This window comes from Sardina pilchardus, chromosome 15 (genome assembly GCF_963854185.1).
Source record: "Sardina pilchardus chromosome 15, fSarPil1.1, whole genome shotgun sequence".
Classification (NCBI taxonomy): domain Eukaryota; kingdom Metazoa; phylum Chordata; class Actinopteri; order Clupeiformes; family Clupeidae; genus Sardina; species Sardina pilchardus.
The window spans coordinates 9,794,779-9,923,670 of NC_085008.1; the positions used below are offsets into that span (position 1 = coordinate 9,794,779).

The window sequence follows — 128,892 nt, forward strand, 5'->3', positions numbered from 1 at the left end:
AATCTTTCAAAAATTTAGCACAAACATCCAAGTGAGTACTTGACTGTCATTTTTTTCCCTTGTAATCAATTTGAACACCTGTCACATTTCCAAAAGGGCAAGGACTGTGCAAAGTCTTATTTCTGTGTAACCAACTGCACTGCACTCCACATTAAGAGCTGTGTGTAGACTGAATGGGCTCTGTGTTGACAGGTTGTGCTGCTCTCAGCCACCATGCCATCTGACGTGCTGGAGGTGACCACGAAGTTCATGCGGGAGCCAATCCGCATCCTGGTGAAGAAGGAGGAACTTACCCTTGAGGGTATTAAGCAGTTCTACATCAATGTGGAGCGGGAGGCAAGTACACTTCCCTCTGCACTGGTGTTACAAGAAACAATTAACCCAATGTATTGATCCCACGACCATCAGTTGGGACATAATGCCTTTTTGAGATAAACAACTTTGCAGAGAAAAATGGCAAAGAAGATTGTATGTATATTAACTTTTTATGACCATTCAAATATGAAAACCTTCTCTTAACCAGTGTTTTGAGTTCTCAAGTGCTGTTGTAGCAACTAGGCTGCGTGGCTGTGGGGCTTTAATCAATAGACTATGGATGAACAGCTATTGGGTAACTGCAGAGCTTCTGTTAAGAGTTAAACATAAGAGTTTAGAATTTCCATGGATTTCTATCTGGAGATAATGAATTCAAAGTCCAAAGCTCTGTGAACTTCTAAGCATGTGATGGCGGAGGGAAATTGAAACATTGGAGGCTGAGTCCAATGATTTCCAGTGTCCTCATTTAAGAGTATAATAATGTTATTGGAGCTTCGACAAAGCTGCCCTACATTTTAGGGACATGTGATGACAGAGGCCGGTGCTGATATTGGCAAGGATGAATCCCTCCCCTTCTTCTACATGCAGGAGTGGAAGTTGGACACCCTCTGTGATCTGTACGAGACTCTGACAATCACCCAGGCTGTGATCTTCTTGAACACAAGGAGAAAGGTGGACTGGCTGACGGAGAAGATGCACGCCAGGGACTTCACCGTCTCTGCCTTGGTGAGGAGATAATTTTGAGGGGGCGGGGGAACGGACCCCACTTTTCCAGAGATATGCTCACTTTAGATCTCTCGTCGTCGTTGCAGCACGGAGACATGGACCAGAAGGAGCGTGATGTGATCATGCGGGAATTCCGCTCGGGATCCAGCAGGGTCCTGATCACCACCGATTTGCTGGTAATGTTTTTTTTGTTTTCCTTATATATTGAGCGGTCTAGAGCTGAATGCTTTTATTTCAAATTAGGATACCCATGTAGGTATGAATGAGGATCGGAAATTGTATGAGAAGTGTAAATCCACTTCCCTATTCGATTTGAAAATGTTTGTAGCATGTCAGGGTTATTAAATGTACCTTTTTAATTGCAGGCTCGTGGAATTGACGTGCAGCAAGTCTCACTGGTCATCAATTATGACCTTCCCACTAACCGAGAAAACTACATTCATAGGTTTGTGCTTCTTAACCTCTATATTTACATCGTCATGCGGTCTTTCCAAATGGAGAATTGTAAGAGCTCTATTGTCGTCTTCTTGCACAGAATTGGACGTGGGGGCCGTTTTGGCAGAAAAGGAGTCGCCATTAACTTTGTTACAGAGGAGGACAAGAGGATTCTTCGGGACATCGAGACATTTTACAATACTACTGTTGAGGAGATGCCTATGAATGTGGCCGATCTGATTTAAACTCCTGGGCTGGTTTCTTTTGTGCGGTGCTCTGTGTAGCTAAAGTAAAACAGGTGCATTGTGCTTATATATTTGATCAGACAGTGGTGAATTGTGTCTCAATGCTGAACCTGAATAAGGAAAGTGACATTTTTTCAAAGTGACGTGGCCGTGGCTGCGAGCTCCTTATAGAAGAGCTCAGTAAGTGGGATCCTAGTCACCATTATACTACTGGGGTGGGATACCAGTAGAGATGGGCTCTTACAGAATATTCTTTCGTAGATATATTTTTCCTAGATCAATAAAGGTGTGTGTAATAGATGTTCTCTATCGTTTGATAATTTACTTGTGGACTAAAAGGTACAAGTGCTGTATTAAGTCTGCCAATTATGTTCAACTAACATACCTGCAGTTATTGTAGTGCTTGGGTCAGAAGCTATAGCTTTCCAAATTCCTTTAACCGCTTTCAAGATAACTTTGTGCAATGTATTTGATATTATTTTTAAGTGACCCAGAACCTCTTAACTATGGGCCAGAGTATAGGAGAACCCCCCTGATCTTGGATTGTACATGACCCCTTTTGAAATAAAGTGGAAATATGGTTACTTGTGTTTGTTTCCTAATTTGGAGGCCAAATGATTGATGGAGACCCAATCTATATCACAGTACTTGTATCTTTAAGTCAGATCCAAGCCTCCATTTAAAGGCTAAATATGCATTGCAAGGGCATGATGCTTTCCACTTACAGTACCCTCCAGAATTATTGGCACCCTTGGTAAAAGTTCACTAAAAATAGGTCTAAAAAATAATCTTTAGGTGATTTATTGTACTCCCACAATGAAAACAACGAGGAAAAATACACCCTGCAAGGGAAGCAAATTTATTCTGAGAAAAAGGAAAATCTCATAAAGAAATAAATGTTTTTAATAAAAACACGTCACTCACAATTATTGGCACCCCTACTTGTAATACCTTCTTAAACCTCCCTTTGTCAATAAAACAGCATGTAATATTCTTCTCTGACACCCCATTAAGATTGAGAATACAAAGTAAGGGATTTAAGACCATTCATCTTTACAAAACCTCCCCAGATCGTCCAGATTGCTCCACACTTGTGCATTCTTCTCGTTGACTCATCCCACTGTTTTTCTATGGAGTTTAGATCAGGGGACTGCTATGGCAATGTCTGAAGCTTGATTTTGTGTTCAGTAAACCATATTTGTTTTGATCTGTGCATTTGTTTTGGTTCATTGACCTGATGAATGATCCAATCATGACCAACTTTTAGGGCCTTGGCAGAGATTGTTTGATTTCCTTTGAAAATGTTCAGGTTTTTCTTGGTGTTCATGATGCCATGCACCTTAATTAGGTTCCCAAGGCCTTTGGGAATTAAAACAGCCCCACAATAGCACAGCCCCTCCACCATAATTCTGATTAGGCATGGGGTTCTTTTTAGTATAGTCATTCTTCTATGTACGCCAAAGACACCTTAAGTGTTTTTAGCAAAAGAGCATAATTTTATTTTCATCTGACAATAGACCACACTCCCAGACATGTCATGGTACCATTCAGTAACTCCTGCCATTTACATTGTTCATTAAATGACTCTACTAGCTTTAACCTGACATGCTGTCTAAATAATCTATTAGCAGTGAGGTCACTTTTGAAGATTTTTGGGGGGGACTTGGTGACCCCAAGATGATAGCTTTGTCTGTAACTCTCAACAGTGGTTCTTATGGATTTTTTTGCCTATCATACCATCCTCTATACTGTGCGTGGGAGCAAAATAGCCATGGGTCTTTGTCCAAGCATGTTTGCCACATTTCCAGATGGTTAGAACCTTTTAGTCATCATTTTAACTGAAAATATAGGCATTTTCAACAAAATACTTAGTTTCCATAGACATTCTCTTACTTACAAATGTCAACATAATTTCTTTTTATTTCAATTTAGTGTATTCTCTTGTCTCTCCAATGTTGAAAAATGACTAGAGGATTTAGCCTCTGAGTGACTTCATTTTCATACCATAGTGAAAAAGAACGTCATGAACTACTTCTGAAAGTTCACAGACACTCTGATTTACTTTAAAATGTTGCATTTACATAGGAAAATGCTCCTGTTAAATGTTGTACATAATATGTTTCAGGGGTGCCAATAATTGTGAGCAAGCTGTTTTTGTTAAAAATATTTATTTCTTTATGAGATTTTCCTTTTTCTCAGAATAAATTTGCTTGCCTTGCAGGGTATATTTTTCCTCATTGTTTTCATTGTGGGAGTACAATAAATCACCTAAAGATGATTTTTTATACCTATTTTTAGTCAACTTTTACCAAGGGTGCCAATAATTCTGGAGGGTACTGTATATCACAAGGCAACTACAGTACCCTCCAGAATTATTGGCACCCTTGGTAAAAGTTGACTAAAAATAGGTCTAAAAAATTATCTTTAGGTGATTTATTGTACTCCCACAATGAAAACAATGAGGAAAAATACACCCTGCAAGGGAAGCAAATTTATTCTGAGAAAAAGGAAAATCTCATAAAGAAATAAATGTTTTTAATAAAAATACGTCACTCACAATTATTGGCACCCCTACTTGTAATACCTTCTTAAACCTCCCTTTGTCAATAAAACAGCATGTAATATTCTTCTCTGACACTCCATAAAGATTGAGAATACAAAGTAAGGGATTTAAGACCATTCATCTTTACAAAACCTCCCCAGATCGTCCAGATTGCTAGGTCCACACTTGTGCATTCTTCTCGTTGACTCATCCCACTGTTTTTCTATGGAGTTTAGATCAGGGGACTGCTATGGCAATGTCTGAAGCTTGATTTTGTGTTCAGTAAACCATATTTGTTTTGATCTGTGCATTTCTTTGGTTCATTGACCTGATGAATGATCCAATCATGACCAACTTTTAGGGCCTTGGCAGAGATTGTTTGATTTCCTTTGAAAATGTTCAGGTTTTTCTTGGTGTTCATGATGCCATGCACCTTAATTAGGTTCCCAAGGCCTTTGGGAATTAAAACAGCCCCACAATAGCACAGCCCCTCCACCATAATTCTGATTAGGCATGGGGTTCTTTTTAGTATACTCATTCTTCTATGTACGCCAAAGACACCTTAAGTGTTTTTAGCAAAAGAGCATAATTTTGTTTTCATCTGACAATAGACCACACTCCCAGACATGTCAAGGTACCATTCAGTAACTCCTGCCATTTACATTGTTCATTAAATGACTCTACTGGCTTTAACCTGACCTGCTGTCTAAATAATCTATTAGCAGTGAGGTCACTTTTGAAGATTTTTTGGGGGGACTTGGTGACCCCAAGATGATAGCTTTGTCTGTAACTCTCAACAGTGGTTCTTATGGATTTTTTTGCCTATCATACCATCCTCCATACTGTGCGTGGAAGCAAAATAGCCATGGGTCTTTGTCCAAGCATGTTTGCCACATTTCCAGATGATTAGAACCTTTTAGTCATCATTTTAACTGGAAATATAGGCATTCTCAGCAAAATACCTAGTTTCCATAGACATTCTCTTACTTACAAATGTCAACACAATTTCTTTTATTTCAATTTAGTGTATTCTCTTGTCTCTCCAATGTTGAAAAATGACTAGAGGATTTAGCCTCTGAGTGACTTCATTTTCATACCATAGTGAAAAAGAACGTCATGAACTACTTCTGAAAGTTCACAGACACTCTGATTTACTTTAAAACGTTGCATTTACATAGGAAAATGCTCCTGTTAAATGTTGTACATAATATGTTTCAGGGGTGCCAATAATTGTGAGCAAGCTGTTTTTGTTAAAAATATTTATTTCTTTATGAGATTTTCCTTTTTCTCAGAATTAATTTGCTTGCCTGGCAGGGTATATTTTCCTCATTGTTTTCATTGTGGGAGTACAATAAATCACCTAAAAAATATTTTTTATACCTATTTTTAGTCAACTTTTACCAAGGGTGCCAATAATTCTGGAGGGTACTGTATGTCTGAAGATGCACTAACCCTAATGTTGACTTCACTGGTCACAGCATGTGTGCATGTAATGCCTGAAAAGCCACAGGTCTGCTAGAGTGCCTGACCATTATCCCACACTTGCATTTACCATAAATTAGAAATGAACTTCCACAACTTTGTCTTAAATCTTAATGTACTAGTGAACATACGACCTTGCCAACTCCTCACTAACCATTAAAGCGACACTAATGAGTGTTTGTACCTTAAAATAATGTTTCCAAAATCATTTCAGCGGTTCACCAACTCATAACAGGGTGAACGGCACTTCTGCACTCACTTCGCGGCCCTCTATCGGCTATAACCGCACTATGTAACTTTACCAGATCGGGTAGCGTACCTGTAGTTTGATGAAAAGAGAAATAAGAAACTACAAATTTGACTTGCTTCGAGATCGCAATACATCATACTTTCATAAAATCATGTACTGCAACATACTCTACTTTGTCTGTGGGCATCGTTATTTGCTGGATAAACAAACCCCCTCAACACCCCAAACAAAGAAAAAATAAGCATTGTTTGCTTCAAAAATACAAAAGAAGTTTATAACAAAATGTACATGACACAGACAGGAAGTGGGAGCCGTTGCGTTGTGATGCTGCTCAGGAGTTCTGAGTCGCTTGCTGCATGATCACCGCGGCCAGACTAATCAACTGCAGGTATTCATCAGCTCCATCAGCCAGACACTTGTCAACCTCCTGTTAACCAAAAGGGACATCACCTACTGTTATCCAGCACTTGCTCAAGAGACGTAACGCACTTGAGTTGTACCATTTCATTTCAATCAACACTTGCTAACCACATACTGTTAAAGTACTGTATGCGGAATGAAAGTAGCCATAATAACACTTAAAGCAGTTTAGCATTTTGTTTCTATGCAGAATCTCAAAATATGAAGACAATAATGGATAGTCAATAATCCCACTTCATAAACTTCTTGAAACACCCTTCATATGATTCAGAGGATATATATATATATATATATATATATATATATATATATATATATATATATATGAAAGAAAAACTTACTGCCATTTTTTCAGCAATGGCTGATTTCTGCTTGTCACCGAGGCGGTCCTCAATGATGCGATCATGTAGCTGGTTAAGAATTTGTGTAGCAGCATAGCCATTATCAATCATATTCTGGAAACGACGAGAGAAAACAGTGAGCATGAAGCCGTCCCTGTATTGTGGCTAACCTTACTGTAAGTATAAAAGACATGGAACACTACATTGCTGACTAGGACTTAGTAACCTCCGTGAGGTGGATTACACCAAAGACTGCTGGTTAAGAGTGAATTATATACGGTGGAGGTTCCAAAACCTTTCATGGTATCCTCCACCCACCCATAAGGCTATCTTTCCATTCCTTTGTACACATGGTTCCAGTCTTGCACCCACAGAAATGTCTCTTGCAACAGATATCTATGGACATATCAAACTGTTGCTCTGAACTACTTAGACAAATAACATAACTGAGACATAGTTACATAGTTACAAATACATTGCTTTACAAGTTGCATGTGGTAAAGCAATGTATTTTGATAAACAAAGCATTTAATTTCACATGGAAGTCCCTTGGCTGATGTAAGGAAAATGCTTCTGATATGAATCATTCTATTCACACGTTGTAATGTTTCAAAAATGTTGGCAAAACTTGATGTTACTTCAGAGACACACTCACATCAAACCAGCAGAGTTTAGGAGAAAAGCATTTTATACAGCCGACTGGCAGGCCAGGCGACATGAGCCATTCATTCCGATGAAATAAGTGGAGTAATTGTAGCCAAAGAGCCGTTAAGTGTTCCATTACAGGGTGAGAGTGTGAGCGTGACTGAGGAGGCACGTGGCACGAGTGCTGCCAGTGTTCACTACATGCACATGTGGCCAGGTGAGACCGCTTCAACCTGCCACCAGTCCCTACACGGCAAGTGTGGAACTGATGAATTTCACTGGAACACAACTTGAGTGGGCTGACTGGCTGCTTTATTTTGGTTTATTTCAGGGAAGTAAAGATCTTGGTGGGCAACACAGTTTCTTGAGCAAAATGTATAATTGTGATGTTTGAAATGGTAGTCAGACGTGACTAAAACAATGCTGTTGTGTTCTCCTGACTGCCATGTGGACTGAAACACTTAAACAAGACTAGGTCTGCAAACCAGTTCAGGTGAACATGAACGCTCAAGTGTGGTTCGAGGTCAAAGGCGATATAGTCTTACCTTGACTTCTATCTGCATTTTATCAAAGGTGCCTTTGTGACAGATCTGAAGCAGGTTGTCTATGACATTAGGGGGCACCACCTACAAAGACAGATTAACAATCACACCAGAGCAGATTCTAAAGTGCAAGGCTTTCTCAGCAGAGAATCAAGTTCAGTGATGGTCTGCACGGAAAGTAAAAAAAGTAGAATTGATATGCCACTGAAACTCCACTAGGAAAGTCCTTAGTGACCTGGCTCACCACTTCAGTGGTGGTCTGGATGATCAGTGTCTGCACTCACCCCAGCGATCTCTATTATGGTGCTCTCTGTGATCTCCGCCTCTCCATTTAGCCTGGCTGCACTTTGTAAATAAGTTATGGCTTTCCGCAGGTCTCCCTCTGACACCCTCACCAGCTCATCGATGCCCTGGTGGAAAGAGGAGAAGAGACAAGCCCACATTTTCATTAACTGCAGCTGTGATTTTAATAGCAGTTCATCATGACTTCATACGGAAGAATAAGACGCGTAAAGTTGGTCCTCGTGAGAAAATTGATTGCACCTGATTTCTAGGATTGTGTGCTTTGTTTAACTGTAGTAGGTACCTGTTTAGAATACTTTAGGTTTTCTTTCTTGCAGATTTGTAAGATTCTCTCCTCCTGGATGTCATTTGCAAGAGGCTTGAAGCGGAACTTGGAACATCTGGAAGTCAGCGGTTCAATGATCCTGAGGAGTTAATGCACACAAACACGAAGGTGTTTCAAGGTTTTCATACTGTACGCCCGTGAAAAAAAAGGGGTGGGAAAGGGTACATTCTATCTGCCCACACTTTTTCTGACTATGGGAAAGGGTTTTCACGGTCTATTCTGTTACAGACTTCCAAATGTAGACACATATTACTGCCAAGACTACAGTAGGCCAGACAGACCTGCTGACGTAGTTGCAGATGAGGCAGAAGCGTGTGGTGCGCGACTCCTTCTCCATGGTGCGTCTGAGGGCCGCCTGTGCTGCGTTGGTCATGGAGTCCGCCTCGTCCAGAATGATGATCTTAAAGGGAGGGCATGGCTTCCCACTGATGGGAGGGAGGGGGCAACATGAGTCTAAAACCTGTAAATCTGACTGTGGACATCATCAACTCTCAACTTAGCGCACTTTAGCATCTGAAAACTGGATCTTCAACCCAACAACAATGTGTTGGTTTGAGTATGGGTCATTCGGTTGTGATGTGAGGTTGATGCACTCACTCGGGCCGAGAGCCTGCTGCAGTTAGCTGGGAAAATCTCTTCACTTTCTCTCGGACCACTTGGATTCCTCGTTCGTCAGAGGCATTGAGCTCCAAAACCCGCTGTCGGAAGAGCTCAGGCCTGCAAGGGATCACAACATAGAGACCAACTCAGAAACGATCCAACACATGTATGTAAGGGTTGTAGCACCTCAACAAAACACCATTTTCCTTCCAGTCCATTATGCTGCATATGTCAAGGTTTCCACATATGCTATTGTATACAAACTATCTTAATTTGTGGGTAATGTTTTCACATCTTGGTCGCTAAAACTGACTACTTCTCCTATGTATCAACTTTTTAACTTACAAAAAAACTGCAACAGCATGTTCTAATTGGTTGCTGTGGCTAAAGTGCCCGGTCACTCCATACTGCTCGTTGACAAGTTAGCATGTTCAAGCACCTGTTGAGTGTTTGCTTTGTAAAATCACTGTTTCTGTCACTGATGCAGTACGTAGTCCAGATGTAGTAGAATACCATCAAAGGCTAGTTCTGACATGAACATGATGCAATAAAGAATTCATACCACACCAACCAAGCAGTCAAGTCAAGAGGCTTTCTCTTATTGACAACAGTGATAGCAGTATAGGGTTTACAGCAAAGCTCAGATATGCATCTTAAGTAAAACCTCTCATGTTTGAAAGAGGTGAAAGCATATGACTGATTAATGACTAAGTGGAAATAAGCCTTGTTATAAAAATACAATAAAAAAAAAACAGCAAAGGCTAGTGCTTTAGATGTGTAAAAGTATTTAGATTAGATCTTCACACAAGGAAGACCCGAACACCTCATATCATTCCATGAGGCCACAACTGCCCTCCACTGACACAGAAGAGCTCAACTTCTGGCCACAAAAAAAGGAATCTTCTCTACTCAAGTGTATATGGGTATTCACTGCCAAACCAGAGGAATCAGCTGATTTTGTGAGTGTGTGTGTGTGTGTGTGTGTGTGTGTGTGAGTGTGTCTGTCCCCAGCTGCACCCGAGGCTGGGGCTCCAGCTCTGCCCAGCGGCCTGGAATGCTGCGCTGAGCTGAGAAGCGCTCTGATCTGCCGTGAGGGGCAAGCCGGGGTCAGAGTTCAGCTCTCTGTGGATTGGCTTACGCCATCTTTAACACTGCACTCAAAACACTGTGAAGTGCTGACAGCAAGTGAGAAAAAGCAGAGATGAACCACAAGAGGCATATAGGGAAAGACAGCAGAACACAGGGGAAGAAAACAACAAAAAAAGACTAATATATATATATATAAATAAGTGAAATAAGCACAAAGAAAAGCCAAAATCCACCCGGCACAATGCCATTGTTGATGTAGGGGACAGAAATGCAGCTGTGAAATACAACATAGTTACTGTATGTTGTGTTTATGTAGACATCACAGTAGTAAATCATGTCGGAGAACAGAAGCACAGTATGTGGCAAAGACATCCAGAGACAGAGAGAGAGAGAGAGAGAGAGAGAGAGAGAGAGAGAGAGAGAGAGAGAGAGAGAGAGAGAGAGAGAGAGAGAGAGAGAGAGAGAGAGAGAGAGAGAGAGAGAGATATGATATATCTCACCCATAGAGCTCTCTAGCTGCTGCCAAGATGGTGGAGGTCTTTCCTGTGCCCGGAGGCCCATAGAACAATAAGTTGGGCAACTGCAATAAGGAAGTGTAATGTTTGTCAACAACGACAAGTGGAGAAAGCATTGAGCAAAAGCTAAACAATCAAGATCCTGCTGCCATTTCAAGAGTATGAAGCAACACTATGCAGGTTGATGTATTTATATGTTACTCTGCTTCTGTAAATAACAAACTTCTCGCGACTTATCCCCAATATAGACAATACAAATGTTTTTGTTGTGGAGGTGAAGGATTAACGGGCAAAACAGCGGCATAGACAGCCTTCTTACCTGAAGATTGGGTTGCTACTCCCTGTTTTTAACTTTTCATAATGAAATAGCCAGCTAAAAATAAAGGCTTTTTAATTTTTGAAAGAAGAGTGCTTTGGATCTATCCCATTTTTGTCTTGGTTTTGCTGTAATTAGGAGAGGTTGTGCATAACCAAAGAGCCATCATGATCATGAGGCATGGTTTTGCCCTCCTTCATATGAAAATCTTGAACTTAGAATTATCCACTAAAAAATGGGCGAATTAGAACAAAGCCTACTTGTGATGTCAAATATCGCAAAGCCACTGAAGTTCAATATCGGTTGCCAAAGAGGGCGCCATTTAGTCAAAAAGTTTAAATTGGGCTTGTAAAACGGCAATTGACTATTTTTTATAGAACAAAGTTGAATATACTATTTTAACATCAGAGAACACAGTACAATACTCAATTCATCCCTTCTATGTCCTCTTTCAGAAATGAAGAAATGAAGTTGTATTTACAATTCAAACTACAACAGGCTAATGAAGAGGAGAGCATGTCAGAGAATGTGAGGAAACCCCAAATAGTGAGAGGTTCATTAACATAGCAGTAGTTTCAGTGCTGACTGACCCACAACCCAGTGCCACCTGTGCCCTCCATCTCAGCTGAACAGGGGGGGGGGGGGTTCAATTACACCCTTGCCCTGGAGAGGCCAGCTCAGGTTCAGGAGCAGCACACAGCCCCCTCGCTATTAATAGCACACCAAACACACAGTGTAGCCGACAGTCAATGAGGAGAAACAGATGGGTGATCGGTCACAGACTCACTGCATGACTCATCAGTCGTTACATCACGTGAGTAATTACACTATGACAATATCAAACCGAAAGACAACAGTTTATGTGCTACATGGTGGGGTTATATATCAAACGGGGAGTTAAATTATGAGGTAAAGACATGTCCATGACTACATGACGAAGGTCTACAGGAGAGGCACACGAAGTTGTGTTCTCACTGCTGCGCTGTGGGCATGACGCAAACATGCTTACATCGGCGCCCTCTAGTGATTTCTTCAAAACAGCAACCACCTCCTCTTGAAAGGCCACCTCGTCCACACTCTTTGGTCTGCTGTAAGATTAAAGATAGTCATTATTTGCACCATCAAGCAGCAGGTTTGCCACACATTTATGCAGGTAACAAAAGAAAAGGACTTAAATACAGTTAAAGCTTGGAGGCTTATTGGAGGCTTGGAAGATCTATACATAAACATGACTCGACTGTGGACAGGGGATGGGCAGTATTTAAAATACGTATTTCAAACACAAAATAGAATTTTGTCATTTTAATTTCATGTCTTCGTATTTTGTATCAAAATACTTTAAAGGTGTGTATTTTTGTAGTTTGAAAATACTGCCAAATATTTTTTTGTAAAATCACTACTTTTAGTGATGGGACGACATCATAAAAGCAAAAACAACTAAAAAAGCACTCAGAGAGCGCAAACCTCCGCCAAGCAAACACATAACCGCCTCCTGCATCCAGACGGTGATCACTCCCAAAATGTAATCGTTTCTTCCTTGGGTCATTTCAGATAATTTCATCGGATTCCACCCATAACTTTTTGAGTTATCTTGCGAACAAATAGACAGACAGACAAACAAACACACCAACAAACTAACCCTGATGAAAACATAATCACCTTGGCGGAGGTAATGATGCAACTTCTGACTGGTACTGAATTAATTTGCCCAGATTTGTTGAGATCAGAGTATTGAGATTCAGGAGGATGATCCAGCGCATGACGAGTAATGTGTAGGTTGCTCACGCACACATACTGTACAATGCACTCCCTTTGGGGATCAATAAAGTATCTACCTATCTATCTATCCATCTACCACACCAACCTCCAGTTTCTTGAGAACTTTAATCATCCAACCGGAACAGTTATGTGGCTGCCCTGCAACATTGCACAAAAACCTGTCCCATGTATTGCCTAAAGCGACACGATGGAAAATTCATATTTATGCCCCCTGACAATATATAACACCATCTAGTGGTCACACAGTACTGCTCCAGTTAGTTAAATACCAACTAAAAGGGTCTTGATGATTCCTGATCAGCAAGTTAGTTAAAAACCAAAGGGGCTTGATTCTTCCTGATCGACAGCGTTACACAGTGCAATATCAAGCATGGGCATGCACTGACTTGTCAGAGCCTTGTCTCCACTTGACAATTTCAGTTGTGACTTTTTGAGTGCATCTCTGATACAGTATTAAGGCTATGAGATGTAGCAAGCAGGACAGCATAGTTGATATGTTGAGTGTTTGTAGGCTCATGACACTTCTCATAGCCAAAGAAAAGCTGTTGCTCTCAAACACTATCCACTTCATCAACAGTCAGTGTACTTAATGAAAGACTAGGTTAAATAGACATATATGGAAGTGTGCAAAGTGACTTAAGCTACCGACTCCCGTTAAACAATATTTCAGTATTTTCAAAATACAACATTTGATTCATAGCGTGGCTACTGTATTTTAGAAGTTTACTTTGATACACTTAAAATTTAATTAGGATATTTGCCATTTTTACTTTTCTACCAAATATATAGTGGTGATATAGTATGAAGTATATACGTCTCTTATAACAAGACAGCCCTCTCATGCATCATAGGAGATTTCACACTTGCAGAATAGGTACACAGTCTAATGTGCAACATCATAACAGCTCTCCAGCAACAACATGAAATACAGCAGGTCTCCATGCATTCCAAAAGCTGCAGACTTGGAATAATCTATTTAGGTTTGCTAATCTCCGATAGCAAAACTGTTTGGAACATGCATTAAATGAAGCGTCTTACTATTTCTCTACCCATGGTATAGCCTTGGGTTTCTTCTCTCCACTCGGTCCAGCTGCTTTGTCCTTCAAATGCTTGATGCTCTGGCTGGATGTTCCTTTCAGAAACGCCTGCATTTCTATGAGCTACACGACAGGCATATCTTGTCAGTGCATGGTTAAACAACAGGAGATTCAGGCGCTCATTTGAGGACAGAATCTGCCAAAACAGTTTAATGACAAGAAACCAAACATCTCACAATTTATAAAACTCAACCTCAGTCGACAGCTGTGTAACTGACGTACCGACCCATTGAAACTAGATGCATTTAGTGTCTATGTCGCAATAACATGACACAGACATTTGAGAAACTTCAGCATTCGTTTTAGAAAATGTAACGTCAGCTTTGTCGTCTCACTGGATTACTGGGAATAATTGTGCATGGGCCCAAAAGAAAATCACCGCGGGAGTCATTTTAACCAGTCATTCAATGTTAACGCTACCTTGTTAGCTGCTAGTTAGCCTGTTAGAGCTGCAGGATTCTTAAAACACTTAACACGCCAGCCCAAATAACAGTACACTAAAAAATAAACAAATCCCTTACATATGTTATAAGGTGGCTTGCTATCTATGTAAGCAAAACACTGCACAACCCTTATGGTAACTTAGAGTGTTCGTAAGCTAACTTGGCTACGGTTAACTTGAACGTGTAGCTGGTAAATTAATCCAAGATAGCGTTCACATGATTCAGTAAGCCGAAACTGATATCAAAGTAAGCGACATTGATATTGGTACAATGATGCAGAGGTCCTTACCAAATTATGTGCATCCAACAGAGGTACAAAACAAATTCAAATTGTTGACATTTGTTGACAATAGTCCTGTCTGCCAAATGCAAAAAATTCCCGCCAGTCGCATGTGTTCCGATTTCTTCCGCTTACGTCATGCCGGTTTTGAGAAATTGTCACGTGGTGTAGAATCCGGGATGGTGTGGTTGTGCCTAGTCCTGCCGGTGTTGTTGATACAGTTGCGAGTCGTTGTGAAGTGATGAACGTCCTTTTGTAAGAAAAAACAAATGTAGGCCTAACTGTTAAACAAATTGTAGCCTACTCAAACTGTCTCTTGCAATGAAATAAGAATAACAAATCATGGTAGGCATTCAGACTCAGGATGTCAGAGAGTGAAAGTCCTTGGCGCTAGATTTGGTCTACTTTTAGCTATTTTTGTAATAGCTCACTGTAATAGGCCTAGGCCTACTGTAGCCTACTATGTCCTAATGCAGATTTTGTCCACTTTTACTTTTCCAATTACTGTTGTAGGCCTAGCCTGCTGTAGGCTATAGGCTAGACATGTGCCGTAGGCCACTAAACAGAGAAATATAATAGGCTACTGATAGTCTACAGTCCTTAATAATAACCAAAACACATTGGGATTCTTCGCCTTGTATGCGCTATGTATGGACTGTCGCCTATAGGCGCCATATTGCCCTCGCTGGTTAATATTAAGGACCGTGGGCGCAGCTGCTGTCTCCTCTTTCCTTGCCGTTTCCAAGGCGATCGTCACGGTCCCAGGGGATAATAGATGGGTGGGGAGGATGATAATGGACTGCCTGATTGTTCACGCCAAAATGTGAAATAGATCTCAGCAGACACCGATGGACAATGGGAGTCTATGTAGCTTCGTTGTTTGCATAGACATAGGCTATATGGGGGGCAAAACATAAGAGAGAAGTAGGGAATTTAAAATTAAATGTAGAATACCATGGTGCTTGTACAATTGTAGAGTGGGACAGTTTTGTCACAGGCCCTTTTTTTAAAAAAACAAAAAAAACATGATGACTCAATTTATCAGTGATTAGTAGCCTATGTTATACATTTAGATTGTAGAATTTATGACATCACATGCAATGGCCCAATAACAAGTAGTGTCTTGTAGGCTATGCCTGTTCTGAGTTCAAAAAGCTTGAAAGACAGCTCCAGTCCACCAAGTCCGTAGCTCCAGGTTTTGCATTGAAATACCCATTATCCCAATCACTCCCTCCGGGCAGGTGCCTGCTCTCTGATTTGTTGTTTCCTGGAGCCTGAATCAGCCCGTGTGACAGCAAATCCCAGGTTATTGGCAGCCTAGCCTACTCCTCACCAGCACAATAGCACAATACCACTGAGAGGGAGGGAGAGCGAAAGAGAGTGAGAGAGAGAGAGAGATAGAAAGAGAGAGCTGGTTGGGTATGTTTATGTGCGTGAGCATCATCAATAATTTACCACGGCCTCTCTAGCAATAAGAGGGAAGCACTCTTCGTCTGTTCACTCACTTGTGTTTCCCTCTTGTGTTTTCCTCTCTGCTCATCATCCTGTGGAAGGTGCCACTGTAGCCGGTGAACAGGGAGTGGCGTGTTAGCATTGTGCGCATGGGGGAGCCCGCCGACGTCCAGCCTTCCAGCGTGTGCGGAAGCAGCTCGGTGGAGGAGAGGAGTGTGGAAGAGGAGGAGGAGGAGGAGGAGGAGAGGAGGAGGAGGAGGGGAGGGGAGGACGAGAGGCGAGTGGATGCTGCTGATGCTGCCGCTGCCACCACCGCCACCCTGCACACACATCCTGCGATGCTCTGCTGGATGCGGGAGGACGAGATGTCTGTGCAGGAGTTTCTGCAGCGCGTTGAGTCTATCATCCGCCATGTGGGTGAGTGTTAGTCCCTGTCCTGTCCGGAGGATCAGGGCTGGGTGTGCGGGATGGGGTGCTGTGATGATATGAAATGGAGAGAGGATGCGGGGAGTTCTGTATCGTATATGGCTGTCAATTCTGTATGAAGAACCTGCTACAACTAGAAGCTACTATGTGTATGGCTTACAAGGCATCCATTGCTCCACTGAGCTACAGTACTGGCAGTCTTTTAACCTGGATATCACTCATCCCAGTTAATCATTAATAATGGTACAGGAAACAGTTAATATGTCATAGGTATCCCAAAGTCAGTGAGTCAGTTTCGGACAAACAAGCTCTGATGACAACATACAGGTCTGGGAATCAGATACAGACATCAGAAAATAATTTGTACATTTCTTTTCTAAATCATTTAAAAATCTCTACCAGAGCAGCTGTCATATTACATCCTCATTACAGTGGATTAAATACTGTACGCTATGTTTAATTACAGTTTCAGTCTCAATTACATTTATCGTTACAGTCTCTGGTTTCCAGTGTATCGTAGAATCAGGTCATGTGGTCCCTGAATGTCAAGTAAAATTGGGGCACTGATACATACTCACCCGTCCCCCACTTATGAGTTTTAGTGGGGTTTGAAAAGAACCAACAATCTGAACATGTGTGGGCACATTTTAATCAGTTTGTGACAAATTTAGCTCCTGTGACATATTTCACCACATTTTAAAAAGATTTATCTCAATAAAGCAGCCTCCTTGAAAACTGAAAGTGAAGTAATTCTGTTTTTGCCCCAGTTAACTGCGAATAGACAAAATTACAGGAAAGTGTTTTTTTTATTATGTTAGTAACAATGACATGTCAGTGTCATTAAGCTGAATATGGAAAAGAAGTAATGAGCAGACTTTTTCCCTTGTAAATCTTCGCCCCGCTGCGCTGAGTGTTCCTCTGACCGCCCGGGGTTTCTCAGGCAGGGCAGAGGAAGTAGGTTATTGTGCCACTCTGGCGCTCGCATTTCTTCTAGATCAGCAGCCGCGGCACTGCAGCAGCCCGGTGGTGGGGGGCTGAGCGCTCGGTTGCTATGGAAACTGTGCGATAGGTAGTGCCTGCATACGGCCTGTGCCGTGCGCCATATTGATGATGGTGGAAGCCGTCCGGGCTGGGCTTGCCTCGCAAAAACTCCCGTCCTTCAATTCTCCAAGGGGACCCAATTAATGGCACCATGTTAAGCTAGTGAGTCACCCCTGGTCACAAGCGGACGCTCGGAGCGGTTCAGAAATTAGACGGGGGTCATTTCTTCTGGTCATTAACCCATTACTCAGGCATGGACTGGGTTAGACGAGGCATTTTAAATGACTCACAATTCAGCATCTTGTATTGTATCCAGATCTAAAAATATCTCACCAGTGTTTGACAGTTGACAACACTAGAAATGTAGAATAAAAGCTACATTAGAGCCTAGCTTGTTTTAAATCTGGGTAAAGCTTGTTTCGTAGCTATCATTTTATTTCAAGTATACACTATGAATGACACTCCGTTCAGTCACATGATGTGCAGATGATGCTGTAGTCTTCTGTAGTTTTCAGTGTGTTGTAGAGTAGAAAAGCATTAGCTAGGAGATGGCCGGTGAGCTGGTGGGGGTGTCAGTCTTGCTGCGGTGATTCAGTGTGATTACAGTCCCACCTTGTAAGGCATGACTGACTCACCCCACATCAGAGAATCCTGGCTGGGTATGCGCTCTGATTGGTAGACGGTGACATCATGTTTCCTGGAATGTGAGACATGTGCCATTTACTGTAGGCCTGTATAGAGGGGTGTGTTATAAAGTGTCATACATCATGGTGTTGTGTATAATTGGAGTACAAGCTGAGCTGTTGATCGTGTGTGTAGAGCGCAGCAACCTTCATGTTTTTGTCCTGTTGTAGTAGGAACACCATAAGGGGGTTGAATGAATTAATTCTGAAATCAATAGATAATTTTATGTGTTCAGTAGATTCATTTTATGTGTTTATCGACGAGAGAGGAGTATTTCGTCACCTTTACAAACATTGTACCACGCTTAAAGCATACTAGGTATGAAATTGTGTCTCTTTGCGACACACTTTAAGAAATCTTCAGCTCCTGTCTCTGGCCTTGGATAAAAAAAATAGAATAGAAATGCATTGATTGGGTCATCCTCCTCTAAGAGGATTAACACGAGTGTGGCACTCAGAATGAGTCCTGGCACTGCGGTAAACACACGAATGAAGCTGTTGTGGCGGGTCAGACCCGACATACAGTAGTAGACAGGGCCCTCAGCTGACCGGGATTCTTAGAGGCAGAGCAACTGGAAAATACATTAATGTCAGGGTAATCAGAACAGTGTGTGCTTTCAAAGGCACTGGTGTCTCAGTGCATACGTTCTGCAGATGTGTTTAGAGAGAACACCCTTTCAGTGGTGAGGAGCAGGTATTTTTAGCATGTTTTAATTCAGTGATGTGAATCCATAATTAAATCTGAGGAGAACATTCTCACATTGTGACTCCACTTGGCAATATCAAGAACTGAATTACGCAATGTAATTATGTGAACATATAAAAATCAGTAAAAGTTTGTATGTTTTATGTACCGGTACTTTTAAAGTACGTTTTGTTAGTCAGTGACAGTGTCTGGTAGCAGTACCAGACTGGTCCATTGTTTGTTTGTTTGTTTTTTGTTGTATTTCTGGCATCAGTTGGGCTTTTGTGGCTGCACTTTATTTCAATTAACACCAACCTCAGCCCACTTGGCATGGTGCCAGCCTCTGTCACTCAGTGATTCGGCCATCCCAGGCCTTGGCACACTATAAGACAATGCGGCGGTCTGAGGAAAAAAAAGCCCATGGCTTCCATGGCAAACAGCACCAAAGGTGAACAATGGAAGGTCATAAGACTTCCTTCCCCCCTCCCCTGCCCCTGATGTAATCCTGCCCTCATACGTCATGCTTAAACAGGCCTCACAGATGCCTTCCTTCCTCAGCTCGTTTCAATTGACTTTCCGTGACAATGGTCCTCAGCTGCGGGAGAGGAACACCACGTTGTGGTTCATCCCCCAAAGTTCACTGTCCCAAAACTTCGTCCAGTTTTCTTTAGGACCAACTCATGAAATTCTGAGTTTCATGACATTAATGTCAATACATGATACGCATGTAATGAAGTTATTCATTGTATATTTATTGGTATATATTTAGTATATCCATATAATATATTTACATATTAATTTATTTGAAGCTACCATATATGCAGCGCTGGTCAAAAGGGCTGACCTTTGCACTGCACGTGAGAGTGGAGCGCATATGTATGTTCCGTCTCTATGACGCTGCTCAGTGCTAGTGTGCCCCTGTCTTTGTTGTGGTAAGCTTAATCGTCAGGCTAAGGGTGGATGGCTGTATTTACTCAGCCATGTGAGGCGTAGTGTTGGGACGCGGGTGTTTGCGTGTGGTTTCCTATTTTGTTTCACGGTGGAGTCTCCCTTCACAAAATGCAGGAAGCCATTTGCCCTTGTTTCTTTTTTCCCCTTATTTTGCGTAGGCTTTCAACGCAAGCCACAAGTTACTGTCGCTTAAAAACAGACAGAAGCACAGTGGAACAATACAACTTTTGGCCATCTGGTAGAGTCACCGTGTATTTTAAACAAGACAAGCCACTCAAACTGGACCAGTTTAGCTCTGGTGGTTTAGAAACGTGACTTCCCCGAACCAAAACAAGCATTTCCATGTCCTCGTGGTGTCTGTTTTTGCAGCTTGATCTTGAGATTTCCTGATTCAGATTAAAGAGCTTCATTTGTACTTCTCAGCTGTTGATATTTGAGTTTTTCCGCCTTGGAGTGTTTGTTTTAAATTGGAACTCATACTGTGGAATAACGTGACTGTGGCTTTTCAGAAGTGACAAAGCATTCATGCAACATGACACGTACGTACGTGCAGTCATGGATGCATGAGGATTATGTTTAGATAATTGTTTCTCTGGTCAGGTGATGGGAATTCAGTAAATATAATCTTATAAACGGTGTCATCACATTTCTCAGGATCAGAATCAGGCTAATTTGGCCAAGTGAGTTAGACCACACAAGGACATTTGTCTCATTGAGACAAGTCCGTATATAATGCAATACTTCTGAATACACAGTAAATAGATGTAGCACATTCAGAGCCCGCAATATGTCATACCATCAGAGACCCCAAATCTCCTAGTGTGTGTGTGTGTATGTATGTATGTACATTAGTGGGCGGTCGCACAAATGTGTGTGTCCATATCTGTATGCATATGGACCCAGTAGGACAGGCCTCACACAGGAGAAAGCTCAGAAGCCTGCGAGACTCGGAGCTGTCTGAGCCACGCAGGGCAGGAAGAGGCGTCATGGCAACCAGAGGAAACACGGCGACTTAGACACGTCCCCCCCACAGCACTCGCCCCACAGTCGGGGGATAGTGGACTGAGGTGGGGGGCAGTGTGGGGGCAGAGGAAGTGCTCAGTCCGGATCCAAACACAGGGACACATGTTGCTTTTAATATGGCCTCTCATTCCTGTTTTCATGTTTCTATTGCACGCTGCCAAGAGGCAAAGGTCGCTCTGCTTCGCTCCAAGAGCCCCCGCAGTGATGTCACGTGCTGTTGTGGCTCGTGACCTTCAGGGCTCATATTTGCAGGTGTTTTTAGGTGCTTTCTCAGCTCATTAAGCCGCATCCACACAAACAGAGTTGATTTACCTTTTACCTGCAAACCATGTCCAGAAAAAGTCCGGAAATCAGGTTAGAGCCTATTGTTTTATGTATCTCACACCAATTTCTTGGTGTATTGTTTGTCAGTCAAAAGCTAGTTGTAAAAAAAACTGATTTATACGAAAATGCAAAGTCATTTTTCAGATCACGTTATGGTGACACAATATTGGTTTATATCTCCTTATACTGTATTTCCTTACTGCGGTGTGTGATTTGTCATAATTCAGTTTGATATGACCCAACCCAACCTAGGTCTCATGATCTGAGACATTGGCTGAGTTAAAGTATAAGAGTAGATGCAATTACAGTGTGTGTTGCGTGATGCAGTGTGTGTTCGCGTGAGCCTCATGGCAGTCTAATGCTACTCCACTAATGGCTGAGAGGAATGAGAGGCCCAGTCCATTATTCTCCTCCTCTTCCTCTCTTCTTCTCTTCCTCTCTTCCTCTCTTCCTCTTCCTCTCTTCCTCTCCTCCTGTCCTCCTCTCCTCCTCTCTCTGCATGCTGTCCTCCTCCTCTTCCCTCTTTATGAATCCTGCTCTTACCTTCCAGCAGTCCTCCCACACATACTCCCTCATAAAGGCACACACATTTGCAGAAACACACACACACACACACACACACACACACACACACACACAAACACACTAACACACTTACTGTACACGCACACACCTTTGAATCTGGAGAGACCCATAGAGTGCTCTTATCTGGGGCGCCCTGGAGTGTGTGTGGGTGTGGAAGAGAGGCTAAGATGGTTGGCAGACTAAACTGACAGAGGGAGACAGACATGCAGAATCTCAAAACCTGTGAAAGCCATGGACTCTTTCTGCAGTGCATTTTTGTTCAGTGCTTATTTTCACAATTCACCTCAGCATAAGTAGCCACTGGTATTGATTATACCCTATGAGTATTTATTGTCACTGTCATTGCGTTTTGAAGTCACTGTAACAGATTGTAGATGTCTACTTCCTGTCCTGCACTGCACTGGGAGGTAAACACCTTTCCTACCTCCCGTGTCCACGAGACGTCCTTTAAATAGACTGGGCTGTAATCAGATTACCACACACAGCGCACACTCATCCCTTTATTTTAAGATTACCATAAAAATACTTCCCTGAGCTTTAATCCCATATCGGAGAAAGTGACTATGTTGCGTGGAGATAAATAATCTATAGATGGCTTCCGTTGCCCTTGAATTCACCGGTGGAGCATTGTTCCAGTATTGCTAAATGCTATTTACAAGCTAAGCAGTTGCTGTCAATCTGACCTGATGTATTGTCTGTAAACTCCAAAATGTATATAAAGTGTCTGTGATGTATTAAACTTTTGAGTTTTGGTAACTTGGTTGTGCCGTAGACCAGCCTAGCTAGGGAATGCTGGGAGATCTGTATTCAGTTCCTGCTTGAGCAGAGTAAAGAGCGAACGTGCAACAAGAGTGCCTTGTCTACTGTGTGTTATTTAGTGAAATACACCACAGTGTCATTTGTACATTCAATACTATATTGGTAATTCCATCCTATATACTTGATATGCACACATCTTTAGTTTATTGGGTACAGGACAGGCATTGTGTTGGCGTTACCTCTGGTTTCCATCCTAAAGATAGGGTCACACGAAGGTATGTTGTTGGCGGTGATACAGATAACATGCTGGAAAGCCTTGAAAGTTTCAGTGTTTCTGGAGATGGACAGGGGCCCTGGTGCCTCTTAGGGCTTATGAATGTTCAGTGACAGGTGGAGGTGCAATTGATGAGTTTTAGCCTTTGGGGGAAAGTATTTTTCCCGTTTTGGCAAAGGGTGTGTGTCCTACAGAGGCAGCTTGTGTAACCAAACTCCATCCACACATGTCTCTGCAGTATATCTGCTTACACAATCCATTATAAGAGCTGATTATTATTGGAAATGAAAACAAAAGTAGGTTTTTAATAATGCTCAATGTGTGTTTGTCTCTGAGTGACGTAATCTCGGACGGTTGATTTCAAAATCCCAAATGAGAAACACTTTTAACCATGGCATTCAATTAAAATGTAGGGATCCAGTAAAAGAAAATGTCCAGAAAATCATAACATTGAAATTGCATTATGATTCCAGATTCCAGGCTTAAGTGTTGCTCAGTTTTATTATAAACAGTGTTGTCATGAGACAGTGGTAGGAAACATTGTAAACATGTACCAAAACACAAGCTGTGGGCTTTGCATTCTCATATGGATTCATTTCCTCTAAGTGCTGATGTTTCACGCTCTGGAAAACCTCCAGCCTCAAGAATGTAGGTAAGAAAGCAGGCTCAGCACTTTCCGAGGCTCTTTTATATGAAAGGGGAATGCAGTCACTGTTGTTTTTTTCCCCCTGATATTTTTCCCTTACTCTGGCCGAAGAAAAGCTTCACGTTGCGCCCCGTCAGTATATCAAGCCCCAATACATGCACTCGTAAAGCTGACATGACAGTTTGACGTAATTTTACAGACTGCGTCCCTTGGCCACGACGCAGGTTGTAGTTTTGAACTTGTTCGAGTAATAATATTGCCCCAAAGCTCAGAAGGTCTCACATGATGCTTAGCCCCCCACCAACGAGGGGAGGGGTGAGAATGCCAGAGACGGGGGAGTCAGGAGAGGGGCGGTGAAAAGGGGGTGGGACGAGGTTGGGAAGGAGCTGTTTCTTCTTTGTGAGAAGTTCCTGATGGACTTACGGCCACACGGCTCTCTCTCCCTCTGTTTCTCCACGTTGATAAATGCCTGGCAGGGTGGGAGAGGAAAGGGAAGCCCCTGAAGCCTCGCGGCATTGTTGAGGATATTTGTGTACACACTCTCTCTCTCTCTCTGTCGCTCTCTCTCTCTCTCTCTTACACACACACACACACACACACACACACACACACACATCATGCCAGTCAGCTCCGCTGGACCACCAGCTTGGATACAGAGTGACCGTGGGAGTCGGCATTGAACACACAGACTCACACACACACACGCGCACACACACACACACACACACACAGTGAGGGGAGAGAGTGGCAGCGAGAGGTCGCTGGACGGACAAGACTGAGGAGTTCACTGGACCGTGGCCGGAGCGCCATCCGTAGCAGCTCCTCAGGATGAGCTCAGTAATGTGTAAGTGGCTGCCAGCTGTATGTGTGTGTGTATGTATACGTGTGTGTGTGTATATGTGTTTGTATGTGTGTGTGTGTCTGTGTGTGTATGTGTGTGTGAATGAGGGGGCTCTGCTATGGCCACCAGAGACATGCTCGGCGGTTTTCTCCGCCTGTTGACTGATGTTTTCTGATGACTGATGTGACTGCTGTGCTACAGCGTGGGGTGGAATGGTGGAGATCAGAGTGCACTATGGGGATTTGTGTTGTGGTGATAGGCAGCGCGTCTGTTTATTTCAGCGTCAGCGTGCGTGCAGGGTGTCGTGTTATAGAGATATCGATTTTGCAAAGGGAGAATGGCAGAATGGTCGGTCTGTGGATGCAGTTTAAAAGGCATGTGTGATTCTATATCAGCTTTGTGTGTGTGTGTGTGTGTGTGTGTGTGTGTGTGTGTGTGTGTGTGTGTGAGTGAGAGAGAGAGAGATGAAGAATATGTGCATTCTGTTGAGTGTTTATTGTTGTGATGACTCTGAATGAATCATTCTTTGAGTGCAGACTACACTCCATCTGGTCACTCACTCTTGCTGTGTGTGTTTATGCTTGCTATTGTTGTTGTGTCACATACACACACACACACACACACACACACACACTCTCTCTCTCTCTCTCTCTCTCTCTCTCTCTCCCTCTCTCTCTCTCACACACACACACACACACACTGTTCTATGGGAGTCAGTCCGGTTCTTCCAAAACAAACTCACCCAAACATATCTTTGTGGACCTTGCTTTGTGCACTGTGTACTGTACATGCTGGTGGAGGCATAATGTCATAATGGTTGTTTTTCAGGGGTTGGGCTTGAGTTAGTGAAGGACATTTGTAATGCTTCAAAATACCAAGACATTTTGGACAACTATATGCTTCTAACTCTTTGGGAACAATTTGGGGAAGCCCTTTTCAATTTCAGCATGGCTGTCAGTGTACAAAGCAAGGTCCGTAGAGACATCACTGAGCGAGTTTGGTCTGGCCCACAGATAACAGGTTTTCTCTACATCATCAAACACCTTTGGGATGAACTAGAAGAGAGATTGTGAGCGAGGCTTTCTTGTCCAACATCAGTGCCTGACTCCATAAATACACTTCTGAATGAATGGGCAAAAAAGTCCACAGACACTTAAAAATCTTGTGGAAACCCTACCCAAATGAGTGGAAGGTTTTATAGCTGCAAATAGCTCCACATTAACACCTATGGATATAGAATGGGATATCATTTAGGTTGCTGTAGGTGTGTGTGTGTGTGTGTGTGTGTGTAGGAATATTTTCTGTATTGAGACAGACAGTTGTTGTGAAAGGAATTCTGGGGTTGTGACAAAGGTTCTGGCCAGTGTGTGTGTGTGTGAATGTGAATGAGCTGTGGAGTAGAGTGGTGAAGTGACACAGACACACACTCGCCAACACTATCAGGTGCCGCCTGGCCGCCGTAAATAAATCCCGTGCGGGGGGAAGCATCTGACAGCAGGAATAATTGACTTAGGCTGAGAGACTGATGCCTCCCTCCCTCTCTCTCAATCTCTCTCTCTCTCTCCCTCCCTCTCTCTTCCTCTCTCTCTCTCTCTCTCTCTGATCCCTCTCTATTCTCTCCTTGGTTGGCTCTGACCTTGGTTAAACTGGGTGCTGCTTACGCAGGCTGTCAAGCCGGTGCGCTGCTCTTGAACACATGCTCAGGTAGACTCATCCACTGACACAGAGGAACACGCCTAATACAGCACGCAGACGAGCAGCCACACCAGCGTAGACACACACACACACACACACACACACACACAGACACACCTGCATACAAACAGAATACACCCACACATCCACACTCAGTCTTTCTGCCATACATAGTCATAGAAACACACACACACACACAGACACGCTCACACAGACGGAGGGAGAGCGAGCGGGCGCTGGGAGGTCGGTTGGCAGCATGCACGCAGAGCTGCTGGCGTTCTGCTGCGGGATGGACGTCTCGTCGTCGCCGCGCTACCAGACGCTGCCCTCGCGCTGCCCGGCGTGCGGCCAGTGCTCGCGCGGCGGAGCCTCCTTCTCCACCGTGCGCATCTCCGCCGGCGAGATGGAGTCCTACCACCGCCTCCTGTGCGTGTGCCGCGAGACCGAGTCCGCCACCCAGAGAAGTATGCCTCTCCGCGTCCGCGTGCGTGTCTGTAGCCTCCCCCCCTCCACCCCCCACCCCCCCCCCCCCCACCCCCCACGTAGTGCTCCGTAGTGTAGGGTGTGCCTGGAGCTGCTGTGCTATCGTGCAGGAGTGGAGGAGCAGGCAGCCGGCAGCCGGTGGCTCTGTGTCAGGCATCCGCCGGCTCGCACGCGGCTCTGCCCTCCTGCTGCTGCTGCTGCTGCTGCTGTTGCTGCTTTCTGGGGATCCAGTGAGCCGCGGGGATGGGACTGTATCGGATTGCTGTGTGGCTGTTGCTGGGCAGGAGACGCGTGCCAGGCATTTTCTGGCAATTCTGTCCAATTTGTGTTCCTTTCATGGTGGAAGCATAAACCAGACATAGATGCTGAGCCTCGCCTGTGCCTCTCTGAAACAGGGCTTTGGGTGTGTCTGTGTACGTGTGACTGTGTGTCTGTGACACTTGGTCACCCTAGCACTGTATATTGTTAAGTGTGTAATATGGTTCAATTGTAAATGTGCATTATGCTGTAGCTTTCTCAGTTGCTCCCGGTGCTATATGCTACTGTGTCCAGCTAAGCACACTGCAAGGTCTGAGCGTGCAGCTCAGAGAAAAGAAATCAATGAATTCAGGATGGATGATACACCTAAAAGTAGGGCAGCCAAGACCGTTAGAAAAGACTACATTTGGTGAGCATGTGCGGATCGAGCGCAAGTTACTGTTTCCATCTGGAGAGAGAAGTGTCCACCTGTAGTGTGCTCTGTCTCAGCTGTGCGGATGTTGTGTGGATGTTGTGTGTTTCGGGGCTGTTGTTGTTATTGCTGTCATTGCCTCGGGGCAGGATGTGTTTGTCTGGTGTAATTATCCTCCTCTATGCTGTGTTTACAGTGAACTTGGCCACCAGCGCTGTCCAGCTCTAAAGATTTAGCCGGCTGAGAGGACATACAGAAAATGAAAAAAAAAAAGGCAGAGTGTATTCTCCACACATACAGACCATAACACAGAATCAGAGTAATGGACAGTGGGCTTTGGGCGTGTTTCTGTCAGATTGAACCATTTAGCTGCCTGATCCAGGCAGAGATCAGGACCCCTTTTGTCCACCTCCAGAGAGGTGTGCTGACACTTCACACATGCTCGGCGCATTATGCTGGATGAAGAACTGTCAAAAACCTGCGCGCTTCCTTATATAATTTACAATCCACCCTATCAGGATCTTGTTTTTTCCGACTCTTGAAATACACACAGGAAAGATTTCCTTATCTTCGTCATCTGGGATCCTCATCTTCCATCAGTAGCCGGTGCATTGCACATTTCAGGCATGTTATGCTCCATTAAAACAAAATGGAGCCTAAACTACGCCATTAGCTAACAGGCTCTTCTTCTGTGTTTTCTGGAAATGGGTACAGGCTTATGACAGTCTGTCAAGAATATTGAGTCCAGGTTTTTGTTTTTCTCACATGATCTATTTTTTTAACTATCAGTCATTATTTATCAGTAGGCCTATAGGTGTGTGCCATTACTGTAGCTGTAGCTCATTCTGTGTGCTGCTAAGGTGCTGCTAACTGATCTCCCTTGTGTGGTATGTTGCTGTCTCTCGTTCCCTTGTATCATGTTCTTCTGTGTGTACACCATGTACTTGCTATTGCTCTTACTTCCTCGATTGGTTCTTAACATTCCCACGTCTGGCATTCTGGCATGCTTTAAGCTGCACCTTTTGCTAAGTGCATTGCTGTCAGCTGGTCTACACTCTTCTGGGTGTAAACTTCATGCTGTTTCTGTGATGGGCTGCTGGACAGAGGGTGTTTGCTTTGAGTTGGTCTGTCTCCTGCTGTTTCTGTCCCTATTCTCTCTAATGGGTTTTCGCCTCTGTGGAGTGCAGTCAGTCACAGCACCTTGGTGAAGTGGCTACTAACAGAATATTGTTAATCTGAGAGCTTCCGATGAATTTAGCCTTCAGAGACCAATGGGATTATATCAGATGGGATGTATTTTTTATGATGTTAGCCATTATACAAGATGATTGTTTTTAAATAGTTTCTAGCTCAGTAGCTTAAAGGCAAATGGTCAAACTATGTAACATATTTCAAGAATGCTAATACCCATACATATGCTTAAAGGCTTACCTTTCTCAGAAATTACGTTATGTGGTTCTTAGACCTACAGACCTTTAGACGTTATGTGGTTCAGACTGAAACTTAGACCTGTAGACGTTATGTGGTTCAGACTGAGACCTATAGACCTGGACATTTTCATAAGAGAGGAAAATCCCAGAAATGTCCCCATCTGCAGATTTAAGGTAATACAATTCCCATATTATTGTGTGTCACACAAAAGCCTTAACATTCCTTGAGCATTTGATCTGGGCCTTTTCCCTCTCCCTGTATGACTACCTTATTGTTTTATTTCCAGGCTTCTTTTTGAACAGGGTTCAGGGCCCTTTATACATTCCTTTGTGGAACTGTGTTAATAGCCATTTTATCATGGGCTGCCCTGGCCATTCTTGTTCTGTCTTGCACCCTGGCAGAGAGGAGAAGAAAGGGGGCAGTCATCTCTTAATTTCCCTGGTGCCAGAGTTGAACTGAAACAGTGGATGGTCTTTGTGGCTAAGTAGTCTGTCTGACCTTGTCCAGATGATCACACATTGATGCGGAATATTTTCCTCTGTACATTTTAACACATCAATGCGATGCTTCATCCGTTAGCTGTGTGGTAGCAGTGCATCTCCTGTTTTGCTGTGAAGCGATGACACAGTTTCGCCAGCTATACTCAGCAGGAATTCTGAGGAGCATTTGATTGTTCAGAACAGGAGAGAAAAAAAGATGATGTGCAACCACGCTTGCCCTCAGGAGCAGCCATTATGATGATGTCATAACATACGACCCACACAGCCGACGTTCCCTTAGGTCTATATCATTACAGCTCCCAGCATTTTTTCGCTCTCTTTGAGTTAAGTGTGTCAAGGAAAGTTTGTACTCCAGCTGAGATGTTTCAGTGTAGCCACAGGGCTCTGTGCCCTTCCAGGGGGCTTCAAAAGCGCCGGCGCTCCTGGGGGAACCCTCCAATAACACCCCCCAGCATAATTAAAGCCACCTGGGCTTTCCAAAGCATATGCCTGGCGCTGTGGACACATTCCAACACTCTGCATTCGTGAAGCACCACTCTGTCTCCTAGGGACTTGTTTGTGGGTCACCAGCACCCAAGGACTCTCACTTACACAGAGGATGTGATGATTCTTCTCCAGATTTATCCTAGATTTGGACTGGAGGCAATACACTGATTTTCTTGTAACTTTTCTACTAGATTTATTGTGCGATGATTGCACACATAGTTGCAGGTTACTGTGACTTTTTACTGTGACAGGACTCTCACTGACAGAGGATGTGATGATTCTTCTCCAGATTTATCCTAGATTTGGACTGGAGGCAACACACTGTTTTTCTTGTAACTTTTCTACTATATTTATTGTGCGATAATTGCACACATACATGTAGTTGCAGGTTACTGTGACTTTTTACTGTGACAGGACTCTCACTGACAGAGGATGTGATGATTCTTCTCCAAATTTATCCTAGATTTGGACTGGAGGCAACACACTGATTTTCTTTTAACTTTTCTACTATATTTATTGTGCGATAATTGCACACATAGTTGCAGGTTACTGTGACTTTTTACTGTGACAGGACTCTCACTGGCAGAGGATGTGATGATTCTTCTCCAAATTTATTCTAGATTTGGAGGCAACACACTGTTTTTCTTGTAACTTTTCTACTAGATCTACAGTATTGTGCGATAATTGCACACGTAGTTGCAGGTTACTGTGACTTTTTATTTGCTGACTCACTTCATTTCTTTCCTGTGCTGTCCTGCAGTGCACGCTGATAAATGAGACAGGCTGAGCCATCCTATTATTTTGGTCATGCTTGGCTTGGTCTCTGGAAATTGTATCGGCGAAAAGTAGCACAATGCAACCAATATTAAATTAAATGATAAAGCAGGGTTTGAATGCTAAATTCTAATTGCATTTAAATGTCATCAGCCAAGGGTTATCGGCCTCTAAGTTGGAGAGATGACTGCACCAGTTATGTTTGGTGATATTGTGATGTAGTTTCTTTCCATTGGGGCACAGTACAATAAGTGTTGATGGATGACATTTATTATATTTGCACGCTGCTTGAGGGTGACATTAGTTTGCTTTTTTGTTTTGTGTGTCTCTCTCTCTCTCCCTCTCTCTCTCTGTGTGTGTGTGTGTGTGTGTGTGTGTCAGTGTAAAGAGTACCTTTCCTCCCCACACAGGAGGAGTGGTGGGTTGATGTTCTACTTATAAGACCACTCACTCATACTTTTATGGCTTCTTCTGAGCATGAAACACAGGATTCTCATTTTGCCAGTTGCTTTTATGTAGACTGACCACATGTTCAGTGGCTCTCAAGAAATGATTAGTATGAAATAAAATGAAGATCACAAGACCTAGATGTGATTGTAATAGGAACAAACCTAAGCCATGTACATGGTCTTAAATGCTGTTGTTGCCTAGGCGTTTTATTAAATTACGCCAGTGTGTTTATAATGAGGAGAACGTGTTGTCAAGTATAGAGCTTAGATGAAAGCGTGACATTGTGCAGTTGCCATTGTGGATGTTGCTCAGTCTGAGACTCACAGGGTCACTTGCAGATTGTTTTATATTAGATTTTCTGTGTCTTTCGAGCACTGGCTTGCTTGATATGGTATGTTTATGTGTGTGTGTGTGTGTGTGTGTGTGTGTGTGTGTGTGTGTGTGTGTGTGTACGTGCGTGCGTGCGTGCGTGCATGCGTGCGTGTGTGTGTGTGTGTGTGTGTGTGTGTTCCGGTCCAGTGGTGATGTTCTCTCTGGGTCTCCTCTGTCACTGGTTGACTGGTGTCATGTGATGTGTGTAACTGTGCAGGTACACGTACATTTGCTTTTGTCCTTGTATCCTGTGTTATTGCCCCCCACCCCCCCACCTCACCCCCACCCCCCCTCTCTCTCTTTCTTTCTCTCCGTTTCTCTCCCTCCTCCTGAAGAGGGGGAGTATCATAAGACTGTGGTCTGCTCTAGATGAGTGTTGTTGTGGATCACATGGCCGGGGCGCTGCTCCTGACCGCTGGCCTGGTGTCTGTGTGCTAACTAAGGGGAGGCTTTGTTTGGGCCCCTGCTCCTTCAGCCCATTGATTAGGAGGGCCGCCTCAGGAGCCATTAGCTATTTTTAGAGGACACATTCCCCTGCCGAAGTGAACTTCTGCCCCTGAGGTCCCGCACTGTCACCAGAGGCGGACAGCGGTGAACCTGCATGGAGGGGGGCGATGAGTGGCGTGTGACAGAGTACGGGGTGACAGAGAGGCAGACTGTGTGTGTGTGTGTGTGAGAGAGAGAGAGAGAGAGAGAGTGAGAGAGAGACAGATAGGCAGACTGTCAGATAGAGAGAGGGAGGGAGAGAGAGAACCAGAGAGAGATAATTTATGAATGATGAATGATTTTGCATCGACATGTTTATGTGCGTACATGTCTTAAAGATGAAATGAATGGAATGTGTAATTATAGGGTTGTATGTAATGGGCTTGTAAAATAGCATCAGAGCGTGCTTTTGACAGACCAAAGTTCCATACCTTCTATGTTAACATCAGCAAGCAAGGCAAAATACTTCATTTTCTGTATGTTTATCCATCTGTTCATCCATTGTATGTCATCTTTAGCACAAATTGTGTAGTATGGATAGTGTTGTGTTTGTGTGTGTCTGTGTGTGCATGTGTCTGTTAGGATGTTGAACCCCTGTCTAGAGTCCTCTAATTACCTCAGCATTGAGAGCCCGGAGCACGAGGGTCCATCGCTTATTAAGGTGTCTATTCTGATTGCCTGTCTCCATTTCGGGCCACAAGCGCGGTGGGGCTGTTACGCAACGTTGAAACTAGGGATGGCGAAAACTACACATTTTCTTGACCGACCACCGAGCCTCATTAGCCGGTTGAAACCGGTTAACTGGTTCGTTTAAAATATGCTACGCTATTTGAAATAACAGCCACGCAATTTCGCAACTCTGTCGCATCTCGCTGTCCCCTGCTCACACGCAGCCCCGGCGCCGTCCTTTCACTCACGTCACATTTTTTAAAGTCCCCTACAGCGCGAATCATGAGTCCCACAAACAAGGAGCTTGCAAGTAAGTGGAGGACAAATGGCTCCTTCGTTTCGAAATGGTTTGGGTACAAGGTGATCGCGTTGCAAATAAAGGCTTTTGTCTAGCGTTAGAAGCTAATTTGAAAAAGAAATTGCCGTGGCTCACTTAAGATTAGAAAATGAAAGCTCCGAAGAGACGCAGCTTAGTTTGAGGAAGTGCTAACAATAATAAAGAAATATGATTACCTTATTTGTTACCATTGATTAGCCTACCCTTCCTGAAATGTATATGTAATGTATTTCCAAATCTAAGCCCATTTTATGCGGAAAGTTGCCTAATAGACTGCAACACGAGCAAACCAATAGGTAAACAGGCACCTCCAGATTGCAGAAGACGCGTCAGCCAAGGCAGAGCGCTCAAACCTCGTGCCAAATGTTTTTATTGGTTTATTAAGTAGGCCAGCCTAGCCAAGCAGGCGAGTTATGAAAAATGGAGTGTGAGGTATAATTTGCTAACACAAAAAAAAGATCTTGGAATGAGATGGCTAGCTGTAGTAGCGCTTAGTCCACTGTCTATAATAGCCTAATTTAGAGATCGTTTTTTTTTTTTTTTTTTTTTTAACCGACTAGCGAAAACTTTGATCGGTTAACGTGGATACGGTCAACCATCGGTCAAACAGTCACCGGTTAACATCCCTAGTTGAAACAGAACGCGCCATTGTCTGGGCCCAGAGTGCTGCTATGGGCCGAGGGCTGCTGCTTGTTGAGAGTCTTACTGGGGTGCTTAGGCTCGCCACTTGCTGATCCTCGCTCTCGCAGCCGAAAGCCCAGAGATGGGCCAAGTGATTAAGCCTTTCCACTAATTATCTCATCATAACAAGTCAAGCCGATTCCATTTGTACCCCATCCTGATCTGGCGGAAGAGCAGCTTTCACATGGTGGTGTAACATCACAGCCTTTTTTTTATGGGGGAAATACTGGCTTTTTTGGAATTTTCACATCCTAATAAAAGCTCACAGATGCACCCAATTGTATGCCATCCATACAATGAAAGAGATCTTATCATGTTTCGTGTTTGGTAATATTATGAAACGCCTCACACCACGGAGGTTGGGTCATCAGAAGAGACCTTTTCTATTGTTGCGCTGGCCTTGTTGTCACGATTTCAAACCATCAAACAGGGCCAGTCTCGGTGGCTGCTTCCCAGGACTCTGGCTGTTCTGTAAACCTAATGTACAATGGGAAGGGAAAATGGGCTTATTTTACATACAATGCCTTGTCTGTGGACACCGGTGTTTGGGGAAATACTTCCTTCTGGATCATAAACAGTGCTGTCTTCCCAGGCAACAGCGGTAATAGGCTTAATGGTCAAGCTCACGTTCATTCATCCAGGGAGAGTGCTGTGGGGGTTGGGATGGGTGGAGTGTGTGTGTGTGTGGGTGTGTTGTGTGGGGGGCGCGCATGACTTTGGAGCAGGGGGTGGGGGTGGGGGTGGGGGCACGTACACCCCAATTGTCATTCTTCTTCAAGAACATCATCCTTCTAACATCCCGTAAAGTTGCTGTAAAGACAAAAAAAAGTCCTGCTTGCCTCCTGACTACGACGGGAGAGAGAGAGAGAGAGAGGGGGAGTGCAGGAGAGACAGAGAGAATGAGAGAAAGAGAGACTCTGAGAGAGAGAGCAAGGGGTGCGTGAGCTCCCTGTTGGCTACAGACTTGTGAAAGGTCGCTCGGCTGCTGTTGCCTTCCCTGCTGAGACTGTGTGTGTGTGAGTGAGTGTGTGTGTGTGTGTGTGTGTGCGCGAGCGTGCGTGCGTGTGTGTGCTCGCTTGTGAGCTGAGAAGGCTGAAGGAACTAAAGGCAAGAAAGCAGTTGAAGGAACTGGAAAAAGTGACCAAAGACGCACGGCTCGCCACAAGAATGTCTCTCCAGCCAGGGCTCTGTCACAGCTGCTGCGTTTTCAGGAAGTTGTCTGAGGAGGAGTGAGGGATCAGGCAGAAGTAGAAGTGATGATGAGCGCTCGGCTGTAGGACGGGAATGTTTTCCTCCGGTGGACGTCCCGAATCCCCCCCCTTCCCTGTCCTCGCTCCAGCAGCCGCGATGAAGCGAACGAGACCAGTCATAGGTAAGACGTACAGCCCCAACTCGCCGGCTGTCATGGAAGATAGGGTGAGCTCACATGAACAAACAAAGCTGGACTCTGTTAAAGAAACATGTCTCCAGCCAGCAACCTTATGCCGAATCAAAACAAAAGGCTGCAAATTTGTGGAAGTCGAGGAAAAGGTAGAGACAAAATGGCACATGGCAAATTTTGCAGTTGTTGATGACTCTGTTACATTGTTATTTCTCTCCGACAAAAATATCTCAGTTGGGTATTTTTGTGTGTGAATATGTGGAAGAAATGAAAATGGCACTTGAAAATGGAACAGCCTTTGTGTTACATGGCATATGTGATGTGGTTTTCACGTTGCCAGTGATGTTTATAGCCTTGGTGTAGTACTGATATGGTATGCTGTGTGCCACATGTTGGCCATGAAGCCCATGAGGCCATGGATGAAGAGTAAACATATGTGTGTTTATCAGACGTTGTAGACACAGACAGCTACAATTTGTGGAACATGTGTCTTTTTTCATTAGCATGGTCGAGTGAGACAGGTTCTCTCCCTTTTTCTCATCAGATGTATCACGAGCTCTGTGCCTTTTCCATTTAGCCAGATTTGTATAAAATAAGTTTCATATTGCATGTGAGAGGCCTTGTTCTTTCAAATCTTTTTAATGCCTTTGGCTTTGACATTCAGAGTAGAAGGATGACATTCAAAAGTACAAATGATTTTATAAAAGATTGTTTTGAACATTTATTTTCTCTGTAGTGTCACAACTGCACAGTTGTCTCTTGCCTTATTTGATTTCCCCAATATGCAATGCTTAAAAGCTAATATTTTTGTAAATATCATGGTTCCATTTGGTCTTGACTTTTCTGTAGCAAAAATAGAATAACCATATTTTCTGTACAATAACAATAAGATAACAGCCTGGTCCCAGTATCTTTCAGTAAACTGACAGTCAGTCAGTCACAATGAAATTATTATCAATCAACTCTGATTCTAGGCTACAAGAACATTCTCGATGAAGACCTTTTTGTGATAGGAGATTCTCCACAAAATTGATGTTGTTGAGGCTGATGATGACTATATTGTTTGGTCAAAATAAGCCACTTTTGTGTCAAAACAATGGTTAAGACAAATACCTGAATCATCAAAGTCGCAGATGGCTTTGAACCACACAACCACACATACTTTAAACAACCCCAAATCAGGTTTTGTAATTAGAATGTGATAATATGCAAGTCTCGTAAATCCATATTTAGCAGCGAAAAAACAACATAGACAACATATCAATATCAATATACATATTTTTACTATTTCATGGAAAATGCATGTTCATTTTGAATTTGATGCCAGCAAAACTCAAAGTTGGGAACAAATTTAATGTTGTCCCATTTCTGCCTTATATAGGATTTCAGTTGCTCAACAATATGAGGTATTCTTGATCATGTCTTTAAAGGGACACTTCACCGATTAGCATTAAGCTTTGTATCTTTAGAAAACCAGTCATGTTTTTGAATGGTCATGCATCATTCCCTCAGTTTGCCTTGAGATGGGAGAAATACGGATTTCAATGTAATCCATGAATAGGACTTCCTGCTTTCAATGATGTAAAATTATGATTTTTACATCATTGAAAGCATGAAGTCCAACATTGAAATCTGTATTTCTCCCATCTCAAGGCAAACTGAGGGAATGATGCACTACCATTCAAAAACATGACTGTTTTTCTAAAGATACAAAGCTTAATGCTAATAGGTGAAGCATCCCTTTAATTCCATGATGTACCTAATTTGACAGGCCTGGTCTGCAGACAGGCCACTTTAGCACCTGGGCTCTTCCTCTGTGGAGAATTACTGTTTGAATATGTGCAGAATTCATTTTGCCATTGTTTTCCTGAAATATTCAAGGTCTTCCCTGAAAACATGACAGTATGTTCCTCAAAACCATTTATCATTCAGAATTGATTGTGTGCAAGATGCACAATGTTGTAGGCACTAATGCACACTCCACAAAACAAGTTGGATAGGTTGCATACAGGCCCTCCTCTTTAGCCCAGATGAGAAATTACCTTTTTCCACATTACCTCGGTCAATTTTGTGGTATTTCTTGTGTCTAAACACAATGTTGACCGTTGCATGGTACAGTTTACACTATCATATCTGAATTGAGTATCAAGCTGTGCTAATAGTTTCTGGTTTTAATGCTGTGCCACCTGAGGCCCAAAAGACCAAGGCCATCCAGTATTGTTTTTCAGCTCTATCTCTAGTTTTCAAAGATTTTTCTGGAATAATTAATAATATTATGTACTGTAGATGGTGAACTCCCAAAATACTTCACAATTTCATGTTAAGAAGCATTGAAATGACATTGTTTCATAATTTAGGTTTACGCAGAGTGATGAATACCCCAACATCTTTACTTCTAGAGACTCTGCCTCTCTGGGATGTTCTTTTTCATACCCAGTCATGTTGCCAGCTACCCTAATTAGTTGTGAAACTAATTCCCCCTTTTGTTTTCTTTATTATTACAGAACTTTTTCAGCATTTTGTTAACCCTGTCCCAACTTTTTTTTAAAATTGGGACAGGGTTGCTGGTAATATCAAATTCAAAATGAACATATATTTTCATATTTAGTCCAATTTTCAACATTTGGTATGTTGTCTGTGCCCTTTTGGCAGCTAAATATGAGTTAACGAGATTTGCAGATTAACACATTCTGTTTTTATTGACATTTTACACAACGTCCCAACTTTTTCTAATTTGGGATTCCAATAAGGAATATAATACTGAAAGGAAAACACCACTGGTATGGTGGCTAAACTTCATTACTCAATATTAAGTCATTCTTTTCAGATCCCGAGATCACCAGACAGACACCCGGTCAAAAAGTCAATTACAGCAGCTTTTATAACAGGTTATTTCACCATGGCATTCCTTATCATGTCTTGTTATCATGTGATCATACTGTATCTTGATCTCATTTGTAAAACCTGCGCTACTCATACAGAGGCCCCAGACATTAACAGGTGGCGGTGTGAGATAGCGAGGACTTAGATTACTTCCTGTGCGGTGAGCGGAGGCAGATGGAGGAATCGGACGAGGCCAAGACGAGCAGTCTTACGCCGTCAAGGAAAGCAGCGCCGCCGCACCTCGCTCCGTTACCATGGCGCTAATCTGCTGGGTCCCTGTGTGTCGCCGGCACAATCTGCGGATTGCGCCAAGTCCACAGCGGTTCCTGGAAATCGGCACTGTTTGTTGTGGCAATTAACAATGCAATGTTATTGGAGTCGGTGGGACTCATGTTCTAAGGTTGGGCGTGGGTTCTGTAGGCTTTGGCGCCTGCGTCTCTTAGCCCTCCTACTGAAACAATCTAGCCATGTCTGATTAGAAGCTTACCACTGGCAACGGCACTAAGTATGCCAAAGGTACGCCCAAAATATCTCCATGTTCCCCACCTGCTGGACATTCCACACATTTCTTTTATCCATGTGGAGCGGATCCTGTTGGGGGGGAGATGAGTTAGGAGCTCTGAGTCTGTGATCTGTGCTCTCAGGATGTGGATCCTGTGCTTAGCCGTGCGGCCCATCATGATTAATGTGTAGGTCAAGCTCGAGGATATAGGTGATAAATAGGCTCTTTAGTATTATGTTCCCTGTTCCCTAGTCTTCCTTCCTTTTGAACATGGTGTTTGTTGGTTTGGGTGTTTGTGTGTGTGTGTGTATGTGTGTGTAAGCGCATGTGCACATGTGTAAGTGTGTTTGTGTGTGAGGCTACGCCTACGTGTGAGGATTTGCGCTACAAAGCATTCCTCGGCGCATTTGATCATTGCGTTATGTAAGGCGCTTCCTCTTGGGGGCTTCATGACCTGGTCAAGGTGGAGCAGACAGATCGGAGACTGTGGTGGACGGATGCCACTGTCCTGCACTGTCTACACACCCACTTATGCCATAGCTCCTGCAGAGTACTACGCCCCTAAACACAAAACAGCCCTTACTGTAGGTTCATTCATCTGAACGCTGCCATGAGAAAATCACCCAGCTGATTGTGTCACATCCCCGCCATCTATTTTGTTTATGTTTGCTGTTACTTGGCAACCCAGAAGCACCAGTTTCGTTTTTGCTGACCATCTCTCTGATCAGACTTTGTGTTTCCATCTGTCTTACTCTCTCTCTCTCTCTCTCTCTTTCTTTCTCTCTCTCCATCTCTCTTTTCCTTTCTCTCTTTCTTTCTCTCTGTCTGCTGTTCGGTTCGCAAGGCTTCGCTCAGCCAGCGATGAAGTGTGGCCGGTGTTAATGCACTCTTTTATCCGGACACACAGAAGAGGGCTTGTCGGCCATTATTTCCAGTCCTTGAGTGCAGCGGGGCTGCAGGGCAACCCCTTTGCCTTCACAGCAAAAGAATGCTTGTAACAGTAACCCCCTCCAGCCCACCCCACCCCCCAACATCCTCACCAAGCCATTCTAATGCCCTCCACCGTCTTAAGGGTAATGGGAAGAAAGAGTGATTTGTTCGAATAGACATTATTGAGATAGAGCTCCCATAAAAAAACACAATGTTCGGTTGTATTTGCCTGTGAAGGTCTTTCTCTGCAAGGAACAGCCTCGTATTGGAAAATGTCTCCCCAGAATGGATGGCCTCTTTGAAAATGTCCATTTCCAGCCACGAAATGACCTCTGTCCACATATATTATACATGTGTGCCGGACACATAGTTTCCCAGTATGTCATATATATTGTCCAGTGATTTGTTATTGACGCTATAGGCCAGTGCTAGCCTCCAGCTGGGATGTTGCACATTGCTTATCCATCTCATAAGACGCTGCACTCCCTTATGTACTGTTCCAGATTTCTCAGATTGATGCATTCGATGCTTGACATTTTGTTCCCTGTTTTCTGTGTGATGCTGACTGATTGTGAGTGCAATGTTCTGACTGAGATCCTTCTCCTTTCTCTACTTTCTTTTTCACTTCTGTGTCTGTTTCTGTCTGTCTGTCTGTCTGTCTGTCTGTCTGTCTCTCTCTCTCTCTCTCTCTCTCTCTCTCTCTCTCTCACTCTCTCTCTCTCTCCAGATGAGATCATGCAGCAGGAGATCAGGCCGCTGCTGGCAGTGGATATTATTGAGCAGCTCCACAGGAAATTTGCCCTCTTATCAGGTAAGAGTGTGTAATGTCTCATAAACAATCCATCCATTATCACTTCCCTGTGGAAAATAATACATTTGTACATATATGTACTCTAGTGTTGGTTCTGGTACAGTGACTTATGCACTGTGAGGGAACTCTGTGCATCTAGCATGTTGTTAGTGATTTCTCATTTCTAAAAAATGTGCACCTCTGTCTGTTTGTGAGTGTTTTGGTGTCAGACATCAGACTGCTGGACGTACAATAGTTGATATGTCAGTCAAGTTAATCTGAATATCCTCTTTGACCCTCATTGTACAAGAGCAGAGAGCTTACTTATGATTTATCAGACGGGTTATTTTTCACATTATTGATGGGAGTGCCCATTATCTGACCTTTGGCTGTTGAGAAGGCCATTCATAAGTGACCAGACATCTGCCACCATCTCTGCTAATCAATGCTAATGCCTGCTAATAACTTCCTGCTCTCTCATGGCTAGCTGTTGGATGCTCCAGCTCAGGCCCTAAACATTGGATTTCCTCTGCCAGTTCCCCCAGGCTGTGGGAGTTAGGTGTTACTTATTAGAATATATGACAAGAAGATTGAAAGCCAGACATATTTTTTTTTTTTGTTCTGCAACTGCATGACAGCTGCACAGAGAATTCAAATTGAATTCTTCTCAAATGGGCTACAATTCAAGACAGCCAGTTGGACAAGTGACAGTTCTTGATATATTTGTATGACGAATGGGAAACCATGATGTTGATACTTTTATGTAGGTGGTCATCCTTGAAGTGTATCATAGATTGAGTCTGTTTAGCTGCTGGTTTGCCTTGAAACATAACCCCGGAGAGAGTGACCACTGCAGGTGTTCTCAGTGTGTTCAGAGCTGCTCTGTGGTATATGGTTTCCTCATTATGAATCAATGTGCACTCCACTCCAGCTGAGAACAAGATTTCCAGAACACTCCGCCGCTCTGCCATTAGGTCATGTTTGTTTGTTGTGGGTCTGTCCAAGGAGCAGCCAGTCGATTAGCTGAAATACCAGACTGTTTTTAATAATACAACCCTACGTCATCACTCTTTAGAAAAGTAATCTCTTAATGTCATAATGATATTTGCTGAAAATCCTGTTCTGGATGACTCAGTAGGCGTACTTGTATGAACACTTTATATTAACCTTTTCAAATGATGCCTTTCTCTAGCTCTAGTTAAGTAGCTTACAGCTCTGCTTAGGTTATTACATACCTCATGATGAAGTACACCTACTGATGAGTCATATGGACCCTTCCGTGGGCTAGAGCGGTGATAGATCTGTAAAGGCTAAGTATTGCTTAGAGCATGGCTTTCAACAGCATCAGCCGGATGAGTGCAGTGAGTGCTGACTGCAGTGTGGTTGATGAAGACGGGCAGAAAGTGCCTCACTGCCTCCTTCTCCCAGTGCTGGAGCAGCAGCCGGCCCTGCCGACCCGGGGTGGGCGGAACGCCGTGACCGCCAGGCCAGAGAGCTCCGTAGAGAGAGCATCTCCATTCCTTCCCACCCATGTCAGACCACTCGGGGCTGGCCTGGCCCTCTCGCTCCCTGCCAGCTGGACGCATGGAGCTGTGATCTCGAGAGCTTGCAGAGTTATGCAATCTTAGAAGGGGAGGGAGTTGGAAAGAAGGTGTCATATTTCTCTATTTACGCCACAGTCACGGAAGACGTCATTAGAGCTGAAAGCATCTTATCATGCACGAAAAAGATTAATGAGGGCAGAGATGTGGTGGGATTGCATGTCCACTGCACTTCTGGAATCTGGAATCTGGACTACATTAGTTTGTGCTCATCATCGAAAGTCACAGAGTTGCTATTCCATACTAGAAAAGCACTCTGAGAGTGCAGATCGCCGCCAAGCGAAAACATAACCGCCTCCTGGATCCAGACTGTGATCCGGATCACTCCCAAAATATAATCGGGTCATTTCAATCCTTTCCTGTAAATTTCATCGTAATCCATCCATAACCTTTTGAGTTACAGTATCTTGCTAACAAACAGACAAACAAACAAACAAACACAGATGAAAGCATAACCTCCTTGGCAGAGGTAATAAAGGGTGACTTTCAGGAATGCTATTTGTGTTAATATTGTTACGGAATTAGTAGTGATGTACAGTAGCTATGTGAAGCCATATAGCGTGCACAGTGCAAAAGTCCCTTATATATGGTACATGCTGTTCAGACACAAGTGGGGTTAGCAGAACGTCAGGTCTTCATAGCAGTCACAGGTGTTTTTTGAATTATGTCGGGGTGTTTTAAAACATTCCGTGTACTAGACTGATTCAGTAAAAACATCAAGTCGGATGCCAGGAAAAAAGCACTGGGTCATACTGAACTGAAGGCTGTGGCCTGCAGATATTTTAGAGCTTTAAAAGACTGATATCCTCAGAGCATAGTGGAATTATGAGTATTATTAGTGAATTATTGTTTGATAGCTATATCACATGTTTTATCATGTGTAGTTTAACAGTTGTTCCAGGAAGCTGTGTAAAACAGAACTAAGGTAACAATAGCACAGCTTTCTATTTTGGCTGTTGCACATGTGATGAAGTGCTGGTCATTGTCTTGCTAAACAAGAGGATGTTTCATCTTGACTTAGAGCTGTTCTTGAGTCACAGGAAATCAATTCTGTGCTGCTGCTGTGTGTGTATGTGTGTGTGTGAGAGAGTTTGTGTGAGTGATGTTTCACTCTGTGGTTACTTCTCCCTTTGGCTCGTCACTCTGTCATACAGTATTTCCTAAACACTGTGTGTGTGCACACGTTCAGCCAGGCGTGCACATTATGCTGCAATTATCCAAACAGATTATCATACTTGCAGATATTGGGAGGGGTGACAGAATAAAAAATAACAAGTATGTATAGACTCACTAGAATCACAGTGATGAATTCAGGTGTCTAAGATATGAGGACAGCATTAGCACTGCTCTGCTGAGTTAGTAGTGTAGGTATAAACAGCAAAAACAGTAAATGCTGATGTGCTTCATATACAGTGTGTCTTAGAATGAACATTTTTAATTTGCTCTCTCAGGTCTTCTTTTACACATAATTTTTACAAGACACGTACACATGCACTTTCCATTTCCTTTTCCATACATCATAACACTGTTTTTGAGAGGTGGTGTTGCGTAGCCAAGGAATTCTATAGCTCAATATCACCATCTTGTGGTGTGTTGCTATGCAGCTAGAGTTATTTGACTCTGGTCCACAGTTCACAGTTGAACGGTACTGAATGCCGTGACATATGGACATTCTGAAGCATTGTTTCTGGCTGGTGGCTAATTATCTTAAGATCTGTTTCTGTGTGTAGTTGAAAAGAATGTTTATAATTAGAAGCAGAACATCTAGGCGTTGGTCACAAAGCAGAGGAAAGGAATGCTTTGTGGATGCTGTCATGTATTGTATTTATTAATGGGTATTAATTTGTTTGTTATTGTCAGTGTCTGTTATCACAGAAGAAATAACTCCCTGAATATGGCCCCAGTGTAGACCTTTGCTTTGAGAGCTACTGCCATAAAGGAGCTTGTTAAGTTGTATTGATAGTGGCTAGGTGTGGCATGTAATCCTTATGATGGCTCAGTTGGAAAGACATGCTGATAAGGCCGGTGATAGGAGGGTCATGACTCATAACGTCTCATGTCATTAATGTGCAGGGGGGCGAGGAAAAGATGGTGCCCCGATCATCACCTTCCCAGAACACTCTGCCTTTAACGACGTCCCTGATGAGGACTTCCTGAATGTCGTCACATACCTGACAAGTATTCCAAGGTGAGTGTACCATGCTGTAATAATTCATAATCAACGGTGTCTACAGCCATCATTCCACATTCCATGCATTTATTCCATTAGATCAGGGGTATAGAATTAAGCTTCAATTTCATAAGAACTGCAGTTAAATGTATGTGTATAGATCTGAGAGGCTAACTGGAACAGTCTCCAGCAACTGTATGATCTTATCTTATCCTATTTTTTGAGCCCAGGACACAAAATGTCTTTTCAGCTGGCCTGTCTGGAAATGTTGTCTGAAATCACTGCTTGTGTGAGGATATGACAATGACCAGGAAATGAGTGATTGTGTCAAGAGACCATTGCGCACATGTTGAGTGTATCTGTGTCAGGTCAACCTGCTCTGAACTCTTTTAAAGGCCCTTCCTCTCTCTCTCTCTCTCTCTGTCTCTCTCTTGCTCTCTCTCTCTCTTCAAGACAAACTGTCTGTTTCTTTCCCTCTTCTCTCTCCCACTTTGAAAGTCGCAAATGACAATGAATGACAAACATAGACGGATTATGAATGGGGTTTTGAAAAAGGAGACGTACCTGCCCCTGCATTTCATGAAGGTCAAATTGTCAATATGGCTTCTCCTGGTTTCTGAATAGGCTTACCAGTACTTAATAACTTTTTAACTCACTTTCTCTTTGCCTGAGGCGCCACTCTTGTGACCTTTCCAAAAGTTAATTTTGTTTATTTCAGTCGGTCACTCACTTTTCTTTGAGTTAAGATTCTTTAGATGCCTGAGACCTTAGGAAGATAGGTGATGAGCTTCATGAACTTGAACTTTGCAGCAGATCACTAGATGGCATCTAGGAACACACCCCATAGTGTAGGTTGGGTGTGTGCATGAAACAAAGAAGGGCGACTCCCGTTCACTCCCTCTCTTCTCCTTATACCCTCCATGAAAAAAAAAACAAATAAAAAACCCTCTCTGTTGTTCCCTTTGCTGTCCTCTTCTCCAGTCTGGATGCTGCTAGCATCGGCTTCATCATCATCATCGATCGGCGCAGGGACAAATGGAGTGCAGTAAAGGCCTCCCTGGCGAGGATAGCGGTCAGTCCCTCCCCACTTCTGTCCACTGAAGGGGCATTGCTGTGCCTCTGATTTCCATATGACTGATACCCCCTCTGATATAAATGAATGCCACTCAGGCATCATTGGTGAACTGAATTTGGAGCTACCCGTAATTTCCCAACTATTAGCCGCGGCATATACATTGATTTTGCAAGATTTCTTCAACTGGGTTTATACACGGGGACAGTTAAATTGGTATTAATATGGTTTTGTTTCTTTTAACTTGCATAAACACTGCAGCTTATACACAATGCGGCTTATACACAGGAAATTACTGTGTATTAAGTGACTATATGATGCTTAAGGAGGCTTTGGCCAGAAGTGCAGATTTGTGCAGATTATGTGTAAACTATTCTTCATCTGCAAGTCCGATGTAATGAGTGCCGGTGACAATTATTCAATGACAAAAATAACTAAATTGTTTATTTTATAACTATTTGGTTTTAGACATGAGAGGATGGCATTCAAATGTATTATAACATTTAATAGAAATCATTCTGCTGGACATCAGGATAGCCTGACCATATGATAAAGAATGGTGTCCTGTGTTTGTTTTGGAATATGTTTATCTTTATCCAAAAGGGGGCATTTCCGGGGCACCTGCAGCTTGTCCTGGTTTTGAGGCCCTCACGCTTTTTCCAAAGAGCATTTGCCGATATCAGCATCCGGTTTCACCGGGATGACTTCAAAATGAAGGTACCGGTAAGCATGCTTCAGTGATCCACCCTCTGTCCATCACGGCCTAGAAGCATGTGTAGAGGTGACGACTATTTCATATACTCATGTCTCTTTCACACGCATACATAGTACACAGTTGGTGAAGTGCTTTTCTTGTAGATGATTGTTGACATCGTACTGACTGTTCCATTTAGACCCTAGACCTTCACTGTGTTATCTGAAGGTGTGTTTTGTGTGACATTGCCTGCCTTGCTAGTATTGCACTGGAATGTTGTCTCTGTCATATAATTCCCAGAATCTGTAGAACAGTACATGAATGCATGTGTTGCAGCCTTGGGCTGTTCAGTACCCAGAAATATACTGTATTCTTTTGAGTTTTGGTTCAGGGCCGCGACAAATTAAGCTGTCAAACTCTGTTTTCATGTGCTTGATGTGAATTTGTGATTTGAACCTCCTAGTTGTTTACATACTGTAGAGCAAATTCAAGAAGTTGAGTGAGTTACTTACAACTGAGCCTACTGCTCATACAAACTCTGGCCCTATGTTTTGCTTACACAACTATCACTGTCAGAGAAGAGGTATTACATGCCACTGTAAGATGACCCTGCATTTATGAAGAACTCCCATTTCAAAGCCCCTTCCCCTCAAGCAGCACATGAGCCTACAGTAGGTGAAATAGATCATCCCAGTCCACTGTATTAGGGCTGTGTTTGTCCACCTGCCGTCCGCGAGTAGCACCTCACCATCGCACTCCTTCAGCTGTGTTACTCTTTGCACATGAGTGAGTCCATTGCAAGGGCAGTGTCAAAACCAGTGTGACGAAATAGCATGGACGGAGTGGGAGTGTGGCACTATACGACGCAATCAGAGAGTCATTCTGAAGGCCCACGGAAGAAAGGGCCTCCACCTCACTTCTGAGAACACCGCTAGAACATCCCCAGTCCCCAGTGTAGGGATAGGCAGCTTTATCTGCAGGGAGGGGTGCGGTGCGGCGCTGTTGAGATTAGCCATGTGGATAAGACGACCCATCCCCGCCATATGGCCAGCCCACCTTCAAGTCTCGTGGCCGCACACAGTCTGCGCTTACTGTGAACCCACCGGTCCGCTCTGATCTCGTCTGAAGCGCGGTTATCTTTTCCTCCTTCTGTAGACCAGCCTGCCAGGAATCGTTGTGGTGCGCGCTCTTTTTTCATCGCGGCTGTCCTAGTTAATGTGTAACATTCGGAGCTGTTGCTCCCTCTGGTGTAATTGTATTGCCCTTTGGCCCCTCTGTTTTCCATACAAGGGTGTCAGCTTCTTTGCCTAGTTGGTGTCGTGTTACCTTGCAGTTTCTCTTCAGAATATGCCTGGCTTCCCTTGTTTTCTGTAAGAAAAGGAACGCGAGGGCCTCCTGAAATGTGGGCCTGGCTCACCAGGGTCATGTGACATTCTCTCAGGACAAGTGTGAAAGGAGCCTCGACAGAGCAAAGCATATTATGCCAGACTGGCAAAATGTGACTGTATGATAATAGTTGTGTTGACGTGGAGCACTATACTGGAATCAGTTCAATCATCTTCTGGTCTTCTGTCAAGTCAAATGCTGATTGTTTGTTTTGAGGCTTTTAGATAACTTACTCCCATAAGATACACAAGGCGCTCACATAAATCTTGTGACAACAGAAGGAAGTCTTCTCATAAATCTTGTGACAATTAAGTCGTCACATGAGTCATAATTGCTGCATCTACATCTTCTGTGTTTGTTTGACGTCAGCCTTTATTTCGACAGATTGTCATGCTTAACTCCCTGTCTGATCTGCATGGTTACATCGACAAAGGCCAACTGACGTCTGAACTGGGCGGGAATCTTGAGTATTGTCACAGTCAGTGGATCCATCACAGAACTGTGAGTCACACAGTTCAGTCACTCCTTCACAATGAAATTACAATTCAAGACAATTTCTTGGCCCGATCATATTTTTGTCACATTCAGAAAAGTTTTCATTAAATGGTTGTTGTCTCTCTGAGAATTGAATGACTGAAATACACATCCAGATAACTGATCTAATCGGGTGAGATGTCTCTCTATTAGGCTATCGAAAATTTTGCAGTGACGGTGAAAACCACAGCCCAAATGCTGCAGAAGTTTGGCACAGATCTGGCAGAAACAGAACTTCCTAATGATGTGCAATGTACTAAAGATCTGCTGGGTGCCCATACAGAGAAACATGACAAACTGAAGGTGAGAACAACGCCACACCTTTAGTGATATAACGGGGACAGAGGTCTAGCTGTACTGATATTCTATATGTAATGGATAGTTTAGTCTATCAGTCAGTATGGGGGGAGGGGTCAGACTGGAAAATTATTCATTTCTTAGTTCATGTACTCATTAGCAACACACATGTTGATAGATTATATCCTGGTCAGTAATATACCTCCTTAATCTTTCTGTAATCTTTTCATCAATTTGTTGTCATTTACTCATTGATAGGATGAGCTCAAGCTTTCCATGAAGCAAGGAACCACCCTGCTGTCCTGCATCAAAGAGCAAGCCAACAAATCAGAAAGCCATAAATTAAACCCAGATGAATCCGATAACCTGACCACTGTGGAAAGGTTTGTGCCGAAACAAAACACATTTGAATTAAATCAGATGTTTGTAGATTTATATTGTTACACATCAAGCAAAGTTGCTATAGAATTGAAACCTAACATTGACACTCTATATTGTATACTTGTCTGTTGCAGGTTGTTGGCACAGCTGGATGAGACTGAAAATGCTTTTGAGCAGTTCTGGTCCAAACATCACCTCAAACTGGAGCAGTGCCTGCAGCTGCGACACTTTGAGCAAGACTTCAGAGAGGTACCTCCGATCATGCCTGACTGAAACCAATCATATATGTTCTCAAGAGGAACAATTGTCAAATTTCAATACCGTTACTCTCTTAAGTTATTTTCCAAGGCCTCCTGAGGCAACTATCTGCCGGCTGTCTGATCTCTGAGGCTCCTCTCTTTGTGTGCTCAAGGTGAAAGTCTCATTAGACGGTTTGATGGAGACGTTGGCCGCGCTGTCCGACATCGGGGACTCGGTGGCCCGCGTGGAGCAGCTGCTGAAGGAGCTAAAGAGTCTGGAGGACAGGGCTCAGGTCAGGCTCGTCACATGCCCCCGAGCGCCGTCACGCTGCGTCACGTCTAGTTTGTGGCTCCTCAGGGGTGGAGGGCGCTCAACAAAACACTCCATTGATTTAAGGCCTTTTGCTTCACCCCCCCTTCCCTCTAAATTGCACATTCTGGGCCAGATACACCATAATCGCCCATCTGTCAACATTTCTCTGACTGAACAGACCATGTTGTGTTAGGTATAGGACCGTCATGGGTGCGCTTCTCTCTGTGGTATTTCCTACAGGAGTTCTTGGAAAAGGCCCAACGGCATGCTTCATATGGCGACCAGCTCATCCAAAGCAACCACTACGCTGTGGACTCGATAAGGCCAAAGTGTGTTGAACTGAGACGCATCCGTGATGACTACAACAACGAAGCCAAGAAGAAACACGGCATCCTGTCCAAATCACTCGAAATTCATAAGGGCATTGACAAGGTATTGCCATGAAAAAAAGAGTCACATCTGAGAATAGCCTCTACTTTGATCTTGATAGCAGTTCTTACCAAGGGTAGAGCGTGTGGTTACAGGGGTGCGTGCAAAGCTGCAACCTCATCGTCTTCCTTTCCTGTCAAAAAAACATTTGTGGCAAATAACAGAACCTCATCCTGCTGTTTGCATTCATGCTATGTTTTTGCACAGATCTTGTTTGTATTTAAAACATTTGCCACTGAGGGAAAGCACGCCCAAAAAGTTCACATCTCTCACACCCAGAGCAAAACATGGCACATAGCAGAACTGTTTTATATTCACACCAGTTAAAGCTTCCTCTCTCAGTTTGTCTGTCTGTCTCTTTCTCTCTCTCAAGTTATGGTCTAAACATTTCTCACACTGTTCTTCTAATTTGGTACCAGAACTAATGGAACATTCAATTCTATTAGAGCTAGCGGTAGCAATACTGCACTTAATAACTTACATAGGGGGCTCATGACTAGTGTCAGTGCAATTACAGTTTAGCAAATAAAGTAATTAGCTTTAATTGCAAATGTGTGCATGCACATGTGAGGAGAACACATGTGAGCGTGTATGTGCATATGTGTTTTATTTTCTTTTTCACTCTCTCTCTCTGCCTGTGTGTGTGTGTGTGTGTGTGTGTGTGTGTGTGTGTGTGTGTGTACAGGTTAACCAGTGGTGTGAGTCGGGAGTGTATCTGCTGGCCTCTCAGGCCGTGGATAAGTGCCAGTCTCAGGAGGGGGCTGAGGCAGCGCTGCAGGACATTGAGCGCTACATCGAGACAGCTGAGGAGCAGCAACTGAGCATGCTCAGAGAGCTCTACGATCAGCATGAGCTCATGCTCTCAGACTATATCAAGGTACAAAAACACCTCACTTTATGAGAACACTACTCCCTGAAACAAGCCAGTGAGACTTTGTCAGTTAATACCTACTATCATTTCCAGTCTTGTATGGTACGTAAGATTCACAGAAAAGCAGAAAAATAGGTGGAATAAGGTATAATGTCAATATGGACATTTGGACAAAAATGTTAATTTTATTCATTCTTATTATGTTTTTTTTGTGAATATTCAGCTCAATTATGCACATCATAAATAGTTAGATAATTAGTTTTCTTGCACATATGAGCATGGTGGAGTAGTGCTAGTAAGTTAGCGTCTGACGCGGCGGTCAGCATCACTCCGTGTTGCTTTGGATAAAAGTGCTATATTATATACCAGTCAACTTTACCAACCGTATTGAAGAGATTATTCTTGTTCTTGTCATAAATGTATACATCATGTATGTCAGGTCACAGGACATATAGGACCCTAATCGTACCGATCTCAAACACATTGTCTTTACCGGATGGTTTGAGCACGTTTAGGGTGCTACAAGTTCACCAGATGCCAGACACGTTTGTTCAAAAGGTTCTGAGGTTTCTTAGTTAGCCATTGGAATGTTTTGGGCATAACGGCCTTTAAACCAATGACAGTGACATCTGTCATCAAGGAGCACATCAAACGGTGTCTTGGTAGTTTGACGAGTCAGCGCATCTGAAGGAATCTGCTGGCACGCATGACTGTGTATGCAACACCAGGACTCCACTGTGATGTGACTAGCAGAGCATAGCCTACATGTATCTGCACTTGCTTTTTATGTGAACTCATAGTCAAGCTGGAACTAGCTTCACATGTTTGTGTAGATGCTTCAGCCTATACTATAATTTATTAGCAATGCTAGAAATGTGTGGAGAAACCAGTTATGCAAGATGGGATAACATATCGAGAGAGAAAATTTCCAACACATGACAGGACCTTGAGGCACTGTCATCAGTGCAGAGAATGTTGTGTGCAAAAGCATTGGTTAATTTTTAGCCGGTTGTTTTCAAGGTAGTTAAACCACATTTATAGGGTGGGTCACAAACTCATTTTACAGAAAGAATAACAGGCTGCAATAACAGGCATTAAAATGTGAATTGCAATCCAATCGCTAGGTCGCTTTAAAATGTAATTTCATTTGAAATATTACATTCGCCTGATCAAACAAAATTATTGCATTGTGGATATACCCATGGCTATGCCAGTACTGAGGAGACAGTGTACTTTGTGACAAGAATGCAATGCTAGGTACAACCTGTTGAAATGTTGCTATAGATTCAGGCCCAGATTTTATTTTATTTCGCTTCATAGCCCAGCCTTGTTATTTTAATCCCTTTAAGCTTAACAGGGCATCGAATTGGTCTGAGAAGTATTCCAAACTACATTTACTCTTCTTTGTTATGAAGGAGATATCCTGATAATTCTCTAAAGGGCCCCTTCTCAAGAACCTACAAGGATTCTTGAACACAGACTTTGAGATGGTGGAACGCTTCCTGGAAGATTGCCATTGTTGCACACTGTTTATGTAGTGAGATTTGTGACTGCTCTGAAGAGACCTTCAAAATATTTCCTCCTGGATTTGTTTGGTTCCTGTTTCTATAAAGCACAGGCCGGCTCAAGAATATGTTAACCTCAAGAAAGACTGCTCAAATATAAACCCTCCATTTATTGAGTTGTGTAAATATGAGAATATAAAGGAGATTTTCAAGACATTTTTCAAGACATCATTGTTCATTAAAGCTCTGTGCATTATTCATTAATGCTTTCTTTTAGTATATTGTTAAGTATAAACCACTAATATGTCCTTTATTTTTAGATTGATTTATTGTCTCAGCTGAATCTGCTAAAAGCATTTGCATCAAGCTGAAAATCGGTCACTTAATCCCCACCCTGAGCTGATGCCATATGATAGGCTCATGTGTCATGTGTGACCTAAAATGCTCCTTGTGTCCCTCTGCATAGGACAATGTTCAAAAGGCGCTGCAGAGGCTGCAAGATGTCCAGGAAATGTTTGAGAAGAGACACATCAGCCTTAAAAAGCTGTCGGCCAAACAGACTCGACCAGTGCAGCCCGTAGCGCCACGGCCAGAGTCCTCGCCCAAGCGACCCTCACCCAAAACTCCCAGGCCACCAAGCACCAGTGAGTTTCCCTACCCACCGGTCTCTTTAAACAGCACCAGACGCCAAACGAATGATAAAGCATGGCCATGTGTACATACGGATACAATTTGGTTTGGAGGAAGCATTCCCATCATTAATTAGTCTTAACTGATTTGTTTGTGTAATGGAGTAGTTTCCAAAGCATCATTAGACTGAGACTAATGCGAGGCTTTCTGCAGCAGCCACAAGGCGCGGCTCAGAGAACTCAAGTGCCACCAAGCAGACCACTGAAGCAGAACTGGCCAAGAGGAAGAACATTCGTAAAGCCAAAGGAGGCATAAAGGCAAGTCATGTGTATTTGCTTCAGTGTTCACTGAGAAAGCTTCCACAAATATGAATTATAGTCACATGTAGTAGAACTACAGCAGAATCAATGAATAATGACATGATAGAAATGGCTGAAATCTGTGTGTGAAGTAGAGCGAAAATCACAATAAACAACACAGCAAACACTGAAGGACAATTGTCATTGTTCTGAATTCAGATTGAAGTGATGCATGAGGCAAGCCAGGGAGGTTCCAGCCACATGCTGGTGTCAAGTGAGACCGAGGAGAGTCTTTCAAACAGACGCAGGTAAGGGCCTCTTGTCTGAATCATAAGTTCATTCATTCATTCATTCATTCATTCATTCATTCATTCAACCTTTATTTATTCTGGGAGGGTCATTGAGGGTAGCCCAGCCCTCATTTTCAATGAAGTCGAGGTTACAGAAACAATGACGTAAGTCATCAATAATAGTGACAAAGTGCTCTTTTCATTCTATATGTTTAAGTATAGGCTAAAGGTGTTTTTATAATATGTTTGTAGAGAATGGATAGTTTCTAAATTATGTTTGTTATGGACTGCACACACTACTATTGATGCCACTGTGCTAATCATGTTCAACGCAGTCTTGTGGGCACTGCACTAATGATTGACTGCCGGAGTTATACGTCCCAGGCTATACATTCACAAACTAACAGTAGTATAGTCATGCAGAAGAGAAATTACAGAGAGCCTGAACCTGTGTTCCTCCGGTGTGTCATCCCCTGAAGAAAGAGACTATGTAGAGTTTGTTGCAATTTCAAAATTAGATTACTTGGGAACTTCTTGTTGTACATATAGATGCCTTGTTGTGATATACGGTTTGCCATGTGTTGAATGAATAGTTCATGAGATATTTCACTGAGAGTAATGGGTGTGCTGAATGGCAATATGATTACATTTAATTTAAGTTCAATGTTAATTTTCTCGTGAACTGTTTATCACAGCAATTTGACGCTATATATGACTGGAAAACTTATATTCCGCTCATTCATGTGATATGCTGTGTGACTAGTACTCAGCAAGCAATTTAGTTGAACCTGAACTTGAGGTTTTATTGGGGAACAGCAGTTACAGTAAGTATTGGGTCACGTACCCCAATAAAAAGTGCATTTGACTGATTGGGTTGACACTTCACCGAAAGAAATTGGGGGAGTGGTGTGAGAGCGTGTGAAGCCAATGAAATGACTGAGTCTCACGGCCCATGCATGGGAGTTGACAGCCCTTTTAGCAGTGGAGTGAACTCTACAAACACACACTGGACTTCCCCTCCACATGTTATTTTGGTTCCATTGTGGCTAAATGCTAATGGGTATTTGTGAGACCTTGTGAGTTGTTCTGGGCAACTGGCAGACAGCCAGTATCAGAGCCAGGCAGTGAATCCATGGTGTTATCACTCCGAGTGCCTTGTTAAAGTAGACTGCTGGACAGTACACCCTTGGCTCATTTTCTCCAACACCACACAGAATACACTCTGAACTAAAGCAGAGACTCCTCCTGTGGTCAAATGATTTTAGACGGAGCAACACACTGGGACGTTTGGGAAATGCCCGTGCTGCAGTCACATGGTTTGTCAGCAAATCTAAACTGCCAAGTTAAAAAAAAAGTCATCAGTTGTGTAATTCTACCACAAACTGAGAACAATTAATAATTCACCAATATTCACAAGCAGACTAATTCATAAAGACACCTTTGAACATATGACCCTTACCCAGAAAGGGAGCGATTACAAGTTAAAAGCTCTGTGGAGGCAGGGAGCTCCTCAGCTGAGTCTCAGCATCTCTGCCACACAGGAAATACTGTTAATCTTTATAAACCTGCCAGGGTGTGTAGAACCATACAAGGACACAAGCCAAGTACTGTGTTAATTTAAACACTTTTAAAGCGCACAATAGATATTTTGTGTGCCTGTGGGTCATTAAGAGTAATTTCATCTTCAAGTAAAAAACAAATGTCAGTCCTAATTACAACCTAACATATTCCAGGCCCTTGTGGCAACCTTGGGAGAGGGTAAATGCTGTGAGCCTGTGACGCCGGCCAGCTCTTACAGTGTCCATGTGGAATTATTTAGAGAGCAGGATGTGGGTTATAGGGAATTGTGTGATGTCTTGGATGCCAGTGGCAGGAAATGTCTGCTGCTGGTTTTGGGCTTACGGTTCAGAATAGAAGGGGGGGGGGGGGGGGGGTGGGGTGGCGAGGTGAAGTTTGTGTGCTACTGTAAAGATAAAATGAAGCAGGAGTTTTCTTACTATCAATCTGTTTAATTTAGAATGATGGCATAGAAACCTGAAGATAAACACAAATCTATGAGGTACGTCTCAAAATGACTCGAAATTCCCTTTTGAGGATTACAGTCATCAAACCTTGATCTAAGCCACGACTACAGAGGGTATCAAATCACCTGGTCCACATAGGGAGTTTCCATGACGCCAAAAGGCAGCAATGGTGAACACAAACTTAAGTACATGGCTTTAGCCTCAGATTTTGGGGTGTGGGGGGTGGTTTGGGGTCAGCAGACAATAAAAAGAATAACACATTAAAAGACTATATTCGCCCCCAAAGAACACTATAAGAAAGCTGCTTTACAAGGGTAGGTGTTCACATAGTAGGGTTTACAGAGGAGCATCACTTTAACTGCAGTGCAGTACAATTTCCCCGTTATCCCAGAGGAGATGCCATTGATCTTTGGGTCAGTGGCCACCTTCCAGAGGTGCCGAACATCGGCCACGTGTCCATGTGAGGTGATCATCTTTTCATAGATGCAGGGATGATAGGGGGCCTTCCCCTCCCCTGAAAAGTAAACGTGTTCCTGAGGAGAGACCCCCATGGATTTGGCACAAATTCCCATGAACACATCGTCAATATAGAGCGAGGCGTTAAGCGATGTAGAGGCCTGGTAAATTTTGGCGGCCACATCTCCCGAGACCACGTAGCCGGCGCCAGCAGTGTAATCTGGGTAGGAAGGCCACTGGTACATCTCATAAGGCATGTAGTATTTGCTGTCCCTCCGGCGAATGGGTGGGGCGCCGCGGTGAACATGGCCTGCCCAGAAGTCCCGCACGCCATCTTCCTTCAAGCCCTGAAGATAGCGCACCAGGTTGGGCATGTGGATGAAGATGTCGTCGTCTGCCGACATGAGGAAACTTGCGTGGGCACAATGGGCGTGGGCCCAGCGGAACTGCAGCAGGAGCTTGATGGTCAAGTTGTGAAAAGTGTCCTCAAAGTCCTGCTGCACGAGGTCTTTGTAGGTACGGTCTTCCTCGCGGAGCGCGTGCTGGACACTGGCCCGTTGGTGGGGATTGGGATGAACACCGAGGGCAAAAACTACTTTCACAGTCACCCCTAGTCCCTCCTGTATGTAGCTCTCATTTCCCCATGTCGATCGAATAGCCTGTCTCCTCTCCACATTCTCTGGCGAGGACTTGACAAAGAGAAGCAGCAGCACATCCTTGCCATTGCACATCTCGTTGTGGTCGAGCAGATATGGAAAACTGCAGAAGCTCTCCGCTTCTTCTCGACTAACACTGAAACTCTTGTTGATGAAGTCATAGCTGTTGACCAGGTAGCGGTATGAGTAAGACTTCATGTGTCTCACCACGTGGTGGTCCAGCTGCTCCCAGCACACCATCAGCACAGACAAGACAAAGCACATGGAGATAAGTTGCAGACACTGACATTTTCTGATCCTCCTGAAGTTCATAAACATTCTGCAATCCTTCTGGTCCCGTCAGCTCTCTCGTCAAGTCCAGTACAGTACTGAATCACAGAAGCCTCTCTGTCCGTTACTCCAAACTATGACCTGGGTTTCATTTTCCATCCTATCCACTGCACTGGGGACGTGCTCCTCAAAGAGAGAGCTCTTCTCTCCCCAGTCTACTCGTCACGCCACCAGCAAATCTGTCTGATCCTGACTGCCTGTTCTCTCTCCACATGGTCCATCACACAGCTTCCATCATGCCTCTGTGAAGACAAAATGTATTTGACTTTAGTCTACATGAAATTGTCAAGAAAAGGGCATGAGGGAAACACAAACCCGCACAAAATTGCAGGGACTACTGGCATACAGAGAATAGAAATGTTTCCATCAGACAGCGTTATTGGAGTTGTGGAATGATGCTTGCATTTCTATTGTTATTGCACAACGTTGCCTTTGTACTAGTACTCTGCGCAAAAAAAAGTTGAGTCTAATCTAATCTACTACGATAATGTCTTAAACCACTGAGACAAGAAAAAAAGCGGGCTTTCTTTATTTAGAATCATCGCTGTGGTAAAATGCCAGGTAACTGTGCAGTCAGGGATTGTGGAAAACCCGTACATTTTTAACCAAGGATCAAACGAAACCCCCCACAGACTCGCCCCTATTTCAGTATTCCCAGAGAAACTACACGCACGTTTTTGTTTTCAGAGACCTGCAAAAAAAATGCTATGCACTTCAATTCACCTAAAAAATCCTGACTGGCTGCGCCTTTGACGAAGATTTCCCCCAATTAGTAAACACCTCAGTTTACTCTGAACTGAAGTGACACGATAAAACCACCGGTTTTCTTTTTTTAAGCAAAGCCTTGTTCATTTTCATGATGCTGAATCATTCACTGCTTTGTAAATTGAGAGGCTATTTTGAATTTTGAATGAGAAACCGTATGAAATGGGCAGCTCAGGCAGGCCATATGACAACACAACAGCTGAGTTAGCCAAATATATCTTGAATTTCTTAATTTCAAACAAATGGACATTGCGTGGAGAACTCACCTTTCTCTACAATACACGTTAATGTGACTTTGTTGCTGTGTTCTCTAAGTTAGGCCCGAGAAGAAAGTTGATCAGATTTACGTTATATCAGGCCTAGACTATGTGGTGTTACTAACCAATTCAATATTGAGCTAGCAATAGCCATTTTATCTGGCATGATAATTAGCGGGCTAGTTTAGCTATCAATGTCGTAGGCCTACCTACCGGTATCCTAACTGGGTCATGCACGATTGCAGTTATTGCAAAAATGCGAAAAGTACGTCGAGTCTACATTACACTACAAGCAAGGGATGGCTTAATGAAATGTACTTAAACTTACCTCACAGTCTTACAAATGCTACCAAGGGCATAGACAGTGGTGATTAGCAAGACGAAGTTGATTAGAAAACAAAATGATTTGACCCTGAGTGAAACCCCGCCCTTTTAGATTCTCCTTACAGATTGGTTTACAATCTTAGTTGATCTTCCTTGTTCTGACACGAAGTTGACTTTTTCATATCAACTAGGAAAACACAGTGAGTATCTTAACCTTCCTTTAATATTTCCTTTATTTATTCACACTAACAGAGCCCTTATTAGACATTCTCTGACACTAACATGAATGTGGCTGTCTGATGAGAAGTAGGCTAAGCAGTCCTGAAAAAAGGCATAGATGGCTTATGCACGTAGATTTAGGAAATAGCCTGACTACAGACATTAGACTGCGGGCTACATTGCCTAGCTAACTCCACTACTCATGAGAAACCATAGTGTGAAACCCACTGTTTAGTGGTTGGTCTTCTCCAAATAAGGTAATTTTATAGCCGATTGTTTATGTGACATGATCTCTTTCTGGCACAGACACAGAACAGCTTTACAATAACTTCACTACTTTGTCCTGTACAGCAAATTTTGAATTTCTTTAACTTTTTTTTTTAATACTGTAGCCTAGGCTACAGTATTAAAAAAAAAAGTTAAAGAAATTCAAGTTTGTGGGCTTAGGCCTACTGTGCCGTGAAGTGAAACCTTAGATTGAGTAGCCTATACAGCTTTTTAAATGATCCATTATCATTTATGACCTGATTGCAGTAGCCTAAAGTGTTAATAGATTGATGATAGATCCTGTGAAGATTTGTGGAGTTCCATGATTTTCTTGTTTGTAAATTTGAGTCAGTAGGCCTACATCTCTTCACGCTGGATGCAGACTTGATAACAGATCTGCACTAACCTTCCATCATTTTTGGTTCCATTATGTCCTGTGTACAGTATAAGACTAAAATTTCCATGGAACTTTAATAATTAGTTGAGGGGTTATCCCCTATCCAAACTGAATATTCATATTTGATGGATGACACTCAAAAAGCCCTACAAGTCAGACTTTTTAAGGTAATAATAAGACCATGTTTTCAGACTGAAAAGAGGCGAATGCTCATGCGATCTTATCAGGAGTATCTGTATAATCATCTCTTCAACAACATGTGCTCATGTTTGTCATGTTTGTGTGTTAATCTTTGCTCAATCGTGAGAAAGCCTTATCCCAAAAATGTTTTTCTGAACACCGCAGACCGTTGAACATTGTCTATCGATGTGACATGTCAGAGGGTGGGGGTAACTTTAAAAAATTGTGGGGCAGTAGTTTGCTGAACCTTTTGTGAGTGAATGCAACTGCCAACCCAGCGTTAAGTTCAATAATGGAGGGCTTTGAGCAACTGTGCAGATAGAAGTGCTGAGAGCTGTACTAAACATTCATTGGGACAAAAAAGAACCGTTACAACAGCAAGTTTGCGTAAAGCCACTGCTCACAACAAAGAGGCCCTCAAACCTCGCTTCGGTTCATGCCGTGTCAATGCAGAGGGTAGATAATCTGTCTCTGAGGTCTCACAGTGATATGTTAGTCCAGAAAACCTGGAACACAGTCTAACGGTCAAAAGTGCACTAATGGAAATTATGCATGGGAAGCCTGTTTACTTGAAATAGTCCTTTGTGGCATCCATTTTCACTGGCTGTGGTTCTCATGAACTTTGAAGTTAAACGGATGATCACCATGCAGATCAACAAAATAACCCATGGGACGAGTAATCAGTCTTGTGAGGAATATTTCAAACGTCCGGATACGTTAGCATGCTTATAAAACCTCCCGCCTGATATTTCCTGCCAGTGAAATGTTAAAGTAGAGTGCTTTGTTGGATTTTTTTTTTCAAATGAACTATGATCATGTCAGTCATTGGTTCAACCATGGAGATATTACTAAATATGCCAAATAGCATAACCATAAATGATGGAGTAACCTTGGGTTGTCAAGATACAGCAATGGTTAGTGAGCAGTTTCTAAATCTTTCAATATCTATCTATCAATAGCAAATAATTATTTGCAGGTAGAACAGTTTTCACTAAGATCACTGATTGAAATGAAGTAGTGAGATATGTTTACAAATAGGTCCTAAGAATTTCTATCCCTCTTTGAAGTGAAATGTCAGCTCAGCTTTAGCATCTCCATGGAAACAGTATGTAAATTTGGTACATTAGTCATTACAAGAACAGCAGTAATGTTGAGCAGTTTCAACAAGTATCTTTAAAGTGAAGGAAGGAGTAGTTCCACGAATCTCATTCACCGCTGAACTAATCATCTTCATCAGGTTTTTTATTAGTAGTAAGGAACATAGAGCCCATCACACCCCACTGGTCAGATATAAAAATAGACACAAAAATATGGCTGCCCCTAAGTGAGTGTTACATTGTAAGTCACCAGCAGTTTAACATTGCTAAGACATTTCATAAGCTGTGATGTTAATGTTAAATGTCTATCTTTGTTGGAGAAATATTTGAAGTTGAAAAACCACACCTACTTCAAGTTAAAGAAAAAAGATTAGATCGCATTTCTTTGTTCTTACATTGCCATTAGCTTGTGATCGTCCAACAGACAGATATTAAATTCAGCATGGTGCCCTCAGCTCTGTTTTTTTCTCACATTGAAAAGAAGCTAGTGTTCTTCCCCTGGGTTTTTATTGCCCTTGTTTTCCATTCGATCAGCCGCTCAGTCGAATGTGAACACCTCTGTCATGTGTGTGAACAAAAAAAACCCACACATATCACTTACCAGTTAATCAGAGTCTCCCTCCATGTTGTGAGCAAAAGTACAGCCACTTTAGCTTTCCTCCCCTCTGACTTCCTCTCCTGTGCTTGTGATCGCCCTTCTCTTTCTCGCTCTCTGTCTCACTCTCCCGTGCTCCCTTACTCCTGCCCGAGAGCCGTGTGTCCTGTGTCTTTTGGTGTGGCTACTGGCTGCCGGCGGCCCTGCCAGTAGTTTCCTACGCACTGAATGTGTGGCTGTTGCCTTCGCTGAGAGACGCTGCCTGTGAGGGTGGGGAAGGGGGTGGAAGCATGGGAGTAAGGATCAGCCCCTTTTCAAGCTCAGCCTGCCTGCCTCCTGAACTCAGCTCCTGAGCCCCCTCTCTCCGTTATTATCATATCATCGAGAGCAAGGGCGGCAGCCAAAGGAGCTGTGGTTGGATACAGCTACCCGCCAGCATTGGGAAATTTGTGTCATCTGAATCGCATAAGTGGCCTGCACCACAGGACAATAAAATTAATTTAGCTCCTTCACATTAGGCAAGGGAATGTAGCAAAAAGCAGGTCGAGTTATGGCCCACACAACCGGCTGTGCTACCGTATTAGTTGTTGGCAATTATATGTGTTTTACAGTATTATTTGTTCACAATTGAACATTGCTTATTAAAAGGGAGCGGTGGAGAGTGAATCCGGGAATGTAGGTTGGGTCTCTTTCCAGTGTCTATATAACCTAGAAATTGTGGAAAGTCAAGTTTGCTTTTTGGCTCAGTTCCACATGTTTGGTAGCCACAGAGTTCAAAGGAAAATTGTACTGAAGTGTATTGTATTGAATTGAAGAGGATTGACAGTGTAAACACTTACAGACAGCACAAAGCAACAGAGCTCACCTTTTGCTGTGTGTTATGAAGTTGATATGGTTGTTCACTTTGTGTACTACTGCAACAGGAAGGAGATGTCTCTGTATGGGTCCCATTGGGCTGACACAGAGTGGCCGGTCCACTAGCTCACACAGGCGGACACACACACACACACACACCTAGACTACTACACTCACAGTGGTGGAACTTTATTGAACAATAAAATGTGGCTGTCCATCAAACAGTACTCAGCAGACCGACAGACTCGTGATGGCACATAAAAACCAAGACCTCAGAACTCATACAAATGTGCACATTAAAGGGACCATTAAAGACTGGAAATGTTAGCTTTTCTCCAGCTCTTTGTTTTATGGCCACCCCTTCCCTTTAATTTTCTCTCTCTCTATCCCCCCTCCCCCTCCCATAACACCCTTGCCCTGCCAAATGGACTTCCTCTCTGCCATTACATCACATGGCAAACTTGTCTTTAATCAGACATGTAGCCCAATTTTATACAATTAAAGGGTTTTTTTGTCTTGGAGATGAGCACAGACGCCATCTCCTGTCTTCTTTATTAGTTACGTCTACCAGCGCTGACAACCTCACATTTTCACCACGCAGCCGCGCCTGTATTGACGAGTTTTTATGTTTCTCTCCCAAGGCACATTATGACTGAGCTGATCGAAACAGAGAGACTGTATGTGGAGGAGCTGCAGAGCATCATTGAGGTACATGTGGTTTTTAATTGCTCCTCTCATGACAATAGGCATGCTGTCTGCCCACTAAGAAACCACGGAGACAGACAGAGAGAAAATGTCTAACTGACACTGATGTTTGAATATGATTCCTCATTTGTTGTCTTCATAAACTTGTGCAGGATCTTATTGGCTTGTCAGTATGTTCCAGTCTGTTTTGACTTTGTGTGCATTGTTTGAGAAGGTCATTGATGCTAGTTTTGTAGAAGTACTAGTGCTTCTGCATTTGTATTTGCATCGGCCCATTGCTCAGCACATTGTTGTGTAAATGGCTGTGTTCCATCTCTCCAGGGCTATGCAGCAGAGCTGGACAACTCTGAGCTCTCTCATCTCATCCCCCCAGCCCTGGAGAACAAAAAAGAAGTCCTCTTCGGAAACCTACATGAGATCTACGAGTTCCACAATCGGTAATAAACTTTTACTTCCCCCTGACAGCATCTATTTCAGTCCCTGTTTGAATGTTGGTCTCTCTCTTTTGCACCCTCTTTTGTTTCTCTCACTCTCCTTTGCATACATGAAGTTCCTCAGGCTCATGTGTTTGAATTGCACTACGTCCCCTCCGCCCCCGCCCCAGCCCCCGCCCCCGCCTCCGGCCACCCGAGCCCAGCCCCCAACTCTCTGGCGTCTGCACAACCCCCACCCAGCCCTGCTGCTGCTTGAGCTGTGCTGGTAACCACTCAAAGCCACACTTCCTACATTCCTGCCATGGTTTCCCCCCGGCTCTCAGCATTCGTCCCCTAACAACTCCTCCGGCCCTTTTCTCATGGCTCTATGTCTGGTTTCCTTTCTGAACAAGATTTTATTTTTGTTTTCTTTTGTGTGACAAAGTGTAAACTATGCATATATTTAGTTTGGTTCTTTTGTCTTTCTCATAATGATATTTTCAAAGAGTAGCGCCCAGTGTTTATTCTGTTGGGTTTGGTGTTTATGTGAGCAGAGGTATGCATAGCCGTGGGGAGAGTGGCCCAAATTGCGCACCTTTCCCTACTAGCCTCCGTGACATCTCACCCCTGGGTTGGATCGTGTTACATGGAGGGTGAGAGGGGCCCAAACAAAGGGGCCATGTCTAGTAGCGTGGATATACCCTGGACAGCAACGCATATAATATACAGCACCTGTTCCAACAGTGTGGCTGCACCCATCCTTATCTGTCAGCATTATGGCTTAACAACCTAGCCTTGCCTCGCTAGCTGACAACAGTTGCTGTCAGTCACTATATGGCCAGAGCGAGCTGCCCAGTGACATAATCAATTGTGCTGGGATACGAAGAACTGTTTTGTTGACCAAACAATGTTGATGCTATCGCATGACACATTGCGACCCAGAAGAAAATGTCATGTGTTTCTGCTACATATCACACAGGAGATGCAGTTCAGCTTAAATGAGCGCGCCACCGTTTTATGAAATTGGTTTAGATAAGTGGACAAAGCATATTTGTCTCCGTGCATGCATTGTCTACCGAAGTGCACAGTGACCGGTGCGTCAAGTATTATGAACACTTTGGTTCGGCAGCACCACCGCTAGCTTAGCTTAGCGTAGTGAATGGCATCTTTCGTTGCCAGAGTAAAAGTAAGCCAACAAAAAATAATCCCTAATTACTTCTGATGGTGGCCTGCATATTCACAACAAGTACAAATAGCAAAACAGATTAAGATGAGGCAATGTTGAATTGAGGCGAAGCACAGGCGAAGCACTGCTGCTTATTTGGCGCACAGATATCACGCAACACATGAGTACCTTGTCTCGCTCGCCACTGTACGGACAGTGTCTGTGCCCAACTCACGACATGCTGTCCGGCGATGAGAGTTTCCATTCACTATGCTAAACCAAGCTAGTGGTGGTGCTGCCGGACTAAGAGACGAAAATGCTTTTGCTCGCTTATCTAACTCAGGGGGGGGGGGGGGGGGGAGATGGTGAATAACCCAATTTCATAAAACGGTGGCGTGTTACTTTAAGAATGCAGTTCTACTGCTGAGACTGAAAAAGGCAATAATGCACATTATGTCCAACAGTAATCTCCCTGTGACTCTTGTGTGTATGTGCAGATCTGCTCCCAGTGATTCATCCTCTGTTGCTGTGCTCGATGCAGGGAAATGTTTATCGACTGCGGACATGGTCCAGACAAATAAACAAATCAACATTACCCTAGAACACTGTCAATTATTCATAAAAATTAATTTATGCCATTGTGTGTCATTTCCTCTCCAGTACCTTCCTAAAAGAGTTAGAAAACTGCTGCGAAAAGCCAGAGCTGGTGGGAACTTGCTTTCTGAAAAGGGTATGTCATATCTGATTGTATACACTTGCATATGCTGTAGATTCTGAAACAATCGATTGGCAGGTTTTTTTGTGTGTATTGTGCATTTTAGTCATGTATTTTTTCAATAAACTGAGGGCTGGCATCTTTTTCACGCAGAAAGAAGAGCTGCAGATCTACGAGAAGTACTGCCAGAACAAGCCACGCTCTGAAGCCCTGTGGAGACAATGCGGAGACAGCCTATTCTTCCAGGTCTCGCTCAGTGCTCCTCTCCCTTCATCTACCGTCTGGCCTCCTGCTCTCCACCTTTGTTTCCTCACAGTTGTATTCTCTTGCCACCACCATTTTGTCATGTTGTCCTCTTTCTCTTTTGTGGGTAAAATGTAGGGTGAGATGTGTGTGCATGAATGATAAATAGTGTACATCTTTTTCCACAACCAAAAAAAGAGACACACTAGAACTCCGATTGTAAACGTGAACAAGTAAGCATGTCTGCAAGTTGTCTTTAGAAATGGAAAGAGTTAATTATGTGTTTTTTTTTTACTGCAGGAATGCCAAAAGAGACTAGATCACAAGCTGTCACTGGATGCATACCTACTGAAACCAGTTCAGAGGATCACTAAGTATCAACTAATGCTAAAGGCAAGTTCAGTACCATTTAATATAAATTATAAATTAAATAATACATATTTAAGGTATTTTGAATGTGTTTTCCTCAAAGCAGTGTATTATCTGAACACTTCCACAATACTGAAATGCTCATATTCAAATGTATCAAGTCAAGTCAAGGTAACTTTATTGTCCCCAAGGGGCAATTTTTGTGCATTACACACAACAATACGGCAAAAACATAAAATACCCATAGAAACTAAAAACACAAAATAAATAGGATAAGAAAATAAACATTAAAATTAAATAGATAAAATCAGAAAATAAATTAATTAATACATTTAAAACAATTCTGGCAAATTGTTTAAAATGGAAATGGCAGTCGGGATAAAAGAATTTCTGAGTCTATTTGACCTGCATCTGGGCATGGAGTACCTGCGTCCTGAGGGAAGTGGCAAGACAAGGGGTGGCTAGGGTCAGCTGCAATAGATTTGGCCTTTTTTGCCACTCTGTTTGAGTAGATGTGGGAGAGAGTGGGAAAGTTTATGCCAGCAATCTTGCTACATGTCTTGATGGTACTTTGTAATCGGTTTTTGTTTTTTGTGGATAGGGAACCAAACCAGCAGATAAAACAGAAGGTTAAAACAGACTCAATAAAACAGGAATAAAACATTCTCATAAAAGTGGGATCAATGTTAAAATTCCTCAGTTTTCGATAAAAGTACAGTGTTTCCCACAGATTAGAAGGCAATGTGTGGTGGTCGCCCCATGTCTGGGGGGGGGGGGGTGCATCGCCTTTTTATCGCTCTCCTTTCATATAATGTAAATTCTTTTTTTTACCAAGATGTGAAGCTTGTCTTTATTTGAAACACACACACATTATGTAATTATTTACATTATAGGCTACTGACATTTCTAATATTCATAACAGCAAACTTTATGCAGATTATAGCCTACTATTCATATTACTACTCCACTTCTTAAATTCAGCTGTCTGGTTGAAGCCTCAAAATATTGTAAACAAAGTAGCAGGCTAAGCTTATCATACTCTACTGGTTGGACTGTTCAGTTTCCCCACTTGTGTTTAAGTTTCAAGGTAAGCTTAATACTTTTTCTCCTTGGGACAGGCCCTTTTAAGTCTTGGAGTTGAAAAACATTGTTGGTCAGTCAACTTGAATGCAAGAGTTTTAATCAAATGTCTGCAGCATAGCCTACTAATGATGCTAACCGAATATAACAGTAATTTAGCTAGCCGTCTTCTGTGCATCAATGCGTTCACGATTGTGAATGTTTTATTTGGATTAAATGTGCATGTGGAGGGCAGGTGTCCATTGAGCACGCACGAGAGCGGGCCAAGGAGAATGAGTTTACTTCTACTGTTTGGTAATTAAGTTGCACGCATAGTCTACAAAAGTTGCGGGAGAACTTTATGCGGGAGAACTACCCGAGCAGCGTCAGGTGCATCAGTGCGACCACCGACCACGCTTCCAGGGATGATCTCGTTAGTTTTCATGGAGACAGACAGCCGCGGTGTGCACGGAGGGGAGGGGCTGTGTGTGTGCGTGTGTGTGTGTGTGTGTGTGTGTGTGTGTATGAGAGACAGACATGTGAGTGACAGAGACGGAGCGCAGGGAAAGGAAATTCAGCTTTACGAATGCTGCATGTTTTTCAATAGCGTTTCAAAATAAATAAATAAAAGAATAACAAAACGCAATATGTGGCGGCCGGTGCTGAATCTGTGGCGCACCGCCACACATTTGTCTATGTGTGGGAAACACTGAAGTACAAGCGCTGATGGGCCTTGGCACAAAGACCACAAGACCAGGAAAGTTACAAAACAAATGCAAACTAAGCCATATGTAAAAGGATATACAAATAAGCAAAGAGTTAAGCAAATCCCTAACAGGGCACACATAACCTACTTGGGATTAGCACATTTTTAAACCAGTTTTTATGATTCATGCTTTTACAACTTTGACCTTTAAATACGTTATCTCACAACATTATGCATATCTGTTCCAAAATACAAGATATGAAAACAGTTCATATCCTTGTGTGTGTTGCAGTGATATACCTTTCGTTTCCATATTTTCAGTTACCTGATTTCTTCTCTCACGGACAATAGAGTACAGTATGTACAGTACAGATAAAGCTTGCAACACTACATACTGTTCTGCTAAATATTGGACTGACCCCAAGCAGTTTGCTATTCTTCAACACGACTTGCACTGTTATACATCATTGACATTTTGTCTTGCTCCTTTTCCCACCTAACTGACATTGGCATTCAAACAACTCTGGCATAATTACTTAGGGGTGCATTTGAGTCATAAAACAGTCAAGCTATGTACAGCTCTGCAGGCAGCCCGTAACAGCAATTCATCAATTCAGAATACCACTACATTTCTATAGAATACTTTCACTACAGAATACATTTCTTCATGCTATACATTCATGGGGATGTATCCACTGCCATACTTTAGGCTGTGAATGTTGTTTGTTTACTCCATGGAGGAATGCCATGAGAACAACTTTAAGCTTTGTTTTGAAAGGCTTAATGTTGTCTTTAGTTGATCAGCATACCAAAGTAAAACAAATGTGTAGATCATCTCTGGATTAAGTAGACAATGTCTGTGCCAGACATTATAATTTATTGTAATTAGGTGACCAGTATCTGTAATGTTTGTAGAAAGACAATTGAGAGTGACAAAAAGCAAGCATGCTTAAACCTTTGACAAGTGTTGCATGGTTCTGTAAGATAAGCCTTATCTGTTTGGTTTCAGGAAATGTTGAAATGTAGCAAGAACTCAGAGGGAACGGTAGAGCTGGAGGAGGCCTTGGCAACTATGCTTGACATTATCAAGTCTGTCAATGACTCTATGCATCAAATTGCCATCACTGGCTTTGAGGTACTGATATTTTGCTCTCAGTGTTGGTTGTAGGCATATTACATTATCATATATCATGTTGGTGATGTTTTTGTCAGTTATTCATGATTTGTTAGTGATTTTGGTTTTGATAGTAGATAGGCTTAGTTGTAGATTGGCCACTGTGTGAAATACCCTACCTAGAGCATGAGGAATTTAACATCTCTCCTGTGTATATTTGAAATCTGTACAGGGCAACCTCACTGACCTTGGGAAACTGCTAATGCAAGGTTCCTTCAATGTGTGGACAGACCATAAAAAAGGTCATAATAAGGTGAAGGACCTTGCTCGATTCAAGCCTATGCAGAGGCACCTCTTCTTGTACCACAAGATGCTCCTGTTCTGCAAAAAGCGTGAGGAGACCACAGAGGGCCATGAGAAATCTCCTTCCTACAGCTTCAAGCACTCCCTAAAGGTGAGCTACACCTTCTCGCGCTTCCTGTTCTGACAGCAGTCATGAGGAACTTCCTGTCCCAGTTCCAGTTCCATTGTGAACAGTTTCATCAACTTATGAGAGCAGAACACAACAGTCTTCAACTTCTTGTCTTGATCCTGTCCCTACACGACTAGAATGTTTCGAACAGTGTCTCCACAGCTGGTTTAAAAGTAACACCTCACTTGAAACAGGCACTTCCCTCAATGCATTCAAAAAGACTGTGGTGAATCCACTATTAACTAGAAAAGCACTCTGAGAGCGCAGACCTCCACCAAGCGGAAACATAACCGCCTCCTGGATACAGACGCTGATATGGCTCACTCCCAAAATGTGATCGTTTCTTCCTTGGGTCATTTCAGACCTTTCCTGAAAATTGTATCCATAACTCGAAATCCATCCTTAACTTTTTGAGTTATCTTGCTAACAGACAAACATACAAACAAACAAACAAACAAACCCCAATGTAATCATAACCTACTTGGTGGAGGTAATTAACCATACATTTACTTTTCATGAGATTAACATAATATTGACTTTCACAGCTATGTAGATGGTGCAACGATATTTTGTTGAGCCAAGTGAAAGCAGTGCACTGTGTTCCCTTTCGTCTAGCCAGTGAATACATTAGCGGTGCAATAAGTAAACTTCCCTCCTGATGCGGGAAGCGGGTTTTAGCCATCTTGCTGAACTTGCCCACCTCCCAGTCCCATGATCTGCAAGTTCTCGGGTATGAAACCAGGGCTGAACCCTTCAGTCAATGTATGGCAGGTTGTATTGATCCCATGACCTGGACTGGAGTGAGGTTTAGGTGGGTGAGTGTAATGGTATGCAGCAGTTACAGTGGCAAGTTCAAATCCCACAAAAGTACCTTTTCTACATCAGCTAAGAAATATCTTTAAAATGCATTCATTTGTGCTTTTACTTCAAGTAGATTAAATCGCATTAGTGCTCTTTTTGATTGAAAAATTGTTCCATTGGTATACAAAGCTCACTGAATTCTTATTGGGGGCCAAGCAGCAAAGCTGTGTAGGCACCTTTTGTGTTTGTACGTTTTCTTCCCTATTATTCTTCCACCATGGGAGTCTATGGCAGCCCATAGAACTGTCTGGTAAAAAGTTGTGAAATTTGGCAAACTGATTGAAGATAGTCCCATGATTCATTTCACCAAGTTTCATGTCAGTACATCGTACGCTCTAGGACCACCAACAGGTCAAAGTTGAACGTCTTCGGAACTAAAACCGTTCGCCCATAAGAGCCAAACGAAATTTGCTGCCATCAAACAGGAAGTGAACTCATATCTCAGCAACCCTTTCATGTATCAAAACCAAACTTAGTACATGGACTCAAGACCCCATCATTCACAAGCGTTTGCCCAACACAGCCAATCTAAATCCGTTTTGACACCGCCAAAGAGAAAGTGATCTCATATTTTAGGCAATCTTTGGTTGCTAGACATAGAACTTGCTCTGACAGCTTACGGCCATATGTCTGATGTAACAACATTGAGTTGCCATGGCAACTCCGGCCTATCTGCTTGGCCCCCTCATCAAAGATCCTTCATTACTGACAAGATAGAGCAACATAATGCATCTCTATGGAAGCAAAATTCAAACAGTTCCTGTCTGCTTAAAGAGGCATGTCGCAAAGACGTCATAGTGGGATATCGATCTCTGTCAGATTGGCAAGCAGTTCAGTTCGAATGTAACATCACTTTCTAGGTCTGCTTATGGGGGGTTTCGTCCCCCTCCCCTTTGCGAAAACAGAACGCGGAAATGGTCGAACGTTTGCGCCTCTCGCTCCGCTTTAACCCTTGCTGCTTGCAGCTATATTTTTATTTTGATTGTTTATTTGATGATTTATATGAGTCTTGTTATTATTTTTGTTCTATGATTCTTCTTGATGTCCCAGGCCTTCTAAGTGTCCCAAAAGATCTTCAAAATATAATCTTGTTTTTGTTCAGCTTTTTATCAGCAATATAGTCCTGTATTTTAAATTCACTTTATTGATCTTTATGAATGCCACACTACTTTACACTCTACACACTACAGGCCATATTTTGAAGATCTAAAGGCATATGGTGTAGCCATAAAGAACATTTAGGGAGTGTCCAGTCCACTTTTGCGAGCAAGGAGCACATAAAAGCACTTCTTGTAGGTATTATGATGATGAGTGCCATCTCTGCAGGCGTTAGCTTCTTGCACATGCCGCTGTGTATGCAAAAGCATGATTCTTATTGCTTTGCTAAAACAGGTTGTGCCTGTGTGTGTGTTTGTGCCACGTCTCCAGATTACACCAGCTGCATGTTTCGCCATAGTCTAGAGATGACAATGGATTAATTTCCCCAAACTGACTATCATGAAAACTTTTGTTTGCAATTGTGCTCTAGCTTTGGAATAGCCTGCATGCATTTCCCCTTTCTCTGTAAAATGTTCTTTGTAACATAGGATCCTCGTGTTTTATTTTCTCAAGCAGTAACTTTAAACAGGAAGCTTTTGAGATTACTCAAAATGTGGTAACATACAGAGGTGGGCACAAATGCATCAAAAAATATTTTGTTACAAACTACAAATACTGGCTCATAAAATTTAACTAAATAAAATGCAAAATACTGATGTGGAAAATGCATTTAATTAAAATACAAGTAATTAGTAATTTGAAAATACAAAAATACACACACAATAATAATGGTATAGCAACCTTTAAAAGAAACTAAAAGGCATATTGGAAACGTATCACCAAGAGACCAGAAATACTACTTTCTGATTGGCTGGCAGAGGGTGAGTAGTTCTGTATATTGAGGCTCCTAGATCTGGTAAAATCAATTAATCGGCGTCCCATATCAATATAAACGACTGATGACGGAACTGACACTGGTGGAAAAACACACACCAACTAGTTTACTTTAAGACCAAATTAGCACTCTGGGAAAAAAATAGCCATTGAACTAAAGCTTTTTTGGTGTTGTTGTTTTTTGTAATTAGCTTTTTATTGTTTTTTCACAAATACATGAGACAAAGACAAACACTTAACATTCACAAGTGAACAGGGCAGTGGCGATTCTAGAGATTTGTAACAAGGGTGGCCCTAGTGGGGCACTGGTAAATTCAAGGGTGGCATCTAGATAAACAGAAACAGGCTCAAGTTGTTAAATAAGCACACATGCATGAGTAAATCCATGCACCAAGCACCATACTCATAAATTGAAGGACAAAGAAGGACAAAGACCATACTCTCACATCAAATGTCTTTGTAATTGGATAAAATGTCAAATACAGTTTTCAGCTCATTTTCAGCTCTGAACAAAATCCGTTCAGAAATTAGGCCATTTGAGCAAAAGTGGAAGTGTAAAATGTTTTTTTTGCCAGTGATTCTTAACTGGTCTGGTTTTGGAACCCATAATTTCACAAGTTCATAAAGTTGTGACCAACTATATACTGTATATATATTTAGCATTCAGGCCAACGAATATGGTGAGGTAGCCTACATAAGACACTCAAAGTGCCTGGCCTATTTGTGTGAAAAATGCAGATGTTGCATTACATTTGTGAAGTCTTTAACTGCTGATATTACCTCAAAGTACTACTCGACAGGTTTGTCTATTTCCAATGGCGTAATATTATCCTACATCCAACTATTACAGCTGATGGGCACCATGAGGATTGATGGGCATTTAACTCGTTCCCCTGTGGTAGCACACCCAAGAGACAGAGTAACGGTTGGCGTACCAGAGCAGTGGTCAGCAACTTGTTGATAAAAGACATTATCTCAGACCATAGGGGATCTATTATGGGGCAAGAGTATAACATATGTAAAAGAGTGCCACACTCAGTGTTGCACCTCCAACATCTGAGTTCTAAGTCCTAACCGTGTCATTTTTGACGGGGTCCAATAAGTCCTATTGATAATTTTATGACGTATCAACTGTGTCTGCATTTCTCTTGAAACTTTGTACCATGACTTGATCACTTTTTACCACACTTTGCTCAATTTTCTTGTTAACCAATTATGCCCATGAAGCTATGGTCAGAACCCCAATAACTGTCCACAACTGCCATATTCTTCAGATGGCAAACAGCTATAAACAGCAAAACAAGACAGAGATATACAGTAAGCAAAATAAAGTGTACCGTCTTCACCTACCGAAGATCACAGTATCCACTCGAAGGCAGAGGACAAAACTTTGTAGTGCAAAACGTCTGCATTTCCAATGTCTTCGTCCCCGCGATAATTGAAAATCCCATGTTATTTTCCCATAGAAAAAATATTCAAGATACCGGATCTCCTTATTTGTTCAAAGATGGCTAGTCAGGCTACTTGAGCACTTTGGAAATGTTGCAAGATAGGCATTGGTCTTTCTTTTAGGTCTATGGCATTGGTGGCGGAGGCAGAAAATGTTCATAGCTAGGCTATGTCAATACCAAAGCCAATAATGCAGGGCCTTTTATAATCTGCTTTATTATTTTTCAATGGATAGCTAGCACTCATACAATGTAGAGGAGAGATTTGAGTTTGCATAAACAGAACATCCACTCTCGGACATTATGGAAACACTGTGAATTGTGAGCCTGCATCTAGTGCTACCGAATATCCCAGTTTTTAACATGTTGGTCTAAAACCCTTTATCATTTTTCAATTTGCAAATCATTTTGCGACCCCTCCCCTATGTTTGGCGACCCCCAATTTAAGAACCACTGGATTTTTGTGTGATTTGTCTGTAGCTGTCATTGTGTCATTGTGATGGATAATGTTTTTTTCTTTTCCATTTGATTCTTTTTGTCCCATTTTGTTACATTTTGAATTCCTTTGAGACTCCGGTTACATCCTCTCGGGTTACTCCCGTTCCCACACGTGGTATCATTTACACATCCTTGCCACCCAACGTTGTGGGTGATTCATGTTTTATGAATGTACTTTTACAGGAGAGTACAGCACAGTCATAGAAAACATACGGACACACCTTGTGTTCATAATCTTTTACAGATGGCTAGAATTCATCATGTATCAATCATGTAGACGTTTGTTGTGCTCAGAAATAAACTGTGGATGCCTCATGTACTGTACAGAGAATTTTGACCCTTCGCCAATCATATATCATATATATCACATACATACTGTATCACCATGTGTCTTGCATCCAATCCCTGGTTGGAAATCAAGCCCAAATTACCGATTTTTTTTTTTAAACGACTACATATTTGAAATGAATGGTCTGCTAAAGACTCTGTGGGCAAAAGCGCCTGCCAAATCCCATAACCATAACCGTAACCATTACCATGTAATTCTGGAAAATCAGCCCCAACCAGAAATGAAAGTAGCACAATGTTGGAATACTCATTTCCATTTTCTCATTGTTGCGGGTACCCATTTAGCATTTAAAAATGAAAGTTACTCAATGTAGGAATTCTCCTTATCAATTGTCAGTGTCAACTTAGCATTACTGGGGTGCCCAGTGGATTGAGTACTGATGAAAAGGGCCATGTTCTCAGCCTGACTAAAAGAGCATTCCAGGAAAAAACGAATGACGAACGTGGCCTTCATGTGACGTGTAAGATGTTATTTTTCAGCATTAGTCATTAATGTGTCATTTCTGGTGTCTGTTCCTGTTTCCATAGATGAGTGCAGTCGGTATCACAGAGAACGTGAAGGGTGACATAAAGAAGTTTGAAGTGTGGTACAATGGGCGAGAAGAAGTGTACATCATTCAGGTATGCAATCAACGCCGTGTGCACTGAACACTGAAACGCAGGTTTTGAAATGGACCAGAACAGAAGATTTTGAGTTCATTCTGGGGCTACCTCCAGTGTGACCCGAAGCAAGGCACTTAACCCCAAGTTCTGTATGTCACTTTGGATAAGAGCATCTGCTTAATGACAACTAATGTAATGTAATGCAAACTGAATTAGCTATCAATTGAGGAGGAAGAAGAAGCCAGTTGTCCCCTTTACATATACTGTATGTATATATTACAGTGAATGAAGCTAATTTATTCCAACTAAAATGGGCTCAAACTCAATTCCTATTCCGTATAGGCCATTTGATAAAGAGCAGTCTCATGCAGAGAATACCATGCCTCCCCACCAGTCTCTCTGGCCTGAATGACCCCAACAGGCGCAGAACCTGAAACAGCTGCCAGGAAATGCTAATTTCCTCACTACGGCTAGCAGCAGCCAAACATGGGTGCGGGGGGGATATGTTGTCCATTGTCCCGTTTCAGTCAGGTTTAAGCATGGGTTGAGCTGCTCATCTTATATTATTATTTTTTGTACGGTCCAGCTTTGAAATTGAGGCATTCAATTATGGAATGGAATGTAGAGGAGTGTAATGGAGTGCAATGTTTAGGGGTTAAGTTGTGAGCTTATGGAGACATGCTATTCCTATAGTTGACCACTGGAGAGCAGTGTTGACTTGTGGAGTGGTAGACGGTACTCTGTTAGAGACTGCACTGTAAGATCTGTGTATGTGTGTGTGTGTGTGTGTGTGTGTGTGTGTGTGTGTGTGTGTGTGTGTGTGTTGGTGCCATTCCAGGCCCCTTCCATGGATGTGAAGAGTATGTGGGTGTCGGAGATCCGCAAAGTGTTGACGTGTCAGCTGGAGGCGTGCAGAGGTAAGAAGTTCCCAGCAGGTGGCAGTGTTTGGAACAACCCCACCCTCACTCTTCACACCGCCTCGCACACATTCCAGCTTCCAAGTCGAAGCCCCCAGACCCCCCCAACCCCACCCCCCTCCTCTCCGGGGCCTGGGTGGAGTCGCATCTGTGAGAACGTGCGCTTGGACTTGGGCAGTGTGTGCAGTGAGGAAGGGTTCACAGCAAGGTAAAAATGGCTAGAGGAGGCCTCTCCCCACCCCCCCACTCCACCCTCTACTTAAAGGATTCTGCCTCTGACAGCAAGCAGTGGGACAGCCCCGTTCTGCTCTGAGGCTGCCAGCCAAACAGCTGGCCTCAGCGTGCTGCTGTTTCCAGAGAGGGGGCAGCGTGTTTACAGTGGTGTGGGTGTGAGTTTAGACTGTCTGTCTGTCTCCCTGTCTGGCGCACGGGCGGGAGAGGCAGGCTTTTTTTGAGTGTGCTAGGATATTACGATGTATTTCAGTATATGTGTCGGAGTGTTTTGTGTGTGTGTGCGTGTGCGTGTGCGTGTGCGTGTGCGTGTGCGTGTGCGTGTGCGCGTGTGCGTGTGCGTGAAAAACAACTGGTATGTTCCCACAGTGTGCACTGGTGTTTGGATGTGCATGTTGTGGAGGTGTTTGCATGCCCTCTGCACTATTCCCACTTAGGGATGTAACGGTATGAAAATGTAACCCCACGGTTATAGTGACCAAAATTATCACGGTTTTCGGTATTATCGTGGTATTTTAAAAATTGTGTGTACAATATGTTAAGAAAGCGCTGATGGGTGTAGACAAGCTGAAATATTTTAGTTTAAAAAAGTGTTTCTTACATTAAAAATATAGGCAAACCCTTATTGCCTTCAGCAGGATACCGATCATTCACAGCAGTGGCAATCCTAGTCTCTGCTCAACCCTCCACACACGCAGAAAATGGCTTGTCTTGTTTCTATTGCATATTTTGAATTCATAAACTTTATATATTTTGCTAATAGTTTAGAATATGTTAGGATCTGCATAATTACTTATAGCTAAAAATATTCAGTAATTTGAATACTCCATATTGATTTTTAAACTATTACACTTGTCTTTAATGACATTACAGGGGTGTTGTGTAGGTCTAATTGAGAGCCTGTCACTTTAAGAGATACGTGAAGTAGCCTAATTATATTAACCTTCATTCGGTTTTAGGAAAGTAGTCACGCATAGTTCAAGGATATCCGTTTTGTTGGGATCATAGAAAAGATAAGTGTCTTGCAATGTTAACTTCTATGATTTTGGTGAGCACTAGGCTACTGTAGGCTACATTAGCCTAATGATAGACATGACGCATGAGCTAACGGGATAGTTACCTTGATGGAAAAGATTGCCAATAGGCTGTGTAGCTTTTTTCGGAAATTGAATTAAACACTACAGTAGGCCTAAATGAACTAAATTCCATAGCCTACTGTAGGTAGGTTACCGTGGCATTGTGCTCACTTTTTCCTTGTTCCTTGGAAATGTTGGCTGGTTATAGCTTAACTTATGATTTGGAGTTTGATATCCGTCATATCCAATGAGTGACACCCAGCGCTCAACATAAAACTTTACGGCATTCTCCTGATAACGTTAGTGGAATAGCCTAGATTTCATGTGAACGTGTAGGCCTAAATAAAAAGACGCAGAGTGGCTACATGATACAGCGCACGTTTTGGGGTGAAAATGTTGCGCCCTAAGCAGGTGTAGCCTTCCGAATCATGGTTAAATCCATCAATTAGAAAACAGAATTAGTAAGGTAAAGTTTTGTTTCATAGTAGCCTTCCAGCTTGTGTCAAAAGCAGGCTCGGATGAAGCTGGGAGGAATTAAACACGCGGTTACCACACCGTAGTATCAACCGTGATAATAATGATATTCGAAATGAACGCGGTAATTGTTATCATCAACATTTTTATCATGGTTTACCGTCACACCGGTAATCGTTACATCCCTATTCCCACTGTTGCCATGGGGTGATCTTGCATTTGGTGCACACACACCTCAGGCCATGAAGTTGCCTGCTAGGCACGTGTTAGGTACACAGATACAGACAGTAAGGCGGTACACACACACACACACCCTCAGACACTAACATACGCAATACCACACCCACATGCATCCACCTGTACATACACAAAAACAAATGTGTGTGCACTGCCCACACACACACACACACACACACACACTCACACACAGTCGCACACAGTAGCAGCTGTCTGCTGAATAAACCAGTGGGTGGCTTCGGGGAAACAAGAGCTTCAGGGACCAGCGGGCTGAGAGCCAGACCACAACAAAGTCGCCGTCTCTCCCCCCAGTGATCCGCCAACACAGACAAGCCTCACCGCTGTTCCTCTCAGTCTCCGCATTCCCCCCTGTTCCACATGTCACATCCATCCAGCTGTACATGGAGGGGCGACATCTCCCCATCCGATCTCACATCCCCCCCTGCAGGGGCTTCGGGGTATTACGCCATGTCCGCACAATGTGTGTGTGTGTGTGTGTGTGTGCTTGGGCTCCGGTGCACTGCGGCATTCAGGGCTCTTAGCAGCGCTCAAGACTTGAATGAGTTCCTATTTTTTTATTTTTTTTATTTTTTTATTTTTTTCCACGGTCAGTAACCAGCGCGAAAATCGCTCTTCTGAGTCAGAGATATCAAACGGTCCCAACACTTTGATTTTTTTTGACGGATGTCAAGCAAACTCGGAGGAGCACAAAGAGAAGAAAAACCTACAGAGGGGGCCTCATTAATGTGGAGCAAGAGACAGGGGCGGGGGCGGGGAGAGGGGCGAGTGGGAGAGACAGAAAATGTAGCCTTACAATCCAGGCAGACTAACTGTGTCTTATGTCTTTTTCTTTTGCACAGAGGCGAGTCAGCTTCATCAAAGAATCTCGGAGAACATTTACCATGCTCCCATGAGGTAGGGTGCCTTCTCCAATTGTGTGTGTGTGTGTGTGTGTGTGTGTGTGAATGACTCGGTCATCTAGTGTGATGAGCTGCACAAAGGTCTTGATGAGTGCATACTGACATGATTTGTCCTTTTCCAGGAACACTCACAAGATGGCCCTCAGACAGTCAGATTCCTCTAGTCCAGAGACCGGCTTCAGGCGCAGTAACCCTAGCCCCAACATGCGACAGAAAAGAGGTATGTCTTGAGGTTGCACATACATATGCATACACACACAGCATGCATACATCATATGAACATATGCAGGGAAACCGGTATAGACAGACACATGGCTCATGTGTGCACAAGCAGACACACACACACTCCCATATACAGTGAGGAGAAAATGTATTTGATACCATGCTAAAGTTGCCTAAAAAGAGGAATATAAAATCATCATTTGACAATTGATCTTAATTTCTTAATTCAAAAACTGAGTAAAAATAAAACCGCTAAGTACCCCAATTTTCTTTGTGATCGAAGAATGTTTCGTAAATAAATAAATGTTCTTCCTAAATGCTAGGGGGAAGGAAGTATTTGACCCCCAATGTAACCATATGGGAATTTAACACATAGGGTTAACATAGGGGCAGGCACATTTTTATTTTTTAAGGCCAGCTATTTCATGGATTCAGGATATTGTGCATCCTGATAAAGTTCCCTTGGCCGTTTGAATTAAAATAGCCCCACATCATTATACACCTTTCACCATAACTAGAGATTGCCATGGTGCTTTTTCCAGTAGGCCTATTAGCCTGTTTGATGCTCATTGAGCTCAATGCAAATCAAACAGGCTAATAGGCCTACTGGAAAAAGCACCATGCCAATCTCTAGCTATGGTCAAGGGAATGTGATGATGTGGGGCTATTTTAATTCCAAAGGCCAAGGGAAATTTATCGGGATGCATAATATCCTAGATTCATGAAATAGCTGGCCTTTAAAAATAAAAATCTGCCTGCCCCTATGTGTTAAATTCCCATAGGGTTACATAGGGGGTCAAATACTTCCTTCCCCTAGCATTTAAGGAAAACATTTATCTATTTACGATACATTCTTCAATCACAAAGAAAATTGGTGTCCTTGGCGGTTTGATTTTTACTCATTTTTTGAATTAAGGCATTAAGATCAATTGTCAAATGATGATTTTATATTCCTGTTTTAGCATTGTATCAAATACATGTGCTCCTCACTGTACACACACACACACACACGCACACACACATAATCACATGAAAAGACACAGCCTCTATTGCCCTTGAAACATAAATAGACATAAATTGCATATTTCCACCCAGATACTTTATTATCCATGCTCAGAACTCAGCTCCCTGTCTGTCGCCTGAGTTTTAACACAAACGCAACTCCCCCCCCCTCCAACAGGTACCATTTTGAATGGCAGCATAATGCAGGTAGTGTGAGATGTCGCAGTGGGGCTGAGACGTCTTGATCGAGAAGTGTCTAATAAGATACAGGCTAAAGGGAGGCTTTAAACAGAGAGCGTCGGGGCTTTCAAGTTGCCGTGTTAAGGGAAAAAAGTGCAAAGCGTCAGCGAGACAGCCGGTGAGCTGGCTTGATCGTCATTAACCCCCCCTGCACAGGGAGCCCACAGACACCCCAGCACCTTACCTTTAGGGAATCCCCCCCCCCCCCTTCCCTATCTCCATATAATAACCAGAGTGACAGGTTAAGTTCCTAAGTAAGAGCATTGGAAGTCCACCTCCCCCCCCATCTCCCGCCCCCAGAACCAAAAGTTTAATGCTGATCAGCACTTTGAAGTCGGCTGTGATTCTCTTCTTTGTTTGAGGGTGTTAACTGAACTTAATGCTCTAGTTAGCCGCGTCCTCAGAGCCTATAAGGAACAGCCGAAGGATACAATCCTGTATAGAGAACACACGAAACGACCCTGAATCAATGTAAACTTTTCTCATTATACTGTTTTTACATCAAACTGCCAAGGCAGATAACGCTAACCCGCTAATGGTTAGCGTTTGAAATTATTTGTCTTTTTTGTACAACATGGGATCATGGAATGAGTGATGAGACGACATAGACAGGCAGATGATATTATTTAACACGTAGACAGGTGGGTGATAGTATTTACATATTTACCCCAGGACCCGACTAACCTATTGGGAGAAGAACAACACGTATACCAAGAGCGTGCGGATGCTGATGTGAATGTGTGAATGCATCTTGTGAACGTGTGAATTCTGGTCATACTGCACTCTTTTAAACATAGAGGTGATAATTAGACAATGGTTATTTTTAACATTTCCCTTATGAGAGCTATATAAGTTGAAATTGACTTGATGAAAGTTGTTGTCAAAGTTGTCAAACCTTCTTACTTTTTACGTTGATATGAATATGCAAAATGTTGTACAATTAGAATTTTATTTGCTCACTAGAGTTTTTATTGTGATATGAACTTGCACGACGAAGAAGGTGTGCATAACGAATAATATGTGGATGGACAAGCGGATGTTGTTATGTTGGTCAACTTGAAAGAGTGATATTGATAAAGGGTGAATGTAGCCCTCAGACATGTACGGAAAGGCTGGAGAATGCTTGGTTGGAAGGCATGAGGGATGGCTAGCTTTTCAGATTTGTAAGACACAAGCTGTAGCAGTTTTTGGAGAGAACTGCCATGTGACATCTCCACAGAGACATACACACACACACACACACACACACACACACACACATACACATACACACACACACACACACACACACACACACACACACACACACACACACACACACAGATACACACACTCTACTGTTTCATCTCCGAGGTCCCTCTGCAGATTCTCCCGCTGTCCGCTGCTTCACCAGTGTCCTGTCCCTCTCCCCCCTCTAGCTGACGCTGCCGCCAACACTTACCCCGACCGCACTACTAACACCGACCGCTCCTCTGCTCTCGCTAAAAAGCGCTTCACCTTACAGCGCCTGTCCAACCGCAGGTCCCTTCCCGCAGGTAACCCCGTAGCCAATGTTTCCTCATACCTCATCGATCCCCACCCACACCACCACCACCCCTCCTCCTCCATCCCCTCCTCTGTCTCTCCTCCTCCTTCATCTCTTCACCACCTTCTGTCCTGACGTGACCTTGGAAAAGGTCTCCATTGATAGGGGGGTGCATAGCTATCCTCTCGAGCAGCATTGATCTGTCTGTTACCCCATGTCCCGGCTGTTGTAGCATTGACTATCGAGCCATTGAATTTGATTTGGTCCGGCAGAGCTTTCTGTCTCAGTGCAGTTCTTGTCATCATTAAACCAGTCTAACAGCCAGTAACCTGCAGGGTGAAAGAGAAAATATTGGTCTCCAAAAGAGATACCGGAGTTGATGTGATGGCTGAGGTCTCTCAGCCCAACAAAATGTCATGTCGTAGTTTTTTATTGTCTTGTTATAAAGCTTGTGACATTTCCGAAACTGTTCGGAATTACTGAAAAAGATGTTTTGATTCAACATTTCAAAGGGGTTTATTAGTCTAGATGGAATTCGAGGCCTCCGAAACAGTCTAAATTATAATGAAAGCATATTTTAGATAGTTGACCTTTTGTCTCATCGCTTCCCTTGTGAGGTAGTGAAATTGCATTACTCATTTTTGTCTCAAGCAGGTTTGAGATTTACACACATACCTCTGAGGTGTATATTTGTTGATAGCAAAGATATTCCGAATGTCCTCCGAAGGAAATAGAGTGTGTATTTGGAATTAAAGGGGGTTATGTCCTTACAGTTACTGTAAGTGGTATCTGTTTTCTGTCAGTGGCACCACAAACTGCCATTGAGAGCACTTATGGTGAATGCGGACTAGCTGAGGTTTCTGTTGAGAAATGTGCACACAGGCAGGTTTGTGGTCGTGTCCGTCCGCGCCAGGCCTGCAGAGCCCGTGGCTGTCTGTGAACTTCAGCTGTCGGCCGCTTTCATCTCGTTAGCATAGCCCTGCCATTGATTTTCCCATCTGCGCCTGTGAAGTGGCCTCGCGTCGCCGAGTGTGCGCTATTTGTCTTTATCATCCCCCACTTCCTCCGTGTCCTCCCTCCATCTAATGCGTCGGTCTCCCTGTTGACCATCCGGCTGTTTATGGTCCCTAAATAAAATGAATTAATAAACTTAAGCCGCACGGTGTTAGCAGAAATCATCGGCTTCTGCTTATTGCCAGCTTACACACACAACAGAGATCGATACGCGGGGAGCAGAAAAAGGCTGAATCCTTGAGGCTATTGCTCCCATCGCTCCTGCCATTTATTAGTGTTTGTCTCTCATCGCTCTTCCCTCCCTTCCCTCCCTCCCTCCCTCCCTCCCTCACTCACTCACTCTCCTTTCCCCTCACCTCCCGCCATCTTTTCAGCCAGACTAATTGCTAACCTCTGCCTGCCTCTCACTCCAGAACCTGCGCCCAAGGAGATGGAGGTTCCTCGCCGCTTCTCTCTAGTCTCCTCTGTTAGTGCCTCTACCGCCACACGCACCGCCAAAGGTACCTCGCTCGCACGGACCTCTCGTGTCCTTGCTCTCCTCCTCCTCCTCCTCCTCCGCTGCTCACACTGTTCCTTATAAAACTGACACAAGCAGGTGCAGAAAGGTTGGCGCCGGCGCAATCAGTCAGGGAGAAGGTGAGGGAAGGAGAGAGAAAAAGGGGGGAGAGGGGGGAGTCCACTCTGACATGCCGACGAGAAGGAAATAAAAGCCCATTTTCTCGACAAGTCCTGTGCATTAGGGCTGCTGGATGATTTATGAAATGACGGAAATAAAAATCTGTGAGGTTCCTCTCGGAAAAAAAAAAACATCAGAAATGTCATTGAATATTTAAAAGAAATCTCATCAGTGATAAACGGAGAACGTTAGGCTCCTGACATTTTGAATAGCGCACGCCAATGGGAGCTGCCTTGTAAGCGGTAGCTATTTGAGTTCCGATGGATTTTTCCGTGGGTGATGAAAACAAAAAAAAATGCATTTTAAGAAGCGTGTCTCTCCTTCCCCTCTCCTCTTCTGATATATTCATAACTTTAGAGTGGCATGAGAAGCTTTTGAGTTCACTCTCTAATCCTCCTTGTCAATATGGCTTACGTTTATGTATTCACTGCTTTATCCAGGTCGACTGTCTTCTAGCCTTAGATCCAAGAGACATGAGATTAAGAGTGACCCCACACCGCTAGGTTACGAAGGTATTGCTTTGTGTTTTGTGGATGGTGCATGTGATGCCTTAGAGATACACGGAGAGAGAGAGAGAGATGGGAGAGGATGTGTTATTGTGAGTCTGTGTGCTTACATCAAAGCTTTATCTTGTAAGAGATGGAAGTCAAAATGATTCCCCCCCCTTGTGTTTTCCCTCTCGCTTGTTTTTTAAGCATGTGTACTCTTGTTAAAAAATTGTTTGCTTGGAACATTTCTGCACGGTTCATTTCATAAACAGGGTGACCTGATGCGACCTGCGAGATGGGTGGGAGGAGGAGTGAATCCAACACTTGTGTTTTTTAATCATTATCCTTCAATCGATATTTTCTGACAATATGAAGAAGCAACCGACAGCCCTAGGGGAAAACACAGGGCATCTGGTCACCCTCGCCGTTTTCAGTCGATGATGTTGTTGGTGACGTGACGTGATGTGCTTTTGAGATGGCGTTTATTGCTTTTTTTATTTCGAGTGTGATTACTGCATGGTACCCGGTGCTGTTTTCCTCTGCATGATGAGAAGAAATCAGTGACTTGATTTATTTATGTCATTCCATGAAGGAGAGTTCTCAGAAAGCAAAGCTTTATGTGTTTGTGTATGTGTGTGTGTTCTGCAGCCTTCCTCTGTTTGGCAAAGACCGCATGTGTGTGTGAATGGGGTAGTAAACTGCGCATGTTCTGTGAAGCACTTCTGGCAGATTGTCAGGATATATCTGCTGTGTATAAAGCCTTCGTTTTCTCTCAGATGTACATGGGGGTGCGCCAGTCCCAAGCAAACAAAAAGGTACCACAGGTACCAACTCAGCTGTGCCTAGATCCACTTCCCAGCCAGGTAAACGTCTACAGCATGCAAGGACCTTTCTTGTGTGTTGGTGAGGTGTCCTTGTGGAAGTGTTGGCATATGAGACTCGAGGTTCCTGGATGAACTGGGTTATATTTTGGGGGGCCAATTACCAAATGATAATTTGGTTTCTCCTCAAATTAAATGATTTCAGACATCCCAGACATATTCTCTTGCAGTTATTATTTTTTGTGTGTTTGCCAACAGTGTACTTCCCTTTTTATAACCTCTCCTTCACCCGTGTGGCCTTTTTGTTTAGGATGGACCCAGCGGCGTTTGCCCTCCATGGACACAGAAGATTTTGAAACCATACCATCAAGCGCGGAGGAGCTCTCCAACTCATCTGACGGCGAAGAGGAGCGAAATAACAAAAACGTACGTTCCGTTAAGTGAGTCCTAGCGCGCTCGTGCGCGCGCGCGAGCGTGTGTGTGTGTGTCCGTGCACTCACCGTAGCACTTTTGAGTCATCCCAATCCCTTCCGAAAAGACTTTCTCAGGGTAATTATTTCCCAGCAGCACTGATCCTCATTATCATGAGCCGAGGACTTGACATTTAAAAGACAAAAAAAGGAAAGGGATTAGCCCGGTGTTGGTTTATCTCGCCGCCGCTTCAAACTCCCAGCATTTCACTTTCTATTACAATCTGTCTGATGCGTGAGAGCAGGAGAGAGCCGCTTTAATAGACCAGCTCCATCATGATAATGTAACATAGGATTCCCACCACATAGATGCGTGCGCACACACACACTCACACTGACACACACACACACACACTCACATACACACACATACACACACACACACACACACACACACACGCACACGCAAACACACACACACACGCACACACACACACACACACACACACACACACACACACACACACACACACACAGACAGACAGACACACACACACACACACAGGGTGCATAAAAGATACTGGTCTCTCTCTCTCTATCTTTCTATCCATCTCTCTATCTGTCTGTCCATCTATCTAATTCTCCTCTCTCTGTCTCTTTCCTTTCCTCGCTCCATCCTCTCAGGGGGAAAATGAGCGGTTCCAGGCCCAGCTGGCGTATGAGGCAAGGACAGGGCAGGATCTGTCTTTGGAGTCAGGGGAAATCGTGCAATTCCTGGAAGAGGCAGAAAATGGCCACTGGTAAGTGTTCGGACTTCGCTCCCCACCGGCTGTGAGTCCACTGGGTGAATCCGAGAACATCTCCTCCATGCTGAAAGGACTTACAGTAGCAACTGGGAGCCCTGCAGCTGGTTAGCCTATAGAGGGAGACATGGTTCTTCTGTGCCTTCAGATGCTTACTCAGTGCTCAGTCATCTTAAAGTGACACACCAACACTGCAGGGAAGATCATTTACACTGTTACACATTTACATGTGCTCTGGGTAAAATCATTTCCTGGTGCTTTTTAGTTGCTTGATTTGAATGTTAGAGAGGGCCATGATGAGCTATAAGAACTTTAAAACATTTAGAGATTTCAACTTAATCATTCACCCATTAGTCTGACTCATTGATTGCAATGCTTGTTTGTTTACTTTGTAACAAGTTCACTTTCTTAACACCATACCAGGTTGCTTATGAGTCTGCATAAATATTGTAAGAGCAATCTGTGCAGGTGATTTAGACTAGAGCGATCTTGTACTTAAAAACCCAAGCACTTCACAAGAATTAGCTACAAATAAATTATGGTAGAAGCTTAATGAATTATGCACTGGAATATCACTTAAACTAAACTCTAGTTAACTTTATCATGTTGTCTAGGGTTAATGGTTGAGAGGGAAACCTATTGCAAGTGGGGAAAAAACTTGAGTTTCTTTACTTGTGGTCCCATCTGAAATTAAAAGTTAATTCCCTTGTAAGCTTTTTCTCCCAATGATCCAGCATATTAAAAATGTTTCTTGGGCAGATGAGTGTACCGTCACGGCGATGAAAAACAATGTTGAACTGAATAATTGATTGGGCTATCCTTCCTCCTCCACAGAGAGTTGTTATTGCCACTTATAGAAATAGCCTGCCAGCCAGCAATGGATGAGCGTCTCTCTCCCACTTCCCCTCACTCTTTTTTTAGGGGGGAGGGGGTGGACTATGAATACCCTATGAAATTAGGCCTCCGCTTAAAAATGCTTTGAATATGCTCATATTTCATCACCTCATGCATATTTCATCTCTGAAAACCACGTTCAGTCATTTGCGTCCTCGGGTCGGTGCCTTGAAAGTATCTTACACCCTTCTCACTCTTCTTCTCTCCTCCTCTTCTTCTCTCTCTCACTCGCCATCTTCCCTCTTACTCCTCTCTTTAACTTTTCAAGCCACACTTGTGAAGTAATAAAGAATTCATTGGGCTTTCATGGACTCAGTCAACACATGCCCAGTAGCGGGGGGGGGGGGGACATGCTAAGGCAGAGAGGCGGTGTGTTTTTATGGCCTCCGTTCGTTTTTTCGCTGACTGAATCCTTCGCCAGATCCTCCCCACAGTTAGCAAGCTCTTCCCTGGAGCTACCGCCTGCCACACCTGCCTCTCTGGATGAGGAGTATGTGGTTCTCACCTAGCCTCCCTGCGCGGGCTATGTCCTCTGCCTCCTGTTGCTAGCACATTTAGATGAGGGAGTAATGACGCCCGAATGGTTACACTTTGTGACTCTGTGTAAGTATGGAGCTGCGAGGCTGTTGCTGTGTGCACCTGTGTTGCATCAGTCAGGACCGTTCGTGCTGAGACCTCGTGGTAAGCTGACACTCAAATGTTTTCACATATCCATGAGGTCAGGCAAGGAGCCGTCTCTAAAGTTGAATGTCTAAATAAATCATGCACTTCACGAAGGCTTACTTCTTAAGGAGTGGCTGAAGCGGTTTCAAATCATGACTTTTTGATATATTTCTTTAGCATTTTCTCTCATTCCCTCAATCCATGTCAATGACAGTTCAGAGACAGGCGTAGAAGGAACTTGGGATCAAAATTCATGGAAACATCTGAAGTTTCGCGCTCAAAGGCGCCACGAGTGTCAGCTTTTCGGTGGCAGAGAGTAATCCAGTTTTGAGATACTTTGAGTTCCTCCAGCCTAGGAACGAGCCTCTTCCTTTTAAGCCCGTTACTGAAGTTGAACGTTGTTTTTTCCCTCATGTTATAGGCTAGTCAAGAACCTTATTACACAGAAGACAGGCCTGGTGCCACCCGCAATACTACAGTCAACCGCAGGAAGACATGAGCTTTACAGTAACACTGGTACATCCCACTAACCCAGTGTCCATTGCAAGCAAGCACTCACAAGGAATTTGGTTAACTCTGAGAGGGGTTGGGAGAGGGCTCATACTGGGAAGTGGGAACATGGCTCGTGTTGCTTGGTCACTAGCATCAAGGGAACACAGCCGTGCATGATGTCATCCATTGTGGCATGATCCCTCTCCGTTTCCACTCTCCAAGCTTGGCTCTGTCATGTTCACAACTCGCACTTGTGTGGTTTGTTTTGATGCATTTGTTTGCAATGGCAAGTGCTTTGTTAGTCATAGGCCCCTCATCTGAAGAAAAAAAAAACATGCTGTGTATGTCTAATTGGGGCAGTAGCAGCTGAGGCTTATGCTTGGGGCATGTGCATACTTTTGCTTGCAGCTTCTCGACGAGTGTACACTTGCAAGCAGCACAGCTCCTTTGTGGTTTGAAAAGCAGGTTTGATAACTCAGGCTGTTTACAAGCATTAAAAAAAGTGATACTCTTGCTCTTCATTTTTCTGTTTTTAATACCTTTATTGTCATTTGTACCATCATTATATTTGATAAACACCCCTCACTCTTGCATAAATAGTGCTGTTGCTTTAACTGATAGGTCGAGTGTTGTCCTACGATTAAAAAAAAGAGGAGTTAAAGAGATAAGATCCTGTGTCAACAATGAATTCTCGACATCAACATCATGATGTCAAGACCATAACATCCTAAGTCTTTCAGTAAAATGTGATCTTAGAGACTCCCCTTCTTTGGTCGTAGTGTGCGCTGTACCCTGTAGTGCCATTGTCCCTGGCTATTTCTGTCCTGCTTGTCTGAATCTTTAAATCCCCCATTCCTCACTCCCCTGTTGCTTGGCACTCATTCACTTCAAACAGCTGTGTTGTCCTGGTTTGGAATGTGTGTGGCTGACCCTCTCCTCTCCTTCTGCTGTCCCCTCCCTCTCTCTCTCTCTCTCTCTCTCTCTCTCTCTCTCTCTCACAGACATCTTCAGTGACTTGTGCACCGCGGCACTAACGGACACCGAGGAGAACGAGGACGACGCTGGGGGTGACGTGGCTACAGCCAACCGACGGAACTGCATCTGAGACTGCCGATCTGACCGCCTTGCTTCAGTGCCAAGCATTTCAATGAATGCTGCAGGACGCGTGCCCATGTAAAACCTCTTCAGAGAAGAAGAAAAAAAGCACAACAAATACCACACCTGCAAAGAATGTCCCATCAATGTGTATGGGCAACCCCTGTTGCTGCTACAGTATGGCCAACCTTATTGGTGAAGAGAGTGAGAAAAAAAAAGATAGGGGGGGGGGGTGCTAGGTAGTGAACTGCTCCCTCCGGCCTCAGTAGCCCTACTTCAGCTGCCAATGTCAAGCAACAAATTGCATGCCCAGTCAGCCAGGACCCCCAGGAGAATCCCAAGCCCTTGTAAGCTGGTGCTCAGTGCTTTCATTACCAAACTTCACTGTGCCTTCGTGGGGGCATATTGTAGCCTGCTCTCCTTTGGCTGAAAGTACTCAACATTTTTGAGGGGGTATCCACTCCAGTGACAATATGGGTTTCAAAATACCACAGCGAAACGAGGAATGCATACAGTGTGTCACAAGCTTGACAATGACATGACATACTGTGAATGCTCTGCACACAGGCTTGGTTTTATCCTGACTCTGAGAGAACACTTATCAACAGTACTGTCCTGCTGAATTTTTCAACCTACACTAGTCTCTGCTTCTATACACAGCACTTCTTGAAGATTTGTGTAATGTACCTGTATATTTGTATACTCTTTCTAAAATGTCAGCTAAACTAGTGTTTCCTGGCTTTATTACAGTAAAATCTCATTTGGAAAGTGTCAAGTCGTATATATGTATGTAATTGATGTAAAGATTATTGGCTTATATCTTTAATGCAGGTATCCATCTCAAATACTTTTTATAGGCTAGCTAAAGACGTTCAGAATTGCCTTGGTAATGACACTTTAATTAATATATCAGTTACATTGAATATTTACTACATTAACTCAGTATTTTAGTAACTGACCATCAGATATCCAATAGTACTGTAGGGACTATGTGGCAGTACTATTTTGTTACAGTGTTGCATACCTGAATGTTTCAGTGTAAGTTTGTATATTATGTCAATAATATTATTCTTAAATTTCATTCATCTTTTGTAATTTACCTTAGCCATGCCATAGATGAATGGTTTGTAATCCTTTCGAACCATTTCATCCAAGCAAAAAAACCAAAACATTCCATCAATATTACACCACAGTACAGCTGTCTCCATTAAGGGATACAATTAATTTCAGATACCTACCATCCAATACCAATATCATTTCAAGGAATATATATGTACAAAGATCTTTTAAAGGTTTTCTCAAGATTAAGTGGAATGACACGATTCCATAGCAGGCCTCTGTAGCCCTTTCAAGCTGTCTGCTGAGTTTCACATTGGATATTTGAAGTCTTGCTGAAAACTCAGATGATTGTAAACAAATGCCTTCAGTGGTTACTGCAAACTGTTGAGTTCATATTAAATTGTCATATCTTGTATTTAAATTGACCACTATTATTTAAAACAAAAGAATAAGGGTTCTCTAACTAATTTGTTTTGAAAAATATCAATGGAATGTATGAAAAATGTTATTACCTGTCTGTACATTTGTAAGAATATGAAAATACATGGGCTATAAAAGTATTGTGGTGAGTTCTCCTTTCTGATCACTGATATGTCCAGATTGTCAGTTTGCCGATGAAGTCTTGTTATTTGAGCCTGACTGTAACGTCACACTTGAGCTGCAAGAAGTCATTAATGTTAGACTTAAAAGTGTTTCATTTTTGACTTTGTCTACAATGGATGGAATTATATGACTGTAACATAGGTAGAATTATAGTTTAAAGTGTAATCTATAATGTGAATGGTCAGTTAACACTGTTCTATACTGTTATCACTTAAACCACTAATTAGTTCAGATGAAAATTATCTTTCCGTCACCAGTAAACAGGTTTTTGACCATTGGTGCCGAACCACTTCGCCTATTCCAATTTGACAGACAGATTTGTTGTTCTCAACACAGAGACACATTTAGTCTCCCAAGAGAGCTTGAGCTTTGGGGGAGCTACGAGTTATTTTTCTCATACCAAATTTGGAAGACTCGAGCAAACAAGCCCTATAATATTTGGAAGTAGGCTATGAACCACTCTCAAAAGGGTTTTTTTGCCACTTGAAAATTTAGTCCATAACAGTCAATCAGCCTGAGTGAATAAGGACATAGGTGTGTGCTTTTCTCAGAATCGCAGAGGGGGTAAAAGTGAGGTGGCAAGTAGGCTTCACTGAGCTTTATTCTACTGAGTGCCTTTCAAGCTCCAGAAGGGAGGGAGGGGGAGCAGAGCTTTCACAAAGAGCTGGGGAAGATGTGATGAGCATACAGAAGCACCGTAGTTCAAAAAACACAGTGACGCTCAGCACTTTGTCCTTCAGGCTCCACACAGGTTCCAGGGGATCTCTGAAGGCGCCCACTGCAGCATCCCGACTCTGGGTGCATGGGCAGAATGCATCATAAGGGCTTGTCCCTGAAACAAACTCCCAGAGATGGCACCAAGGGAACCCAAGGCAGAACAAAGCTGTTGGACTTCAGAGGGAGTCTCTTGATTGAAAAGGTTATTGTTGTATTCATAGTAACAATGAGTGAGGAACAAAGTGCTTCCACCTAACTGGGCCTGTCCGTACAATTTTCTGTTTCAATCAGTGTAAGAAGAAAAATTCATGATTTCATTTAATTTATCATAAATGTAGTATGGCCTAATACATATCTATAATTGTGTATGTCCATAAAAAGGATTATGTGACCTTGACATTGGATATTGTATGAAACATACCATAGTTGTTCAGAAAATGTCAAATTTGCTAAGCATATGCATACAAGTAGCCTGTGGTCTACTCTACATTCCTTAACTTCCTTCCCTGACCACACACACAAACACACACACACACACGGGCTCTGCAGTCACACAACCAGACAGACAGCGTCTGCACAAAGCGCATCATAGTTTGAATCAAGCGACCAATCAGAGGCGCTAACGTCGTACTTCCGTCAAGCTCTCGGACTTCGACCAATCTGCTTGCTTCTCTAACTGTTTGTCGCACAATTTGAATCCTCGTAGTTTAGTGGTAGACTTTTGCGAATATGGAATGTAATGTTACAATTCAATAATGTTACTTTGAGTATAACTATGGCGAGTCGTAAAACATTTCGGTGTATTTAGGTTTGCTGACAGTGTACCGTTGTTCTGACACCTGCAAGTACTTTTGGAAAAACTTGTATCTGTCAGTCATTTGGCTAACGTTAGCTAGCTGCCAGCGTAATATTAATTAGCCCATTACCAGCGTGAGCTAGCTAGCAAGCGACACTAGTTTGGTTACCTTTAAAGCTGGTCATCCAGCCAGCTAACAACTAATAGTGGGGTTGTGAGAAGATAAACGAGGTCGGTCAGGATATTTCAAATATAAGGTAAGTCTGAATTTGTAAAACCGGTGGATAGCGACGTTGCATGTTGATGTTTCTTTTGTCTGCACCTGTGCCAACTTTAGCAAGTGAGCCATAACGTTACACTTTTTTCAAGTGGACACTCATAATGAGCGACGTTTATCAACATACTTTTATTAGTTGGTCACCTAAAACAACATGTTGCTGGTTTTCATATTTACTAATGTACACATCATCACAAAATCTATTTTGAGCTGAAACGTTAAGTCTCAACCGACGATTTAGGAATAGGCTTTGGGCTTTGAGCCAGGCTAACTTGGGTTGACGTTAATGCAAATCTCAGATCTTAGATTGACTGCTTTTTTTATACCGTTAACCTGAACGTTTGGAGGTTTAGGACAAGTTAACGTTAACAGTTAACTTGACCTAAGCAATACTTTCATGCCATAGCTTAATGAGTGAGAAGAAATGTGGTTATTTGTCCAAAGCCAAACCTGCTGGCAATGTAACCGACGTAGTCTACATAAAAGACGAACTAGCTTCATTTTTTTATTATCTCAGATGGTCAGCGATAACAACTAAATGACATAGGCTAACGTTAGTGTTTCGACCTGAAATGCAGTCAGTTAGGCTACGTGGTGTTTGAAGAATGATGTCAACACAACTGTATGCTGTGCCGCCCTGTCTCTCTCAGGCTGAAGGGCAAAGGTTTTTAGAACACACATGCTAGTCTTTTCCATGACACCCACTTGGCATTTGCACTGTATATTTCCTTATTTTTTTCACCCTTTTGTTGCTATTACATTTTTACTTCTCTGACAGGATTGGGTCACCACCCCTTGTCACACTGCCATGGCTGACTGCAGCATAGTCACTATAGGGACCACTCGTAGCCTGCTGGTTGACTTCTCTGTGAATGACTCCAGAATGGCAGAGACCTCTAAGGAGCACACTTTCCTTGGCCTACCGGACGATATGGATGGTAAATGAGATTCTTCTGTTACTTCAACCAGGGCCAACAACATACCCTGTCCATCTATAATGGTGTATGGCTCTGTGTACTGATAAGACGTTTAACTGAGATTGTTGCCATAAAGTATTTTTCTTTTTGTATTCCACTACAACTCAACTGACTTGTTGTTCGTTTCACTCTTTCTCTGCAGACATGCCTCGGGTGGAGACCAGGGTTGTGTTAGTGGGAGAAACGGGCAACAATCCAGCTCTTGTGAAAGCACTTCAGGTGAATGACATCATTGATTTCATGTCACCAATGCCACTGAATCATGGCTGCAAGTAAACAGAGGGATTTGAACAGAGGGATCAAAGGGTTTTGACAATTCAGGCTGATTCCATTATCTCTTAGCAATTTTGATTCACCTATCTGATTGTGAAGTAACTAGTTGGTCGGTCTCTCTGGCTAGTGGGGCTTTAGTACCAGGCCAGCTATACTGATTGCCATATACTGAGGAAAAATTGCTATCTGCAGATGGTGTAAATATGGCCAATGTTGGGTTTCATCGCAATAGGACTCTTGTGAAGCTTCAAAGGCATATCAGACTAGTGTCAACAGTGTTTTGCAGTCACGAATGACGTGTATGTTAGATGTTTTCTTTTTGTGGTCATCACATACTCAACATGCTTCTCATGCCATCTGAAGTTGACTGCAGTTGCTGCAAGATGATTTCACAGCAAGCCAAGATAAAGTTGTGACTGTGTACTGCACCATGTCGACAACCCCCCCCCCCCCCACGCACACACACACACACACACACACACACACACACACACACACCGTAAAAGCTTATAAGTGGCACATTAAGATAGCAGAATTAGTGCCAAGCTTTTCAGTCTGTGGTGGTATACTGCCAAGCACTCTCAAGGAGAGGCCTAAAGTCCTCTCTTTGCATAGACATAAGGGGATTTGATTTGTTTGCTCCTCGCTCTTCCTTGGATGTGTTTACAGAATGCAGACACATTTTCCTGTTTTCAGGAGTGTAGCAGTTTTACTCTGTCTGTCTTCCTTTCCCCCCATTTCCGTTGTGTTAGAGCCTGAGAGTCCCCGGAGGGTTGAGGTTGCAAGGGTGGGAGAGAGAGGAAAGTAGACTTTGAGAGAAATAATAAAACGGAGAATTTGAGCACTCGGCTTCTCAACACCTGCTGTCAGCTGTTATACCTGAGAAACTGGAGGACATGACGAGAGCTTGTGTGTGTGTGTCTGTATGACACGTTACATGTGAATGCAGAGTATGTGGATGGTATGTGTTTTTGTATTTGTTGCTGTCATCATGGTGAATGAATAGCCTGACTCCGCCTGTCTACGGACTTCCCGCTCAATTTCGTTTCCCTTCAGCACTCCGTCTGGAATGCCTTGATCCACTTCTGTTTACTCCGGCAAGTGCACCTCCAGCCAATCAGTGAACAGAGGGCGTTCCTGAGAGTGATTACATTTCAGTCTCAAGCCTATCGTTATTGTTGTATCCCCCGTTAGTGATTGAATTCTAATGATTTCAAACTTCAGACAAGCGTCCACAATGGATCTAGGCCAGACTCTCTGCGAAGATAGTCATGGTCTCCAGGCTGGTGAATGAATGCCTACAAATGCACACCATATTCGCTAGATTTGTTAGATGTACCTCCCCAAAGTCAGACGTCGGAACAGAAGCCCAGTCATACAGGCCCATCCTCTCACAGTTAAATTGTGGAGAACCGCTCCCTTCTCAACACACACACACACACACACACACACCGAAATCTCTGGTTAAGAGAGCTTTTAACAGTCTTAATTCATCAAGACCATTAGTTCATCTGGATCAGCTTCTGATTTCTCAGGAAGTCTTGCACACACCTTCAATCACCTCAATGGTCTTGTCCAATCATGTCCATTGGTTTTGCCTGTTTGATGCTATCAGAATTTACGTCAATGCTTCATTCTTACAGGACATCAAAATAATGGAAGTCCCAGTGGTAAAGATTAAAGAAGGTGTCCCAGGCTCAGAAGCAGGGGAGAAATTGATTAAATCTATTGTAAATATGGTATGTCTCAAGACGGACGCTAACTGTACTGCATGCCGAGCACCACCTTTTCTGTTTTAATTGGCACCAGCGGGGTGATGGGTATGTCCTCAACACTAAATGTCAGTGTGTCCTGTTAACACCTGGTGGATGAAGCTAAGTGTTTTTATTAACAAAGACGATGTAACCTGTTTTGCTGTGTGTGTGTGTCTTTCCCCCTCTAATTTGCACTACCCGTTGTGAAATGGCTACCTTGATTTATTTATTTATTTATTTTTACATGAAAAGGGAATTAATGAGTGTTTACTGCAGTAAGGGGTGTCTGGGGTGTATAGCCTTTTTGATTATTGATGAAAATACGAATCAAATGCTTCTGGCCATGCCGAGTCTAAGCTCTGAGTATTACATACTCATGGTAGAACTGTTGTCAGGAGTAGCCATGAAGCAGCTCTTCTCTGAAAAGCCGTCCTCCAGCTTGCTCACATGCCTCTGCATTTCGGAATGCAGAGAGCCTTGCTGGTGTGTCAGTGTTAACCCACCTGTTGTGTTTCCACTTGACTCCACAAGAGATTTCTGTTGCCACACAGCAGCATGCCAGCACTCTGCTGTGTAAAATAACATCGACGTCTACACCAAAGCCCCGGCGCCTATGCTTTCCTTGACTGGCTTATTTCATCTACCCCCTCGTAGGATATCAACAAGCCGTGCATCAAGGCCAGCAATGTCAAAGAGTTTGGTGACGGGGAGAACGCGGAGTTTGAGACGGTGTTTGTGTTGACTGACTTCAAGTCTCCAGACTACGACTATCTGTACAAGAATGACAGCCGCATCGTGGGCCCCCCTGTGGTGCTTCACTGTGCAGCCAGGGAGGAGGTAAGAGACTGCCGGCGTTTCGACTGCCTCCCAGGCGCAGACACGTTCGGTCTGCGGGCCCACTCTCCGCTTATGGATTTTTAGCGAAAAGAAGTTAAGCGAAAGATTAGAGCCGCACGTGGCCATGTTTAGCATCCACCTACATGGAGGGAGGAAAGTCGGAATAGGAATGAGACTGCCAAAAGGGGAGAGTTTGTGCTTCTGAGATAGAATTGATTCATAAGCTGCTTTTTGATGGTTGCCTTTGAAAAAAAGCATAACTGTTATCTCTGTGTCTGCGCCTGCTTGACCCCCGAGCTTACTTCTTATAGCAAGAGAGGTGGGACGGGTGGGGGGGGACACATAAGGGCAGTAGTGGATCGCCACCAATCTCATGTCCGTCACTACAGGGAGTTTGATACAGATATACGGAGGAATACATCATGGCTTCATGTGTGAAGGACAGAGCCTGCCACCAAAGCATTAAAGATAGGCCTGGTATCCCTCAGAATGAGAAAGTAGTCATCTTTATGTGTGTGTGTGTGTGTGCCCTCTCTAGCCCCTTCCGTTCTCCTGTCGGCCTCTCTACTCCACCACCATGCTCAACCTGTCTTTGTGTTTCACGGGGTTCCGGAAGAAAGAGGAAGTGGTGAGTCCGCACTACACTAACTACCTGCGTTTAAGGGTCATGCACTCAGCAGGCGTGGCCTTTTCTGTGTTGTAACAGTTCTGTCCTTCTACAGGTCAACCTTGTCAATCTGGTTCACCACATGGGCGGCACCATCCGCAAGGACTTCAGCGCCAAAGTCACCCACCTCGTAGCACACTCGACTCATGGAGAAAAATACCGGGTTGGTGCATTTGTTCTCCCAGATTGTGTCTGAGTCTGTGTTTTTATGTGTTTTCTTGAAGAGGAGTTGACTGAGCTGACAGTAGTTGCTGCCTCTTTGTACCCCCCATCCCCCCCCCCCCCCCCCCCCCCCCAACACATACACACACACACACACACACACTCACACTCGAGATGGGGTTTCTGAGTGCTGGTAAGTGTTGCCATGATAGCCGAGTAAATGGATTGAAATGCAGGTTTGGCTGCCTTGCCTCTGCACTCATCCGCACTCTGCAGACTCTTCACCGTCTCTGTTCTGCGACTGCCTCGTGTTACCTGAGAGTGCCGCCGTGCCACGCCGGAAAATTCTCTTCCCTCTGTTGATTCTCCGGAGTTTGTCCTACTTCTCACTTAGTCCCTGCTTATTTTTAAAAAGCTGAGAATCCAGCGTTCCCTTTGCTCCCCCTGCAAAAGCAGCCAGCTCAGAAGGTGTGAGGGTTGGGGTGGGGTGGGGTGGGGTGGGGTGGTGGGTGTGGATGGATGGATGGTTGTGGAGTTCTCACAAAGGACAGAATGTTAAACGCCAAAGAGATGCTACACCTCCATATGTATAGTCTGGCACCATATATTGCACGGCATAAAATAGATGAGGAATCTATTCTCACTGCTGGAATGGGTGAGATGAATATAATTTAGATGTGCACGCAACTAACGGTTACATCTTATGCTGCACTTGCCAGCCAGTGGTGTCAGCTATCTGATATTTACAACAGCCCACACACACACCAGACCTCAGAGTGGTGTTCTTTGAGAGTCTTATTTCTTGTCTCCATCGTTTTTTTCAGTTGTCTGCCTCTGCCTCTTTTGAGAGGAATTGATGAAGGTACATGTCGTCTTGAGTCTGCCTGAATCTACCATTTGACAGTTTCTCTCATTAAAAGTGTAGCTGCTCATCGTCTCCCCCACACCACATCCACTGAATGGAGGTGAATCATGCAACAGGGCCCTATTCATAATGGATAATGTGGCGCTTGATGCCCAACGTCCTTGTGCGTCTCGGAGTGCCGTATCGGTACTACCACTACCAAACGCCCCCTCCCCCGTGAGCTCACTGCCTTTCTTTCCATGAGTGAGTTTGAATGCGGCTGCACTCTTCCTCCTCTTCCTGTCCTTATGCTGTGCTTGTCCTTGCTGCAGGTGGCTGTCTGCATGGGCACTCCCATTCTCACGCCAGATTGGATCCTCAAGGCCTGGGAGCAGAGGGACAACATGTGAGTGATGGACACAAACACAGACACACACGTACATGCACTTGCACACACAAACTCTTGATTTGATAATAAAAAATAAGATAAGCCACACATGTGACCGTACAAGGCGAAACCAGTCGCTTTGGTAACATTTACAAAATTAAGTTACTGTGCTCACATGAATGGCCATAAACTAAGCTTTCCAACAATATGTATATCGATGGTATTGAAAAACTATCGCTAAGATAACCGCATTCAAAGTTGGCATGGTTCTCCCTTCTTGACATGCTAGAAGAGGAGAAAATCACTTTTTTAAGCGGCGTGAAACGGGAATGACTGCTAATGTGTTGAATCTTCACTGAGTTTAAGAGTCAAAATGTATGTTTTTCTGTGAAATTTGTTCACGTTATGAAAGTGTAGACTGTATACTGTCGAACACGTGAAATTCAAATTTTAGCCCGAACGTTTGTTTATCGTGGATTTTCTCAATATAGCATCGAGTGCAAAGCCACTGATTTTGCCCTGCAGGGTCACACATGTTTTTCGGGGGGATTTAATTTAATTAATTAATAATAATACAATGCATTTCATTTGTCACTTCAGGGTATACGTTCAGTTCTCCCTAGACAATACTAAGGGGGGAAAGATATCGCAATGTAATGATATGTGTGATTGCTATGCATTTACTTTAGTGTACAAAATGGTCAAAGATGATGTATTACACATTTTCAAAAATTTCTCTGGATTGGCTACCTACACCACACTTAACAAATGACATGTAAATCTACAGTTAACTATTCATTAACAATAAACAACAGAACAACATTTAAACAATAACATTGTTGACCACTTTGACTGATTTTGTGTGGCTTTGTGAAACTGTTATGATGACATCTACTGTATGTTCTTTGGTCATTCACAATCATAGCTGTGTCGTCTCTGGTTCTACATCCGTGAATTACCGCTTTGAGTATACTTGTGTCTGCAAACCTTCACAAGCAATCTGACAATGTTGTTCAACTGATGCCTGCTATACGCTAAATTCAGGGGTATCCTGTTATGAAATGTGCCTCTCAAGTAGCTGATGATTGTCTTTTCTCTGTCTCCCCCAGTCATTTCCATGCTGGGGACGAGAGCTTCCGCACTGAATTCAAAGTGCCCCCCTTCCAGGACTGTGTGCTTAGCTTCCTAGGCTTCACAGAGGAGGACAAAGCCAACATGGAGGAGAGGACACTCAAACATGGTGCGTAACACATCCACACACGCATCTGACATGGTTCTATAAACCTTGACATTCAGGCTCATGCTAGGATCATGCTGCGAAAATATAAGAAAAGTTAACACAGCATGACCTGGCCAGCTTTATCACCAAAGGACAGCTGTGTAACATGCTTACACACTTTTATCAGTGGCAGTTGGTGTTTACAAGGTTTGCAAGGTTTTTTTTATGCTAGCCTGCTAGTTTTAGGCCAAGACCCTTTTGTGCTACTTAAAAGGTCCATTTTAATAGCAGGTTTTAGCCAGTCAAGTAATCCACTCTCACTGGGATTGAGGGGAGGGTCACCTTGTGCAGAGGCATTGTTGTTTTGACTCTCTCTCTCTCTCTCTCTCTCTCTCTGTCTCTCTCTCTGTTCCAACCCCACCAACTGTCAACCAGGTGGCCGCTACCTGGAAGTTGGGAATGAGAAGTGCACTCACATGGTTGTGGAGGAGAACTCCATTAAGGAGCTGCCCTTCCCTCCATCCAAAAGACTTTACGTCGTCAAACAGGAGGTAAGATGGCATTGCGCTGGAGGCCCAACTGGTTATAGCCTCTGAAGAACAATGCTGTTGTGTGAAGGGAGCTCCTTTCCCTGGTTCACTCAGTGCCTCATGTTCAGGGAAATGAGCCCAGTTGTCTTATTCCCTCCTCACAATCTTTGGTGGAAAATGTCAAGGGCCCTACTTTTCTGTTATTTGACTCAAAATTGTGTTGCCATGTCCAGAATTGCAGAGCTTTTCCCACTGATCAATATTGTGTTCTGTGCAGACACTCCCAGACAGGTTTTTGCCAATTATTGACCATTTTTGTCTCTTTTTTTATTATCATTTTTCTTCCCCTGAAGTGGTTTTGGGGGAGTATACAGATGGATGCCCGAGCGGGAGAGTCCATGTACTCTTATGAAAAGGTATTTGAGAGAAACTTTGTGTTGTGTTTCTAACAGCAAAATAAACAATGTATTTGAAGTGTGTTGTGTGCTGTTTAGTTCTAAATGTACTGTAATGACTAAAGGTACTCTTAGCTTCAGATCTTCTTTTTGTTCTCTGGCTGTTTTAGTTTTGCTTGTTTTAGGTCTCATTCAGTCCTCTTTGTTTTCCCCTTCGGTCTCTCCTCCTGCTCCTCTCACCTGTCCAGCAGGCGGAGAGCCCGGTGATGAAGAAGACGTGCTCGCTGCTCTCCCTCCACACGCCCAACAGCAACCGCAAGCGGCGGCGGCTGCGCGACACCCTGGCCCAGCTGGCCAAGGAGACGGAGATCTCGCCCTTCCCGCCGCTCAAGCGGCCGTCGGCCGAGCACTCGCTCTCCATGGGCTCCCTGCTGGACATCTCCAACACGCCCGAGACCTGCAAGACCCTGGGAGGTGAGAGTGGGAGAAGCGGGGAGATGGGGTGGTGTACTGTACGTGGAAACACCTCCCACACCTCCACCCTGCCACTATTTTAATATCTCCCTGGTCTTTTGCTCATGACACTTTAGCAGCAGAGAGTATGATGAGAAGAGGAGAAGGAAGTGGGGAGGGGGGCATTTCTAGTTGTAGTTGTAGTGAAACGGCTTACAGTGACCTTATGACCTTTTAGAGAAGGGCCTGACTTCTTTGCCAAAAAAGAGCATAGCCGTAGAGTAAAGAGTGTACAGATACAACCCTAAAATCATTCCCACAGAGAAGCAGCCCCCATGCATGCTCCCGTGCTACCCTGTTCTCCATTACAGAGTGCAGTGTAGAGGGCAGGTGCAGGCCAGGCCGCTGCGAGCCGCTCCGCCAGCAGAGGAAGAGGAGGAGCAGCGGCGCGATGAAGAGTAGCCGAGAGTCCGGCAGGGCTAGGCAGGCAGACAGGAGGCAGACGGAGCGCTGGACGGCCTTCCAGCGCACCAGCACCCCTCAAAGGCTGGAGCTGGGGGCCCCCGAACCCCCCGAGACTCCGGTAGACATGGAGCTCCAGACAGACACCCCGCAGGGATGTGTGGGCGTCCGCGACGACAGGGAGTCAGCACCAGGTAGCACAGGGGATGTCATTACAGGGTAGATAGAGCCAGGAGGGGAAATGGCTCAGAGGAGCATCCCGAATGTTGTTCAGCTCTGAGGGGGAGCAGTCTGCCTCGCAGTGTTAAGAGAGGCAGGTTGCCCTCCCTCCAGTATTTTTATACACACTCCATTGAAATGTAATGGATTTATGGAGGGTGAGGAAGACACTTGGATATGTAGGCTTTTGACAGCCAGTGGCAGCAGTGTATATATATAAGCACATCAGAAGTGACTTCTGTCAGAATGGGGGTGTGCTGGCTTCCTAATGCCACGCTGACGCTTATGTCAACGGGACAGATTATTGTGCAGTAAGACATTGTGTTCTTTTTGATCCCTCTGAAAAGCGTGAAAAGCCCCCGCTGCCGCCGCCGCTGTCTTATCCGCTGAGTTGTGCATATGGGGGGGGTTTGGCGAGCGACGAGCGCAGCCAGGCTGGCGTGAGGGTTGGCAGCGCACCCTTCGCCCGTTATCTCCATAGTCACCTCGGCGATGCATGTCCATCGATCTGTTTCAGAGATGGCTAAGCCGTCGAAGAGCTCCACGCCCGCCCTGCCCAAGCAGTCTGCCAGGTGGCAGGTGTCCAAGGAGCTGTACCAGACAGAGAGCAACTACGTGGGCATCCTGGATACAGTGCTCCAGGTTTGTGTCACTGCCGGTGTCTCTTACACACACACACACACACACACACACACACACACACACACATACTACGAGGGGATAGCTCTGTGGTTGCTGCCTGTCCCCTTATCATGTCGGCCCAGCACTCAGGAGCAGTGAGGGAGAAAATGAATTAGATTTCAGAGTTGGGAGTTTTTGGTGGGTGTAAGGCCCAGTGCCTCATCCTCCCCACTCCCTCTGCTGCCCATCCACCTGTGGCCACGGCTGTCGGCTTCCCCCCCCCTGGGAGGTGGCATTACCAGTGGCCCACTCTGCTTTGCGGAGGTTTGCTAGTCTGCTGGGAGGGAAGCTGATGATTCACAAGGCAACTTTTTGGGCAGTGTGGGCCGGGCAAAGAGTATTTAGTTGTTCTGGCACACCTGGAGAACATTAATCATCAGTAAGCAAATGTTCATTATTACCCAGTTAGAACACATGGAATCGGTTATGAAATTGCCCCAGCAACATTTTTCAAAAAGTAGCCCCATGTGTCATCACACAAGTATGGGTTCTGTAAATTGACTAGGTCGTGTTGATTCTTGCATCTCAATGTTTGGAGCCAAACACAACAAATTGACTACCAAGATCTGCAACCTGGAATCTGACTGAAGCTTTTATCCATTTCCTCATCTTCCTGGTTTGAGTATTAAGAGTTTGATTTGCATTTACACCCAATGCAGTGTGTAGCAGTGAAGGAGCATTTACCTCTTCCACGAATGTCTCTGAAATTGGCAGAGCTAGAATTACCTGTGGCGATGAGGCTATGAGCGTTGAGGGCCTCGTAAAACCTGTGAGCACGTGGGAGGGCCCCCAACTTACCTAATGGCCCCGATAAAATGAGTAAAGAAATTACTCAGGGAAAGTGCAGGAGCTAAAAGCACCTCTTTCCTGCTTTGAATTGTTCCGTCTGATAATTAAGCTGACTGTTGTATTAATGGGCGATTCTTGCTACAAGTTATACATATACATAACAATCAAGAACATCCTCCCACACACACACACACACAAACCAAGTGTGACCGTGTGCAGTGCTGAGGCTGTCCCCCCTCCTGAGTGTGTTGCGTGCCGCATGTTCCCCCAGCTTTTCAAGGACCCCCTGGAGAAGGAGGGCCAGGTGGGAGGCCCCATCCTGGCGCAAGAGGAGATCAAGACCATCTTTGGCAGCATCCCAGAGATCTATGACGTGCACACCAGGATTAAGGTGAGTGGGGGTTCCCCTGCAGGTGTTTCACAGTGAAAAGGGGGATATCTGTGGGTGGGTCTCTGACCCGTGCATAACGTGGGTTCCCTCCTTTTGACAGGCGGACCTGGAGGAGCTGGTGATGAACTGGTCGGACGACAAAAGCGTTGGTGACATTATCCTGAAATATGTGAGTGTCGGCAAAGGGGTGGTGGGGGCGGTCAGTGTCTGTATATTCTCTGGGCCAATTAAAGAAGGTGTCAATTATTATAATTATTGTTATTATTATATTTTCTTTTGTGTCATGGGTGAAAATGTTTTGTCTCTTTTCATGCAGTCTAAGGAGCTTGTTAAGGCCTATCCACCGTTTGTCAACTTCTTTGAGATGAGCAAGGAGACCATTGTGCGCTGTGAGAGGCAGAAACCCCGCTTCCATGCATTCCTCAAGGTGAGGGGGGCATTTCATTAATGCATCTCTCTCTCTCTCTCTCTCTCTCTCTGTCTGTCATGCTCTCGCGCTCTCTCTCTCTCTCTCTCTCTCTCTCTCTCTCTCTCTCTCTCTCAGACTGTCTGAAACTATGTCTGAGTCCTTAAAAGAGTTTCCAAGAGACTATGAACAATTCATGCTGGTGTTATTCAGGAACCGGATATGTGTGTGTGTGTTTGTGTGCTTGTGTGTCTCCATCCGTCAAAGTGTATTTTTTGAGCGTGCGTCAGTGGCAGACTCTTTGAAGAGTCTCTGTGTGCGTCTCTGAGCTCTGTGAAATGTTTGTGTGCTTTGAGTTAAAGGCCCTCTCATGCCAGTCGTCTGCCCGGCTTTATATATCTGCCCCCTCCTGACTCTTCCCACAGATCAATCAGTCCAAGCCCGAATGTGGGCGGCAGACGCTCGTGGAGCTGCTGATTCGTCCTGTGCAGAGGTTGCCCAGTGTGGCTCTCCTGCTCAACGGTAAACCCTCTGCCTAACTGCCACACATACTCTCTGCCACACACACACACACACACACACACACACACACACACACACACACACACACACACACACACACACACACACACACAAACAAACTCTCTCGCTATGGGTGTGTATGGATAGTTGAATAACCGGTTAACCATTCAAGGAATACTGCACTAACATTAGAATCCCTATTCGATTATTCTACAACGCACCACGAAAGTATTAGCAAAGAATAGGATCGAAGCTTAGTACAGGTTCTGTGACAAAGTCGCTGTTAATTAAGTTACAATTTTGCATTTTTGTGTTATTATTTGAGTGTGTAGCCAACAAAATGCAGAGAAATGAAAGGTAGACTGTGTTTACAGTCCAATGGAGGACGTTAGGAGGAGTCTATGCGTTGCTAGAGACTCATTGCTAAGGATATCGTGCTGGAAGCTGTCCCCCTTATGCTCTTGATGATGCACCCTCAAAATAGCAGTGTTTGCAATGCAAATAGCTGAATAATAGGCAAAAAAAACCACCACTTTGTTTGAATATTTCAAATGATTTTTATGCACACGCCTAACACGAGCATAAAATCACAAACTCGTGCGCGCACGCACACACATGCATATACACACTCGCATGCATGAACAACAGATAGTCCATAGAACGGTTGAGTTTTGCCTGGTCCAGCAGACTCCCCACTGTGCTCCGTAGGACCCCCTTTGCCCCTCTTGCGCACGCATGCATGCAAATGCCCACGCATGCTCCCTCATTTGCACGCTTGTGCGCTCGTTCTCAGGCCCCCCACACGGAGTCTGTCTCTCCAGGATCACCCCGTCCCCATTACGCACGCTGTCAGAGGCGCTCTCTGATTGCCACGCTGAAAGACAATCTCACACAGCCTCCAGGACAATCTGATTCGTCTCGAGCAGTTTCATTGTTTGGTTGTGAGTTTGCATCACCAAAGCTGTTGTAATGTGCTGTGAATAATGGATACACTGCCATCTTTCTGTTGGTTTTTCAAGCAGAGAGAGCAAGAGAGACCCGCTGCTTATGAAGCCACTTTTTCACATCTCTCTCCCTCTCTTACCCCTCTAGACATAAAGAAGCACACATCTGAGGATAACCCGGACAAAATCACTTTGGAGAAGGCCATAGAGTCACTCAAAGAAGTTATGACGTAAGTTTAATGGACTTGGAAAACTTTTTTTTTCTCTCGTTTTACTCCTTCAGGTCTGTTTTTTCTTCTTTTTTTTTTGCCCTGCCTAAATGTTCAGTCCATTAATCATGTTCAGCGGGGTTAAGACTGGAGGACAACTCCTCCTTGATTAGGCAGTGCACCTGTGGTGGTGCATTAGGCTGGAGTGTTTTAAAATGCACCGTGTTAACTGAAAGTCAAGGGGCAAGCGTCTTTTGTTTTTTAGGAATTCCTTGTTTTAGCCCACAGAGATGGGTGTTGTGGTTTTGGCTTTAAGCCTTGAAAAAAAATCCTTGGGAATATTTTTTTTTTCTTTTTCCCTCAGGCACATAAATGAAGATAAGAGGAAAACAGAAGGTCAGAAGCAAATCTTTGATGTTGTCTACGAGGTGGATGGATGTCCGGTAAGCCTTTCAAGTTTTGCCATGATAAGACTCGCTGCCTTGAAACTTTATATTTCAAGGTTTTGTGTAATTGTTTGCGTTTGATCAGAACCCCTAAATGTGCACATTTCATTATTGTGTATTTTTGAGCGTTTAAAAGTGCCACTGCTTCCTGCCATCATCTTCTGAGTCATAGCTCATCAATGCAGCCTTCAGTGTAATAAACTTCCTTTCCACCTCATTATATGCACCTGAATCCTTTATGAACAGCTGGGAGAGCTGTTGAGAAAGTGTGCGTGAGCAGCCCTGTTCTGCCTGAAGTGCCTCTAATGGAGGTCTATATGACTCCTACCCTCACCCCCACCTGTGTCTTAGGACGAGTTGGAATAATTGCAATAAGGTCTTAAAACTACACAAAGGGCCCTGAATAGCTCAAAAGAACACTAGCTGAAAAATGAATTCTTTTGCTTTATCGACACTACTGTTAAAGTGGAGAATGCATGCTCCTGACTGTATGGATCAATCTGGGGGTATACAAAGTAAATGTGTTATTTACCTCTCCAAATAGTCCTGTTGAATAGCCAACTGCAGTTTTAGTACCCAGAATAAAAAGTCTAATAGAGATTGAGAACGTGACGTAAAACGCAACGCATTTTGGGAATAGGTGGCCCAAAATTAAGTTGTTTTACTGACGTGCGGGAACAACGAAGTGCAGTTGTCGAAATGCCGTTTACCTGCTGTGTTATAAAATTCAATAGAGTAACATGAAGCTTATCCTTTATAGTTTTCCAGCGTGGAAAAATAATAGTATACGTCATGTTTCAGAGGTGACAAAAAGGCGAGGAATGGCTTGGATAGCAGCACTAAGGAAGCGTGAGATTATAACTGTTTTTCACACAATTTTTTCACGCTTCGTTTTCATTATTATCATGCCAGATCATAGACCCAGACCCACTAGTTTACATAGGCTGGCATCAGGCGAGCCAAACCTACCCATAGTTCTTTGTGTTTTGATGTCTTTGGTCACATGTCTTAGCGATCTCTATATGTAAGAGAGAATCTTCACACAAAATAATCGACAGTTTGTAATCGCATGGGGCTGTTTAACTTTGGCGAAAGAGTGCTTTTTGTGAATGCTATATTACTAACTGTAAAATCTAATCACTTAGTTCTACTATGCATAAGCCACCGATTCTTGATCTTGGCTTGAGCTGTTTGGAGAAGACATGTTCTAGTAGGTTTATTTATCAGAGTTAAATGTTTTACCTGCAAAACCACACAATCCTTGTGTTAAAGGGATATTCCGCCATTTTTGGAAATACGCTCATTTTCCACCTTCCCTCGAGCAAAACAATCGATATTTACCTTGTTCCCGTTCATCCAGCCATTCTGTGAGTCTGGCGATACAACTTTTAGCTTCAGCCTAGCATAGATCATTGAATCGGATTAGACCATTAGCTTCTCGCCTGCTAGCTTCATGTTTAAAAGTGACTAAGATTTCTGGTAATTTTCCCATTTAAAACGTGTCTCCTCTCAAGTTAGAAAGTGCAATAAGACCAACTGAAAATGAAACCTGCCGTTTTTCTAGGCTGATTTGACATGGAACTACACTCTCATCTGGCGTAATAATCAAGGCAACTTGCAGCTACTGGCACTACTACTGCTTGTTGTCTATGGGGACTATTTTCAGATGCTGCGTAAGATATCACTGCGCCTATGGTACGTTTGCAAGTTGCCTTGATTATTACGCCAGATGAGAGTGTAGTTCCATGTCAAATCAGCCTAGAAAAACGGCAGGTTTCATTTTCAGTTGGTCTTATTGCACTTTCTAACTTGAGAGGAGACACGTTTTAAATGGGAAAATTACCAGAAATCTTAGTCACTTTTAAACATGAAGCTAGCAGGCGAGAAGCTTATGGTCTAATCCGATTCAATGATCTATGCTAGGCTGAAGCTAAAAGTTGTATCGCCAGACTCACAGAATGGCTGGATGAACGGGAACAAGGTAAATATCGATTGTTTTGCTCGAAGGGAGGTGGAAAATGAGCGTATTTCCAAAAATGGCGGAATATCCCTTTAAATGGAAGAAAAAAGCATCCACTGCCTGACTGTGTACAGCATGCTTCACCAGCCCTGCAGCATGTCAAAGCTGTCAGTCTCTACTGCACTCTTCATGGTGCTTAAATCATCCTGTGAGGCCATTGTTTTTCCAAATGGGAAAGAACTCTGGCAAGAACAGTCATTTAAGTAGCGCCAGCTTTATTGAAATGAATCAAACTGTGATTGACTTTATATGCAAGAGAGTTTTCAATCGATCCACCACTTAATAGGCCATCCCTGCAGGTGCACCTTCTAGCTAATAGCACTGTAATTAGCAACTCTATCAGCAAATCTCTCTTGATGTGATTCCAAGTTACTATTAATAATACACCTTGTTTTGACACTGATGCTAGTAATGATTTTTGCCCATAGTATTTGTTTTTATTGCGTATGTGCCTTTACGTGTAGAATATAACCTTCATACCTAATCTAATCATTGATTTAAATCATTGATCGATCCAACACTCCCTCCCAAAGCACGGATGCTAATAAATGATAGAACTTTGGGAGTCTCTAATAATCAGCCTGTCTTTGCATGTGATAAGTGTGTTTGGCCAACGACCCTAGAGCCTCTGTTTGAACCAGTGGCGCTGATGTCAGCCTTGTGATTGGTTGGTTGTTTTTTTGCTTTTGCAGGCCAACCTACTGTCTTCTCACCGGAGTCTGGTGCACAGGGTGGAGACCATCGCTCTGGGAGACAAGCCCTGCGATCGCGGGGAGCACGTCACCCTCTTCCTCTTCAGTGACTGCCTGGAGGTAACGAACGCGCTGCACTCTACATGTCCTCACCAAGCACACAGAGCGCCGCATGCAGCGTGACATTCCCCGGGTTGACATTGCTTTCATGCTACTGTCACCTGGAGGTGTTTTTTACACACACCGCACATGTGGAAAACCATTAGACTGTCTTGGTATTGCATCATTTTTGTAATTCTGTAATGAGAGCGGTACGGTTTTGGGCCCTCAAAGCTTGGTGAATAGCACTGACCTGTGTACTTCACAATTCTCAATTTTGTGTTATTTTATGCCAACTCTGCAGTTGAAGTATACACACCATTGTATGACATTGTATAACTCAGGCAGCTTTCTAACAAAGGTTCAACTTTTCTGTAGCCGCATTTGGTTTGTTGCTTTTCATCCCAACATTCGGGTAATGTAATGGGTATAGTCAGTCCCAGTGGTGTCAAGACCTGAATATAGAGTTTGTGCTGAGCTTGTGTGATCCATGTTTGTATGAAATTCAGCAGAATGAGTACACTGTCCAAGGCCATATTTAAATGTTGTACTGTTAATGATACACCCAATGTACTCCTCCTGCAGCTACTGTGGTACTTTTTCTTGAGGTTTAGCTATAATGTAGTTGTGATATCAGTATTGTCTCGGTTTCAAAACCTGCTTCGACTGCTCTGTTTTGGCAACACTCCCTTGACAACGCAAGGTGCCACAGTCATCGCATTGTTGCATCATAGTTTCGGTCTCTGCCTTTGGTGCAACAGTACTCTCTTCACAACCCTGCACAACTGTGATCCTTTTGTCTTCACTACAGCAATAATCTCCCATTTCCACAAGTTGTGACACAGTCCTGTTCTCAACACAACAGCGCCTTACCATAAAATGCTGCGCTGTGATAACGGTTCAAAGACAGTACATCCTCTCTTGCTGCTTTCCATGTCAGCCAGAGGCCAGAGCACATGTTTACTGCAGGTCATAGTTACTGTTGATATGACAACCATGGCAACAATGCACTCTTATCAACGGATACTTTTTTGCCACATCCCCAATTCTAGTTTCAGACTAACTCATAGTGGAGCCATTCTTTGAAATAACTAATGCTCAATTTTTCAAACGTTCTGTTTTTTTTTTGTTTTTTTTTCATTTTGATAGTCAGGAAGCACATCATGCCGCTTGCTAGCATTTGTTTATGCTTTGGTCAAGGTGTCTGAATCCTCACTATGGACACACAGTGTGTTTGTTTAGACAGCGATTCCAAAATAGCTAATCTATCTCCCAGCAAAGGACTCTTGGGTCTTTTGAAGAAAAAAAAAACAGTACCTGCTACCATCCAGATTTGTTTGCATTACTGCAAGGATAAGACGCCCGCTGCCGCGTGGCTCTCTTGAACTCATTTGCTGCATGCCCACTTGCATGCTCGAAGCGCTCTGGCGTTTTCCAGCTTAGCGGGGAGATTGATGTCACTGGTATGCTGCGGCACGCCTGTCAGAGAAGCACTGGAGCCTGGCGAACATTAAATAAAACATTTCTCATGAACTAGAAACCCTGTTCCTCCATACCAATGCCATGCCAATCTGTTCAGGCCCGCCGCCTTATGGAGACATCACTCACTTGACGGCACATACTATGATATCGCGCTGACTTGTATGAGACTGTACATGTGTGTGCGCGCACACCTTCGTGTGCAACACTTCTTAAGGCTCAATGAAAGGCGCCCACTCAACCTTGGGTCCTTCCTCAGATGGCATGGACTTGAGATGCTTAAAGTGCAAATTCGGTAGTGGCTGGTGGTGGTGGGGGGGATGGGGGGGGGTGCTGCACAGTCCCCGTTTTAAAGAATGTGAATTATTTATGTGTGTGTGCAGTCTATCGCTGCTGACACAGCTTCTTATGTATTTCCTAATTAGCGAGGGTTCGCATTGGAAACGGGTTGGGTGTGGGGGCGGCGGGGGAGGTTCTGGGGTGGGTGGAATTTAGCAATCACGCTGTTGAATGGAGTCCTGCCGGCCGGCCGGCCAACCGACCAACGGCGTGTGCAGCGCCAGTCTCGCAGGGGCGGACTGGGCCGGTAATGAGCGTGGGGAGAAGTGGGCTTGCACTTTTCAATTATTCATTGATTAACTCCCACCACCACCGCCGCCACCACCCACCCCGCTTTCATATGGCTCCCCTCCCCTCCCCTCCCTCCACATCCCTCCTTTATCTCTCCTCCTCTCCTCCACTCCTCCCTCCTCCCCTAAGCCCTGGTCAGCTTGGCCACAGCGCCAGATCATTAAAGGGAGGATAATGAGGGGCATCGTTTACCTTCGTTAAGGCACTATTGATTTGTCGCAGCTACCACAGATATCTCTGTCACACACAGACAGACACACACACACACGCACGCACGCACGCACGCACGCACACAGAGAGACAGGTAGACCACATGAGACAACATGGCTATATGTTGAATGTGGTGTCTTCTTAGCAAGCCATCTGTCTTGCTCTTCCACCCAGTCTCTACTAATCTGTCTCCCTCTTTTCTGTCTCTGTCTCTATCTTTTCTCTCTATTTCTCCTCCTGGCTCCCTCTTTGTCCTCCCTCCTCTCTGTCCCTGGCAGATTGCACGGAAGCGGCACAAGGTCATCAGCACGTTCCGGAGTCCTCTGGGTCAGACGCGCCCACCTGCTCAGCTCAAGCACATTGCCCTCATGCCTCTGTCTCAGATCAGACGGGTGCTGGACCTACAGGAGACGGAGGGTAAGTCACACACACACACGCTCGCTCGCTCGCTCGTATGAGGCCTTTTGCCAGCCATGCACACACATGACCACATTAGAAAACACAAAACCTGCAAACATATCTCCTTCATTTGTTGAAATGACAATATTACACATTAGTGCATAATTCAATCATTACTATCTGAAACGTCTTTAAAAAAAGAAAAAGCTGACATGCATTTATCAGAAGGGGTAAAGTGAAATAATTAATTTCTGTCCCAGAGTTTGATACAATGCTACTTACCCAGTAAGTGTCTGGGTAAGTGTCTACTGTATGTGAATGCAACTGATTGATACATACATCTAATTATTTGGGTTTTGCATAATATTGGCCAACTAAGCCACGGTGACTGAGTTCTCTCCACATTGCTGTGCTGTTATCGACCACCTTTTCATTCTTCACACAATTACAAGACAACTTATCTCTGAATTATTGTCTGACTCACAAATGTGTATACGTAGTCAGTAAACTCAAGTGTATATTGTTCATCACATTCTACTTCTTGAAGATGCATATTATATATATATATATATATATATACAGTGCCTATAGAAAGTCATCATACCCTTTTGAAATAGTTACTTTTTTTGTCTTACAGCATGAAAACAAAACCCATTTTTAAAAAATCCTGTTCCAGTTGTATTTACAAATTTAGCTGTACAACATCAACATAATGAAAAAGAAGTCAACAGTTCTGAAAATTAATAAAAAATTCTAAACTAGAATAACAGGGTTGGAAAAGTCATCATACCCCTGACTTAATACTTTGTAAAGCTTCCTTTTGCTTTCATTACAACCATCAATCTGTTTGGATATGTCTCTATTATAGCTCTATTCACACTAGGTATGGTGTGTTTTGGGTGGTGTACTGTGTTGGTTTTCGCCAAACATTGCACCTGGAGTTCAGTGCAAAAACACATCTGGAATATTCTGCTACCATGTGGAAAAAGCTTTTATGGTCAGATGAGACTAAGATCGAACTTTTTGGAGACTAAGATTGAAGTTTTTGGACTGAGCTCCAGGCGCTAACCAAACACAGTATACACACCCAAACACACCCAAAACACACCATACCTACTGTGAAGCATGGTGGGGTCAACATTATGTTTTGGGGATGTTTCTCTTCAGCAGGGACTGGGCAATTGGTCAGGATAGGAGGGAAAATGGATGCTGCCAAGTACACCCAAATTTTTGAGGAAAACCTGCGTCCCTCTCCTAGACAGCTGAGGATGGGGAGGTCATTCGCCTTCCAACAAGACAATGATCCTAAACATACTGCCAAAAGAACAAAGCAGTGGCTTAAGGATAGAATGGTGAATATCCTTGAGTGGCAAAGTCAGAGCCCTGACATAAATCCTATAGAAAATCTGTGGATTGACTTGAAGAGAGCAGTCCATCGCCATTCCCTACAGAATTTGACTAAATTTTAACATTTCTGCACGGCAAATATTCCCCTATCTAGGTGTGCAAAGCTATAATAGAGACATATCCAAACAGATTGATGGCTGTAATGAAAGCAAAAGGAAGCTTTACAAAGTATTAAGTCAGGGATATGATGACTTTTACAACCCTGTTATTCTAGTTTTTAATTTTTTATTAATTTTCAGAACTGTCGACTTTTTTTTCATAATTTTGATGTTGTACAGCTAAATTTGTAAATAAACCTGGAAAAGATTTTTTTAAAAATGGGTTTTGATTTCAGGCTGTAAGACAAAAAAAGTAACTATTTCAAAAGGGTATGATGACTTTCTATAGGCACTGTATATATATATACTGTATATGTCAGCGCAACAAGATAGTCTTTATGTTTGCCGCCACTGTAAGACCAAGGATTTTATCAAATATCCTTGGAGACTCACAAATGTACAGGATTCTTCCTTGAACCAGACACTTAGTTTGTTTGAAGCAAAAGCATGTAGAAAATAAGGAAACCAGCTAGGTTCCATTGCCTAGCAACAGGTGCTCCCACAATCTTCCTTCTTGCCTTATGTTTTATGGCACATATGTTCCAGGAACCCATTTGAGGTTGACCTGAGACGTCATGGAAATGAATGGCCTTAATGAGCATGTCTGTGCTGAAAATGTCTTCTCTCGGCCTCCCATTGAAGATGCACTCTAAAACTGCCTGTTAAGCTGTGGTTGCGATGATAAATAACATGCATTGCATATGTGCACCTGGGTTGTTCAGGAACAAGAACGGCAACAATTACATTACTTCAAATCTATTAGTTGTCAACTAAAAGTTAATGGGTTTGTGTAAATTTCTGCAGAAACCACCTCAAATTCCTCCTCTCCTTAAACCGAGATATTTCAAGCTATACTGTCTGTTATGGTAAACTAAAAGCATTCTATATATGGATTAAACAAGGCATTTGAGGACCTATTCCTGGGCTTTGGGAAACACTGACATTTTATGGCATTTTATTGATTAAACAAGTACTCAATTAATTGAGAAAATAATCAACGGATTAATCGACTATCAAAATAGTTGTTAGTTCCAGCCCTATTTTGGAAGCTTTCATGAAAATTGTTGGCGTCGCTTTAGATGTTACCATATTGATGTACTATCAGAGGCCTGCCGAAATCACCGTATGGGCTTTTGGAGAGTGAAGCTTCCTCTTCCTTCTCATCTTCCTTTTTTCTTTTTTTCTCCTTCCTTTTTGTTTTCTGTTTCCATTCGCTTTCTTTTCTGTTGGCACTCAGTTGATATGAGCGAACAGGAGGCCAGTTGAGCCCATAAGAATGCTTGATACTTTGTGTGTGTGGGAATTCAGTAAACTGGCGCTCGGCTTCGCAAACAAGTCAAATCTGGACATCATCAGTTGGCGCCACAAGTAGTTACATAAGAATTTGATGGCAAATGAATAATTCAAATATATAGATAAATCGCCACAGAACTCTGTTAAAACAAATGGGGTGATCACGATATATCTGGGTACACCTGTTCATTGCACCTTTTCCCTGCTTGTGTTAAACATTAGTAAGGCCTATATTTGACCTTTGCTTTCACATGTTTCATTTTTTCCCACCTCCACGCTCTCCTTGCCTCCTTCCTTCATTCCATGCTTGCATCTTTCCTTGCTTGCATCCCTTAGTTCCCCTGACAGGGCTGATGAATGTTTGCTTTGGCTTCCTGTCAGGGCTTTATCCACACAACTAACACTCTACTCTCACTCCGAGTATTTCTGACGGACATTATGAGCTAATGTCTAAACATACCGGAGAACATGCGGAGATTCTGTTCATGTGCGTGTTAAACCATGTGGAGGTTCTGTTCATGTGCGTCAGTGTTGTTCACACACAAAACCGCATAATGTCAGCATGTAAGCGTCATTTTCACTCCAAGGTTCACGCATCCATTTGACAAAGATGGGCACATAGTGCGGAGGACGCGTCTGAAAGCAGCTAGAGAAAGGTTATGGGAGCGGGAGAGGAGGCGTGGTAAAGCTCAGCCCTCCTGTGGAAGGTGGACCAATTCCCCAATGCAGCTTATTCCACCCCACCCCACCCCACCCCACCCCCAATCAATCAACTCAGATGCACATCTTTTTGTCTAATCTCACACGTCCATACGTTTATGCGGTCCATTGCTCTGGATTTTCCCACAGTGAATTCCTGTGTGTAAGCCGGCGCAGGGCAGTGTTTTATGCAAGTTAAAAGAAACAAGAACATATTCATACCATATTAACTGTCCCCGTGTACCAACCTCATAGCGGAAGAACTTTAGCAAAATTAGTGTGTAAGCCGCGGCTAATAGTCGGGAAATTACGGTTGGCCCCTCTCCCCGTGTCCTTGTCTCATTGGTGTGTGTTTGTGTGTGTGCGCTTGTCTGTCTGTCTGTCCTTCCTCCAGAATGTCAGAATGCCTTTGCACTGGTGGTACGCCCCCCCACTGAGCAGGAGAACCTGTTGTTCAGCTTCCAGCTGATGGCTGAGGACACACACAAGTCCGTGTGGCTCAAGACCCTCTGCCGCCAAGTGGCCAATACCATCTGCAGGGCCGACGCAGTGAGTGACCATTGCTACACATGCACACACACGCACAAGCACATGCTAAAGCATATTGTTATGTCCACACACACATTTTCTCACATACTAGGACACACTTGCACTGACACCACACACACACTAAAGTTGATAAGGACGACTGCAAATAGAATTATTTATTTCATTGGTAAACCAGCCAGCCCTTTATTTCGTTTAATTTATTTATGTATTTTTTATCATTAGGCCTTTAAATTACCACGTGTGCAGTGCTGTGGTCTCCCTCTCCCTTTTTGTCCACTTTAATCCTATTAGATTGTCTGCTGTGCTTTAGCCTGGAAGACAGATTAATGTAATTAGAGGTGGAATTGAACTTGAACTTTACACTTCAGACAAAGATGGCATTATCGGACCCCGAGGCACAGCCCGCGGAGCCCCCAAGCAGCACACGCATGTGTAATTGGCTCCCTGCGCTCAGGCAGACATATACGTCTCACCCCGTCATAATTAGCATCGGGCTCTCTGCCTGCTGCCCATTCACCTGCAGCTGCATGGGGGGGGTTGCCACTAGGTGGCGATGTTTGACTCTCTTATGGACCCAAGTCTTCCCTGGTGGTTGGGTTGGCTGTGTCAGTGTCTGTTGCTCTCTTGTGCCTGCTTGCTCTTTTGGCATCTCCCTCTCCCTCTCTCTCCCCTTCCTCTCTGTCTGTCTGTTACCCTGTCTGTCTTTCCCTTCTTTCTTTCTCTCTCTCTCTCTCTCTCTCTCTCTCTCTCTCTCTCTCTCTCTCTCTCCCTTTTTCTTTGTCTGTACTTTTTTTTATCCCTCTCACACTCTCACTTTTTCCCTCTTTCTCTTTTTTCCTTCTCGTTTTTTTCTTTTCCTGTCTTTTTTCCTGTCTCTCTCTCAGCCCCTTTTCTCCCTTGTGTTCGTTCGCTCTCCCTCTGTCCCCCTCTCCTTCTCTCTCTCTCTCTCTCTCTCTCTCTCTCTCTCTCTCTCTCTCTCTCTCTCTCTCCTCTCTCTCTGAATGCCAATGAACCGTGGGGCTGATTGTGAAAGCCGGACGGCGGCTCCTTCAACTCTCTCCCTGCGTTTTGACAGCTAAGCAGAAAGAGGCCGCGCGGCGACTTATTTATTTCTTTCCTGTCCGTCTTCACCAGGAGGACCTCATCCAGTGCACCGATCCCGACTCCCTCCAAGTGAGCACCAAAGATATGGACAGCACACTAAGCAGAGCCTCCAGGGCCATCAAGAAGACATCAAAGAAGGTGGGTGGGTGTGTGTGGGTGTTTGGAAGGCGGGTATACTCTATGGGTTTGATCTGTGTATTTGTGTGTGTGTGTGTGTGTGTGTGTGTGTGTGTCACTGTAGTGTTTCGCTGGCTGTGCCTAAGCTTTGTTGTCCTTGTAGCTCTGTGTGTGTGTCTGTGTGTCTCTGTCTCTGTGTGTGTGTGTGTGTGTGTGTGTGTGTGTGTGTGTGTGTGTGTGTGTGTGTGTGTGTGTGTGTGTGTGTGTGTGTCAGATCACACTACCCTCATCCCTGCTTATGTATTCTGTTGGTAATCAGTATGATGCCCCTGGTTCTCAGATGCCAGCCATCCCAATGTCCAACTCTGTCCCTGTCCCTCCCCACACTTTAAGTTCAGAATTAGACCTCAAACCAGATGTGGAAGGACACAAGATGCCAACAGCAAGGCTTTTATGTCAAGACCAAACTGCATGTTCTCTTCTGTCTCATATGAAGGACATTTAGCCTGAATGTGCATTGTGATGTATGTCAGAGAACTGGTACGCCAGTGTCATGTCTCAGTGTTGGCGGGTGCTCCCCCATTGGTTTGATTGACAGTGTGTGTGTGTGTGTGTGTGTGTGTGTGTGTGTGTGTCTGCGCATACTAGGTCACCCGGGCCTTCTCCCTGACCAAGACCCCCAAGCGTGTGATCCAGAGGGCCTTCATGGTCAGCAGCACTCCAGACAAGAGTCCCGGCCTGGCGTCCGAACACATGAGCCGTGCCGGCAGCAGCTCCACCCTGGCTGTAGGTTACCTCACTATCACTCTTCATCTGTCTGTTTCCACCCTGCTCTCCATCATATCAGACTGGAACAGGTTGCCGTTGTCTCTAATTTGAAGCTGATGATATACCACCGTGGACACCGTGCACAATTGTTTCTCATAAGCAAAGTCTGCGCAGACTAATCATTTAGCAGGTGCTTTCATGCAAAGCAACCTGCAGTACAGGTGCATATTTTCATTAGTATGTTTGCTCCCTGGGAATAAAAGTGCAGAAGGATTCGCTAATAAAATGAGAAATTTCTTTATTTCATGCTTCAGCGAATCATAGCTGATTTGATAACCAGCTGCGCTGTTTTAAGGTAGATAGTGATTGCTATTAGATAGTGGAGTAAGTGGTTATCATGGGGCAGAGAAAACTATAAACGTTTAAAAATATAATAGTCTTTACTCTTTACTGTAGATTGAAATGCATTAGAGATATTGTGTCAAACACTGATTGAGTGATTGAGCTTGAGCACTGAGACAGCAGCAGCCAAATGAGTATATACATTACAGACACAAATGCACACATCTGTGTCCGCTCTGTGTGAAGTCGTGTCTACTGAAGGATGCCTGGGCCAGCAAAGCAGTGTTTGAACTTTTAAAGGCGAGATAAGAAACACCGTTTCCTAGTACAACCAGACATTTTGGGCTTTTATGTCTCTGTTTCAGGCCTTTTTTCATTTTTTAGCTATCTCATTTTGTTTTTACAGAACTAGCTGTTGTACTGTAGTTGGTTGTTCTTCACTTTATGACAGCAAAAACATCTCCGTTCCTTAGAATGTGATTGAGGTAGAATTGTCTTTAGAGGGGGAGAAAACATGGTTGCTGTGATTTTTCGAACTGCAAACTTGAATGGCTGCTACATTTTCTCCGTCAGTACTTAAGTAGATGCACAGAGAATTGTCCTGTGTGATTTGAATACTTTGTAGTTTTTGAGGTATTATTTAAAGATTTGATGACTTGGTATGTTTTTCAAGGGGTACATTGTCATGTTTTTTTGTCCATTGTGCTTGAATGGACAAAAAAAGAGTTTGTCCTGGAATTTTAGTTTAGATAATTCAAGAAGCATAGTTCTTTTTTCTTTGCCTTTGAAAAACCTTTTATCCCTTACATTGTCTTGCGTTTCTGTGAGGAGTTAACTGGTGTCACTTTATTCAGTCATTGATTTTCCAGGAGTGTTTCTGTCCTTCAGCACCTTGAGCTGTGCACATTCTTCTCAAAAGCCTGCATTTGAAAAGGTTGCTGCAAGTGTTCTCGTTTTCTCAGAATGGCGATATGAATCACAAAAATGCTAAATATTTCAGGAACCCTCAATAAAGGGAGAGTTCTGACCCGGTCCTTCATGCCATGGGGGGTGGTCACATTAATTCTATCCTCTCTCTCTCTCTCTTCATACTTGCTCTTGATCTCCTCTCATTTCTTTTTATTTTTGCTCTTCCCATCTCTTACTTATTCTCTCTATCTCTGGCTGTCTCTCTCATCATGGCCCTGCGCTGCTTGTAGATGGCGCGCTCAGCGTCCACGTTCAGCCTCAACGGCCCCGCCAAGAACGCGGTGGTGCAGCGCTCCAACTCCCTGGACCACCCCCCTCGCCCCCGCGTGCCCGTGTGCCTGCGCACGCCCAGCAGCCCCGAAAACGCCGCCCCCGAACCCCCCAACCAATCCCAGCCCGGGCCTCGCTCGCCCTCGACCCCGGCCAGCCGCGCGGCAGCCCTGCCCCCGGTGTCCCCTCTGAGTGCGTATCGGGACCTGCAGGTGCCCCGGCCCCCCGGCCGCAGGGAGACCCTCCTGTAGACGCGACGTGAGGACAACACACTTCTCTCTCTCCCTCTCCCGTTACGCTCTCCTGTTTTCTGTCTGGCTTCCAGTCTGCTCTCTCTGTGTGTGTGTGTGTGCACTCTTATAATCCGTATACCCATATTTACAATAGCGGGCATAATCATGGCACTGTCTCTAACTCCTTCTGGCTGGGCTCTGCTGGCACACACGTGGTGTATCTCCATCTTCATTACTGGCATATGTGCGACTAATACCGAGGGCAAATGCCAGTGCGCCCACCGCACAGTGTGTGTTTTAACCCTGTGCTGTGGACAACGCAATGAAGCGGGCCCTCACTGTCTGTCATCCCCAGCTTTTGGCCTCACTCCAGCTAATCTGCAGCACCTACAGCGCTGAACATTGTGCCGGCGATTTAATCATTCTGCCGCTAATTTAATCCAATAAAGCCGCATCCCGTCTGCCAAATGCAGCTTCAACGAAACGTTGGAATGCGGGCGGGCGGGCGAGCATGATAGTGGGAATTTATCGCGCCGCGTTTGAGCCAAGCCAGGCTTTTTGGGTTTATCGCTCTTGTCGCTGGCCAGCTGGATTGATAAACAGTACAAGCGATTGTAAGTGCCGATGCACTTTTTCACAAGTCTCAATAACCTGTCTCGGGTCCCCTTTACACCTGGCATTAACGTGGGGCTTTTCATCAGGAGGGGATCTTGATGCAACTCGCATACATTACATTTACAGGTGATAGTTGCATTAAATGTGCCGCTAATGCGACCAGACACAGATCCGATAGCATCTCTACAAACAGGGAAATCGCCAGTCAAAGGATTAGTGTAGCTTTGACATGGTGTTTTGTTGGATTTTATTCATCTTAAGGATGTAAATAACTTCCAAATATATATGATCCATGATTATCCATAAATGGCGCGACTCTTGTGCCTGTTAGAATAGCCAGAGGTTAGAATATGTCTGTACACCGGAAGAAGGACTCGGGAGATGCAACAATGAAAAATGACATTACTCAACAGGGCTCAGAAAATGCACGGCTACAGACGATATTAGCTTCGACACTTTCCTTGATGTGGTCAGAATCTTTTCCTGTCCACCTCCCCATTTAGATTCAGTGATCACATGACCTCCCAATTACAATACATACATCCATCCGTCCTTCCCGCCACATCCGCCTGGTCTGAGGTGCTGTCTGTCTCGTTAATGCCAGCGGTAAAGGGGCCCTGTGTGACTCACCTGCTGGTGGTGTCACTGGTCATTAAGGGGAACTAACCGGTGGTGGCCACACCAACAAATGTCGCACAAGTGGTGGTGGATTAAATTGGCTTCTTGCTTCAGGTCCCCCCCCGCGTCTCACTCTGTGGTGTTCAAGCAGGCTTGCAGATCCTGCCCACTCCTGGCCACCTTGGTAGCTGTGTGGTGGGCTCTGCTTTTGACTGCGCTCGAGGCCAAAGCACAGTCAAGTATCTGTGCATTGTTCTCCAGCAGTAACCTTGTGCAACAACCAAAAAATCCCCTTATTTATATTTATATAAGGCCTTTTATGTGCACCTCTCAATTTAGTCTCTGACTCATTTTGTTATTAAGAGCTGCTGGGGGAGAAGAAGGTGAAAGGATGAGCTCTGACGTGTGTGAAATTGCTAAATTGGTACAGGCAGGCCTGCTCTGTAATCGGCCGTCCTTGGAAACGGTGGAATGGCCGTTAACATTTAGGCCTACAGATTGTATTCTTTGTGGTGCACATAAAAGAATCTTTTCCATCATCCCCAAATGCACTTATTTGATGTCTCCCTTGGTGATTAAATTTAGTCTGTCTCAGAAGCCAAACTTTGATGATAACTCTGTGGTCTGTGTTTATTTATCGTTGTTGCGTTTTGTTTTAATTCTTGTCAAACCTTCCTCCTCTAGGCTGTCCACTCGCCATCCATGGTGAACTTGCATTCCATGTTTGAGAGGAAGTACCACACCTTCAGCCGCTCCTCAACACACCTCATTTAATACTACTTGCCTGGAATCCAGTGGGTCCTTAAGCTCTATGAAAGTACTTAACGTTAACTAATCCTCAGAGGTACAGCAAATATCTCCCACACTTTCGAGTGTGTATCTTAACAAAAGCTTGGACAAATATTGTCTGGCTGGAAATATGAAGGATAATTTGTGTGTATTTGTTTCACTTATCTGGTATTAAGCGTTTCAGGCACATTTAATTAACACACATAGATATGCAGTAACTGACCAATTGATATATTTTGTCTTCATAGAGGGATGTAGTGGTTTTCCGTAATTATTAACAAATGAAAGTATTCATAACATTTAATGGGAACAAGCCTGTTGGTTTTGGTTACCTTATCTTTCAGCTTTTATAAAGCTATTATGTATTTTTCTTTTATTGCCAGTGATCAGGATTAGGGAGAAATGAGTCACTCAAGAATAGGCATTCATTCTTTCTTTTGTGTATGTTTTAAAAGTGATTTTATTAGTTTGTTGTGCGTCTATTGTTTATGTGTCTTGTGTAGCCTTACATATTTATACATCAAAATCATTTATATAAATAGCCTATTTGAATGTTTCTCAGCATTCCTCTTTTTCTATTTATGTAGTATGCGTGTGTTCCTTTGTTTTTGTTTTTCTCCTTGTGCTCTCAGTGGCTCTATATTATATATCCTGTCTTTTCTTTATCCGTTTCCTCTGAAGAAAATATGAGCAGGGTTCATTCCTGTAAATCAATGCAGATTTCTCTCTCACACACACACAGACACACACAGTCACATATACCCACACAGGGGTTTGACTTCAAGATAATGACTTTCTACTTTTAAATGATTTCACTTGCTTTATTTCAATAAAAGCAGCAAAACTCAATTAGTCAGTATTACCAGTGTGTTCATTTGTCTTCCTTAAATTTACATCTCGATTTTGAAAAATAAAACAATTAGACAGCTTTTGAACAGTGCTCCAAGTTGTACATTTATGCTTTGTTTTCCAGGGCTGGTTAATGCCATATACCGGTACATGTCAATGTTTGATTATCAGAATATTGAATCAAATTCAGTCAATTTCATGGCCACTTTAAATTGGCCAAAACTCATGAAACTCATTCAATAAAATCAATGTTCATCTCCACAAATGTTACTGAAAGTTCAAACCAATGGAGCACAAGAGAGTGGGAGCCATTTTCTCCAATAGAGGATCATACTTAATGTCAGTCTTTTCCATTAACCATTGTTCCCACTGAGGCCAAGAACTTACATGGGTCATTGTTCCCTCCATTCAACTTAGCAAATGTTCTTAAATGAGGCAAAGCACACAAAGGATAAAAGCCTGACTAAGGCGTCAGGGCAAGTTTAAATTGCATGCAAGGATGTAACATTGTATGAGAGGTTGAACTATACTGTGTGTACTGGTGCTGAGTTGATGGCAGACACAATTGCTCCCATCTTCGCCTCGTTAAAAACAATCACCCAACAGAAACAGAAGCCTGCGTTGTCCTCACATACTGTATCTGCCTCTTATGCAAAAAGCAGGTCATTCAGGCCTCTCTTCTCTGCAAGCTTCAGTGGAAGATTCCAGAGTTCAATGTGGGCTTTGGAGGACATTTCACTAAAGGGGATATATCAGCATCTGAGCTGCTGTTAAATGCCTGAATATTTCAGTTTGACCCTGTGAATAGAATTCCCTGTTGTTGAAAGAAAGATGGATTTCTGGTTTAACGGTTGGGTCATGGGGGTACTTGTATGGATGGGGCCTGATCATAGATGACTGGATTTCAGAGCGAGCTGCTACAAAGATGAGATGAAGCCCAAAGGCTGAAATCAATGACCCTCCCCACTGGCCCTTTGAAGATGGCGGTTTCCACCAAAGTGCTTCAAACCGATTAAGATGATTGATATGAGTTTACAAAATATTAATTGTCTCAAAAGTACTGTATCATGGTTGAGTATGGTAGCATGTGGTCTGGCTATCACCACACTAAGCTCAATCTTTTAAGCTACTGAACAGCAGTATTAGCCTGGGTGTTCCCATCCTGCCTTGCGCAGTGATTTCATTCACGCTGCTAAGGCAGTCTGGAAACTACCGCCCCTAATTTTTGCCTGAGGGAGGGGGAACAGGGGGAAAGCAAGACCATGATGAGCTATGCACAGATGCATTACAGACATCCGTGGCGCCAAGTGAACGGATTTGGGCATTTTTTCAACTACGAGAAAATGAACGTCTGGTTGCCAGACCACATCTCATTTGAGAAGTGGTAGGCGCTACCCAGGCTACATTAGTATGGTGCTCTCTTGGTGGAGGGGCGGATCGAGCTCTATTGGCGTCGTTCAAATCATGACTCTGTACGGTTGGATCAGACCAACGATCCAATGCATCGATAAGTTAGTTTGGGATTGGAGCCAAAGGTTTCCAGCCTGAGCTGCCGGGCGAAAACCAAATTCGCCGGCAGGTCAGGCAGAGTTCAGTTCACCCAGCCTAGGTAGCATGTAAAGATGGGGCCAATACAAATAGAGTTAGATTCCCTGGGATTCATAGACTGGGTGAACCCTGCCTGACCTGCCGGCGAATTTGGATTTTGCCAGACTAATGTTCTGTATGTCGCTCCTTGTTTTCATTGGGGTGGAGTGGCTGTTGGAAAGCACACCAAGGGCTTTAGGCATTGCACTGGTCACATACTGTATGGAACGTCAAGGTGTATTGGGGTGAACTTGGTCGGAGGCTCACACATTTCTCCTCACCAGAAAACTCAGAAAACTCATGACATAGATGTCCCTCAAGTACATGAAACAATGTTGGTGAATGGTGTTTAAACTTTTGTTTTATTGTCCAAATCAGAGGCTTCAGTAATGTTTTTGTTGGTTTGGATAAAAACGTTAGCCTCTGCATATGCTGAGCATTCAACCTTGCACCAAAACACCCACCCATTGTCAAAGCAGCTTTTGAGCTTTGGGCTAAATTCCGCAAACCCCATGAAGTGCATGTTAATTGCAAATGCTAACCTCTCCCATGCAGGTTGGCAACCAGGAACAGGTGCCAAATGCTACAAGTTCAATGTCTGTCGGTTCATGCTGCTGTTCTCATTAAATACGTGTCTTCCCTGTGGCATGACTAGCAATGCTTGTTAGCAGTGGCGGTGCATACTCTGAAAAGCAAGCAGAGAGTGGCTTGCTTTCAATGCCTGCCACAGCATACAAAGCTGCACTCTACTGTTATGTACCTACTTTTAGGGAATCATTAATGAACAGGAGACGGGTGCAAGGTCAACTATGGACAGCTGATGGTACCAGAGAAGAGGGGGATGCTGATGCTGTGCTGTGCTCACTGCATGACTGCCTGTTATTGTAGGATTACAGATGATATGAGGTGCCGCTTTTACCATCAGCCTGATAAATGTTTCACTTCACTGGAAATATTGTTCAAGGCTATCACAAAGATAAGAATTGTTTAAATTGAAGAATTGTTTTTTTTTTTTTTTTTTTTTTTACTAGTTCAAATTTGAACACAGATGATATGTTGGTAACTTTTAGTAGGCCTTTCACTGTTGCTGCATGATTCTTGTGTTGTTATAGGGAACCAAAAGTAACTTGCAAAAGGCTACATCATGTAACTTCCACGGTTCTTTGGCTGATGAATGACCAGTAGTGCTGCTGCATTCTGAATAATCTGTAATGGTGTCACTACACCAGCTAATAATGCAAACTCAGTTTGGACAGGACCACTGTCTGCACAATAAGTTCTGTGTTACATTGTGTTAGATGCTGTTTGATTATCCATATATTGTACTTTGTGATAGGCTATACATAGGTTCAGATAAATGTAGGCCTAGTCAGTCATTCATTGTGACACCCAAGTTGCGTGCCGTTTTAGCAGGGGTCAGTTAAGATAAACCCAGCTGGATGCTGATCTTTGAAGAATAGCATAGCTGGGAACACCAGAAGTTCAGTTTCGGAGAGATTAAACTCGAGGAGTCGATCTTTCATCCAGTCTCAAAGGCATGCAGAACTCCAAGCAGAATTTGTACTCATCAGGTGGGAAAGATGGGTATAAAGCTGAGCTGAGTTATGCTGTCATTAACATAACAGTGATAGGCAAATTTGTGGAAGTGAATGCTCTCACTACATGAACATAAGTGGCCCAATAACTGATTCCTGAGGTACTCCTGTGGTCATGAGACTTTAATACCTTTAATACTTTGCCAAGACACACTGAATGAATGTTCTCTGAAATTGGATGCAACCCAATTAAGAGCCTTCTCAAAAGGTCACTGTGTCAAACACTGCAGAAAAGTCAAGTAAAATTTTAACTGATGACCTTGGCTACTTTGAATGCTTAAGTTACAGATAAAAGAGCAGATTTAATAGAATGACCACTCTTCAAACCAGACTGCTTCTCGAGAACCTTCGACAAGATGGGAAGAAGGGAGACCGGTCTATAGTTTTTCACATCAGCTGAATTGAGTGTACTTTTCTTGAGCAAAGGTGTAACCCCACTCCAGAAGTGAGTGATAAATTAATAATCCATGTCCGCCGGTTACATTTTAGAAAAAAGAAAAAAACAATCCTGGCTCCTGGATAAGATGGAGAGTAAATCACACAGGACCAACTGGGAAAGAGATTCCACCGCAAGCCTACTATTGCAGCTCCACACACCTTTATTGCACTTCAAAACACAGAGAACTTTACCTCCGGGTCACAAATTATTCAGAGCTCAAAGAGCAGATGCGTATTTACATAAACCTGTGTTCTGCATGGTACATTAACCCCCACTGCGAAAGCCCATTTCTTGGCGAGGTATTCATTACCTCGTGCTTGTGGATGTAAATTTTCAGTGCCGGCCCACAGTTATGATTAACGAGGGGGCTGCCACTTGATTTGAGGGTGTTTGTGCCCGTGTATATCGTCCCCTTTATAAAAGAATGTCCCTCTCCATCTGGAGGGGTGGTGTTGGGATCTGCAGCGTGCTGGAAACTCAGGGAGGAGGAGGAGGAGGAGGAGGAGGAGGGGTCTGCCAAGTGGCATAGTATTTAGGGAACTAATGGTACATGCCTTCTAACTGACAGAGTTAGCATGGATCCACCCACAGGGCTGGTGATGGATGAAATGATGTACACAACTCTGATGAATAACCACTCCCAGCCCTTAGCCTCTTTCTTGTGGCTGAGGGCCAAATGTGTTGCGACGCTACGGAAGCACCAACTTCAGAGTAGCCTACACCGTACACACACAGTTGTTTGTTGCAGCATAGGATCATTACAACGTTCCCTCATTAGAATGCTGGGGTGTCCTTTGCACATAAAGACACAAATGATTTATTGATGATGTAATCCTGGTGGGCTCAACAAGTCCCCTTTGAAGATCTCACCATGGGTGATTATCTGAAAGCGATAATGGAATGGACCAGGCCAGAGGACGCCGTGGTGCTCAGTGCAGGAGGAGGGATGGAGGCGTAAGCAGGAGTGTGGCAGAAGTGGCTCTGGCTTGCTGTCTCGCTCTCATCAAGACAGACTGATGCCTCCAGACATTTTGCCCTAATCTTCAACAGCCTCCAATCTATAACTGCTAAATTTCTTGCTGGCCTCTCATTCCGGTCCTATTCTATGCTATGATTGCCTCTTGGAAATGTTCCATGGTAATTTGAAGTGTTTTGTGTGCTCAAAAGACACTGATTGTCCCCAAATGAGTTTGCACCACATTAACTTTCCCGAATTTGCCTCTTATCATCTTCACTCAAAAGTGGATGCATCGACAATACAGTCAGTGTTGCTCCTCTCAAACAATGAAGTTGTCCTCCGCGGCTCTTTCTCTCTGTTAAACGGCACCAATTAAATATATTTTTAAAACAGTCAGTTCTTGACGGCCATTAAAAGCAACAGCTTCTTGCATTCAGTCAGTTGCACAGACATCACACCCATGTCTGGAGACTGACTGTCGCACAAATCTCTTTGATAGATCTGAGAGATGTGGTGACTGCCTACCAGCGTCAGCTCAAAGCTCAGTAGCATGCCTAGTGCAGTGAACATGTCTGCAGATGATCCTTGACAAATGTGTTATAAATACCCACTTTTTCTCTTCTACTTTGAGTAACATTGCGCCAACTATTTAAAGACCTGAGAGTGTCAGAAGACTTTCCCATACTTGACAGCCCCGGAACAGTTGGAGACAACTCAAATTACAATCATCCCACCTCTTGAGTCTGTGTGCAGATAGGCGCAAAGGCATCACAGTCAATTTCGCTTCCCTACGGTCGTCCTAAAATATGTTGTCGTCAGCAGTGAACTTCTGAGCACACACTGACTTTGTCTTTGTGTTTAGGGGAATAATTATGAAGTGTAATTTGTGTGATGTCGCCGGCCTCTGTGAGAGTAAAATAGTTTTTGTCACGCCAAGGTTCAGTTCTTCACTTACGTTATAATGAAGCCATTATGTACAGGAGAGGGCTGATGAAGACTAGAAGACTGCAATGCATGAGGGTGTCAAGTATTTAAGAAGTTCAGAGAGTGTAAAACATAAACGGAAAACACTAGCTGTATGATGAGGTCTGTGGCGACAATGGCCTGTGCTTGTTTTATGTCTACGCCTATGTAGAACACCAACTCCATCTGGCCTTTTTCTAATTTATTAACACAGAGCACACCCAGAGTCATACAATTACACATGTCACATTTAGGTGACAAATTGCTATGCATTGCCCATGTGTTGCAAGGCTAGGCATGTTGCAGTTGACACAAGCAATTTCTGCTACAAGAAGTAATCAGTGTAGTTGGTTTTGACATATATAGGACATTTAAAAGCTATTTCGTTGTGATTCTGACCAAGACCCCAGCAAGCTTAGAGCAACAGTGCTATGGGAAAAGGGTAAAAAGATGGTAGAATTGGTATGCTTTCATTGCACAGCCCTCATCACATTCTTGAGCACAATTTGTTTAAGGATTCTGTGTGCTAGAATAAGTTTTGATTTACTGAAGGACTGATCAACCAAGGACAAGACATCAGCATTTTACCTTAGAGGTCCATGAATAACTTGCGATATGTTCCCTTTTAATAAAACATGTTCACTTTGAAAATGTTTACACTGAAAACGACCACAGAGTCAACACAACATGATGTCAGAGATCTCTGATCAGAATAGTTCCATCAGCTAAAATGTAATAATGTTGTTAATAATTTGGCTCAGTTTTTATGTTTGACTGATATTCAATGTCTGTTGTGACTTTCTCCACAAAATACTGGATTCCAATTATGGATGGATAACAATAACAGTAGGGATGCACAATAATTGGAGAAAAATCCTGAATACTTACTGACAACTAGAACTAGAAAGCACAGCGCAACAATGTAACATTGAATGCACCAATCAATGTTTTGATATTTAATTATGTAGAAATCAAACCCTGGGAATCCAGTCTCAGATCGGATGGCACAAGACGTGCTCTTATGCATATAGCACTGTTAGTTGTCTTTTATTTTTCAATCTTAACTTTCACTGTTGTTTATCTACTGTAAAATGTAACCAGCTTCAAAATGCTTGTGTGTCAACGTCATTAAAGAAAAAAAAAAGTCATACTTACCACTTAGTAATGACAACTGTGGTTTTTGTCTGCATGAGTTCATGACCCGGTGTTTTCACCTATCCACTGACATCACATTGTCTGATAAAGTTCCCTGTCTGTCTGGGAAGACTTTATATCAAATACACACATCCAGATTTTCTCTCTTTTTCGCCCTTGTCGACAGAATTGAGCTCTGAGGCTCTGCAAGCATTTCCTGGTTATCAGGGGCCTGTTATCTGCAATTTAGGGAGGGCTCAATGCCAGTCATTTCAATGCCAATGGGAATCCCTGCTGAGTCAACGAGGCTGTTCTGGGTCTATTAGATTGGGGGTTCTCTCCGCTCGGCTTGCGTCCCAACAGCACCTTTCGCACCGCGTGGAGAGAGTTTACTCTTCCAGCGTTGCCTTTAGAGCCTGTAGAGAGGGTGAGAGTTGAAATCAACTGAGCCAGATTCTCCCCTGAACACTGTTTTTTCACAGTTGTTGTTAACCCTGCCTCAGTGGCAGTTGCTTTAGTGATGATGGAAACATGGAAAAAGATGGAATCGCTCACCAGAACCGTGCTCCTGGGAAAGCAGGCCTGTCAAAAGCAATGCTATACACTTTATACGAGAAGAGTTATAAAGACTGAAAGGGTGTAATTGCTTGTTGTGAGAATCTCTTCAGGGGGACACTTTCTGGGTTTTCAAGAACTTAACAGAAAAACTGATTACAAACCATTTTATACACTTTGTACTATATCATTTGCATGTTCTACTACTCCATGTTGTAGGCTAGTTTCGGACAATCTGTAGGTTGTCAGGCTGGCCTGCTCCTGTCACTTATAAAAGCCTTTGTTCATAATAAAAGTAAACATTAACGATGTGAGTGTATTAATTGTGTACTTTTTTCTCACTCTATTAAAAACTCTCCCTGATGTAAAGTGCAATATTCTGTCATATCTTGATTACTTTTCAGTCTCAGTGAACCCAGTGACTTTCTTGCGTATTTGATTAAACTATGTACACCAGTAGGCTTATTGTCTTTCATACTTTAATTAAGCATCATTGCTTTTATTCCCT

At 43.6% G+C, this 128,892-nt stretch overlaps 5 protein-coding genes across 15 annotated transcripts in view; 3 read left to right on the top strand and 2 right to left on the bottom strand.

The window, feature by feature from the left end:
* LOC134102238 (eukaryotic initiation factor 4A-II-like) overlaps window positions 1–2,305 on the top strand; it is a 5,990-nt gene extending 3,685 nt beyond the window's left edge. Inside the window, exons 6-11 of the mRNA XM_062556282.1 lie at window positions 1–31; window positions 193–336; window positions 904–1,041; window positions 1,128–1,217; window positions 1,407–1,486; window positions 1,577–2,305. The exon at window positions 1–31 is cut by the window's left edge and continues 79 nt beyond it. Of these exons, the coding sequence (XP_062412266.1) occupies window positions 1–31; window positions 193–336; window positions 904–1,041; window positions 1,128–1,217; window positions 1,407–1,486; window positions 1,577–1,721 (628 nt within the window). The 3' untranslated portion in view covers window positions 1,722–2,305. The remainder of the gene's footprint in view (window positions 32–192; window positions 337–903; window positions 1,042–1,127; window positions 1,218–1,406; window positions 1,487–1,576) is intronic.
* A 3,919-nt stretch (window positions 2,306–6,224) lies between these two features.
* Window positions 6,225–14,825, bottom strand: rfc4 (replication factor C (activator 1) 4). Its single transcript, XM_062555910.1, has 11 exons — window positions 14,700–14,825; window positions 13,909–14,030; window positions 12,101–12,179; window positions 10,761–10,840; window positions 9,169–9,288; window positions 8,853–8,996; window positions 8,530–8,650; window positions 8,228–8,353; window positions 7,947–8,027; window positions 6,757–6,870; window positions 6,225–6,422 (listed from the first exon to the last, which is right to left on the bottom strand). Exons 2-11 carry the CDS (start codon window positions 14,019–14,021, stop codon window positions 6,327–6,329), a joined length of 1,074 nt encoding a protein of 357 aa, XP_062411894.1. The 5' UTR covers window positions 14,022–14,030; window positions 14,700–14,825; the 3' UTR covers window positions 6,225–6,326.
* Window positions 14,826–16,441: 1,616 nt separating this feature from the next.
* On the top strand, window positions 16,442–89,491 carry mcf2l2 (MCF.2 cell line derived transforming sequence-like 2). 3 transcript variants are annotated; one of them, XM_062555447.1, is made up of 34 exons: window positions 16,442–16,559; window positions 39,838–39,921; window positions 43,575–43,689; window positions 44,653–44,743; window positions 45,347–45,466; window positions 47,208–47,324; window positions 47,511–47,660; window positions 47,913–48,037; window positions 48,170–48,284; window positions 48,448–48,567; window positions 48,828–49,019; window positions 49,702–49,893; window positions 51,859–52,036; window positions 52,236–52,339; window positions 52,541–52,629; window positions 61,675–61,741; window positions 62,060–62,175; window positions 63,977–64,046; window positions 64,185–64,277; window positions 64,575–64,667; window positions 67,418–67,543; window positions 67,755–67,976; window positions 73,610–73,702; window positions 74,523–74,601; window positions 77,480–77,534; window positions 77,662–77,759; window positions 80,422–80,538; window positions 81,956–82,042; window positions 82,659–82,730; window positions 83,483–83,569; window positions 83,838–83,953; window positions 84,622–84,737; window positions 86,719–86,813; window positions 87,791–89,491. In XM_062555447.1, exons 1-34 carry the CDS (start codon window positions 16,481–16,483, stop codon window positions 87,892–87,894), a joined length of 3,777 nt encoding a protein of 1,258 aa, XP_062411431.1. In that variant the 5' UTR covers window positions 16,442–16,480; the 3' UTR covers window positions 87,895–89,491. The 3 variants fall into 3 exon arrangements, with proteins under 3 accessions (XP_062411431.1, XP_062411433.1, XP_062411434.1); XM_062555449.1 differs by lacking the exons at window positions 16,442–16,559; window positions 80,422–80,538; window positions 81,956–82,042; window positions 82,659–82,730 and adding an exon at window positions 34,644–34,786; XM_062555450.1 differs by lacking the exons at window positions 16,442–16,559; window positions 80,422–80,538; window positions 81,956–82,042; window positions 82,659–82,730; window positions 83,483–83,569 and adding an exon at window positions 34,644–34,786.
* b3gnt5a (UDP-GlcNAc:betaGal beta-1,3-N-acetylglucosaminyltransferase 5a) lies at window positions 54,600–60,416 on the bottom strand. 3 transcript variants are annotated; one of them, XM_062555451.1, is made up of 2 exons: window positions 60,185–60,416; window positions 54,600–56,319 (listed from the first exon to the last, which is right to left on the bottom strand). In XM_062555451.1, the coding sequence occupies exon 2, from the start codon at window positions 56,063–56,065 to the stop codon at window positions 54,926–54,928; it is 1,140 nt and encodes a 379-aa protein (XP_062411435.1). In that variant the 5' UTR covers window positions 56,066–56,319; window positions 60,185–60,416; the 3' UTR covers window positions 54,600–54,925. The 3 variants fall into 3 exon arrangements, with proteins under 3 accessions (XP_062411435.1, XP_062411436.1, XP_062411437.1); XM_062555452.1 differs by lacking the exon at window positions 60,185–60,416 and adding an exon at window positions 57,428–57,527; XM_062555453.1 differs by lacking the exon at window positions 60,185–60,416 and adding an exon at window positions 57,109–57,319.
* A 1,457-nt stretch (window positions 89,492–90,948) lies between the features above and the next one.
* ect2 (epithelial cell transforming 2) lies at window positions 90,949–121,153 on the top strand. Of its 7 annotated transcripts, none has more exons than XM_062556016.1 (26): window positions 90,949–91,316; window positions 92,115–92,274; window positions 92,456–92,532; window positions 94,230–94,325; window positions 94,995–95,177; window positions 95,716–95,805; window positions 95,900–96,007; window positions 97,183–97,256; window positions 98,348–98,478; window positions 98,893–99,008; window positions 99,341–99,403; window positions 99,631–99,856; window positions 101,034–101,158; window positions 102,258–102,377; window positions 102,478–102,546; window positions 102,694–102,804; window positions 103,209–103,305; window positions 104,398–104,479; window positions 104,823–104,901; window positions 107,617–107,736; window positions 110,313–110,451; window positions 114,325–114,479; window positions 115,614–115,721; window positions 116,349–116,486; window positions 118,010–118,307; window positions 120,200–121,153. In XM_062556016.1, the coding sequence occupies exons 2-25, from the start codon at window positions 92,145–92,147 to the stop codon at window positions 118,298–118,300; spliced, it is 2,928 nt and encodes a 975-aa protein (XP_062412000.1). In that variant the 5' UTR covers window positions 90,949–91,316; window positions 92,115–92,144; the 3' UTR covers window positions 118,301–118,307; window positions 120,200–121,153. The 7 variants fall into 7 exon arrangements, with proteins under 7 accessions (XP_062412000.1, XP_062412001.1, XP_062412004.1 ...); XM_062556017.1 differs by having other exon boundaries at window positions 99,634–99,856; XM_062556020.1 differs by lacking the exon at window positions 118,010–118,307.
* Window positions 121,154–128,892: the final 7,739 nt, after the last annotated feature.

What these genes read in the sequence shown, in the direction of transcription:
- b3gnt5a (XM_062555451.1), bottom strand. Translation starts at nt 56,065, where the DNA reads ATGTTTATGAACTTCAGGAGGATCAGAAAATGTCAGTGTCTGCAACTT.
- mcf2l2 (XM_062555447.1), top strand. Translation starts at nt 16,481, where the DNA reads ATGCTCTGCTGGATGCGGGAGGACGAGATGTCTGTGCAGGAGTTTCTG. An exon ending in GAACTTGCTTTCTGAAAAGG is followed by an intron (nt 64,047 to 64,184) that starts GTATGTCATATC and finishes TTTTTCACGCAG; the next exon opens with AAAGAAGAGCTGCAGATCTA. An exon ending in GAGGCAGAAAATGGCCACTG is followed by an intron (nt 84,738 to 86,718) that starts GTAAGTGTTCGG and finishes CTCATGTTATAG; the next exon opens with GCTAGTCAAGAACCTTATTA.
- rfc4 (XM_062555910.1), bottom strand. Translation starts at nt 14,021, where the DNA reads ATGCAGGCGTTTCTGAAAGGAACATCCAGCCAGAGCATCAAGCATTTG. An exon ending in AATCACTAGAGGGCGCCGAT is followed by an intron (nt 10,841 to 12,100) that starts GTAAGCATGTTT and finishes TCCTTATTGCAG; the next exon opens with TTGCCCAACTTATTGTTCTA. An exon ending in ATCTGCAACTACGTCAGCAG is followed by an intron (nt 8,651 to 8,852) that starts GTCTGTCTGGCC and finishes TTAACTCCTCAG; the next exon opens with GATCATTGAACCGCTGACTT.
- ect2 (XM_062556016.1), top strand. Translation starts at nt 92,145, where the DNA reads ATGGCTGACTGCAGCATAGTCACTATAGGGACCACTCGTAGCCTGCTG. An exon ending in ACGAGGTGGATGGATGTCCG is followed by an intron (nt 104,902 to 107,616) that starts GTAAGCCTTTCA and finishes TTGCTTTTGCAG; the next exon opens with GCCAACCTACTGTCTTCTCA. An exon ending in CCATCTGCAGGGCCGACGCA is followed by an intron (nt 114,480 to 115,613) that starts GTGAGTGACCAT and finishes CGTCTTCACCAG; the next exon opens with GAGGACCTCATCCAGTGCAC.